General features: G+C 38.6%; 7 protein-coding genes across 11 annotated transcripts; 4 read left to right on the top strand and 3 right to left on the bottom strand.

Annotated features, from left to right (window-relative positions):
• Positions 1-17,190: 17,190 nt before the first annotated feature.
• LOC128483955 (homeodomain-interacting protein kinase 4-like) lies at positions 17,191-18,576 on the top strand. Its single transcript, XM_053460277.1, has one exon. The coding sequence runs from the start codon at positions 17,191-17,193 to the stop codon at positions 18,574-18,576; it is 1,386 nt and encodes a 461-aa protein (XP_053316252.1).
• Positions 18,577-20,747: 2,171 nt separating this feature from the next.
• Positions 20,748-22,133, top strand: LOC128483954 (homeodomain-interacting protein kinase 4-like). The gene has a single exon (XM_053460276.1). It carries the CDS (start codon positions 20,748-20,750, stop codon positions 22,131-22,133), a length of 1,386 nt encoding a protein of 461 aa, XP_053316251.1.
• Positions 22,134-23,872: 1,739 nt separating this feature from the next.
• Positions 23,873-50,622, bottom strand: LOC128483953 (centromere protein J-like). Its single transcript, XM_053460275.1, has 19 exons — positions 50,139-50,622; positions 44,565-44,661; positions 43,889-44,119; positions 43,454-43,580; positions 41,908-42,019; positions 40,157-41,357; positions 39,436-39,526; positions 38,674-38,839; positions 36,526-36,714; positions 35,088-35,219; positions 33,060-33,212; positions 31,880-31,976; positions 31,267-31,349; positions 30,406-30,552; positions 28,130-28,237; positions 27,866-28,006; positions 25,133-25,217; positions 24,492-24,612; positions 23,873-24,194 (listed from the first exon to the last, which is right to left on the bottom strand). Exons 1-19 carry the CDS (start codon positions 50,559-50,561, stop codon positions 24,005-24,007), a joined length of 3,894 nt encoding a protein of 1,297 aa, XP_053316250.1. The 5' UTR covers positions 50,562-50,622; the 3' UTR covers positions 23,873-24,004.
• A 6,919-nt stretch (positions 50,623-57,541) lies between these two features.
• CCR6 (C-C motif chemokine receptor 6) lies at positions 57,542-58,883 on the bottom strand. Its single transcript, XM_053460274.1, has one exon. It carries the CDS (start codon positions 58,881-58,883, stop codon positions 57,798-57,800), a length of 1,086 nt encoding a protein of 361 aa, XP_053316249.1. The 3' UTR covers positions 57,542-57,797.
• A 12,318-nt stretch (positions 58,884-71,201) lies between these two features.
• CEP43 (centrosomal protein 43) lies at positions 71,202-89,452 on the top strand. 5 transcript variants are annotated; one of them, XM_053460764.1, is made up of 19 exons: positions 71,202-71,351; positions 72,671-72,785; positions 73,578-73,631; positions 73,775-73,829; positions 74,351-74,439; positions 77,890-78,024; positions 79,093-79,119; positions 79,669-79,725; positions 79,958-80,028; positions 80,454-80,515; positions 81,822-81,883; positions 83,558-83,641; positions 83,797-84,008; positions 85,322-85,393; positions 86,395-86,507; positions 86,615-86,683; positions 87,795-87,834; positions 88,418-88,511; positions 89,151-89,452. In XM_053460764.1, the coding sequence occupies exons 2-19, from the start codon at positions 72,702-72,704 to the stop codon at positions 89,223-89,225; spliced, it is 1,455 nt and encodes a 484-aa protein (XP_053316739.1). In that variant the 5' UTR covers positions 71,202-71,351; positions 72,671-72,701; the 3' UTR covers positions 89,226-89,452. The 5 variants fall into 5 exon arrangements, with proteins under 5 accessions (XP_053316739.1, XP_053316743.1, XP_053316738.1 ...); XM_053460768.1 differs by lacking the exon at positions 79,093-79,119; XM_053460763.1 differs by lacking the exon at positions 89,151-89,452 and having other exon boundaries at positions 88,418-88,703.
• A 6,149-nt stretch (positions 89,453-95,601) lies between these two features.
• Positions 95,602-104,560, bottom strand: C3H1orf131 (chromosome 3 C1orf131 homolog). The gene is made up of 7 exons (XM_053459372.1): positions 104,363-104,560; positions 102,686-103,032; positions 101,754-101,804; positions 98,357-98,452; positions 97,693-97,779; positions 96,702-96,751; positions 95,602-96,040 (listed from the first exon to the last, which is right to left on the bottom strand). The coding sequence occupies exons 1-7, from the start codon at positions 104,433-104,435 to the stop codon at positions 95,911-95,913; spliced, it is 834 nt and encodes a 277-aa protein (XP_053315347.1). The 5' UTR covers positions 104,436-104,560; the 3' UTR covers positions 95,602-95,910.
• A 91-nt stretch (positions 104,561-104,651) lies between these two features.
• On the top strand, positions 104,652-118,893 carry GNPAT (glyceronephosphate O-acyltransferase). Its single transcript, XM_053459370.1, has 16 exons — positions 104,652-104,839; positions 106,332-106,523; positions 107,080-107,256; positions 108,194-108,323; positions 108,602-108,729; positions 109,046-109,121; positions 109,530-109,681; positions 109,778-109,908; positions 110,490-110,713; positions 112,596-112,841; positions 113,945-114,024; positions 114,471-114,611; positions 114,866-114,965; positions 116,966-117,059; positions 117,736-117,797; positions 118,380-118,893. The coding sequence occupies exons 1-16, from the start codon at positions 104,798-104,800 to the stop codon at positions 118,421-118,423; spliced, it is 2,019 nt and encodes a 672-aa protein (XP_053315345.1). The 5' UTR covers positions 104,652-104,797; the 3' UTR covers positions 118,424-118,893.
• Positions 118,894-144,179: the final 25,286 nt, after the last annotated feature.

The following is a 144,179-nucleotide window of genomic DNA, read 5'->3' as shown; positions in this document are numbered from 1 at the left end:
ACTTACTACCGATGTCGCGGACCGACTGGAGGCCCCCACTTCCCTACCTGAGCTTGTGGAGGCGATTAAAACCTCCAAGGCGGGAAATGTCCAGGCCCAGATGGTCTCCCGTCAAGAAGTTGGTGGATGTCCTGGGACCCCAGCTAGTGCAGTCGTTAAACGCCCTATTGGATGGTAGGGATTTCCACCCCTCTACTCTGATGGCCACTATTTCCTTGATCCCCAAGGAGGGGAAGGACCTGAATTGTGTAGCAGTTTCAGACCTATTTCTCTGCTTAATGCAGAAATTAAGTTGTTTTCCAAAATCCTAGCTACTAGGTTGCAAAGCCTGGTTCCTCAATTGGTTCACCTAGATCAGACGGGGTTTGTGATGGGGCAAGAGTCCAGAGACAATACGACCCATGCTTTGAACATCATACATGCGGCAAAACAAATCAAGACTGAAACCATTCTCCTGTGGACGGATGCCGAAAAGGTGTTCGGCAGGTTGGATTGGACCTTCCTGTCTGCAGTTTTAGTACACTTAAATTTCGGTCCCAATATGCCTAGATGGGTTTCAGCCCTGTATAAATTTCCCTTGACCAGGATCAGGATTAATAGGGCCCTCACAGATCCTTTTCCCATCTCTAATGGCACTAGGCAGGGTTGCCCCCCCCTCCCTTTTATTTGTATTTTATCCCTTGAACCCTTTCTGGAAGCCATAAGAAAAAATCCGTATATCATGGGACTTGTAGTGGGGCTCACACAACACAAAGTGCTTGGCTATGCCGGTGATTTGCTTTTTACCGTAACGAACCCAAGAGTGACCCTCCCAAACGTTATTAAGGAGTTCTGACTGTATGAGGCCACTGGGATTCATCCCAACAGGGTTACAGAGGCCTTACCTCCTCAAACAGAGGCAGAAACTATTCCAATTACAAATCTGGGTGACTATGGTGTTACCCAGATCGCTAGAACAACTTACTCAGGTAAGACATTTTGCTTTGAAATCTTCTTGTGTTCTGTTGGGTGGCAGACTCAGTTCCGACCTCTGGGTTTTAAACACGAGCAAAGGATAAAGAATAGAGTTTTATGCATAGCCGGAACAGGTAAGTCTTCCGCCTCCCTTGCTTTTCTCCAAGGAAGAAAGCAGACTTAATACAAGAATTGATCACCAAAGATGCTGTCCAACAAGTACCTTTTCATGCTCCAGGGTTCCTCAGCAACATCTTCTTAGTGAAGAAGAAAGAACAAGGCATGAGACCAGTCATCAATCTGAAGATAGATTTAAAAGATGCATATCTTACGGTACCTGTTCACCCGGAATCCAGACAATTCCTTGCATTTATATGGAAACGGACAAAATGGCAATTCACATGCCTTCCCTTCGGTCTATCTGCAGCCCCTTGGTGTTTCATCAAGTTGATGAAACCAGTGGTGGCAAACCTCAGAAGCAGAGGGATAAGTCTCATCATTTATCTGGACGATATCCTTATCATGGCCCAGGATTGGAAAATGATCTGCATTCATATCTCTTGGACGCTCACTTTGCTTCAACAACTAGGTTTCTGCATCAACTGGGACAAGTCAAACCTTCGACCATCTCCCCATATGGAATTCCTGGGGTTTACGATAGATTCCATTCATCAAACTCTCAGTCTACCGTCAACAAAATTAAAGATGATTCGCAAGGAAATCAAAGCAGTTCTTCACAAGGAGAAATTATCCCTTTGTCTGCTAGCACGAATAGTGGGCCTGTTATCATCTTTAATCCTGGCCATATTTCCAACTCTGCTTCATTATCGTGCGCTTCAAAGGTTGAAGGCTCGACATCTTCGTCAAGGCTTAGCGTATTCAGACAAAATTTCTCTGAACATCGAAGCCAGGGAGGAACTCCATTGGTGGCTCAAACATATAACTGCATGGCATGGGAGAGCCATTTTCAACTCTCTTCCAGACTTTATCATAGAATCGGATGCCAGCCTCGTAGAATGCGGAGCTCGAGCAAGCCAGACCTCTACAGGTGGGAAATGGTCCATGGAGGAAGCAGATGTTCGTATTTGTCTGGAATTATTGGCAGGGTCCTTTGCATTAAAAGGTCTAGCCAAAGACACAGTCAACTGATGTATCCTCCTTCGCATGGACAACATCTCAGCAGTTCAATACATCAATGTCAGGGTAGTTGCGGAGAAGAGGATAATAGTGGAGTCCAGAATGCAGGAACAGGAACCAGAGTGCAGCATTTAGTAGATAAGACCCAAAAATCAGTGTTGTAGAGAAAGCCAAGGTTTGGTACACAGGAGGGAGATGTCCAAAAGCTAGCCGAGGTCAGGTACACAAAGGAGTCAGAGAAGCTGTTTAGATGCCAGGGTCAGGTACAGGAGAGGAGTTAGCCAGGATAAGCCAGGTCTGGTACACTGGAATCAAAATAGGAGACACAATGAACAAAGTAATACTAGGCACAATAACTGAGCAATGCTCAGTACTTGGTTTTAAATTTGCCGCCCATGACGTCACTGAAGCGCGTTCCCGCTGGCACTTGTTCCAGAACAATAAAGTTGCGTGAAAGGTGCGCGCACCCTCTAGCTACAGCCACGGAAGAGGAGACGACCGGAAGCCATGCTGGATACGGTACTCACGAGAAGCGGGTATTCAGATGAGTTGCTGCGGCGGGGTCTGTTCAGCGGACCCTGACAATCAACAAACTAGGAGGCACACAGTCGAAGGAGCTGGCCAAGTTGTCAAAAGACTTTTGACATTTTTGCTTGGATCGTGGGATCACTCTGAAAGCAGAATATCTGCCGGGTTTATCCAACGTGATAGCACATTGGAACTCGAGATACCTGACGGATCACAGCGATTGGAAACTACACAAATCAATATTCAATGAATTTTATCATCTTTGGGGGACCTCTTGACGTCGATCTGTTTAAATCTCCAATTACTGAAGTATTTCAGTTGGCGCCCAGACCCGGAAGTGTCAGGATTGGACACCTTCTTTCAAGATTGGTCCATCGGCACAAATTATGCCTTCCCACCATTCGCCATGATCCAGAGAAAGTCGAAAATCAACAGGCGACTTTAGTCCTAATCACCCCATTCTGGACGTCTTAACCATTGTTTCCCCATCTTCTAGAATTGACCATGGACACACCTCGTCTACTTCCGAGGTGGCAGAATATTTTGACGAACTCCAAAGGGGATCATCACCCACTGATTCTACAGAACAAACTTTTTCTCATGGTGTGGCTGATCTCCGGGAATCCGGTTTCCACGAGCACTTTTCAACATCTACTCATGACCTCTTATCAGAGGCATGGGCACCAATTACCAGAAATACTTACAGATCAGCCTGGAAATTTTTTGTGTTAGCATGGATGTGTACAGTATGTAGACTGCACATGAAGCTCATGTAGTTAAACACACACAATCTGATGCAATGAAGGCACATACATGAAAGTTTAAAGAAGATTGAAGAGGAACTCAGATGGAACAAAATAAACATAATAATATGTGCAAGCATAGAGACCAAAAGCTGCGGGCAAGGAGGTGCGAAGGTAATGTTGAGAGGAAGGGGCTATGCATGTGAGTATGTCTATGTATGTAAGTGCTTATGCGGTAGCAGCACTGATGTCCGGACCTGATTTATAATATTCTGTAGTCTTTAAGCACATATACAATTCTAACATATAACATACAAAACATAAGGTTTTCCTGGGAGGAGCTTTTTCTTTTAATAAGTGAAACAGCAAAATTTTATATATCATATAGTATATTTTTCATGGTTTTTATCTTGTAGCTATTGCAAAAACCGGATTGAATTGCTCGGTAACATAGAACATTACTATGATGAGATCACAGGAGTCTGAAGATGCATAAGTGACTTGAAGCAGCAGTCAAAATGTTCGCTCTCTTGTAGGACATAGAACTATTCTCTGTGATTCCTGTGAGACAGACGCTAAACTGATTTTCAGTCATGACGAATCCCCAATCTATGAGCGATTTATACAATGTGATTGATGTACTTGGCAAAGGTTCCTTCGGTGAAGTTGTTAAATGCCAGAAAAGGGATTCCGGCAAGCAGGTGGCTATAAAAATCCTCAACTGTGATTTCCTCAGCAGGCATGTCATTGAGCATGAGATCAAGATGCTGAATGCTTTGAGGAAAGTGGAAGAAAAGTTTAATATTCTGCAATTCTATGAACATTTTCATGATGACAGCAAATATTATATGGTTTTCAAGTTACTGCAAAAAAATCTATTTCAGTACCAGGCGGAGGCTGGATTTGCTCCACTTCCAGTGAGGCACATAAGGACTATCTTCTCTCAGGTATTAAGAGCTCTGTCCAAGTTAAATGAGCTTTCTATTATTCATGCAGACGTGAAGCCAGAAAATTTTATGCTGGTCGATCAGAACAGATATCCGTTTAGAGTTAAAGTTATTGGTTTTGGCTGTTCTTATATCGCTAATGAGGTGAGGGGCATGAAAGAGCCATATATCCAAACATTCTTTTACAGAGTCCCTGAGATCCTTCTTGGATTACCTTTCAGTGAAAAGGTGGACATGTGGTCTCTTGGCTGCATTATGGCTGAGCTTCATCTTGGTAAAGAACCCAGGATGTACTGAATATGACCAAGTATATTACATCAGGATCAGGATTAACGGGGCCCTGACAGATCCCTTTCCCATCTCTAATGGCACTAGGCAGGGTTGCCCTCTGTCCCCTTTACTTTTTATATTATCCCTTGAACCCTTTCTGGAAGCCATAAGATAAAATCCGTATACCATGGGACTTGTAGTGGGGCGCACACAACACAAAGTGCTTGGTTATGCCGGTGATTTGCTTTTTACCGTAACGAACCCAAGACTGACCCTCCATAACATTATTAAGGAGTTCCGACTGTATGGGGAGCTCTCGGATTTTAAAATCGACAATGCCAAGTAAGAATATCAATTTACCACAGCCCAAGGTTCAGCAGCTGGAACCCAACTTCCCCTTCAAATGGACCTCTTGAAATATTTGGGGATCTAGCTCATGGAAGATTTGTCCCGCCTGTACGCACACAACTTTCTCCCGTTACTATATGCTCTACAACGGACCTAAGACGCTGGTCTATCCTGGTTTGGCAGGATTAATGTATTAAAAATGAATGTGATGCCTAGAATCCTTTATTTATTCCAAACGATTCCTATTCGGATTCCTCAGGACTAAATTCTCCCTAAGACCGGAGGGGGAATGGGCCTGCCCCCGTACATACAACCAAGCTTGTTATCATTTGATGGTCCTGGAGTGGGCACATTATCCTTTACACAAGTTGTGGGTGGATATGGAGTCACTCTAGGATCATTGCCCAAGTTCACGCCTTGATATATGCTACATTACAGACTCTACACTCCTTACACACGAAATTTGATCTTACAACGTACCCGTCTCCGATGACGTCTATGCAGTCCTGATTTTTCCCCCGGACAAGTGAGGGGCTTCTTCCTACAGACTCTCACAAGAGACCCTACTTGCTTTGAATTGTTATGCACCAGATCTGATCTCCCTGCCCACTGCGATTCTTTACTGTACAGACTCCTGATCCAAATACAAGGGACGACATCATTGAAATTCCAAAGTCTCTGGGAACAAATGTTGCACATTATGTTAGACCGGAAAGATTGGGAAAAAAATCTTTACTTTGCTCCACAAAAGCTCACGCCATACGAAAGCCCAAGAAACCTCCTACAAACTCCTTACACATTGCTACATGACTCCTGTGGCACTTCATAAAGCATTTCCAGATGTCCCTGATACGTGCTGGAGATTCAATGCGGCTCCTGGTACTCTACTGCATATCTGGTGGGACTGCCCTAGGATTGTCCCATTTTGGTCGTGTATTCACAAGACCGTTAACTGTATCTAAGATAACATTCCCCCATTCCAGCCCGGACCCTACCTAATATATCACACTTCCCAATCCCTTACAAGCTATTGACCAAGTTGAGAAGATTAGGGTACTTGAGGAATTAGCGATGCACTCCGAGGACCAACACACAAGTTACCTGCAGACGTGGTTCTACTGGTTATTGTTTCTGGAAGACCTGCTTACTAGACCTCTTTTGCAACCATGATGGGGTCCTTTTGGAGATAAGGTCATGTGTCTTCGTCTTAGGTTGTAGCTGGAGGCAGAGCCCCCTTTCCTCCTCCCTTATCCTCCCATTCTCCCCCCTTTTTTTTCCTCTCTTTCTGTTATTGTCTCTCTGTGTTCCTTTCCTTTTGTCATGTTTATGTTTGTCAGGAGAAGGTGTATTCAGTTCTTCCTGCATAGCGATCGCTGTTTTTTTGTCAATTGGATGTCATACTCATTGATTTTGGGTTATTGTCACCCGCTGCAACATATTTTTGTGATGTTATGTATATCTGATTCCTATCTCATTCCCGTTTACCTACCTACTTCCCTTCCTCGCATCGCTCTCTTTCTTCTCAGTCCCGTTTTCCACTTACCTCTCTTCCCACACTCGCTACTTTACATACTTCACATATTTTGCACGTTTACGCCTGTCAGGAGAAGGTGTATTCAGTCCATCCTGCATAGCGATCGCTGCCTTGTCGACAATTTGCTCTCATAGGGGGTTTACGTTTTTACCTGTCTGACGATGATGTGTGCAACTCATCTTGTATAGAGATCGCTGTTTTATCACCAATTTGATGTCATACTCATTGGTTCTGGGTTACTATGACCCGCTGCGATAGGTTTTTCTCATTATGTTTATTTGATCCCTCTCTCCTCCCTGTTTACCTGCCTACCTCCCCTCATCTTCTTCTTCCTTCCCAGTCCTGTTTTCCAATTACGTTCCTTTCCATTTTGAAAACTGAATAAAAATATATTTACAAAAAAATAAATAAACAAAGTTAAAAATAACATGAGGCTGCAAAGGGCAGCCTTGCAAAAAATATTTTTAAAAAGTACAGTTAATAATATTATCAGCAAATTCATGTATGGTGCTATGCACATGTAGTCAATTTAGTGAAAATGGAAGTCACCAAGATTTCAGTACAGGGAATATCGTTGGACTGCTAAATTCCTTCACTGCATTTATTTGTGAATCATACTCCTGCTTGAATGTTTGAAAAGAGCAATCTCATGAAGAGCGATTTAGTTCTCTGTCTGTTATTAGAGAAACAAGGTGGCGGGCCAAGGTAGCAATGACCAAATGGTTTTATTTATATAATTGCCTAATTAATGCTAGGTTGAAATCCCAATGTCTCATGCTCTAATGAAGATACAAGGTACAAGGCTGGGACATTCCTAGAGGCCCTGCAATGGTTTCAAACTATAATCACAACTTAAATGTACCTATTCATTTTCAAAATTACCTCTACTCTGTCTCCGTATCTGCAAACCAAGGGTCTAGATGTTCTTCAGGCATGATGACAACAGACACCATAAGAGAACATGAACAGGACTTTCAAAGCATTATGGACGCAACGAAGAATTTTATTTTGTGGGGAAGTCACAAGTCAGAGAAAGCAGGACATAATGTTGTGATTGAGGAAGATTTTCCAATATTTGTAAAGGTACGTGGAAAAAAGAAGATTGTGGGTGAACGAGCAGTTGATGAGCCAATCATATCAGAATGTGACAAATTTAGGGTGGAACTTTATAATATAACACTGGACAAGATGATAAACAGCCTGCAGAATCGGTTTACTACCAACAATCATCTGTTTGCAGATTTGTCATGTTTAGAACCTACACATTTTAAAGCACTTTACCCACAATGAGTAAATGAGCCTCAAGATTTGATTCTACAGCATCGAAATAAAAACTGATAAATAAACTGCTTGGTCTTGCATCAAGGTGGAACAGGCTAAAAATGTCTCTTTATGAAGAGTATAGTGGAAAACAGAGTATTAAGGAAAACAGTTTTTTTTTCCTTTTACATCCGGAACCATTTCAATAAACATATCCCAGTAACAAGTGTCCTGTGTTTCATTTACACCATTATATAAACCAATTCAACATACTCATTCTTAAGTACTCTTTCAGGATTGCAGCACAGATTTAAAGTAATCTGCATTACTGTTTTTTTTACCTCTTTAATGCTGCATGGGTGCTAGCCACCATTTTACATATCAGCACACCACATGGCAAAATACATTCATCACTATAACTCACAATGAGTCTTAACATATTAATCCAGCAAATATACACTTGAAATATATATATATATATCATATTTGTGCATCTAGTAGAATAATGAGAAGCAGGAACAGTTTGCAGTCAGCATCATTTTAGCTGTTTGGCTTTATTTTTTCTTCTTACCACTTTTAGCTAGAATGTCACTTTCCCCCTCATTACAGCATTCAGCGCCACCTACAGGCTGCTTCATCAATACCTTACATAGTACTCCAAGAACTGTACTAATAAACAAAATAAATGTGGGAGGTATATGTTTTCTAACAATTTTTACAATCCACTTTCCAGTCCATTACACACGCACAACCTGATGCAATAAAGGCACATACATGAAAGTTTAAAGAAGATTGAAGGGGAACTCCCATGGAACTAAATATATTTTTAGCTTGAGCATAAATATAATGTAGGTCGGTTGAAGGTTGGACCAGGAAGCGCACTTTCTAAACAAAGGTTACGGCACGTGACCCCTTGGTGAAACCGAGGATGCTCTCACAGTGTGCAAGCAGACAGACCAAAAGCTGCAGGAAAGTGCAATGAGGTGCGGAGGTAATATTGAGAGGAAGGGGCTATGTATGCGAGTATGAATGTCTATGTATAAGTGCTTATGCAGTAGCAGCACTGATGTCCAGACCTGATTTATAATATTCTGTAGGCTTAACCCCTTCCGTACCGGGACGTACCTGGTACTTCCTGGTTAACAGTCACCGGTAGACCGGGACGTACCAGGTACGTCTCCTCCAAAAAACGCCCCCACATCACCACAATCGCGGTGATCGTGGGGGCGCTGCTGCTGCTGTCTGCCCAGGACTCCTGGGCAGACAGCACAGCCTGTCTAAGCCCGCCCCCAAGCCTACGATCACTCCCACGGAGTGATTTTGTAGGCAAAAACAGCGATTGCAGAAAAATCTGCAATCGCGGTTTCAGCTGCCACAGGCAGCTTCAGGGAAGGGGGGGGGGTGTTGAATGGGTCCCCACACAAGTGTGGGGACCTGATCCAACACCCCCCTGCTGCCTGATCGCTCCATGAGAGCGTCAGTGCAGCGTTAACCCCTTCAATGCCGCGATCGCGGCATTGAAGGGGTTAATTGACGTTTTGTAGGGGGCTCTGCTGCTGGTGGTCTGCCTGGAAGCCCAGGCAGACCAGCAACAGCAAAAACGACCCCCCAGAAGTCCTCTGATCAGTCCTGTAGGACTGATCAGAGAGACTCCTCCCCTACAATCTCCAGTCTATTGGAGATTGTGTCCCAGCTGCCAGAGGCAGCTTCAGGGACAGGGAGACAGGGTTCTTTGGTCTCCACATGAGTGTGGAGACCAGCCCCCCACCCCCTCCCGTGCTCAGTTAACCCCTACCCCCCTCTTCCTCAATTAACCCCTTCAATGCTGCGATTGTGTATGACCCCCCATCGCAGCATTGCAGGGGTTAATATTAGTCCCCACAAGCTTGTGGGGACTAAATATCAGTCAATGCTGTGCTTCAATGGAGCATCAGCATTGAAAGAGTTAAAAAAAATTAAAAAATAATAATAATAAAGAAAAATAAAAAAAATTAAAAATAAATAAATAAATAAATAATTAATAAAATAATAATAATAAAAAAAATAACAGCACTGACCTGAAAGTCCAGGGTGCTTCCAGGTCAAATGCTGGGCTGGGCTGATCAGATCGCTCCTAGCCAATAGGAGTGATCGGATCATTATGGCAGCCCATGGATGACCCTGCTCTACAAAGAGAGAGGGGTCATCTAGGTTAATTATGAAAAAACACAAATTATTAATAAATAAAAAAATCATAATTATTTCCTGATCACTTGTCGGTGACATTTTAAGTCGCTGATTATTGATCGGTCTCCCTGATTGATGTCAGCGGCCTAAACCTGTCACTTACAAGTAATCTGATAAAAAAAAATATTTTAAAAAATGTAAATGCACATGTTCCAGTTTTGCCCTCATAGCTTCCTCAAAAAATGCATGAACCATGCATGTGAGGCCTTGTTGGAATCGGGGGATGTTGGTGAACAAAATGTGGTGTTTTCTTCCAGTGTTAAACATATGCTGTGCAAGAAATTCAGTGCAACATTGAAATGTATGCGTTAAAAACGCAATAAAATAATTTCTCTGTGAAGTTTGGCAGACATCAGTGAAGAAATGGCTGGCTGAAAACTGTCAAAACTACCCTAGTTGAACACCTTGACTTGTCTACTGTTCATAAATATATACTTTTATGGGGTAATTTACAGCGGGGGGCTTCCAAAATGTCCCAAATGGGATATGGGCCCAGGAAACCAATTTCTGAAAATTCCAAATTTGAAAAGGAAAATGCGCATGTTCCAGTTTTGCCCTCATAGGTTCCTCAAAAAATGCATGAACCATGCATGTGAGGCCTTGTTGGAACCGGGGGATGTTGGTGAACACAATTTGGTGTTTTGTTCTGCAGTTGCACATATTCTATACAAAATATAATATAAAATCTAAAGCAACATTGCAACATATGCAAAAAAAAACATACTATACTGGTCAAAATAGATAAAAATCCTGGCCATGTTGGGTGGTTTCCAAATCAGGACAACTTAATGAATATATTTGGGATAATTTTTTTCCCATTGGTTCAATGTGTGTACAATTTGTATGTATACAAAACTGTAAAAAAATGCTTTTTTTTCATTTTTCCCCCACTTTTTCCAGTTTATTTCAAACAAAACAATGTACTACCCAGCTTAATATGGTTTCAAATGAAAGCCCTACTTGTGCTGAAAAAAACAATATATGATTTGTGTGGGTGCACCAATTGATAAGAGAGAAATTACAGTTGAAGAAAGACACGGCAAAAACACAAAAACGGCTCTGGTCCTTTAGCGACACGTTAGTATCAAAATCCCGGTCCTGAAGGGGTTAAAGCACATAGACAATTCTAACACATAACATACAAAACATAAGGTTTTCCTGGGGAGGAGTTTTTTCTTTTAATAATTGAAAGAGCAAAATGTTGTATATCATATAGTATATTTTTCATGATGTTTATCTTGTAGCTATTGCAAAAACCGGATTGAGTTGCTCGGTAACATAGAACATTACTATAATGGCATCACAGGAGAATGATGATGTATTAGTGACTATTCTCTGTGATTCCTGTGAGACAGACACTAAACTGATTTTAAGTCATAAAGAATTCTCAATCTATGAGAGATTTATACAATGTGATTGATATACTTGACAAAGGTTCCTTCAGCGAAGTTGTTAAATGCCAGAAAGCAGATGGCTATAAAAATCTTTTCTTAAGCAGGCATGCCATTGAATGTGAAATAAAGATGCTGAATGCTTTGAGGAAAGTGGAAGAAAGCAGCAATCCAGAAGCAGCCATGAACCATCAATTTATCAGCCGACAGCATCTAAGAACAAACTATACATTCACCAATCACTACCAGTTTGTTTGGGAATTCTTAAGTGACTCTATGAAGAAAGAGACGGGCCAGCATTTTGATGCACCACCTGACATTTATGATGGCACTAAGGATCTTGCCTATTATGACAGGGAGATGGAGCTGGACAGAAACCCCCCATTCAATTCCCAAAATGAAAATACAACCAGCTAAGGACACCACAAGGCTTCACTCCTCCAGAATATCTCACGCTACATTGGTCAGTTTGTTAATTGTATAAAATGTATTTGCATGTGGAGGAAAGCTCTTCCCAAAAGCAAGCTAAGACAGAGAGATGATGAGTGGAGCCTGATCAATGAAGACAATAATGTATGAATGTCAAATGATTTTGACTTTTTTCTAGTATTGAACATTTTTGAAGTTTCCCCTTGAAACTAAAACATCCTAGAACATCTTCTGCTTTAGGAAAAAGCAGACCAACAGGGATACAATTATAATCATATATTAAAATTTATTAGGTTTTTAGTGCATATTCTTGTCAAAAAGTGTAGCATTCTTTAATGTTGTCTGAGGTAGTAGCTGCAGCCCTACAGCTGCTCTCCATTTCTGTGATCTAACAAAGCAGCCAATAAGTTTTAGTGCCGGCGCACAGGGGTCTGTAGACGTGCAGCAATCGCAGAAGGCTGTGAAGCTGATGGGAGTTAAGTCTAAAGTGTTTTTGCAGAAAACATCTCCTACACAGCATAGTTGGGTAGAGGAGAAAGGAGCAAATGCATATGGTGGATTCTGTAGGATATACACATGTAATTGCAATGAGCTTATTATGAAAATGTAAATTGTGTTTTCTCTACTCCTAATGAACACGCATTGAAAAAAAATTGCATCAATACATTGCCTCAAGGGTTTGAAAACATTATATTTCATAGATCATAAATGAAAAAAAATTTGATCACAGAGCACAAAGAAAATATATATTTAATAAATTGCATTCATTTCATTCAATCTGAGTAAATACAAAAAATCCACAATAATGTATAGTTCATGTAGCAGAATTCATTAAAACACTACAATGCTCTAGAAAATATTTACCTGCCTGGTACCCAGGAGAAAAAGCAGAAAGAATACGGAGAATCACGAAGAAGGCATACACGGAGCTCCTGGGGGTACACTGTGTTGCATACATTTACAGGAGGCTGCATGTTCGTATAGACATCCTTCTCAGGCCCCAGGTTTTTTTCCCAGTCCTTATTTTGGGGAAGGATTAATGTTCTCATTGCAACCCCAGGCTAGCTTTTGTATTATAGTTTAACACACTATTTCCCACTTTTAAGTGCAAAGTGTATTATATAATTTTTGGGGTGTCCCAAATTGTTACAGAAGGAGGTCATTCCCTTTCGAACTTACAAACTTTAGGTTTTATGAATATCCTGTTTCCAGAATATGGCGGTAACTCCGGACATACTTCTTTATGTCCAGGAAACTACTGGTTTGGTGGTGGGTAGCTGCATTCAAGATACACTGAGGCTTCACTTTAGGTAGGTGAGTTCAACAAGGCTGAGATCGTCTCGGTATGTTAAGTGTGTGAGTGTCTTTGTTAGTGTGAGTGTCAATGTCTGGCTGTGTGTTTTAGTAGAATTGTCTACACATTCATGCTAACGCACACACTTTTTCATACATTCTCATTCTGACATATATACGTACATGTTCCATACCTTACACTCCCAATCTCTATCCTACTTTAGGTCTAGAAAGACCAGTTTCTGTTTTTTGGATATGTTACTGTAACTTGGTAGGTTTCTGATATAAAAATTAGGAATCTCCCTCAATCCCACGATTGCTGTAAGATTGTTGATAAAGCTGTTTCTTGTTTTGTTAAATGTTCTAATGCAGTTAATGCATCCTTGGTACATTCAATGTGTAACGGCAATTGCAAAACAAGTCTAATAGTTACTGATTGTGATCATATATGATGATGTTTTATTTGATCCACTCATAACCAATTTTGGACATCTTAACATTAGTTCGTCCAGTACCTCTTCACATTAATTGCGGCGTTCACCCTTTCCCCAGATATCTAATAGCATTATGCATGTATTCTGGGTCCAATTTAATAATTAAAGTATGTCCACTTGAATAATTTTGACAATTTTTTTCACAACTATTTTTTTCTTTATTTATTTTATCTGGTTTGTTCTTTGTTACAACAATAATATTATAAGAAACGACCGGCACAATTTACTACACATACAGATATACCACACACAGCGGTGGAATGTATCCTTCAGTATGTTTTGGACATCTTATGCTTCCAACTTTGTGGGAACAGTTTAGGGAAGGCCCTTTTCTATTTTATCCAATGACTGGGCCCCAGTGCACAAAGCAAGGTCCATAAAGTCATGGTTGGATGAGTTTGGTGTGGAAGAACTTGACTGGCCCTCATAGAGCCCTGACCTCATGATTCTCCTGATTGTAAGCCAGGCTTTCTCGCCGAACATCAGTGTCTGACCTCACAAATGCTCTACTGGATGCATTGGCAAAAATTTCCCACAGAAACACTCCAACATCTTGCAGAAGAGTGGAAGCTGTTATAGCTGCAAAAAAGGGGCCAACTACATATTAAAGTCCCTGTCTGTGTTTAGTCAGGTGTCCCAGAACTTTTGTCTATATAGTATATGTTCTACACAGACACATTAATCACACACTATTACACCGGCTTATATGTTACCATATCACACTGTCTCTGAAGAGCACAAGTCATATTCAACTTTGCACCAATGCACCCATGAACGGTATGCATTTTTTTAAACACTGAATAATGTATCTGTGATAAGGTTTTATTTTAAGTCATTAATGCACTTGAATTTGGTGATGTAGTGCTAGGAAGGTTAATTACCAAACGTTCTGTTGAAGCCTTTTATTTCCTATTGAAGAATATTTTGAATAATAATGCTATGACTGTTTTGTTCCACTGAATAAACTAGATCTGTTTTATTCAAAAGTTTTTGCAGTGGCCAATTTTTTATTCCATTTAGTCGTAGTAGCAGCATATGTATTCACAGACTATAAGGAGCCCTGTGTGAACTTTTGCATCCTTCACATGTACACGTGTGTAGAAAAAATACATGAAAGTGTTTAGATTTTATTATCCTGTCATTTTTCTTTGAACTGCAATACCTTTTAAACCGCCGCACCAAAAAACTTCTAATTTCCCTTACGAAAAAATTACTGCAGTTTTTCTGAAGTAATACTGCAGTTTTTTGGACATGAAAAAACTGCAATACTGCACTTTTACTGCAGTATTACTGCACATTTACTGCACTTTTTTTATATTGCAAACCTACAGTTGTAATTCAATGTACTGCAGCTTTATTGCATTTGTACTTCCGTACAAAAATAACTGCAGTAAAACTGCATTACAGTGAAGTACAAATGCAGTAAAACTGGGTCTTAATTTGTTCAACAGTAATCTTTAGCTCTGCAACTGCACCCCTTATCTTTAATTTTATGAACGGCTACTCACAATCACTTGGAAATTTGCACACTTAACCTCAGTACCTGGCCTAGCGTCAATATCTAATGAATAAAAAAAATAAAACTCATTATTTTTGCAACCCAGGGGTTTTTGGTACCTCAAGCCCCAGAGCAATTTTGCCATTTTTGTGCTATGTTGGTTCAGCGATTATTCTCCTTTCCTGTGAATAGTGTACCCATGTAAACTATATATTGTTTTTTCAAGGAGAGATAGAGCTATATTTTGATACCATAATTGGATGATTAGCTGAAAATTTAGAATGAGAAATTTAGTAAAAACTAGCAAAAATTAGAATTTTTTTAAAAATGTTTTCCCTCTGAAAACACAAAATTAGGTAAAGTGATGGAAAATCCCCTCCACGTTTATCAATTCAGGCGTTCTGATTTCAGAAATACCTAATTTATATAGCTTTTCCATACTTTCCTAGCACCAGGGAACATACTTTAAGGTGTACATTTTTTGTACAATGTTTATGCTTATGGCTTAACGTGTTTGGGGGTTGTGAACAGGGGCAGGAGGCTTATACTGGGAAGATGTTGTGCTAGGGCAATGGGATGTAAGGTTTTTTAAATTTTTTATTAATATTATCTTTTTAATATATTTTTTTTAATTATTTTATTTTATTTGGTATTTTTTTTATATATATATATATATTTTTAAATGGTTAGATGTCCTCTTAGGGACTTCCTGAACATGTTATTAATGCCAGTGATGTCACAATGACATCACTTAGCTCACTTTATTATTTTATTTTAGAATTATTTATATTATTATTTTAATGATTTTTTTATTATTATTATTTTTTAAACCGTTTAGTTTTTTCTTTTTTTCTCTTTCAGCACGGAGAGTGGCATGGTTTCTTACTCCCCTCTCCGCGATCCCCCTGCGTTCTCTATGCAGGTCCCCACAGACTTGCAGAGAGATCACAAATATTTAACACATAAATACATGGGTAATACATTGCCAGAGATGGGTTGAAAATTTCCAGGAATCCCCAAACATAATTTAAAGTAAAAAAAAAACAGTGCTCACTCTGCAAAACACATAAAGATTTCTTCTTGGCAAAAAGAAGAAATGTAACATTTGTAACTTGTAACATTACTGCCTTATTTTTACTACAATGTTGTGGTTTCTAAGATCTTGCAGTATAATGACAACAAAATCTAAACGGTAAATGAAGATTGGAGGAGTGCATTAAGGAAACTTGCATTTAAAAAAATCTTAAAATATAATTATATAATTATTCTTAATTCATTAAGTTTTTATTACTTAAATTGCGTTTCTAACCATGAATGTGACCCAAAGAAAGTCTACAGAAAGCAACTGCTCCTCAGCCATGTCTTTCCCCAACACACACAGTTCCAAGAAGTGCTACTAAAATTGGTTTGAATAATTCAAATTATCAGGAAAATGGATCACAATATGCATAGCTTGAAGGAAAGGAGAGACGAGATTTGAGAGGTTTGTTTCAAATTATTCAGAGGATGGTAGATAAATGGAGCAGCATCTTAGCTAAAGTATTAAAGATGAATATAGTGAGGGAATGTAAGCATGCATGGAATAGGCATTCATTTTTGCTGATTCTAAGGCTACCACTGGTAGGAAAAATGGGCAAACGTATGTGTGTTAGCATGGATGTGTATGAGTTTTTTTGTGTTACCATGGATGTGTACAGTATGTAGACAGCACGTGAAGCTCATGTAGGTAAACACACACAATCTGATGCACATACATGAAAGTTTAAAGAAGATTGAAGGGGAACTCCCATGGAACAAAATATATTTTTAGCTTGAGCATAAATATAATGTAGGTTGGTTGAAGGTTGGACCAGGAAGCGCACTTTCTAAACAAAGGTTACGGCACGTGACCCCTTGGTGAAACCGAGGGTGCTCTCACAGTGTACAAGCAGACAGACCAAAAGCTGGTGTTTATCTTGTAGCTATTGCAAAAACTGTATTGAGTTGCTCGGTAACATAGAACACTACTATGATGACATCACAGGAGAATGATGATGCATAAGTGACTTGAAGCAGCAGTCAAAATGTTCAGTCTCTTGTAGGACATAGAACTATTCTCTGTGATTCCTGTGAGACAGACACTAAACTGATTTTCAGTCATGAAGAATCCCAAATCTATGAGCGATTTATACAATGTGATTGATGTACTTGGCAAAGGTTCCTTCGGTGAAGTTGTTAAATGCCAGAAAAGGGATTCTGGCAAGCAGGTGGCTATAAAAATCCTAAAGTATGATTGCTCCAGCAATTATGCCATTGAACATGAGATTGAGATGCTGAATGCTTTAAGGAAAGTGGATGTAGAAAAGTTTAATATCCTGCAATTCTACGAACATTTTCATGATGACAGCAAACATTATATGGTTTTCGAGTTACTGCAAAAAAATCTATTTCAGTACCAGGAGGAGATTGGATTTGCTCCACTTCCAGTGAGGCACATAAGGACTATCTCCTCTCAGGTATTAATAGCTCTGTCCAAGTTAAGTGAGCTTTCTATTATTCATGCAGACTTGAAGCCAGAAAATATTGTGCTGGTTGACCAGGACAGATACCCGTTTAGAGTTAAAGTTATTGATTTTGGCTGTTCTTATAACTCTAATGAGGTGAGGGGCATGAAGGAGCCATGTATCCAAACTCTCTTTTACAGAGCCCCTGAGATCCTTCTAGGATTACCTTTCAGTGAAAAGGTGGACATGTGGTCTCTTGGCTGCATTATGGCTGAGCTTCATCTTGGGGCTCCTCTTTACCCAGGACGTACTGAATACGACCAAGTACGCTACATCTGTGAGACCCAAGGTTTACCAAAAAGCCATTTGCTTGACACAGCCAGTAAGGCACCCCGTTTCTTCAATAGAAAAGCAGGATTCCAATGGGCACTTAAAACTGTGGATGAGTACCAAATGGAGACCAGGGTGAAGCCAGCAGAATGGAGGAAATATATCTTCAAATCCTTGGATCATCTTCAATTCATAAAGTATGCCAGCTTTGTTAATGGAAACACAGAAATGCTGGCTAAGTATAGCGAACAAAAAGATATGGTGGAAATCATCAAGTGCATGCTGACGTGGGATTCCCATGAAAGAATCAATCCAGAAGCAGCCATGAACCATCAATTTATCAGCCGACAGCATCTAAGAACAAACTATACATTCACCAAACACTACCAGTTTGTTCCGGAAAGCTTAAGTGACTCTATGAAGAAAGAGACGGGCCAGCATTTTGATGCACCACCTGACATTTGTGATGGCACTAAGGATCTTGCCTATTATGACAGGGAGATGGAGCTGGACAGAAAACCCCCATTCAATTCCCAAAATGAAAATACAACCAGCTATGGACACCACAAGGCTTCACTCCTCCAGAATATCTCACGATACATCGGTCAGTTTGTTAATTGTATAAAATGTATATTCAATTGGAGGAAAGCTCTGCCTGAAAGACAGAGAGATGATGAGTGGAGCCTGATCGATGAAGTCGATAACGTGTGAATGTCAAATGATTTTGACTTTTTTCTAGTAATGAACATTTTCGAAGTTTCCCCTTGAAACCAAAACATCTTCTGCTTTAGGAAAAAGCAGACCAGCAGGGATTCGATTATAATGATATATTAAAATGTATTTTAGTTTTTAGTGCATATTCTTGTCAAAAATCTTTAATGTTGTCTGTGAACTTACCTGAGGTAGTAGCTGCAGCCCTATAGCTTCTCTCCATTTCTGTGGTGTAGCAAAGAAGCCAATAAGTTATAGGCAGAAAGCTCTCATTGAAATGAATGGGAGGGCTTTTTGTGCCGGCGCACAGGGGTCCGTAGACATCCAGCAATCGCAGAAGGCTGTGGAGCTGATGGGAGTTAAGTCTAAAGTGTTGTTTTTGCCTAAAAACATCTCCTACACAGCAAATAGTTGGGTAGTGGAGAAAGGAGCAAATGCATATGGTGGATTCTGTAGGATATAAACATGTAATTGCAATGAGGTTATTATAAAAAAAAAGAGCCCTTGTACATTGTACAATGTTTATGCTTATGGATTAACGTGTTTGGGGGTTGTGAACAGGGGCAGGAGGCTTATACTGGGAAGATGTTGTGCTAGGGCAATGGGATGTAAGGTTTTTTAAATTTTTTATTAATATTATCTTTTTAATATATTTTTTTTAATTATTTTATTTTATTTGGTATTTTTTTTATATATATATATTTTTTTTTAAATGGTTAGATGTCCTCTTAGGGACTTCCTGAACATGTTATTAATGCCAGTGATGTCACAATGACATCACTTAGCTCACTTTATTATTTTATTTTAGAATTATTTATATTATTATTTTAATGATTTTTTTATTATTATTATTTTTTAAACTGTTTAGTTTTTTCTTTTTTTCTCTTTCAGCACGGAGAGTGGCATGGTTTCTTACTCCCCTCTCTGCGATCCCCCTGCGTTCTCTATGCAGGTCCCCACAGACTTGCATAGAGATCACAAATATTTAACACATAAATACATGGGTAATACATTGCCAGAGATGGGTTGAAAATTTCCAGGAATCCCCAAACATAATTTAAAGTAAAAAAAAAAAAACAGTGCTCACTCTGCAAAACACATAAAGATTTCTTCTTGGCAAAAAGAAGAAATGTAACATTTGTAACTTGTAACATTACTGCCTTATTTTTACTACAATGTTGTGGTTTCTAAGATCTTGCAGTATAATGACAACAAAATCTAAACGGTAAATGAAGATTGGAGGAGTGCATTAAGGAAACTTGCATTTAAAAAAATCTTAAAATATAATTATATAATTATTCTTAATTCATTAAGTTTTTATTACTTAAATTGCGTTTCTAACCATGAATGTGACCCAAAGAAAGTCTACAGAAAGCAACTGCTCCTCAGCCATGTCTTTCCCCAACACACACAGTTCCAAGAAGTGCTACTAAAATTGGTTTGAATAATTCAAATTATCAGGAAAATGGATCACAATATGCATAGCTTGAAGGAAAGGAGAGACGAGATTTGAGAGGTTTGTTTCAAATTATTCAGAGGATGGTAGATAAATGGAGCAGCATCTTAGCTAAAGTATTAAAGATGAATATAGTGAGGGAATGTAAGCATGCATGGAATAGGCATTCATTTTTGCTGATTCTAAGGCTACCACTGGTAGGAAAAATGGGCAAACGTATGTGTGTTAGCATGGATGTGTATGAGTTTTTTTGTGTTACCATGGATGTGTACAGTATGTAGACAGCACGTGAAGCTCATGTAGGTAAACACACACAATCTGATGCACATACATGAAAGTTTAAAGAAGATTGAAGGGGAACTCCCATGGAACAAAATATATTTTTAGCTTGAGCATAAATATAATGTAGGTCGGTTGAAGGTTGGACCAGGAAGCGCACTTTCTAAACAAAGGTTACGGCACGTGACCCCTTGGTGAAACGGAGGATGCTCTCACAGTGTACAAGCAGACAGACCAAAAGCTGGTGTTTATCTTGTAGCTATTGCAAAAACTGTATTGAGTTGCTCGGTAACATAGAACACTACTATGATGACATCACAGGAGAATGATGATGCATAAGTGACTTGAAGCAGCAGTCAAAATGTTCAGTCTCTTGTAGGACATAGAACTATTCTCTGTGATTCCTGTGAGACAGACACTAAACTGATTTTCAGTCATGAAGAATCCCAAATCTATGAGCGATTTATACAATGTGATTGATGTACTTGGCAAAGGTTCCTTCGGTGAAGTTGTTAAATGCCAGAAAAGGGATTCTGGCAAGCAGGTGGCTATAAAAATCCTAAAGTATGATTGCTCCAGCAATTATGCCATTGAACATGAGATTGAGATGCTGAATGCTTTAAGGAAAGTGGATGTAGAAAAGTTTAATATCCTGCAATTCTACGAACATTTTCATGATGACAGCAAACATTATATGGTTTTCGAGTTACTGCAAAAAAATCTATTTCAGTACCAGGAGGAGATTGGATTTGCTCCACTTCCAGTGAGGCACATAAGGACTATCTCCTCTCAGGTATTAATAGCTCTGTCCAAGTTAAGTGAGCTTTCTATTATTCATGCAGACTTGAAGCCAGAAAATATTGTGCTGGTTGACCAGGACAGATACCCGTTTAGAGTTAAAGTTATTGATTTTGGCTGTTCTTATAACTCTAATGAGGTGAGGGGCATGAAGGAGCCATGTATCCAAACTCTCTTTTACAGAGCCCCTGAGATCCTTCTAGGATTACCTTTCAGTGAAAAGGTGGACATGTGGTCTCTTGGCTGCATTATGGCTGAGCTTCATCTTGGGGCTCCTCTTTACCCAGGACGTACTGAATACGACCAAGTACGCTACATCTGTGAGACCCAAGGTTTACCAAAAAGCCATTTGCTTGACACAGCCAGTAAGGCACCCCGTTTCTTCAATAGAAAAGCAGGATTCAAATGGGCGCTTAAAACTGTGGATGAGTACCAAATGGAGACCAGGGTGAAGATAGCAGAATGGAGGAAATATATCTTCAAATCCTTGGATCATCTTCAATTCATAAAGTATGCCAGCTTTGTTAATGGAAACACAGAAATGCTGGCTAACTATAGCGAACAAAAAGATATGGTGGAAATCATCAAGTGCATGCTGACGTGGGATTCCCATGAAAGAATCAATCCAGAAGCAGCCATGAACCATCAATTTATCAGCCGACAGCATCTAAGAACAAACTATACATTCACCAAACACTACCAGTTTGTTCCGGAAAGCTTAAGTGACTCTATGAAGAAAGAGACGGGCCAGCATTTTGATGCACCACCTGACATTTGTGATGGCACTAATGATCTTGCCTATTATGACAGGGAGATGGAGCTGGACAGAAACCCCCCATTCAATTCCCAAAATGAAAATACAACCAGCTATGGACACCACAAAGCTTCACTCCTCCAGAATATCTCACAATTCATTGGTCAGTTTGTTAATTGTATAAAATGTATATTCAATTGGAGGAAAGCTCTGCCTGAAAGACAGAGAGATGATGAGTGGAGCCTGATCGATGAAGTCGATAACGTGTGAATGTCAAATGATTTTGACTTTTTTCTAGTAATGAACATTTTCGAAGTTTCCCCTTGAAACCAAAACATCCTAGAACATCTTCTGCTTTAGGAAAAAGCAGACCAGCAGGGATTTGATTATAATGATATATTAAAATGTATTTTAGTTTTTAGTGCATATTCTTGTCAAAAATCTTTAATGTTGTCTGTGAACTTACCTGAGGTAGTAGCTGCAGCCCTATAGCTTCTCTCCATTTCTGTGGTGTAGCAAAGCAGCCAATAAGTTATAGGAAGAAAGCTCTCATTGAAATGAATGGGAGGGCTTTTAGTGCCGGCGCACAGGGGTCCGTAGACGTGCAGCAATCGCATTTTTGATGGACCAGAACAATGATAAATCATTAATGATGTCGCTAGGATTGCGGGGTCGCTGCTGTAGCCATGACATGAACAGTCAGCCTACAGCAGATCCTCTACACTTCTGTGCATGCTATCGCTTCTATAGACATGTACAGATCCAGTTCAATGGCAAAGGCAGGGCTTTGTACTTTTTCCTTCTCACTGTGATTGTCAGTTGGAAAGAGGCAGAAAACATCAGGAAATAGTTGGTCCTCTGGGTCTCAAGACCCAGTTGTTTTTAAAATACATATGTGTTTTTCATATTCTGCCTGAGGGGTCATTTTGTTTATATGTCATTTTAATGCATATTCGGTAATTTGTGTAGTGTGGTGGGAGTTAGTGGGAATTGTTAAACTTAAAAATTAGAAAACTTAAAAAAAGAAAATTACATAGGTCTATAGGGTGGTTTTTAAATCAGGGTAAGTAACGAACACTATTTGTGTATAATTTATTTGCATGTAAAACGCAGAGTAAATTTTTTTTTTAAGTTCTTTTACATTTTTTTTTTATTTTTTCATAAACAATAATGTCTTACATATATTATTACATTATTACATAAAATATTTTTTTAAGAAAAAGCCCTATATAATTTGAAGAAAGGCACATATAGCTTAAAAAAACATGGGTCCTGAAGGGGTTAATTATGTTCCAGGCTATCTCCACCCATGCACACTGCTAACCCCGCCCATCTATGTGGCTGGCCCCTCCCCTGCACAGCTAATCCTGTGGCTGAGAAAGCTCTCCACCGAAGAGGGAGACCTCTGGGTAGCCAGAGCCTGGAAGTTCCAAGAAATGCCTTCCACCAAATGTAGTGTCTAGAAAACAGTTAACAAACATCTAACAAAAATCTTGCCTTGCCATTATTGCCTTGAACATTCAAAAGTATACACGTTCCTTTTGGGGTTTACAAAAGATTTACATTATTGTGCCTACGATATTCACACACTCCAAGAAGATAAAAAAAAACATGTGATATAGTTAACTATATTTCCATGTATTAGTGTTTTGTTTTTGAAAAGTGTTTGTTTTAGCACACATAAAAAACATCTCTCACTAAATGTACAGTAATATAAAATGAAGCTTATGTCTCTTAGATATATTGTAAGTTAATTGGGGCCTGAGTGCCAGGATCTCCAACAGGTTGTTTGTGATGAGCTACTAGCAAGTCTGTGACTGCTGCAATGTAAATCCTGAGTGTCTATCAATTCTAGCATAGCGAAACCCCAGAAACAAATACAATTCAAAAATAAGCTTAAAGCGTAAAACAAACTATTGAAAATGTATCCTTTATCCCCACAGATGCAATATTTTTTTTCCAATATACTGGCATAGAAGGTTTCAGTCATCATCATACATAGCGTTAATTACATGTAAAGTGGAGTTCCTCTGTTTTAGCATGAGATGTTTATCAGACGTGGATCCAAAAGTGGTATGTGTTTCGTGGACATACAAAAATATATCTTTATATATATATACATATCCAGTAGAGATGAATCTTCATTTCTTATCAAGGATAATATTGCCTTGTTGATCTTTTATCCGAACGCGCCCTGAAGAATACTTTGTTTCTTGACGACCGTTTGAATATATTGTTTTTATGGTACCGTCGGGATATTCTCGTCTTCTAAACTGGGCGGTGTGAATCTCCTTTTGTCCATTGTGGAATATGACTGTTTTATGACCGTTCCTTAAAAAATAAGCACACAACAAGCACATTTCAATTGTCACCACTTTGTTGTCTTATCACCATAACGACCAATAGAATGCCCCTGTTGAGTTTGCACCAGAATCACTTTTCATACATATAGCCCAATACATATCAATATATTTACTTACTAACTATAAACATATGTATTTGGATCAACCTCTTCAAGGTAGAGTATTTATAGGAAGTGCTATGATGGTTGCAGAGACACAAAATGAAACACAGTTACGGTTGCACAGTGTATACAATTGTACATGAAAAACACTGATTGAGACTCACTTTTCTAACTTAACTATAGTTCCATCTGGAAAATTCGTTTCCTCGCGTCCATCTTTAAACATGAGTTTGACTGTGCGATCAGGAAACACGATTTCTTTGGTACCATCAGGATGGTGTTTTTCTTAAAAATAAAACGGAGACGCATATTATATGTTAATATCCTAATATTCTTCACATTTCAATATTTAACTCTTTCTTTCTGTATCTCACGCCAGTCTTTTTCTCACCATCTGTCCCATTTTTTTTCACTCTCTGTCTCATTTAATAAATATTTTCGAAGCCTGGATTAATATTTATGCAAAAATGTGTTTTCTTGTAAAGATACTATAAGTAGCTATTTTCTAAAGCAATGAAGACAAGGGGTTGGGCTACCATAAAAGCATATTGATCAGCTGCTTATAGCCCCCACTGGTTTGATAAGCCAAAGTATGTGGGAGGGGTGAGGAATAGATCCCTCTTAAATTTATAACTAAATTAACAAACCTGTAATCTCACGTATGATATTTCTTCATCTATGTTTAATTATTTATTATTATCAAATGTACCTAGGATCTTTTGGCTTAGGCTCCAAAAAACGTAGAGACATCCCAGTCAACTCTGTATAGGATTTCACATTTATATCTTGTGCAAGAAGTGCTTACCTATTTGTTTGTTAGGGAATTCTAACACCTCCAAACCATTTGGGTATGTTGTGTGAGTTGTTTGCGCATCTGAATAATAATACACCTTGAATAAGCAAGAAATAAAAATCATTATATAAGAAAGGCTGAGTTCTACAAAATATGTCTCTACCAAGAAAATTCATTTTAACTTGCTATGCAGTTGAATCATGTACATCTTAACAGAAACCATACAAATTGCCATATTTTATTATTTGTAGCTTGTATATCTGATTTGAACCCAGTGTTATATGCTTTATGGGCTAGTAACACTTTTAGAAATATTTTTAAATGGCCACTTAAAATTTCCACATAATATAGTGTTTTGACAGCTGCAGTAATATATATATATATATATATATATATATATATATACACACACACACACACACACATACATATATATATATATATATATATATATATATATATATATATATATACATATACCGTATTTGCTCGATTATAAGACGAGGTTTTTTCCAGAGCAAATGCTCTGAAAAATAACCCTCGTCTTATAATCAGGGTCGTCTTATAATCAGACCTCAAATAGGTCTGATTATGAGACTAAGATCCAGATCCCCTGCAGCGATGCAGGGGACCTGGATCCTCCAGTGTTAACCCCCCCCCCAACTTACCGGTGCTTCTGAGTCCCCGGTGCTTTGTCCGGGCTGCGTGTAGAGCTCTACGCGATACAATCGCGTAGAGCTCTACACGCTTCCCGGACTAAGCACTGGGGACCCAGATGCAGGGGACCTGGATCCTCCTGTGTTAACCCCCGACCCAATTTACCGGTGCATCTGAGTCCCCGGTGCTTAGTCCGGGCTGTGTGTAGAGCTCTACGCGATATAATCGCGTAGAGCTCTACACGATACAATCGCGTAGAGCTCTACACGATACAATCGCGTAGAGCTCTACACGATACAATCGCGTAGAACTCTACACGCTGCCTGGACTAAGCACCGGGGACTCAGATGCACCGGTAAGTTGGAGGGGGGGCATAACACAGGAGGATGCAGGGGACCCTCCAACCTACCGGTGCTTCTGAGTCCCCCGTGCTTAGTCCGGGCAGCGTGTAGAGCTCTATGCGATTCGCGTGGAGCTCTACATGCTGCCCAGACTAAGCACCTGGGGCTCAGATGCAGGGGACCTGGACCCTCCTGTGTTATGCGCCCCCCCAACTCAGAAGCACCGGTAAGTTTGGAGGAGGGAGAGGGAGTGTTAAATGGGGGGTGTAAGGCATTTCTGGAGGCAGAGTGGTCTGTGAAATGCCTTTTAACTCCTTTAATGCCACTCTGCCTCCTGAAATGCCTTAAACCTCCCTATATGCCACTCTTCCCCATAATATGCCTTTTAACCCTCTAAGTGCCAGAGTGGCATATAGGGTTAAAAGGCATATCATGGGGCACAGTGGCATATAGGGTTAAAAGGCATATCATGGGGCACAGTGGCATTTAGAGGGTTAAAAGGCATATCATGGGGCACAGTGGCATATAGGGGGTATAAGGCACTTCTGGGGCAGATGTGCATAACTGGGGGGCAGGTTGGAAAATAAAGGAAATAAAACCAAAATATTTTTCTCAAGCATACCTTTTATTAAAAAAAGTGTTTAAATGAATTAACATTTACTGGTAAAACTTTTTTCCTATAGGGTCGTCTTATATTCAGGCTTTTTCTTTTTTTCCTAAATTAATATTAAGATTTGGGGGTCGTCTTATAATCAGGGTCGTCTTATAATCGAGCAAATACGGTATTTATTACTGTTTTCTTAACCAAATCAATTATAGAAGATAAAATGTCTCCACTGTAACATCAGTGCAGTGTCCTCTTTAATAGGAAATGTCACACTGATGACCTGGAGGTCCCTATCGTAGGTAAGGTTTATTGGAACAATATGAAATGAAACTCACTTCTTCAGAGATATATAATGTTACTGTATAAAATATAGTTAACATCCAAAAAGTATTTCCCACAGAGTGCACGCACCACTTTCTTGTACGTCCGATATTTTATATTTGGAGACATATAGAAACGTATAGAGAGAATCACTCTAACACTTCTGTTATATTATATTCCAAGCATTATATGTCACTTCATAATCAACTACTGTCCAATATGTGCTGATATAATAACCATACTGTATACAGTTAATACATCAGTCTGAGACTATATAGGAACATTAATTAATACAAAAATATTTAACACATAAATGCATTGCCACAGATGGGTTGACAATTTCCAGAAATCCCAAAAATAATTTAAAGTAAAAAAAAAAAAACACTACAGTGCTCACTTAAACACGTAAAAATGTCTTCTTGGCAAAATCATGTAAGAGCACGGTACTTATGCGGTTAATTGTGATAACACATAGAAGAAGTCACCCCTGGTGACACGCATAGGAGTACGGAGCTGTATGGGACAATAATAATAATAATAATAATAATAATAATAATAATAACCTGCATAATGCAGTTACTAAAATGGAGCCAGCTGGAGTGTAGCTGCAGAATATTTATTAGCGAACTTATTATATGCTGTAATAAGTAGATAACATGACCCTGTTCTAAGTCATGCAAGTTGGGATTTTTAATCATCAATATTCCTCACTGTCCAGTACAGGTTTTACTTTTCCTCCCTTATAGAAGGTTTGCTAGAACGACAAGAAATGTACTGTGCATATCTTTGCAATGCTTTAAATCTTAAACATTTACATACTATACTTTGGTCTGGCATTGTTTTCTTCACATCACCATTAAAGAATGTTACGATTGTAGACATCCCATCTGCACTGGTTTCCTTCTTGGTTCCATTGGTGAAAACTACGATTTTGCGTCCATCTGAGTACAGCTGTTCAATCTAGAGAGACACGTTAGACCAAATGCTGACATTAATGCAAATGTGCCGCGTCTTAAATTCCCCCTAAGCCCGGAAAACAATAAATTCCCATTACTTTCCAAAAGTGTACAACTACTGCCTGACCTTTCCATCGGGGAACTGGATTTCTTCCTGGATACCATCTTCATCGTTGCTTTTGTTTCTAGCTCTTTCTAATGCCTTTCTTGACAGAATGGACTTTGGAGCAGTGCTCTAAATAACAATTTGATCACAAAGAAAAAGCAATGAACACAAATCTTCAAGTTTAAAGAGGATGTCAGTATATTCTTTTTTTTTAATATGTATTTTACATTTAATATGCGTACACATATGCATGTATACGTAGATACACATATCCAGACAAACTAGTCTCTATCCCCATCATTAAAATGTGCCCTTTTTCTCTCTTTCCCTATTCTTTCCTTTTTTTGTCTCTACTCTCCTTCTTTCTTATGTCTCTTACTCCCTCTCACTATCCATCTTTCTTATATCTCTCCCTTTCCTCTTCCTGTGTATCTCACTCTACCATTCCCTTCTCCCTTTAATCCCTTTCACCCCTCTTTCTTCTTTCTCTCTACGCCTTCAATTTTCTTTCTTTCCTTTTCTACCCCATTTCCTCTTTCTTTCTTTCTTTCTTTACTTTCTTTCTCTTTGTATCCATTCCACTGTTTCTTTCTAATCTTTCTTCTCTTTTTATTACTTTTTTTTATCCTTTCATCTGTCTTTTTTTATAGTGTTTCTTCTTTCTTTTTTTATATCCCCTTTCTTAGCATCTTTCTCTTTTTTCTCTCCTCTTCCCTCTTTGGAGGATCAGAGGGAAAGCAGATCAGGGTGGAGGAAGCGGGCCATATAAGGGAAGTTGCGGGTCAAAACAGAAGGGAGCAAGTCAGAGCAGTAGGGTAAGGGAGGGGATGGGAGGATCAGAGAGAGAGAGAGCGAGAAAGAGGGGAAGGGGTATGTGGGTCAAAGAAGAAGAGGACAGGACGGGGCTTGAAAGAGCAAATGGGCACAGGTGGGGGAGGAAGAGCATGGGAGGAGCAGAGCAGAGGCAAAGGGGTAGTTTAGAGAAAAGAGGAGCAGGAGGAGGTGGGTCAAAACAGAGGGGGTGGGAGTTTCAGGTCAAAGCAGAGGGAATAGGAGGCAGTGAATCCGAGCAGGTGGGAGCAGAGCAGAGGGTAATGAATTAGAGTAAAGTGCAATGGAAGGTAGTGAGTTAGAGCAGACAGGCTAGAGGGAGCAGATAAGGGCAGAGAGGGCAGGAAGGCTCTGGGAGGATCACAAGAGAGCTGGAGGAGGCATGTCAAAACAGAGGGGAATGGGGTTAGTGGTTTAGGGAAGGGGATGATGGATGAAGCGGGTAAAGGCAAAGAGGGCAGGAAGGTCTGGTAAGAGGATGAGCTGGATGGCTGTGCTAAAGTTTTAGGGAGCAGTGGGCAGCAGAGGGACAGGCAAGGTAACAGAGGATGATTGTCCAAGCAGGAATTAAAATGGAGGGACAGGGACCAATCAGAGTGCAGCATGATTAGACAGTCAGCATGGCCGTCAATTACAGTGACAAGGCTTTTATATATATATGTATATATATATATATATATATATATATATATATATATACGATGTAACCGTATAGGCAGGTGCAGAGAGTGAGGATGGAAGAATATTTGGAGATAAAAGGGCAGAGATAAAGCTGTTGCAGAATTGTTAAGGACTCTGTGAAGTTAAATTTTATTCTGGGGCGTATGGACAGCCAGTGGAGGAACCGGCACAGTGGAGCAGCAGATGATGAGCAATGAGATAAGGATATTTAATCTAGCAGATGTATTCAAACTGTGGAAATGATGAGGCCAGTTAATAGGGAATAGAAATAACCCATATGGGAGAAACAAGGGAATCAGTCAGTACTGTAGTTGTATACTGTGAGAATAGGCTAGAAACCTAGAATCTGATGGCAAATGAGAGCCATTTGGCCCATCCAACATATTCACATGCCCATGCCATGCAAGTTTAAATTCTCTTACTGTGTTAACCTCTACCACTTCAGCTGTAAGGCTGTTTTAAAAATACCATTTTAATCTGCTTGAATCTGTGCCACGTGTAAGGAACTTCAGGATTAGAGGATTGGCGCTCCCTGAGCATTGGGAGATAATATAACGTAAGTATCACATAAATGAATGAAATATATAGGTAAACTATTCTACTAGATCAGAAAAGACAAAAAAAGTGTGATGGAACCACATCTAGAAAGGGCAAGGATCGAAATGTTATAAGGTACATAATGTTCTTGCAGTACCGATATATATATATATATATCACCCCCCTATGTGTCGGGTGGTATATGCAGGGTCCTACTGATGTTTTACATAATAAAATACAAAACTTACCATTACATCAGACCCCCGACTGGGTTCCCCTGGAGTTTTCCTTCCACTATGGACACTGTGACTTCTGGTTCTGTTTAAGCTTGTTCCTGGCTCTTCCCAGGGAATAGACTGGTCCTGAAATCTTCTGACACTTGGGAGCTCTGTATCCTAACAAACAAGAAATCACAAACAGTAAACATAAACCACATAAATAATGTAGATTAACATATCAAGTTGTTATTATTTATTAATTACATGCTAACATGTTTCCCCAGAGCTGTACAATTTAAAGATGGGGTGGTTAACAAATACACATTTACAACTACCCAATTACTTTCTTTTTAACACTCTGCTTTAGTGCAAATCCCTAGATTTAGGGCAAAAATTCATGAAATTAAACAAACAAAAAAAATGTAAATATGTGGATGTACATGATCCAACATCCACAACATTGTGTAACATCCCCTGATTAAATAAATACCCAATCATTTTACTTCTGTTTTGGGAGGCCACTATGGTAGTTGTGGATTTTCCCCTTTTGTATTATTATTTTGTGTTTACTTTTTCAACTTTATCTCATCAGTAGTGCAAGTCACTAGGGATCCCTCTAGTAACCTTAGTACCTTTGATGATGTCATGGTGACATCATTCAGGTCCGTAAAATTCAATTTTAATTTTTATTACTAAAGCCTCTGTGATCAATTGTAGGGAATCCCAGCAAGGTCTGTAATGTCTGAATGAAAGCTCATACATTGAATGGTGTGCTAGTAGCCGCTGAGACCCTGGCCTCCAGTGTACACTTCAGGGCATATTATTACATCCTAGTGGTCATTGCTGCTGTGTAGTAATATGTCTTGAGGTTATGAACAGGTTAAGACATACCTGGTTTGAAAGATTGCTGCCTTCATTCTTTAATGAAACAGTTGGCATGTCATCAGAGCTACCAGAGTATGAAGATGGTCTACCTAAAAATAGTAAGAATACAAAAAAGTAATTGTATTATGATGAATGTTAAGTGCTGTGATTAGAATTTGCAAAAACTAGAACGTTTTAAAAATAGCATATTTTTACTCTGATACTTGCAATAAAAAATGGTGTAAGTTCTCCTTTAAGCACTCAGAGAAGACTAATACAGTTTTGTTTTAGGGTGTGTGGCTATAAACAAACATCTGAGAGTTCTTAAAAGTTATTTATTTATCATTTAATCAGGTAAGGCAGTTAGAAGAAGAATATATTTTATTATACACAGTATTGTAGCTGTAGGGCTGTGGAACACTTGAATACACTCATGCCCACCAAACATTCTGAGACAATACGTGTACATCAGTGGTAAAATAGGGAATGTACGACCTAAAGAAGGACACCTGGAGGGCAGGCAGATGCAAACACATTATATAGCACATTTGCATGTGGGGTATTTGAATTAAAGTGTTCCAGCCCCCCCCTTTTCCTCTTAAATCAATATAAAATACAATAAGGAACAGTTACTTTCTACCTTTTGTATGAGGTGTGTTGGAATCCTTAAACACACTGAGGTTTGACAAAGTGATCGGTGACTTCCGGTGTGCAGCAGGAACAGCCTGGGATGCTTGCTAGAAGGAAAAAACAATTATATTCTTAATATATATACAGACAATGAACAAGTACAGGAACAACACTTGTTGGCATGTTAAAACAACTTATTTCTCTTGTTGGCATGTTAAAACAAAAAAAAATAGCTATTTTATGAAGGGTCAATAGTCAACAATTATATTCAGCTTTTCTAGGCAAAATGTAAACAATGTACATATATGTCTTTATAGTGTAAATACTATGAAAGTATGGAACTTAACGGCATCAAGGTAGCACAACATAAAACATTGTTATCCATTATCCAATAACATTTGGAATACTGTAGCCATTTTCTTACTAGTTTCAAGAAAGAAAGAAAGAAAGAAAGAAAGAAAGAAAGAAAGAAAGAAAGAAAGATATATACGTGTACAGAGTTCACCAAGGACAACTAATCTGGTCTGCAAGCAAATACTAGATACACTGGTATGTCCCTTATTGGTAGCAAATTGTTTTAACCCATTGAGTACCAAGAGCCAGGCTGATTTTTTTTGGAGTTTTGCTATTGTTACTTCTAGGTGACAATTCTATGCAGAGCTACTAATTTAACTTTTCAGTCCCCTTATGATGTACCTGCAACTCCTTAAAACCTGTAGCAAGAAGACCATTAAGATGTACAGGTTCTTTACAGGTTTTATCACTAGCATACACAAATATATGAAAGATCTCCAAAGAGATCTCAAGCCGTATTGCAGTTTGAAAAGCGCAAAAAACCCCCCAAAAAACAAAATAGAAAAAAATAAGAAATTATTTTAAAAAATCACTACAAACCACTTAAGTCAATAATATTAAAAAATATTTAACCCCTTCAGGACAATGGGCGGTCCCAAAACCCATTGAAAACAATGCATTTTGAGTATGGGTTTTGTCATTAAGGGGTTAATGTGGGGTAATGACCCCCAGGCCTGAAGGGGTAAACTAAAGAAACCTATATATTGTTTTTTTCATGACAAGTTAAGCTATTCATAGATATCTAGTTTGGGCAAAATCTTTCACATGATATATTGGTAAAAATTGGTTCTGCCTGCAAACGTATTGTTTAGTGACCACACAAATCACTTGCAAACCTTTTCTGGCTCAAATGGTGTTATTCTGCCTTGAAGTGGTGTTTTCCTGCCAGTGGGGGTTGTGCTCCGGTTTGCTACGCTTCCAGACAGCGGTTTATCTCCATTCCTTTGCAAAGCTTTGATAGATTCTGTTCGTTCCATTAAACTTGTAATCTAGAGAAATAATGGACAACTGAAACGACATTCTTGTTCTGAAAGGCTTTTGCACTGTAATGGTGAAGGATGGTGAATCCTTCAAAGTGTCCCCCCCACAATGATCTCGGTCCACCCAAGAGGACAAAGATATCACTCAAATCCTAGGAAGAAAGAGAGCTGCAAATGGTATATACCGTATTTGCTCGATTATAAGACGACCCTGATTATAAGACGACCCCCCAAAATCTGAATATTAACTTAGGAAAAAAAGAAAAAGCCTGAATATAAGACGACCCTAAAGGAAAAAAGTTTTACCAGTAAATGTTAATTCATGTAAACTATTTTTTTTAATAAAAGCTATGATTGAGAAAAATATTTTTTTTTTGTTTTTATTTCTTGTATTTTCCAACCTGTCCCCCAGTTACGCACATCTGCCCCCAGGCTTGCCACACCAATATGGCACTGTGGCCCATGATATGCCTTTTAACCCTCTATATGCCACTGTGCCCCATGGTATGCCTTTTGACCCCCTATGTGCCACTCTGCCTCCAGAAATGCCTTATACCCCTATATCCCATTCTGGCATTTAGGGGGTTAAAATGCATATTATGGGGCAGAGTGGCATATAGGGAGGTATAAGGCATTCCAGGAGGCAGAGTGGCATTAAGGGAGTTAAAAGGCATTATATAGAGCACTCTGCCTCCAGAAATGCCTTATACCCCTATATGCCACTCTGGCATTTAGGGGGTTAAAAGGCATATTATGGGGCAGAGTGGCATATAGGGAGGTATAAGGCATTTCAGGAGGCAGAGTGCACTATTAAATGCCCCCTTAACGCCACTCTGCCTCCTGAAATGCCTTATACCTCCCTATATGCCACTCTGCCCCATAATATGCCTTTTAACCCCCTAAGTGCCAGAGTGGCATATAGGGGTGTAAGGCATTCCAGAAATGCCCTACACACACACACACACACACACACACACACACACACACACTTACTTACTTACTTACTTACCGGTGCTTCCAATTTCCTGCTGTATTGCCGGGGCAGCGGGTTGACGTCTCATTCCGCGGCAGCCGGAAGGAGGTGGAGTTGGCAGCGGGGGTTTGTATGCGTCCGTCGCAAATACCTTCCCCGGCTGTCAGAGATCAGGAACTCTTGAACTCTGATCTCTGACAGTCGGGGAAGGTATTTGCGACGGACGCATACAAACCCCCGCTGCCAACTTCACCTCCGGAAGCACCGGTAAGTGTGTGTGTGTGGGGGGGGGGGGGCGACGACAGGAGGATCCAGGTCCCCTGCAGCGGTGCGGGGGATCTGGATCTTAGTCTCCTAATCAGACCTCTATTTGAGGTCTGATTAGAAGACGACCCCGATTATAAGACGAGGGGTATTTTTCAGAGCATTTGCTCTGAAAAAAACCTCGTCTTATAATCGAGCAAATACGGTATATATGTAAGGTGCCTTTCTCAAAATGTACAGCTCTACATACCTTTAATTATGAATATATGTGAAAAGTGTCTCGAAACAGAATCCTAATCCAGAATTATATAGATGGTATAGATGGCCCAAATAAGTAAACACTGCTAAGAACATATATATATATATATATATATATATATATATATATATAATAGAAAATTATACCCTTTGGTAAGTTTGGGCAAGTAGTTTACTTTTAGATGCTCGGTATATAAGTAAATCACAGACTATTGTTTTTAAGGAATTCTAACAACATAAAAAGGAAAACCAATACATATTAGGGGTCAAATTAATACCCTAAATGAAAAATTAACTATTAGGGGTTCAATTTACAAAATAAACAGTTTTCCTTTTTTTATTGTTTGAAAGAACATTATCATATAGTTTCCTTTTTCTGCGGTACATACTTTGGCACTGTTTTCTGATGACACAGGTGTCTTCCTCCCAACTGGGGTTCTGCTTCTACTTTTGTGAACAGTCGGTTCCAATCGTACATCAGACTTGGTGAAAGATGTACCTCGCAATATAGCTTGTGAAACCTAACAAAAGACATCAAGGATAAGATGAATCACTCTGCACATTAAGGATGTTAAGAATGTAAGACCCTCAACCTTTATATACAATACACTGCATCGTATTAACTTTCACCAATAGCGCTTTTAGCAGGATTGTGCTTCCTCAAGCAAATTTGGAAATATTTGGATTTCAGTGGAAGAACATAGCACAACACCTTATCTTTTCAACTTTCCTCTCTTTCCTCCACTTTCTTACCCTGTCCTTAGAATAGCTACTACCATCAGTGTCCATTATCCAGTATCTAGAAAAATAATTGTGCAAATTGGGTTGTTGAAGCCACTTTGCAATGTCAAATATTTCAGGTGAGTTTTTCATACATTGTTTTTAATTTGAGAGGGAAAAACATTAGAATTGATTATTAAGTATACCAAATAGTGAAATGTAGACTTTGAATATTATCTATTTGTTTTACTGATCTGTAGCTACATGCTGGCGCTGTGCATATAACAAGATTTTGGTGTGGTTAGAGAAACCACAAGGGTCTCATCGCAGATGAGAGAGATACCAACACAGATTCATTTCATTATGGTGCCGTTGTTTAACTTGTGCAATACTGGCAGAGGCATCATTGATTATTAATTTAGATTTCATGACCTTTGTGCAGCTCAGGCTAATCACTAGGTCTGCTATACATCCCCTTTAGGTAGAGATTCAAGCACTCTTTGTCCTCCCACTTGCCATTTTTAGTTATTATTATTATTGTTTCATATAGCACCATCATATTCCACCATATCCCTATGGGCCATCTTCACCATGTATGCCACAGAAGTGGCAGCTGTATTAAGGTGAGGCCCAGCCACTGTAGACTCTATTTTCATCCTGACTGATCCTAGAATTGGGAAGCATCTTGTATAGGAATTGTGGTTCTCCTGGTTGCCTTTGCAATTCCATTAACCTTTAGAATATGTGTCCCCCAAAAACAAATAACAAAAGGGATGATGACTATGAAAGTTCCTACAAGACATTGGCCAGAAAACAGTGATGGTGGTAGGAAGGCTTCATTTTATAGATTTATAGAGGCTTTCATTCAGTGCTGCCTGGGATCACATGGGAAATAAAATATAATAATATAAGTATGAAGTTTACTTTAATTAAGACTCTTTGGACTCATCCAAGTTCCACACATGGCATGCCGATGCTTAGACACGGGTCCCTTTTTAAACAACTGCCACTTGAGAGCCAGAGGTTGACAGTAGTATCTCTCAAGTTGCTTACTATGACTGTTCCTAACAATGACTATGTAACGTAACAAGTCCAGCTGTTACTCACCAGCGATTCTGATCGACTGTTAGTGACATCGTTGTTATTTATTTCGGATACTCTCAGCTCACTACGAAGTTCCTGGTTCTCTCTTGTCAATGCTTCAACCTGCCTTTTTAGTTGTTCATGAGTAGAAGACCAAGCAAATTCATTTCTTCGAAATTTCCCTTGCAGCTCTGAGATCTGTTGCTTTAGCATCTGTGATCAAATAAGGTCATGTGACTTTATCCACATTTAGCTGGCATTTATATCAAACAAACATGTTTTGGTAATGTCAATAGTGAAACATACTTAAAGAATGAAAAGGATAGTGAGTTTTGTTCCATCTATTTATCACTTATCTAGCACTGATATTCTGTCTGCAAATACAAGTCTTTTGCAAGAAGAGTAATTTCATTTAGAAATGCTGCTCATTTACTTTCCCAACAGCGGCTCCCTGACTTCACTCGGGTGGCATTCTGTATATAACAGAGCCCTGCATTTCTCAAAATTTTAGACCAAATGCAACTTTGAATCAAAGCAGGAGAAAAAATATTATACACCGAGTCAAGTCAGGAAATTAGATGTTAACCCCTTCAGTCCCCTATGGACGTACATGTACGTCCTAAAAAGTCCTTAGAAGCTCTTTAGGACATACAGATACGTCCTGACTTTCTTGTAGCAGCAGTGACATCTCTCTGTCTTTTGACAGCCTAGACTCCCCGTCAGCAGAAACCAGCATTGCTGGCTTCCTGCTAACTTCCAGCCAGCTAGAGCCATCACACAAGGAATGCACGATCATGTGATCGGCCATTCCCTTTGGGAGATGTCACTGCTGAACTCAACTTGAAGGTCCTCGGAGGGCAGGATATCTCCTGCAGGATCTGTCTAGACTGTGCTGGGATATCTGATCGCTCCTCTACTGGCCGATCACATACATTGCAATGCAAGTCTACGTGTTGGGGTATCACAGGGAAGAGATGAAGAAATAATGTTTCTCACTCTTTCAAAAAGTGGGGAAAAAAGTTTTATCTTAATTTATATAGAAAAAAAATCACTAAAAATAATAAAATAAATAAAACAATAATGTGAGCTAAGTCATTAAGGGCCCTTCCTGTTTTCACAAGGATTTTTTAGGAAAAGATACAAAATTCATCAGAAAACGAGAGAGAAAAAGGGACTTAAAAGAGGCTCTAGGAGGTAGGAGATTTCACTCCACCACCAAAAAGGAGAACATAAATAAACCAACTACTGTTTTTAATCTCTAATTCTACACTCAATGACCTAATGGGGGGCGGTCCTCCCCGGGTGCCACTCATCAGGGGTTCGGCCGAGCGATTGTCTATGCAGCCCAATGGCTGCCTAACCGCGTGCGGGCGTCACACCAGTAAGCTATGAGCCGCTTTAGGCGCCGGCATAGACATCTGCGCTACCCCAGTGATGCTGGGCCGACCCATGGTCCAGTGAAAACTGCAAGAAAGGTAAGTGGGTGCGGGAGAGTGAATCAGTGTTTAGGGGCAGAAATGGGACAGGCAAGCTGTTTAGGGGGGCAGGGGTGGCACAGGGAGATTGTTTAGGGGGCAGAGATGGCACAGGCAGGCTGCTAATGGGGCAGAGTTGGCACAGGGAGGCTGCTAAATCATCAGCGGTGGCACAGACAGGCTGTTTCAGGGGCAGCGGTGGCACGACAGCCTGTTTCAGGGGCAGCGGTGACACAGACTGGCTGTTTATTTATAAGTTAATAATTTATTTTTTCAGATTCCTAGTTTTTTCCAGTTGGCATACAGTTTACAAAGTTTGTGAAATAAATATTCTTGCTAACATTAATTTTATTGTGGGGGGGATGCCACATACAGGATCCGACCCGGGTGCCAAAATACTCTGGGTACGCACCTTGTTTAACGCAAATCGAATATATGAATCCTCATGGATTTAAAAAAAAGAAAAATTGTATTCCCTAGTTTATAGACGTACTAAAACACATCTTCAAATACTGCGAAACTGTTCTTCCCTTGCAGCTCCCTATAGGTTTAGCAAAGAGCCTACTCACACCCCATCCCTGTTACTAACATGCTAAACAGGCTAATGAGAATGTGCAGAAGGAGTAGGTAAAGAAAGAAAGGCATGGTCAATTTAAGCTATTTAATTACATTTTCAGAGCATGCAGACAGATGATACCTGGATTTCTTCACTTTGTTCTTTGCTTTTAATAGCTTTTGCAGCAGCTGCCTGTTTCTCCAACTCTTCTTTTTCTCTTTGTATTGTTCTTAGCTCATTTCTCTTAAGCTCTTCCAAACGATTCATCTCATCTGCCTTCAGTTTCTCAAACTGGTCTAATTGTTGCCTACGGAACAATTTTGGCTCAATATTAAAAATTAGAAAATAATCCCTTCTGCTCATTTACATATACGTGGTCCCGTTATAAATATATTATTTATATTGTGGAACATGGCAGGGAGTGAGCACAGCAAAACACTGCTTCTGACCCTGGATACACGAGGGAGCTCGAAAAACCCTGATGTAAAAATGTTAAATAATTTTTCACTTATATATTTCCTAGCAAATTGGCTAGCATGATGTATAGGTAAAAATAGTAATTTCTCAATTGTGAGTGCTCTTTAAAACAATTACAGATAATTCCTCCCTGGGATGCCCTGATTTGGAAACTTGGGACCAATATTGAAGACTTTTGTGTGCATTTTACATACGGTACTAAATATAGAACTATAGAGGTATCATGGACTGGATAGTCAGGACTGAGCATGTTGTCTGGCAGGTATGGACTGCTTTATCACTGGGGCACTTGGCTGGACTTGTCCCCCAGGTTTAACATTGCCAGGCCTCTCCTGCCTCAATCAATGTAAGGCCGGAACCACCAAATTAGTTTGTCATATTAAAATAGCTTATTAAAAATCTATCTTCCCAAAAGTTAAAAATTACCTCAGAAATGCCATGGCTTTTTCTTGTTCTTCTTTCATCTTAGCTATAACAGGATTGTCATAAATGACTTGACACGTTTCTTCTATTTTCCCTAGAAAGGTTCATAAGCATAATTAAGGTAGAAAATATCAGTAGTACAGTTAAGATGTATAATTACATAACTAGCTGAAAAAGCTTCAGAAAATCTTACAGTTATATTACACAAATCAATTGAGATGTGTCCTTAATTATAGCCATAAATTAAAATGTTATTGTGATATGAAAACTATGGGACCCTTTGGAGATTATGATCCAATAAGCAGATGGCCTCGTGGGATACATACATTAGAAAAGAGTGAGACAGAGGTTAAGAGAGTGAGTGAGGGTGTATGTGTACAAGTGTAAATGTTAGAGGGGTTTTGCATTAGTATGAGTGTGTATGTGCAAATGTGTGTTTCGATGAGTGTGTATGTGTGTGTGTATGATTGTGTATATGTTAGCATAAGTGTGTTTGTGTAAGTGTGTGTGAAAGTTTGTGTTAGTGGGAGAATGAGTGTGTAAGTATGCGTGTCAGTGTGTATGTTAATTACTGGTATGCTTCAACATCAAAAAGGTAAATTTACTGTTGTTACATAAAAGAGGATGCTTAACATATTACGCTTCAGTCACACTACATTTTATACTAGATAATGGTACTTCCACAAAAGCAAATCGGGTTTACGAACATTAAATGACATCTTACGTGTAAAAAGGTCACTTGAATTTTTTGATGACTCCATGTTTTGGGAGATGTCAGATTTGGTCTTGAACACAGGAAAAAGACTTGTCACAATATCTGAAGTAGAAGGTGGATGTTGTTCTACTTTTTCTGTGCTATCTTTAGCATCTATGTTCTTATTGTGGTCTTTATCCATCCTGGGAGTTCGTAAGTAGCGAGAAGTGGTGCTTCGGAATGAAGAGAAAGCTTTGCCACCCCTCTTCCGGAAATCTTCAGTACTGTGCTCACTACCACTGGTGCTAAATGAATGATCTCGATGAATACTTCTGGCAGCAGACTTTGGATTCTTAATTTCTTCTTCACCACTTGGTTCATCAGTGGCGTAGTCTGGGTCAGACAAATCTAAGTGTTTGTCAGCCTGTCTTATCATTTGTGAGGCATCATGACTAGGCAGCTTATAACAATGGGATTTGGGGTCATCAACACTACATGACGATGAGCTATCTGTTTCACTCAGTGATCCAACGTCTTTTCTGTAGTGTACCCCTCCATCAAAGTTGTGGGTCTTTTTTCGACTCTCGGTGACACTTTTACAATTACGAATCTTGTTTTGAATTAATATCTCTGAATTTACCTTAACAATCTTATCATTTACTTTTTTAAATCCGGTTTTGTTAGCTGGGTCTATTCTATCGTCAGACGCTCTACTAAGTTTAACAACAGCGAGGTCTTCATTTTGAACCTCAGGTCCCGCAGACTTCTGACAGTTTCCTTCTATGTCTTTTGTGATAGGCTCATCTGATAAAGTATTTGCCATTGGGTAATTTGCTTGTTGAACTGCTAATGATGCTACCTTTAAGTCTGTTGTGGTTATATCCTGGGTATTTAAATTACAATATTCTTTAACACTTTGCTGTACCTGGTTGTCTGATGTTTCTTGGCTAAAAGGTTTACCAAATTCATCAGGAATTGTACTAGAAATGGCATTATTTGTAATTTTATCTGCTTTGATTTCCGGTTTAACGAATACAAGACGATTTTTGAGTTGGATCTTCCCAATATCAGGAATAGTTGGCAAAGAGTTACGATGCTGGCCATCAAAGCTAGGTTTCCTGGACAAAGTGGTCACAGAGTGTCTTCTTTGCTCCTTATACGAGGTGTCAGATTTTTTTTCAAACCTATTTATACCTTCCCTTCGTTTCAAAAAGGATTTTCTTGCAGGATTCTTAAGAAGGAAAAAAAGAGTTTTGATTAAGAGCCAAAACAATATTAACCTTGTACAATAAAATATTTTTTTGAATGATGAATTAACGTCTCATACTTTTCACTATGATGTCTTTCAGATGTGCACTCAAAGAGAACTGCCACCTTGCTACCACATCATATGTTTTATTGAAAGAATATATGAATTTGTTCAACTCAAAAATAGATCACTTAAGATGGATGCATGTTTTTAGTCCTACTCAATTTAATTGGTTTCATGGTTTTATCTTGGATGTGACAGTTCCCTTATACTACCATGCTGTCATATTTTGTGTTTTATGTTTGATCACATTTGCTGGATAAAAAAAGAATTCTTTTTTTTATTACTGGAACAAAATTAACATCTTTACAAGGTACTAGCATTCCAAATAGGTAACAATCTTTAAAAATAAACATCACTTTAAACTGAGGATTGCAATTTAACCATGGTTAGTTGTTTAGGGAAACTACTGCATCCCAGGCCAGACTGAATCATTTTAAAAGTAAAACTAAATAGAGGTTTTTACCCATACCATATTAGTCTGAAGTCTCTCTTTCTCTAATATTCCAGAATCCAGTTTGAGCTGTTCTTCAACGAATTCCTCAAATGTTTTCTGCCTTTCTACAACTGCAGGTCTAATTGGCCTTAAATATTGCAGATACAGGAGAAACAAAAATATGATTCATTAAAATACATGAATGGGATTATGATGCAATAACTCAACCTTACACATATTTAATATATCCAAGGCCACCAAAATCATGTTTGCAATCAGCACCAATATCTGAAAAAGGAAACCTTCCCTACAGCACATGTGTTGGCTATACACATTGATAGTATTCCTAATACAAGTTCATTTTAAGATGATTGTATTTTCATAATCTTATAGTGCCCCCCCACAGACCTCAATTGCATTGACAGCTGCCCCATTTACCTGTACAATGGGCCCTAAGCATACTCTTTAACACTCTTTACCCATAACATTCCTCTACCAAAAAATACTTTAAACTTATCCTTTTAGCACCAATGTGGGAGCAGTGAAAAAAATACAAAAAGGTCATTATATCCTGTACTGCTCCATTGCATTCAGAACATTAATCATTCACACCTCTCTTTAGCCTGCTACCCTTTATTTCTTTCATATTTGTACCCCGTCCCTCTTCTTTCATTCTACCTCCATATTTTTCATCTGCAGACCAGTCCATGACCAAAAACAAATTGAAATCTCCACAATGTCTGCCTAGTCACTACAATTAAGAGAAAATGGACCTATGAAAACTGATATAGCTTGATTGAGAACAGGCGATGACTTAATATCTAGCCATATGCACGTCATAAAAATATAGAATTTGACAGCAGGTAAGAACCATTTGGTCAGTCTGTTTTTCAGACTAGATGAATCGGATGGTTATCTGCTGTCAAGATATTAAGTCATTGCCTGCCCCAATTCAGAAGTGTCTTAAGATTTTGGCACTCATCTGTGCCATTACCAATGAAAATTTTTCATTGTGTGTAGGTTGAGCTGACATGGTATAAAGTGCATTAACATACAACATACTTAAGTAGAAATGGACAGAAAAGAAGTAAATAAGATAAGTTTAAAAAAACAAACACAATGACCAATTTGCACATGGTAAAACATGCTCAAGGCCAATCAAAATGAATGCCAAAGTGCATTCTACTTGTGTTTGCTCACCATAGTTAGGTTTGTTAATCAACTACATTAAATATACTCGTTTTAAAAGGAAGGAACTATTTCTCCTTAGCAAAATTTGGTTTAGTAGCCTCTAATATCACAACCCACACAATAAACGAACTGTAGGACTTCAGTTAGGGAGAACATTTAGCTAAACTGGATTTATTTAAGATGAGGTACATATAATCCAATCACATGAGAAAGTAGCTGCCCACAGGCAAAGCAGATAACAAAACACCACTTATTAAGAATATAGCAGCTGTGGTTCCAATATATAAAAGGGCACACTTTGCAATGAGAGCTGTAATGCTTTGTGCAGCTGAAGGTACTGTGGAGGTTTTTGACTGTATTTTTGTATGTAAATACGTAACATTTAACTTACCGCTCTTCACGGTTTTTGATTTTTGTTCTAACACCGAAAGGTGAAATGGGTGCATCATGAACATCTTCATCCTTCTCTTCTCGAACAGGAGAAAGAGCTTTAGGACTGGGTTCTTGTTGTGTGGAATCTAGACATGTGGAAAAATGTTATTGCATTGTATGTGTAGTGTGCTTCTACAAGAGTTACTGTGCACTTGGACCTGTAACGCATTACTTATTGCTTTATGTAGCACCATAATATTCCACAATGCTCCAAAATGAGTTGAAAAAGATAACAAGACATACTCACTTCCAAGACTAATTTATACTTTGTAATTCAAGAGTGCACAAGCTTTGTGAGCAGATGTTTGCTTCTATAATAGTTGTTAAGTTGAAGTTTTAAATAAGTAAGTACACCATCTATAAGATGTTTTAAATATTCCAACAACATACTGACTTTTCAAAGTTTCTTGTGAAGAACTGCATGACTTTTCAGGACACTTCTTGGGGGTTTCGTTAGATGGGATTGTTAATGGAAGAACAGATACAGAAGCATCTTGGTTATTTTGTTGCCTGGATAACTGCTGGGATGAATTCTCATTTTTTTCTTCATTGTTTGGCACCTGGGGTTGAGCAGGTGGCATTATTGCAAATACAGATGATGGAAGTCCTGGTGGAAGAACCAAACCTAAAAAGAATCGGCATGACAAAATATAATTTTAAGTGGCATTTTCATGGAATATGCGGTTTTAATGAACTTAAAATGTCAACAATGGGATTCAAACAGATAGAGCTGGTCAACTACAGTTGTACAACAAAATCTGCAAAAATGAATAAAACCTTTCTGATTGTTGTAGAGTAAAGAATGTTGTACTGGGAAATTTCTGCCCCAATAATTAGACAGGGTCCTGCTCTGCCTTATAATATTCCTTTCTTAATACCAAAAATGATATCATGTAATTATTCCTTCACCTTCCTGTACTGAGTGAAGGAATGAATACAGGTGAAGAAATGTGTGCTGTCAGACAGACAGGTCTCAACACTGGAGCATGACTGGGCTTATTTGACATTTCTTGCATTTCTTGCAATTGTGGTAACAACTAATATTTAAATACAGACATGATAATAAATACCTGGATTAAAAAGAGTGATTAACTTTTGCTGCTCTTTTACCAATCTTTGAAGTTGCTCTACTTGTTGCATCATTAGCTGGTCGTGCTGAGCCATGTTCTGAGAAAAAAAAGAAAATGGAATGTCACATATATATACCGTACATTTGATCAATAACTATAAAAACAGTTAATTTGGATATATGGGATAGCTGGAATAACCAACTAATCCATTGAAACCAATAGGCTCTGTTATATTAGGCTTAAGTTAGGCACTCTAAAATAATTTTGCTGAAACTTTTCCTGGATATTTTTGTTTATTACTTTTGCTTATATTGTCATAGATAAACCACAATAAGTTACCACAATAAAAAAAAACACAAAATATTAATTGTGTTATATCATTATTAAAAAAAAAATCTTGCTTTCACTGCACATGAAAAAAAAAGTTGTCTGAAGCCTATGAGCTAAAAATGTAACAGGCACTCAACACAAGCGCAGTTACACTGACTGCACTTAAACTTCAGGATAAAAGTCTGGGCATTACCTTTCTACAATGTCTGTACAATGCCATCTAAAAAGGCCCTGCTGGGATCACCGATGATCACCATTTTTCTGATCTTACAAACTACTATGTTAATTTCAGACATGGAGGTCAGAGTGAAAGCACAAGGAAACAAGGCATATCCCTCAGAATAATACATACATACATATTTATGATATATATACCGTATTTGCTCGATTATAAGACAAGGTTTTTTCCATAGCAAATCGGGGTCGTCTTCTAATCAGACTTCAAATAGGTCTGACTATGAGACAAAGACCCAGATCCCCTGCAGCGCTGCAGGGGACCTGGATCCTCCTGTCTTATGTCCCCCCACCAACTTACCGGTGCTTCTGACTCCCCGGTGTGTTGTTCGGGCAGCGGGTAGACGTCTACGCGTTTCGCGTAGACAACTTCCGCTGCATCCGGAAGGAGGTGCGGTTAGCAGTGGGGGTTGTCTGCGTCCATTGCGCAGACCTTCCCCGGCTGTCAGAGATCAGAGTTACCCGCCCCGGTGCTATAGGGTAGGAGAAACCGCAAGCAAAATTGCAAATGGTGTATAAAAAGTGCAAAGGGTAAAAATAGGTGCATAAAGAAGGCAAACTGACCCTTGTGAAAAAGCCTAGCTTATCTATCTTTTTAAAGACATATACTACTGCAAGTTGATTCTGAATATGTGAGCACTATCAATTAGTGAGCGTCTGCAGGTGGAAGTAAGAGGAGGCACTTTTCTCACTTTAATTTCGTTCACAGATCGAAAAAAGGTGTTTTGAATTATTCATTTGTCTATCCTGTCAAGCAGGAATGGTTCTAGACAACCTCCACAATGGCAGGGATAAATACAGGGGCACAACTAGAAACCACAACTTCAACAAGAAACGTGTCCCACAACTTTACCCCAAGCAGCTTATCAGTGCCAACCTAATCCCCAAACAGCCTGCCTGTGCCATCTTTGTTCCTAGCTTGTCAGTGCATCCAAACACCTTATATGTTTAATCACTATAGAGATTCCTGATCACATACACACAACCATACATACCTCCTCCCTCCCAGGGGTACCTCCTTACCTCTCCTGCAGACTTCGGTCCGCTGCTTGCAACCTTTGTGAGCAGCCTCCGTTTCACCACAAGGTCACATGACATAACATAATGTGACATGCCGAGTTCCTGTCTCCCTGCGCTGGTTCAAAATTGTTTAGACAGGGACGTTTCTGAACAATTTTAAAACGGCATGAGGAGACAGGAACAAGTGGTGTCAGGGGTTGCCGGGGTCCCCTAGAGGGCGACCCAGGCCCTGTAGTTATGCCACTGGATAAATCTATTTCAAGCTCTTCCACCTCCAACTTAATTTAAAAACAGGTCTGCGGCTGCATGACCACATTGGCAGAATCTCCCAATTTGGCTGAATATCAAAGACAATCAACATAATTTGCCTAGACTTCACATAAGATTGCCACAGAGCATATAGAGAACAGATCTCATTTGATATTCCATTCATTGGTCCCCCCGGACCAGGCAGTATTTGTCTTCAGGAGGCACGTGAGGGACAATACCATTAAGGCAATTAATACAACTTAAAGAGGCAAGTCTACAGATGAGAAAACGTGGCTCTTGGCTACAGATGCCAAAAAGGTGTTTAACAGGGTAGACTGGGTTTTCATGTAGGCCACCCTGTCAACCAAGGGACTTGGTGATTTCACATTTCTCTAGGATGGATATAATTTGTTAGATAATTTACAAGTGCCATACTATGTTTGCCCTATGGCACTGGATTCTGTGGCGCTGTGGCATTGGGCCTTTGTTTTGGCACTGTCTACCAGTCCACGCTAATAAATATATATTCACCTCAGCAAATTTGACCTGAAGATGGGTAATTAGGGGGCAGATTTAAAGGCAGTCATATAGGAGGTCTTGCTTGTGTGGAGACTTGGTGCTGCGGCTAAAAGCCATAACTCCTTTGTCTTTGAAAAGATGGTGAGTGACAAGAAGAGATTATTATGGTGTATGGTTTGAAAACAAAGTCCTACCTGCCCTGAACATTGATATACTATTTGTGTGGATACACAAAACGACAAAGAAGAAAATGAAGGTTGAAAAAAGAAATAGCAAAAGATAAATAACTAAAACTGCTCAGATCCTCAAGTGTAAAATAATGCATGTTCAGGGTCTGAAAAACTGTTAACATACATTATATAACAATACACCCAGAATATATCAAATATAATTAAATATGGATTATTTCAATTTCACAAACACTTCCAATTGAATTTAAGCCAACTTTTAAATCACTTAAATGAAGACAAACAAAACAAGTTTTAACTTGTTTCACTGCCTACGGATCATTTAAATAAGATATAGTAAGAGGGCACATTGGTCAAAAGTTTCTCTTCCATATATATATATATATATATATATATATATACAGCAAAAGACGATAATACATTATTATTATTAGAGACCACAATCTTCTAAACAGCATTTGATTATGTACATGTGCCAACACTTCATGTTGTTGGCTACCCCTGGTGTAGTGCAGTATTATTTTCACCTTCTTTTGGAGAAATGACAGGAATGATAGGAACTGAAGTATTTCAATAAACCTTTAAGCACATTTTTTAAGATGCAGGGAGAATTACGAAGAAAAACAAAATGACGGAAATGTTTCTGTTGCCTCTCTCTACATAATGCAGCACTTCTCTGGGCTATTTTAAGAGCCTCCTAGGTAAAAGAGCACTTTTAAGAGGGATCTCTTCCAGAAGTTCTAAAGGAAACTCGTGAGTCGAGACAGAACTAAACTCAAGTCCTAAGATAGTACAAGTATTCTTGTAGATCAAATCCTGTAGAATGCTTGCCTGACAACTCTTGTCTGTCTGAACATCAAGATCTGAAGCGTTTTCTATATCTTGAAGTAACGACCATTATTGGCCTGTTTCCACACGCACATCACAGAGTCTGCAACGTCCACTGATAAGCCTGACTTTATCAATATGTCCCTCTGAAAAGGCCTCTTTCCTTTCTGCTCTTCATCAAAACTCCAGATATAAGAGTCAAATGTGAAAATACATAATTAATCCTGAAGCTCCACCTTTAGGCAAACACATATTATTGCTCACCCACGCCATTAGATCTATATCTTGCATACCCCATATCTGTTATTTTTATAACAGGAATGTAGTCTTGTCCAAGCTCCTGCAAGTACTGACTTGCTGCTTAGAAGTATCCGTATGTTTCCGCTCCCTCTGATGATAGCATAAAGTTGAGAAATATTCTCTTTAGCCCATCTGCCTGTGTTCTGCATCCATTCTGTTAGACGGATCCTCCTTGTACCTCCCTATCTGTTCAGATAGGCCACTACTGTCTACTGACTACATGTCAAGAAAGCAGAGCCAGATGGCCATAAGCTCCACCATGTTCATGCTTTGCACAGAGTCTCCATCCTTATGGTACCCCAACTCCTTAGAATAGCATCTCTAGACATGACTGTTCAAACAGGCTCTGCCCAGGACAATCCCTATCACAGCCTCCTTCTCTGCAGCCACCATCTGAGCACCATGGGCCACAGGTAAACGCTTGTATCTGCACAAGGGTCTACCTACCTCTGCCCTGGTAGATCCCAGTCCCCCAAGGACCCAACTAGGGCAGGAAAAGTTAGGGAGCCTGGAACGCAGGGCTCTCCCATGAGCCCCAGAAAATACGTTAAAAAAGACAGGTAGTACACTGGAGGTAATGGGGAGGTTATGGGGGTTATTTCCTGCCTTGTCTGAATAGGCTTAGCTAGCTTACTATCTGCTCAGTCATAATTATTTACCTTTGCTGAAATGTGTAGGTAGGACTTAGAAGGCTTGGCTGCCTATAAGATTTCATTGTTAGGGCACTTGTAAAGATAAACTTCTGGCCCAAATATTTATTTAAAGCTTTTCCTATAGCCCTTAGACACAAAGATTGACACTTTTATTTCAGCTGCTAAACACCACCTGTTTGTTTATGTACCTGTTGTAATGTACAAATTCCAATGGACTTTTTTTATTTAGTTCACTTTTATCACACAGTATAATTGGTTCATGTCCAGAAATGGATTCTGCCCACATATGTAAGATATGGGTAGAGATTCAGAGCAAAACATTATGAATACTAATATTATCTCCCCCTAAATATGTAATTAAAGAACCTAAACCATTATTGCACACCTGCCCCTCTTCCATTGGGACAGATTGATGGACAAATGATGAGCATGTCCTCTTCTCTTACCCCTATCCTAGGTTGAGCCCCATTTAATTTAAGAACCTAGAGTTGCCAGAGTTATTTAGTTTCCGTGTTGGTACATTGATAATCGATACATTTTAAAACACTAGCTTATACACTCTAACATTTATGGATTTCTTCTCATTTATCCAAATAAGTGTTGCAATGCAACCAGATGTACTAAAAGGTGTTAAATCTCTGCACCCATTTGATGCAGAGAGGGTTGCAGAGATCACCCACGTTCATAAAGGTATTTTTTGGCAATTTAAATTTCAATTGCTGGTTCTTCCTTCTACAGACAAGCTTCCATACATGATGACATGGGAATAAAATCTGCTAGCTCAACTGGGTACAGACAACTCAAGAGGGAAACTACTGGTGTAGTGGCCTTTAAAATAATTATAAGCAACAAGCCTATAAAACAATGTTAAAATGATACCCAACATCTGACAATTGCAAAAAAAATCCATCTGACATATGGTGGATGCTACGTAGGAGAGGTGATAATCAAAATCACATTGTTGGGGTTGGCCCAGAGATGAGAAATGTTGGTGCTTAGGGTCTGGTTAAGTCTATTGATTTGGGTTTTTCTCTTTTCCCTTCTTCTTGGCATGCTCCCTTGGTTAAAGAATAAGCTATTAAATAGTAAAGAGGAGGCTAAGAGGGCCATGGCTCAAAATTGGAGGAGTAATGAGAAAAAGTAACATGACCATTTACTATAAACTAGGGAAACAACAGAGATGTTAGAAATATTCTCAAGTTCAATTAAAATTAAGGCCTATGCCAACTTGGCTAAATGTTTCCACTACTCACCTGTGGCGTGGACATGTAGATATGGTTACCTTGAGTTGGTGGTGAGAACTGCAGTGAATATATATTGTCTCTGATCTCCACATTAGGCAAACCACTGTTTTCTGGTGGATTTGCTACAGAGGTCAATTTGGTTTGTGGAAACATGACTGAGCTAGGAAAGAAATTTGCATTCTTTGGGTCCAGGAAATTCACACTCTGAGGGAGCCCAACGGAGAAGTCATCTTTTTCATTTGTGTTGTCAGATGGATTGAAATTTGACTCATGTTTTTTCACGTGATCAGCCTTAACATTACCACACGGAGTGCCTGAGGTGAGTTCCATCATATGCCCATTGTTAAGTTCCAGTCCCATAAGTGTCCACTGAGCCACGGAGTCTTTGTTACTGTGAGAATCTACTGGCATATCTTCATCTCGAACATCCATTCTAGCGAAATGCAATGCATTATGCAAGCAGATATTCCATAGCTTTTTCCTTTCAATTGAATTATACTCTAAAAAGGTATTCTCCACTACCTGCAAAAGACACAGACATGGAGGTCATTCTTATTGCTTCACATCAATTTTCTATAGATAGAAACTAGAGAAAGTTTGGACTTATGTTATGTTTTCATTATGTTACAGTTAAGCTTTTTACATAGGTAGCATGGAATCCTTTTGAACTAAGGGCGTTAAGGGCAAACATCCAAATGTCTTCCTCCTCTTTGTATCGCAAATCAATATTTGTTAAAAAAAAAAAAAGTCGGTAATCAAAATCAAGGAATTGTGCTATGAATAAGTACCTCATTAGCATAAGAAACAATAAATGCAAATGTTAAAACATCTTAATATCCCTTAAGTGGTTTGAAAATGTTAAATGGAAAAATGAGTCTTTTAAAATCATCAGTGTGTTAGCTACCTAATACCTATATCTTTTTAACTTTTTTTATTGACCTTAGAGAAGCAATTGTTGCCCATTTTCAAACAATTCAAAGTCCACCATTCTACTGTGAGAAAGATTATTCATAGACAGTTGCCAATCTTCCCAGGCGTGGACGTCCCAGCAAATTCACCCCTTGTTCGTACTGTTCAATGCTCAGAGAAATTGTAAAAAACCCAAGAGTTACATGTCGGACTCTACATGCCTTAGTTAGCATGTCAAATGTTAAAGTTCATGACAGTACAATTAGAAAAAGACTGAACAAGTATGGTTTGTTTGGAAGGGTTGCCAGGAGAAAGCCTCTTCTCTCTTAGGCTTAGCTGTGCAAAGTTTCATCTGAACAAACCACAAGACCAATGTCTTTTGGACAGATCAGCCCAAAGTGGAGATGTTTGGCCATAATGCACAGCAGTACATTTGGCAAAAACACGGCATATCAGCACAAACACTTCATACCAACTGTCAAGCACGGTGGAAGAGAGGTGATGATTTTGGCTTGTTTTGCAGCCACAGGACCTGATCACCTTGCAGTCATTGAGTCAACCAAAAACAAAAAAATTGAGTCAACAAGCATCCCAAGCACACCAGCTAATCTACAACAGAATGGCTGAAAAAGAATCATGATGTTGCAGGATTTTAAGTGCCAGCGCACAACAATTCACCAAAACGTATTTCCCTGCATTTCCAGATTACAGAAATACCCCAAATGTATGGGTTATTGTATGGTTTTTGCAAGCTACAGGGCAAATTGTATAGTGCGCTCATCTCATTGTGGGACATGACACAGCATATGGCGGGGTAGGCACACAGAAAATAAAAGTGGTAAATTCCATAACATTCTAAAGAAACACTGTTTAGATAAAAAGACAAAACCATTTTGCTATCCTGGTACACATGCTTTTGTGGACCATGGCTCCCATCAAACATTGATCATTGCCTTCAGCACATACTGCTACAGGAGATATTCCATGCCTTTACCATAGGTTTCACAGACATTTCAGACATTGTCACCACGACATGGAATATCATGAAGGTTTTAAGGTGTTACAGAGTGTTGTTATTTAAGCTTCCTCTCTCAGTTTCATTATTGGACCACATTGGCACAAAGGATTGTTTGCATACTAACAGAGATACCTAGTATACAGTCTAACCCACAATGTGTAGAGATACCTAGTATACAGTCTAACCCACAATGTGTAGAGATACCTAGTATACAGTCTAACCCACAATGTAGCCCTATGTTATTTTATAATGGCAGGGGCTATTTATTACAAGATGGCAAAAAAAATTGGTAGATTATTAGATGAAGGCAGTAATTGGGTTTGTGGTGAAGAGGCTAATGAAACCAAGAGGTCTCAGACAGAAGAACCTCACCAACAGGTCCATAAAGAAAACCGGTTTTGCGGTAGTCAGCCGTACACCACTGCACATGATCATATGTTCTTTACTTGTGGGTGAAGCACTAGCAAGGTGTCTGGGCAGTGTGTGTGTTTCTGCTGTCATTCTTTATAGAAGACATCGGCCCTGATGTTGACACTGTTCCCAAATCAGGACAGTTGTTCTGCAGCTGTTGCCTGACCCATAGGTATATCCACCTACACACAGATATATAATTCATAAATATATAATACATAAATTAAAAAAACACATTTCTTCAATTTTATTCATACAAAAATATTGTCCTTTTAAGCAAAAGCCATACTTGCCCCAAGAAAAAAACAATATATATATTTATATATATAAAAATATTTCTAATATATATAAAAATTATTCTAATATATATATATATATATATATAATGCTAATATATATATAAAATAATAATAATGCATATATATATATATATATATATATATATATATATATATATATAATAAACGGGAAGTAACAGTTGAAGAAAGACTTGGAAATTGCTTTGGCTCTATAGTGTAAAATAGCGCTGGTCCTTATGCAAAAACCACATCCATAAAAATAAAATAGTAAACATTAGAAACAGCATAAGGATTTTAGGAGCCTTGGCTAACTGGCCCAAAGACATTAATGTGAAATGACATATACGGTATATCCCTCAATAAACATGTTCTGCATTGCTTTTTTAAGTGACGGGCGGCTATTCTAATCACTTACCTATTTATTATCCCAATGCATTGATCTCATGCTAATATTTCGCCAGGTTTTTAGTAATTAAATAATAATTCCCCAGTTTTAAACTTTTTTCCCCCATGCAGTCCTATCAGCGGTTGACGCCGTTGTGTAGCTACAGTAACAGTAAACACATCGTAAGCCAGGTACATGTATGAACACTAGGGGTATCGCAGCACCTCGCATCCACACATCACGATAGCGGGGCGCATGTAAACCCCGGTAAGCTCCGGTCTCAGTGCGGCCCGAAACGTTATCACTGAAGAACCATACCGTATGTTCTAACGATGGAGATGTCTTCCGCGGGTCGCTTGTCAGCGCTTGGGTCCCGACTGCTGGACAGGGACACGGCTCGCCGCCTCAGGTGTAAAGAGGCGGGGTCATCTTCTCTTAGGAAAAGTTGTTGGCAGTTTGCGTTACTTGGCTTGAGATGCGGAGACAGAGCAGCCATTACTAAAAAGGGCAAGCCGGAGGACCCACGCGACATCTACAAACATCTTTATTCACGACGCGGGTATAAATAGAACACTTTATAAAATGCATAAACATTTTTAAAGTACAATTTAATTCCTTTTCAATTGATACAAAAATCGAAAATACACAAAACAGTTATTACAACCATCATACAAAAAAACCGTCAAACACCGCAAAAAAGGACTGTTTTAAAGAGTTGTGATTTCACAGATTATAACCGTTCATGTCATTATCGCAACAGGTTGCCCATAACAAAAATGTCCGCTAAGCACGAACACTTACAGTCATGTGACTTGACTTCGGCTATGCGTTTCCATGGTGAAGCGTTCTTAGCTGACTGTTCGTGAGAGGCTGGGGTGTGCGGCTTGGTGGCATAAATACACCGAAGATCGTTGAGATTGACATGTATATAAAGACACCGCCTGCAGTTCTGTTTTATAATAGATAATGCTTTCAAAACCCTTATCACGTTTGTTTTTTTTGTTGTTTTTTAAACGTATATTATAATGAAGAATTATTGTTGGCAATTTATTTAGCCTTTTGGGCAAATGCCCTGTGGGCTGCTGGCCAATAGCATCTGCAACAATCTGCTTGATGACTAGACATCAACTCATCTTGCATCCATGGATTCTCCAATAGACGGGTTATTTAGGATTTATTTGAATATGAATAAATACATTTGTGGTTTTAATGTCATTGCTTCTGCTTCCCAGATTAATAGTATCGCTTTAGGGTTACCTCCTATAGGAAGGAATTCATCAATATTCAGGATTCTTTTTTAATTATTTCTCTTACTTGTCACAGATATACTAAAGAAACATCATCTAGGGGGAAATACACATAATCATGACACTCTTTTATATGGACAACCCTCATGAAGCTCATCATTATGGCTGTGAGTCATAGGAATTGTAGTCCACAAGATGACCTACCGTTTTTATTTTAAAAAACAAAGATATATAGATATATAGGTAGGTAGTTACTTTACAATATAAACATATAGGCAGGGATCAAACCGTGATTTTCTGCATGCTGGAAACGAATCTAACTTACCACCATGCACACACTTTTACATTTTTTTATAGTTTTTGTCATGGAAGCAAGCCGCAATATTAGAAATAAAAGCCTCTGCAAGTAGTGTAAACATAAGGCTTCACATCGTTAACCTCTTAAGGACCAGTTTTCGCATTTTTCCTATGTCTTTGTTCAAGCGTCATTTCCCCCTTTCTCATTTAGTGTACCCACAGAAATGTATATTTTTTAAGACAAGTAGGGCTTTTTTTTTATTTTGTATGAACGAAATTCCAAAAAGAGTATATAAAGTATACACAGCTAGTGCAAATGGGAAATGGGAAATACTAAACTATATTTAACTTGACATGATTTGGAAAGCACTCTGTATTAATATACGGTATATATTAATATATAGTTTTCATTTATGTTAAATTTTTATTTTTAATTTGTATTTTTTTTATCCCCTATCTATCCCTAAAGCTAATCCTAACCTTATAATTTGTCACTAATTAGCTGTACACTTTTGGTCTTCCAAAATTATGAAAAACGTAATGAGATTAGACATTAATCTCATGAAAGTCAATGGAGGGTACTGGTTTTTATTTTCAGATAGCCCATTTATTTAGAGCATCGGTGATTGTCAATGGAAGGCCCCCAAAGTGGCCCCCAGGCTGCATTTATTGAGTGCCAAGGGGGTGGACAGTGATTTTCACTGTAAATCCTCAAAGCACCCAAAGGGTACTTAGATTAACCTCATCCCCCTATCTATTTTCTATTTCCAGAAGTATAGTTTTTATATATATTTTTGACACGCACCATCCCACTGAGCAGGAGATGGGAGTGGTGGATATTGTTAAGCCCCAAGTTTAATTTATTACCTCTGTTCCACCATACATTGGGTATAGGGAGACAGGATGATCATGGGTTAATTAATCCGCAAATTCCCTGTTTATTTTCTTGAGCGTACGCAAGTTAAATGTCGTTTTTTAAAACTGCAAATGCGGAAGCCATTTGTGGCCAATGACATTGACGCACTGTATGGAAGCCATTTGTGGCCAATGACATTGACGCACTGTACGGAAGCCATTTGTGGCCAATGACATTGACGCACTGTACGGAAGCCATTTGTGGCCAATGACATTGACGCACTGTACGGAGGCCATTTGTGGCCAATGACATTGACGCACTGTACGGAGGCCATTTGTGGCTAATCACAATGATGCACTCTGCCTGCTGCCATTTTTGTTCCAAATAAGGCCGCAATTTGCAGGCCTTTCTGCAATATTCTCTCGAAAGGCTTCTAAGTTCCATCAGGCTTCCAGTGGTGAATGGAGATGCTGAACAGTTGAAATTAAGGGTTTCATATAATTTTTAATAAAACATTACATATGTATTACTTACTTAATCAAGAGCTCCCTTTTAACTTGAATACTTTTCTTTAGACTCCCACTCCGTAGGAAATGTATCCAATAGTAGTTGTACATGCACAGTACACAGTACAGCACAGAACAGGCACATATACAATTATATGACCCAGGCGCCGGGCGATACGAACTGCGCATCCCTACGCTAAACCCCGAAAACAGGCCGCACCCCCACTTTAAAGACCTAAAGCGGGGGGAGTGTGGCCTATATTCGGAAAAATACGGTATATATATATATATATATATGTGTGTGTGTGTGTGTATACATACTCTATGAAATATATCACACAAACTAAAACGTAAATCTTACTTATATAGGTTATTAAATGTTAGGAAGCGTATGGCATCCCTGGGTTTCCCCTGTGTTTTCCATCTTAAAATACAAAAGAAAAATATGTTTTAATAATAGTAAAAAAACAAAACAAAAAAAAAACACAAAGAAAAAAGAAAACATAATTACATGAACCCCAGGGATATCACCACTATCTGTAAGGACTATAAAGAACCCAAGAAGATCTACAGTCAGCCCCAGCTTTAGCACAGTTAATGATAAGTACGAAGACTAATTTTCTGTACAGATGTGCGATAAGCACAGCCATCTAGCGGCAGGAAAGCTCTTCCATTGAAAGTTTGTTAGATATGATGTCTGAAGTGTGCCGGTAATATGTATACATTTCTAAAATATCATATTAAGAATATGTACCCATGTATATAAGGTATAGTGTGTGTGTGTATGTGTGTGTAGACACATAATAAATACACATAAAATAGAAGGTGTTTGAAATGTAACTGTTTCATTAGATTGAGAAATCAGAAAAACATAGTTACTCCTATTGACACACGTTACCATGCATGTGCAAGAAGCATACTTAAGTATGCTTTCTGATTTCAGTAGAGGCAACCTGGAGGAGGAGGAAAACGAGACAGAGCTTCAGTCAGCAAAAGGCACAATTTACTTGAAAATGCATTTAGCAAGAAATTATAATGCAGTTGTTCCTTAAATTAGTCTTGAAGGTAACCAGTTCTTGAAGACCACTGTGTCATTTAGTTTGCCCCAGATCTTATCCAGTAAAACAAAATAACAAGTATTTGAATCCTGGTAATAAATAACCAGACCCCCCAACTATGAATATAGCTAAAATAGCCTGTGTCCTTGCTATTCCCTTTCAGTGTTTACCTATTTTACCAAATTACAATTTTCATGTGCGTTCCAAGTAATGTGGTTCTCCTGTTGAGTTGCACCTTACCCTTGTTTTAGTTGCTCTCTGTGAATTGCTTTTTATCAGAAATATAGAATGATAAAAAACCCAAAATATAATCTCACTCCCCCAGATTAGTGATTTGCAGAACAATCTTTGTAAAAAGCCCCTGTGGATGAGAAAAAAATAATACAAATGCATGTTTTGTGCATAGATGCTCAGACATTTTATTGCAATACATTTGAAGCTAAAGTAGACATCCACATATGACAAAAAAAAAATAAAGGTAGTTTTTTGTGTAGATATTTTTAAATAGATCCGCACATACATATGAGCCTGTAGAAAACCATTATTGCATCTATGGTATATACATATCTGCATGACAATATATATAATGTGCTAGTGTTTGCAAAGTTAGGTGCACAATAAATGGCCTGTGTATGGATAAATGAGAGCAGGAGCCTGGAAGTTCCCCCGTATAGCTTTTTAATCACATGGTAAATGATGAACCGCCGTCACTTGGAAAGCCTTCGCTTGTTCTTTTGGAAACGTACATATCAGAAGACATCCTCGAACTGCGAGTTCCCGTCATGTATTGTTTACTAACGCACCACAGATCTTGGATTATTTTCCAAAAGTAATTCCTAAATTTGACTCCGATAAAAGCATATATGCTTGGGTTCAGGCAACAGTGCCCAAAGGCCAAGGTTTCTGTTAGAAAAAGGGCATAGGCGCTTTTAACATGCTCATGGCACCTGTGATCAGGGTTTCCAATCTCTATGGCTTTCTTTAAAAGAAGGACGTTGTACGGGACCTGGCAGAACAGAAACACAGCTACTACGACTACTATGACACGTATCGCCTTGTGCCTCTGAGAATTTTGCGCGTGGAGCAATGTTTTAATAATGCACGTGTAGCAGAAAAGCATAACAAGAAATGGGATGAAGTAGCCGACGGCTACCTGCACCGCCAAGGCTGCCAACTTTAACTGCAATGCCGTTGATGCGCCGTAATATCTTGGTTCGCAAACTAGAACAGAATTTATTTCGTAAGATTCACTGAAGTAGTAGGTGAAGCTTGAGAGCAAGGCAGAGAAAAGCCATACGAACAAGCAGATCATGTTCTTGTACGCCATTGCCGTCGTTCGAAATTTAAAAGACTTTGTGACCTGCACAATAGCGACGTAGCGGTCGATACTCACGCATGCTAACAGCAGCATGCTGCAGCTGAAATTGATGGCGTACAGCGCTCTCACTAATTTACACATGAAGTCCTGGAAAATCCATTCTTGTTTATGATGATACACAGCCCAGAACGGAAGCGTGAGAACGAGCAGTATGTCTGCCACGGCCATGTTTAAGAGATACACATCCGTCATTGACTTTGCTCGCTTATAGTGATTGAAAGTAACAATCACCAACACATTTCCTAGAAGCCCCCACACAAACATCAAAGAAAATAAAACGGGGGCATATGTTTTCTTAAAGAGCCCAACACTCTCCATGGAGCACGGCTGGAGATCCTCATCAAAATAAAGAGTTAAGTTGGGGTAATCGTAGGGGGTAATGGTTTGCATATTTCAAAATGTATAAACCTAAAATAGAAAAGATAAATCGATTAGCTATTACACAATACATATTACTGATTCATTGTACAGCGCCAATAAGTATCTTAGTAAACATGTATATTATAGAAAGACATTAGGGTTATAAGCTTAGAATATAGTGATTCTTGTTCAAAGTTTGTCTCGCCACCTTCCAGTGGCAGCAATATGTTCTTGCCATAAGACTACTTTCAAAGTCAATACCAGAATCCCTTTTTTATACAGAACAACCAATACAGTTGTTCTGCAAGCCAAAGGGGTCATAAATGATTAAAATTTGTTATACATTATGACGGCAAGGTTAAGACATATACCGTACCTTTTTTGTGCCAAAGGGGATTGCAAAAATCTTAGTAGAACGCACACAATATAATGTTCTCAGCACAATAAACTTATAAATAAATAAGATAAGGGGAGTTCGGCACCAAACAGGACCTAAACTATTTTAAAGGATAAGCTCTTCCATTTGGTTCAGAAAATCGAAGAGAAGTGAACTTGCCTGCCAGACACCCGAAGTTCTTGTGGACATGTACAATGACCCAAAGGGAGGTGGTGCTTTAGCCGGCTTGCTCCTGGCTTGCTTTTCCTAGTCCTCACAAACTAGGCTGAATGTGGCTTTGAGATGTTTCTCCAAACTATAGAATAAAAAGGTGGTTAAAATTAAGGTCAAAAATGCCCGCTAACAAGTTTCGCAACAGGCAGTCTGAGATCCTTTGATTGCAAAGCATTTCGATACTTCTGATTTCCTTAATTGGTTAAAAAAGGGAACTGTTTTTCTCTTTGTAAGCAGAATTGCACTTCTAATTACTTTTACTCAACATGTGAACTTTGTTGGTCAAATATCAAGCTAGAGAAAGCATTACTTAATAGAGGCTATCCAGATGAATAACTCTTTAAATAGTACCGTATGTACTGCAAACAGGGGCGTAACTAGAAACCTCAGGGCCCCGGTGCGAGAATCTGTTAAGGCCCCCCCCCAACCCATCTATCCCTTTCTCACTATCTCCCCTCAAACCTCCCTACCCCCCTTCTCACGATCTCCCCTCTACCTCCCTACCCCCCCTTCTCACGATCTACCCTCTCCCCCCCTACCCCCCCTTCTCACGATCTACCCTCTCCCTCCCTATTGGTGATTTTTGTTGTAATTCGTGGGCAAGAAACTTGAAAGTGTTACCAACAAAGATTTCTGTATTTATTTCCAAAGGCCAAGTCTACAAGGCTTACCAGGTTTTATTGAGAAAAAAAATACACTGTTAAAAAATAATCTAGCCTCATATTCAAAAAACTCCCTGATATTCACACCTTTAACCACTGGGATCCAGTTGCTGGGGGCAGCCTATACTACCCAGAGATGCATTACCTACAAAGCAAACCTTGATACCTATAAACCTCGATACGCGTCTTGGTCCTGGGGCATGTAGACATTTGGGCCACATTGAATACAAATGTTCCAGAAAAACCTCAAGAGATCTCAAACTTGCTGTCTGAGAATGTACATGTTTTCTGTGGATTATATATGTACGGCCGAGACCTTCCAGTGCACATGCAAAAAAACGCTCTCATTTATTTCAAGAATTATTGGACCACGTGCAATTCTTTAGAATATTGGGACTGCAATTTTACAGTGACTTTGAAGGGGTTAATTTGTAATATACACTCACTGGCCACTTTATTAGGTAGACCTGTTCGATTGCTTGTTAACACAAATAGCTCAACTCAACGCATTTAGGCATGTAGATGTGGCCAAGACAACTTGCTTAAGTTCAAACCGAGCATCAGAATGGGGAAGAAAGGGGATTTTAGTGACTTTGAACGTGGCATGGTTGTTGGTGACTGACAGGCTGGTCTGAGTATTTCAGAAACTGCTGATCTACTGGGCTTTTCACTCACAATCATCTCTAGGGTTTACAGAGAATTATCCGAAAAAGAGAAAATATCAAGTGAGCGACATTTGTGTGGACGAAAATGCCTTGTTGATGTCAGGGGTCAGAGGAGAATGGGCAGACTGATTCAAGAAAGGCAACGGTAACTCAAATAACCACTCGTTACAACCAAGGTATGCAGAATACCACTCTGTACGCACAACACGTCGAACCTTGAAGCAGATGGGCTACAGTAGAAGAAGACCACAGCAGGTGCCACTCCTGTCAGCTAAGAACAGAAAACGAGGCTACAATTTGCGCAGGCTCACACCAATATACCACCACCAGCCTGAACTAATCAATGGTTCAGGCTGGTGGTGGTATATTGGTGTGGGGGACATTTTTTTGGCACGCTTTGAATGCCCTTTGAATTTATCTGTATTTCTGCATATGTCGCTCATTAAATTTGATCTGATCTTCAAACTTTGTCACAACAAACACACAATTATACATTTTTGTGTCCTCATTGAACACACTGTGTAAAATCCACAGTGCAGGGTGGAAAAGTATGTGATCCCTTGGATATTTAAGTCTTGGTTAACCCTCCTGGAGAAAGAAAAAGAGATTTCTAAAGCTAAGCTAAAGACTTACAGAGATCTCTGGAACATGCTAACATCTTTGTTGACAAGTCTACCATATATAAAATAATGAACAAAAATAAGGAAAAGGAAAAGTCATAAATATTGCTGAATGGGTTAAGTTCACAAAAGAGCGGCAGGATGTTGCCCAGAGCTACTGGCATAATCTGTGGGCAAACTTGAGCTATTTGGAAGCAACACACAATACTATAAGTTTTCTGTCCTGGCAGTCCAACTAGTACAAAGCCAAGCCCCCCTGGTGTCCTGCTCAACAATGGGGCAGTTACAAGGGAGATCTTTCATCTCCCCACTTGGCCTGTTTGCACTATGGAGGTTGTACCGGATCAGCACAGCCTCAATACAGGATTCTTAAAAGTGTGCAGCTCCCTTTATTATATTTTAGATGCTGACGAGGAGGGTGGAGGCTTTGGGACAAAGGTAAATACACTACTTATCCTACCTGTAAAGTATGGTGGAAGGAGCATTATTGGTTTGGAGCTGTTTTGCTGTCTCAGAGCCTGGACGGCTTGCAATCATTAATGGAAAAATTATTTTTTTTCCATCTGTCCACTAATAGAAGTTAAACAGTTAGATGATCTCGCAGGACAACGACCCAACAGGAATAAATCAACAACAGAACGATTCCAACAGACAGAAGTACATCGTCTGGTGAGGCCCAGTCAGAGTCATGGCCTCCCTCTAGATTGTAAGCTTGTGAACAGGGGGCTCTCTACCTAATGTATCGGTTTGTCTTAGTCTGTCAGTTCTAGTTTTGTCATTCCCCTTAAATATATGTATTGGAAGAAGTGCTGAGTAAATTGTTGGCACTACTACTAGTCAGGGCCAGCCCTACAATGGAGCCGACTGGGGCAATTGCCCCAGGCGGCACTTTTGAAGGGGCGGCACTTTGCCGCCCCAAGCGCTTTTTTTTTAAGCGGGGGAGAGAGAGGGGCGCCGAGTGGTTTTCGCTTACCCGCTCGGCGCCCCTCTCTCTCTCCTCTGCGGCGAGTCTCCCTGTTCGGTCTCGGTGCCGGCTTGTAATGCAGAGCGCCGGAAGTGACGTCAATTTCCGGCGCTCAGCATTACAAGCCGGCACCGTGGCAGAGCAGGGAGACTCGCCGCAGGACTGTTTAAAGGTAAGTCCCGGGGGGGGTTAGGGTAGATAATGGCGTTGGCGAAGTTTAAAATGCCGCCCCCCCCCGGCGTCGGCGGGGGGGGGGGTCATTTTAAACTTCGCCCCAGGCGGTATTAAGTCTTGGGCCGGCCCTGCTACTAGTACTACTTTTTTCCAGCAATATATATATTCTAGATGGTATTGCAAACACAACATATTTTTTCAGCTAAGGGAATGCATCATAAACTATATCATAAGCTACCTAAACATCTCAGTGAGGACATATACCAGTATATCCATAGTATCCATGGTATGGACCTCAGTGTATACGGGTGTGTGCATATATTGGTGTGGGGGTGTCTTGTATGAATGCATGTGTTTTTCTATGATATTGCTGCATGTCTGGGGATGTGTATAAGTGTACAGGCTTTTGAGATCTATTCACTAAATAGGAAGTCTGGGTTATACATTTTAGCGCCCATATATCACAGTGCATTATAAAGGGCAAACCACAGTGACATAACTTGCAACATTTACCAAAATATACAGATCCCAGAATATACCCTACAACAACCATGTGGTTTATTAAATGAAAGCAGTAGCTAAATTCAGATACACAAATGCTTTTTTTGTGTTATCCTCGCTATTATTTTAATGTGTTAGTATAACTGCAAGGATAAACAAAGGCTTAAGAAACAGTTCTTCCAGAAAACTGTTTTAATTAGTTAAATGTGCAGTATAATGTATGTAATAACTTGAATAAAACCTATACCCACACTTAGAATCACAAGTGCATAAAGAAATACCTTTGTGCGTTCTAAAAATATATTAAGAGAAAAAATGATCCTATAGTATCTTTTTAGTGTGTCTATATATTGTATAATATTTTTTGTCCTTAAATTACAGTTACAATGTCATAATATGAAATTATTTTAGCCTGTCATTTCCTAAATATATCCAAGAATCAGTAAAGCCAACCTGTAATGTTACCTTAAGGTATCCATGATCACTGTATAAACACTTGTGGAACACCGATTTTGGAATTTCTTCCCTTAAAATCTTACGCCTTAAATTCTTCTCCTTTTATCATTTCTCTATCCTCAAACTGTATGTCTTTAGCATTCTCCACGTCTATGGCCCTTTTAATTTAAAACAATTTAATTCATTATCTAGGTACCTTATACTTTGATTTAAAATTAGTCACAACATCTTAATCGGTTTAATTTAAACTGTCTACAATTTGTGTACTTTTCTTGAAGCATGTACTACAAATGCATTATATGCAAAATTCACTTCAAGATGAAAGTATTGACATTGAAAAATATAAGGAAAAGGTACAGTACCTGATTATTGACAGGGCAGCTCAGATTGCATGTTTGATGATAGATATTAGCATGAAGAATGAACAGGAAACCACTAAGTAACTTCTTGATTTGTCACTTCATTGTCACACAATGGGATGTGCTATATATGACATACAATAATTTTGATAATGTATATTATTTCCTTTTATATGTACAATATAAAATATATAGACTAGTCATATTAATGTATATTATGTAATGTGGTTGTTTTTTTTACACATAGGAAATTCACAGTTTTTCTTAGATGCCAAGAAACATCATACTGCGAGATTATAGTGTAAAGATGAAATGTATTTTTTTTTTACTTAATAAAAGCATTAGTAGGCAGAAATGGAACTCTATCCATAGCAAAATCTGTGCATGTTAAAATAGTAACATTTTTCAATCAAAAAACATATCAAGAAATGTATAGACGGGTGTAAATTCAGTAAAGCACTGTTAAACAAATGCTCAACACATGCACAGGTTTAACTGGGCAAATGGAACCTTTCATTGTCAGAAGAAAATAATAGTAATATTAGCTAGCTGATACAAGATTGATTGGTAATAATCAGAAGAGGACTATTTTAGCATGTGAGCTTTATAGAGTAACCAGATTAGTCAGGAAACCAGCATTAAATGAGAAAACCACGCATTTCATAATCTGCTGCTTATATAAGAAAAGAAAAGAAAAAAAAATCGAAATTTTAGTGTCTTAAACTTTTTATTTTAAAAAACATATTTTTTTTTTTAAAAGCACCAACTACCTTGTCCTCGACGTTGAAAATGTAACATGCTACTTGAACACATCACCTTCAGCAATTACTCATACAATTGCAGAGTTAAGGCAAACACTAGCATAGCACTTGTTGATCAGAAAAATATTTCCATACCTGTCATCTGATTATCGCAATTGTTCAGTTGCATCGGAGATTCTTTAATTTACATAATAACGGGGTAAGAAAATGTTGATGTTGGCCTCACATATAACATATATTTCAGAAACAAGCAATATAATGAAATGGGGGGGTGATATCCCTTTAAAGGTTTATACGTTAGGTTGCAATTGGGAAAGTAAAAGTGAAACAATACTATATGGAACCTATACATTTTAATCAATATGAAATGGCAAGTTGGATTGCCCAGTGGCTGTTTTGACAGGCATGGCCATTTAGTTAAAGGTCAAGCTAGTCACTATTTGACTACCCTAATGGCCTGTGTTTTTTAACAAAAATACACCAATGGCACAGTATATATACAGCAGCACGGGATTTGTGTATAATTTGCAGTTACAGGATATTTTGTACATACGTGCACACTAGGATGGTGTTTAAATAAAGTCCTTGTAAAGTGCTAGATGGTGTCCCAAGTGATGTTCTCCATCAACGTTCAAGCAGCCAATCAATACCTTATAAACAAATATACAATCAAAATATAAACAAAATAAATTTAAAAAGTCCAATGCGCAAAATATCGCAAGGTATGTCCTCAATGCGTTTCTTTCTAATTTGCGAGATGTTGCAAAATCCTCTACTTTAGGGGCCTTGTGGTCCTCCCTATATATTGGCACCCACAGGGACACTGAAAGAGATACCCACAAGGACCCTGAAGCATAGGATTTTAGATACACTACATTGCATGAATTACAATCTGTGAAATGATCAATAGTATGCCTGTTATTTGTACACATTTTGCATTTTCCACATGTATGGAACACCAGGGTGGTCGAGCTCATGTGCCCATACTACACAGCATGGGTATAACTAGAAACCACAGGGCCTTGGGGCACCCCAACTGCACAAGCAACATGTCCCACAGTGCCATCTTTGCACCCAAACAGCTTGTCTATGCAATCTGTTCCCTCAAACATGTATGTGCTATCTTTGCCCCTAAGCAGCTTGTCTGTGTCATCTTTGCCCCCTAAACAGCCTGCCTGTGCCAGGAATTTTGCCACACTCTTCCTTACAACGCTGCTTCAGTTCATTGAGGTTTGCGGGCATTTGTTGATGCACAGCTCTTTTAAGGTGCCGCCAAAGCATTTTAATCGGGTTTATCGCAACACCTTGATTCTTTTCTTTTTCAGCCATTCTGTTGTAGATTTGCTGGTGTGCTTGGGGTCATTGTCTTGTTGCATGACCCAATTTCATCCAATCTTTGACATTTGACCCTAGAATACTTTGGTATACAGAGGAGTTCATAGTCGACTCAATGGCTCCAAGGTTGCCAGGTCCTGTGGCTGCAAAACAAGCCCAAACCATCACCCCTCCACCATCATGCTTGACAATTGGTATGAGGTGTTTGTGCTGATATGTTGGGGTTTTCGCCAAATGTGGCGCTGTGCATTATGGCCAAGCATCTCCATGGCAGGTCTGGGGTGAGGGGTATAAGCCCCTCTGCCTCATAACAGAGCTCAACAGGATCACGTAGTGCGAAGTGTTGGGAGTCTGGTAGCTCGCATCATGTGTATGGTATGCTCTTGGGAGAGACATGTGTGATGTAGTGTGTAAGTTCTCAAACTGTGTTGACTAACAGGTTCCAAAAACTATATCAATTATACAGCTTTAGTACTGCCCAATATACATTATCTTTGACCCCCCCATGGGCAGGATTGAATGCTGTGCTTCCCGAATATTCTGGTTTTTTTTTAATTATCGACAGGGGACGTTTTATACCATTTAGGCAACAAATATCTTATTTTTCAGCTTAACAGCCATGTGCTGGTCTCCACCCAACAATTGTTATGTCAACCCACTTTTTTTTTTTTCATTTTGGCAACCAGGTGTTCTAGTAAGCTCCGTTTGTCTCGGGAAATAGATTGTATCACCTTTGATAAAACATATCACTATTTTTTTTATATATTGGAGTCTATGGGGGATCTGCTACTCAGCTGTCAGTGGTAAATGAATGCCAGGTATGCCTTAGTTCTCTAAATGGTAGCCAACTCAAATTCTATTTTTTTTCTTTTGTCTAAAGTATAACTTAATGTTGCATGCAAATGATAATGTTCCCATTACATGGTCTAAGCACATCTGTCTAACCACAAAAAAATATGTGTTAGACTTCTCAGTTTTTGGAAATAATTGCAGCACTAAGGTACTTGTGGTTTACCTCTACTCATGCAATTTTAACAAAAAAAACCCAGCATATTTTTCAGTCATGAAATAGGTCATCTCCGTAGGTAGTTTTTTGTACAAGAACAGTGAAACAGCCTGGTGAGTACTTGAAACATACAACACCCATCACTCTTACCCCCAATGAGTATGAGGGTGATGGGAGCTGTAAGCCACAAAACCTGGTGTAGCGTTGGTGAAAAAATGGATGAAATTCATATTCTGGCTAAAGGGTTGACCATTTTTGGGGATCTACTGCCCACCACTGCTTCCCTTTTTTATTTTCCTTCACCTTTTCTCTTCCTCTTCTTCTTGTTCCTCAGGCTAACAGCTAATTAATATGGCCAAAGGCTGATTTTTTACCTCCAGTTCAGTCTATAATGTCGAAAGCTAGCTCTGGGGGTATGGCATTATTGGGGATGTCTCTTTGGATATTGGCCTGACTTAGATATCACTACTTGGGAACTTTGTATTCTTGCCTCTCTTTGTATTTCATGAAAACCAAAAGACTTAATTAGGAATAAAATGGGTGGCATACTTATAGGGATTGTGCATTATTCCCATAGATTGTGTTTTATTTAGTATATTCATGGCATCTATTCCTATGTTTAGACTATTCTGCCATATTTTGTGTGCTGTTGCCGACATGGGATGCATTAGCAATCTACATGTAGGTTATACTAAATACATGATACACTTATTAAGGGGAACACTAAGAGTGAAAAGGGGGATCATGGTTGAAAGAGCACTGGACAGTTATTTTCTTTTTTTTGTTAATTCCATACTCCTGCAAGCTGCTGTGACAGCCTGCCATAGTGCTTGCATCAATCTCCATGTCACCGACCACACTTTGATCAGAAAACATGGTCGTAAAGCACTGTTTTCCTAATCAAACTGGTCAGAGTTTAGGACAGGCAATTACTACAATTCTGTAGACTGTAAAACAATCCTTAAAGATGGAAAATAAGTGGAAAATAAATGACTTCTATTCCAGCCAGTGCAGCGCCAGACTAGGGATGACTATGAGGCCTTTGAACTTTAAGGGCAGCAGGTGCCAAGTGGGTTACATGCAGCCTCTGGCTTTAAACGTGCAGCCACCTGTTACATTTTCATACTCACACACTAACCCTGCCTGCATCTGCACACTGCTAAACCACTGAGGAACTAGTAACAGTAAATATATCCAGTGACCAAGATGGCCAGTCCAGAACCGAGCCATTGTATTTAGTCATATGCATTGGTCTTACCATTTGGTCTAAAATGGTCTAATAGTCCTATAATAATAGTGTAAAGACATCTAACAAAAAACAAGCCAATCTTAATTTGGGACAACCCACTGCAACCGTGCAACCAAAATAACAAATTATTCTTGTCATTTAAAAACTTCATTAGTCAATTGACTTGATATTATGTTTAATATGTTCTACATGTTTTCCACAAGCACAAATGTACATTGTAACACTGTTGTCTTTTCAAATAAATGTTTACAAGCAAAGGTATACAACCACAGACTAAGGTTACACCTGGGAGGGAGGAAATGCGAAATGCTAACTTGTCTGTAAAGGAGAACAGTGACCTATTTGGTTTTAAGTCATCCTTTCTGGCCGTAATCCAAAGTGAAACGTAAATTCAAACTGAGTTTGTGTTGCTAAAACCATGCAAATGTTGTTCCCATAGTTGTCTAACCTATGACTAGTTAATTGAGAACGTTCAAGTTGTAAACAAAATTGAAATCTTCATATAAGACTTATGGTGAGCGTTTGTGTCATATTCAATGCACCATCTTTGAAGAAGGCTTGAAGAACCTTTGCAGACAGGGACGTTTACCAACTTACCTATCTCGCTACCTATAAAGAAACATACATTATATAGACAAAAGTATTGGGAAACCTGACCATTACACAACATGGACATTCATATGTCGTCGGTCACTGCGTTGCAGCTATAGCAGCTTCCACTCTTCTGGGAAGGCTTTCAATATGATGTTGGAGTTTTCTGGGGGTAGATTTACCCATTCATCAAGTAGAGCATTTGCAAGGTTAGGACCCAATTTCTTGGACGAGAAGACCTGGCTCTCAATCTCCATTCCAGTTCATCGATGGGGTTGAGGACAAGGATCTGTGCAGGCCAGACAAGTTCTTCCACACCAAACTCCTCCAACCATGTCTTTATGGACCTTGCTTTGTGCACTTGGGCGTACCCCAAACTGTTCCCACAAAGTAAGAAGCATGGCTAAATATCCAAAATGTCTTATTATGTCTCCTTCAGCATACCAAGGGGTAAAAATCTTGTGGGAAGACTTCCCAGAAGAGTGGAAGCTATATAATAGCTTTTGTTGAGTAGTAGTGCATGTCTCGGAATGCTATAAGATGCATATCCGTGAGCACAATGATTTAAGGCAAGCAACTGATTAATCATGTGTGTGCATTGTGTGTGCGACCACCCCATGGATGCATGCATCTGCATGCTATGTACTTAGATCGCCTGTACTCAGGCCCGGACTGGCCATCGGTGGGCCGGGCCGCGGCAGGGCCGAATTGACTTAGGGGCTGATGGAGCTGCAGCTCCAGGCCCCTGCCTTAAAATAGGCCCAGTCAGGACCGAACTGACTGGGCCTATGGGGCCTCTACGGCCGCATTAACGCAGGGCATAAGGGGCACCTGCCCCTTAAGCCCGCCGCAACTGCGACCGGGTCCGCCACACTTTACTTTATTTAACATCCTCCATGTTAAATAAAGTTTTTGTTAACTTTATTTAACATGGAGGATGTTAAATAAAGTTAACCCCCCCCCGATGTTTTAATGTAAGCCCTGTGCGGCCGCAGACCCCTAAGGCCGGCCCTGGTGGGGGCTTCCCGTAGAGGCCGCATAGGCTCAGTCAGTCCGGTCCTGCTGCGGGCCCGGCCGCAGTTGCTGCTTGCTCCGGCAACAAGGTAAGTAGGGTGAGGGAGGGGGGTGCAGTGAGAAGGGGCAGAGAGGGGTTAGATAGTGAGAAATGGGGAGAGGGGCTAGATAGTGAGAGGGGGTACATAGTGAAAAGGGGGAACCTTAGTGAGAAGGGGCAGATAAGATGGGTTGAGGGGGTAGTGTGAATGCGTATGAGAATGAATGAATGAATAAATGTGTGGATGAATTGTGTGAATGCGTATGACAATTAATGAATTCATGTGTGCATGAATTGCTTGAATGATTTGTGAGACTGCATTAATGAATGTGTTAATGATTTGTGTGAATGAGTAAATGCAAAGATGGTACATGAAGGGTGGGCTTTAACAATAAATAAATAAATAAATAAAAATGGGCTGCTCGGGCTTAAATGCCCGGGCCTATTTTTTGTCCCAGTCCGGGCCTGCCTGTACTTAATCCTCATCTAATGGATCTCTTCTAGCAGCCAGTAAGATAAATACAATTAGAATCCACACATAGCACTAAATGACCAAGCAAGGTTAAAACTGTGTAAACATTTTAATAAATCAAACATTTACACTTCCATATTGTAACGGATGCTGCACCCCGTTTTAGTAAGATTATTGGGACTGTAATTTTATATTAATTTGCAGGGGTTAAACTGTAATATTTTGTATTTTCACCCTTGTTTCCGTTTCATTGTGTAAACACATACACATACTATTATAATAGTTGAAGTTACAGATAAAATATATATTTTTTTAATAATAGGTTTTCATGAAATTTGCCGTTGTTTTTTCTGTGCCACAACTGCAAACGATGGGACAATCAAGTGAATACCTCCTGGCATTTCAAATGGTCAAGGAGGGCCATCTTTTTTTTTTTTTAAAGGGATGTGGTTAGAGGTGTGTTTTACCTAGAATTCTAATGTGATCTCTAGGTAGTTATTTATGTAACCAAGAAACGTAGAAGAAAAATGTAGTTTATTTACATAATTTATTTATAGCATATTTTAGATTTTATACACATTATTGTAACTTTAAGGCTGTAGAACTTGTATAAATAAGTCTAAGACTGAAAAGCAAAATAATATATTATATACATATATTCCCTGGATACCAGGCCGTTAAGACCCCCATCCTGCTATTGTCCTCCTATTAATACTTCTCCATGGTAACACTGCTTCACTTCCTATATGGAAATGAGCAAGCAAACTGTCAAGTCTCCTAAACGAAGCAGTGGCGGCTGTTGTTGCTACGATACTGACAAGCGGAAGCGGAGGTTGTTAGGACAGAGGCAAATCACGTGGCTAGACGTGACGTAGAACGTGATCGACTGCTTTTCGCTGAAGACTTGAGCAGTTGCCGGGATGTTCTTATAATCTATTGGCTGTATTAATAGTACCCAGGTTTATTTCGGGCCGACGCAACGGCTGGGCTTCATAACTGCAGACTTTGTGTCATATACAGTAAGTTTAGATAAGTCATCGATAAGTACTAGTAAGCTTCAATTATTTGTTGTTCGTTTATACATGCTCGGGGTTTATTTACCTTCTAACTGTTGTCGAAGTGTAGCAGTAATGAGGTAACTTTTTCCATTGGCTCGCTATTTTGTCATTGTGGCTGCATTTACTATGGTCTGCAGGGGATGACGAACTATTCTTGGACACATCACGTCATAGTGTTGTAGAAATCACCCAAACCAGAAAGAGTTTCAGTACCTGGCCATTTGCTTCATATTTTCTATTAACCTTGCTTTAAATAATACACAATAGTGTAATTAACAACCTTAAAATGAACTGATGTGGTATCATGTCACATCTGCTTGTTGTCTGGTCTTGTCTTGTTGTGCTTTGAACTTTTTGACCCAGACTTTTTACAAAAGATGCATAATTTGTGCAATTTCTCCTTTTCCCAACGAAATCTGTGGGAAGCTAACTAAATTCTGAATTTGCATTACTTTCTATAAAACAGCCCATTGTGTTAAAATATTACGCAATACATCCTATTATACCAAAGTATATTATATATATATATATATATATATATATATATATATATATATATATATCTATCTCTAAGCTCACAAGGGTACAATAGGTATGGGTACCATCTTAAAGGCATGTGTGGGTGTGTGTATATATATATATATATATATATATATATATGTAATTTACCTATTTTCATACCATGACTATATGTTTGAGCTATGCTTTATGGATCTTCTAAGAAGTTCTGCTTTGCTGACCAAGAATGACATAACACTGCAAGCTCATGAGTGCATATGGGCTAATGGCGAACTATCGGTTATCACCAGGGCAACAGCTTCAATGAAATGCTGCTATGGTTATTGCCACTTGACCTATATGTATAGGAAAAATAGCTTGAATAAATGTAATGGAGTCAAAAGTTTGTTTTGTTTTTTTTCTTTGTTTTTTTTTTTTTTTTTTTAGTTGAAAATAATCAACAAGTGAAAAATCATACATTGCCATAATCTGTGGTGAGTGTCATTTTGATACCCGCTAAACAAAGCAACAATAAACCTGGATACCCCTGGGGTATTCTTTCCTTACAGCTTCAGTGGACTGTCTATAACAACTGGGTCGTCTTGTTTCTCAACAGCTCGTATTCCGAGTGACCTGAAACGCATTCTAGTTGTTTCTCTGGCTTCTTTAGCAAAGCTTTACAGTTGAATTTACATATTTTCTTGCATCATTTGTGATCTTGTGTATTTTGAAAGTTGTGTTACTTTTGTTATATCATTTTTTTTTATTATTTTTTTTTACAGCGCTTTCTGTTTGCTTTGGTGGTGGAAAACAATGTCTGCAGTAGATGAAGACACAGAGTTAAGGGATCTACTGATACAAACACTTGAAAACAATGGTGTGCTCAACAAAATCAAGGTAAAAACCAATAAATGAAACCAAATCTGTCAAAGCTTGTCCGTTACAAGGATCCTACACTTTAGCGCCCCTACACCATGTCACTGCATTGACAACATTTCTTTATATGACAGCAGCATATTCTGTAGCACTGTCCAGTTCTCTCCTCCCTTGCTTGCCAGCAGGTGATTACATTGTGATTGCATAGTCTTTCAAAGACCCTCTGTAATCATGACCTTATTAGAGATGGAAAGATCTGGAAAAGAAACCAAAAAAATTGGTGGAAAAATCAGGTTTTTTTTCCAAAACCATTTTTTTTTCGTGGGGGGGGGGCTGGAAAAATTTAAACAAAATGTAATGTGGAATATCTTCTTTTACAATGATAAATAGTATTTTTATGGCATTCAAACTATATAACATGAAGACTTTTATGAAAGATGTGTCCACATCTGACCGGTACAAATAATACCAGTTACTTAACTTTTCCATTTGCAATTGGTGCTAAGGTGCAGATCTGATTGGAGAGCGATCACCAATCATGTAGGAGGCTGATGGTTTCTTCATTTATTTTGAATTTATTTCCAAATAAAAATAATTTTAAACTTTGTAAAACTACTCCACTCTACCCCCCCCAGTTTTACTGAAAATTTCCATTTCTTCCGGAAAAATAAACCTGTTTTTTTTTTTTTCTTCATGTCTAGACCTTAGGTGTTTGTGTGTCACAGCTGCATGCTGGGTAAAAGCTATCTTTCCAGGTTGGCTTTTTTACTGTAAGATTTCATTGTTCAAGTTCGGTTTCTGTTTTTATTTTAGGCAGAATTGAGAGCATCTGTGTTTTTAGCCTTGGAAGAACAAGAGAAAGTGGAGGTAAGTGGAGTGTTTGCGTGGGCTGTCTACATGTAGACATTTAGTTCTGTTTGGTTTTCAATGCCGTTGTTTTTAAATATTTCTTTGCAGAAGTTGTTTAAGTGGAAATTGATTGCTTTCATTCTTTTGTTTTTGTCCGTCAGAACAAGACACCACTTGTTAATGAAAGTTTGAAGAGATTCCTTAATACAAGAGATGGTAAACTGGTCTTTTCCTCTATTTTCTCCTTTTTATTTTCATTAATATTACTGTCATTATTGTATGGTCTATAAGCAAAATATAAATTCTTATGCACCAAAAGCTCCTTGTAAGTTCTGTTCTCAACATGGTTTTCCTACTGCTTGCAACAGTTACGCTTTATGAATCTATTAATCTCCTTTAGTTAAAGTTGTCTTGTTCCTTCACTCTCCTTGACAGTGAGCTTTTTATTGTGTCTCGGGGAAGCGATTGGTGAAAATGATAAAATAGGCTTTCCGTGCATTTATATAAAGAACAGCATGTTTGAATACCAATAGGAGACTTGAGAGCCCCATCTGGTTCCTGGCATGTTCTTTGGTAAATTTCAGCTGCTTTTGTAATCTTTCCTAATTTTTATTCTTCTACATCATTGTAAGCACATTCCACTTTTGCCACCGTTAGTATGTGATGTTAGCTTGCGGCATTACTGTGTTACTCTCTTGCTGCTGAACAGTTTCTAATATGAGTTACTGCATTTTTAGGTCGTTTGGTAACAAGCCTTTTCACTGAATTCCTCCAGTTTTTCAATCTTGACTTTACATTGGCAGTATTTCAACCTGAAGCATGCCTGGTGAGTTGTTTATTACCCAAATGTTCTGTTACCTTGGTAAATGTATATACAAACCGAACCATTGTCCTTTTAGAACATACCACATCATATGTTGTCACTTAAATGGAGGGTACGTTTTCACCTATACTTTGCTGGAGATGTAAAGATGAAATGTAACCGTCCCGTATCTATTCCTTGTTGTGTCTAAAAAAGGGATGTTTGATTCCTTCCTGACTTAGACATGGCAATATGATTTCTCACTGGGCCAACAAGCTTTTATTCTATATTAAATTGATCTTTGCTAAAAAGTCTTGTAGCCTATATATCATTTTATCAGTATAGCGTATTCTATCCTACTCTTTCTGCTGGCATTCTGGTATTACCGTATTTGCTCGATTATAAGACGAGGTTTTTTTCAGAGCAAATGCTCTGAAAAATACCCCTCGTCTTATAATCGGGGTCGTCTTATAATCAGACCTCAAATAGGTCTGATTAGGAGACTAAGATCCAGATCCCCCGCACCGCTGCAGGGGACCTGGATCCTCCTGTCGTCGCCCCCCCCCACACACACACACTTACCGGTGCTTCCGGAGGTGAAGTTGGCAGCGGGGGTTTGTATGCGTCCGTCGCAAATACCTTCCCCGACTGTCAGAGATCATTGTTCCAGAGTTCCTGATCTCTGACAGCCGGGGAAGGTATTTGCGACGGACGCATACAAACCCCCGCTGCCAACTCCACCTCCTTCCGGCTGCCGCGGAATGAGACGTCAACCCGCTGCCCCGGCAATACACCAGGAAATTGGAAGCACCGGTAAGTAAGTAAGTGTGTGTGTGTGTGTGTGTGTAGGGCATTTCTGGAATGCCTTACACCCCTATATGCCACTCTGGCACTTAGGGGGTTAAAAGGCATATTATGGGGCAGAGTGGCATATAGGGAGGTATAAGGCATTTCAGGAGGCAGAGTGGCGTTAAGGGGGCATTTAATAGTGCACTCTGCCTCCTGAAATGCCTTATACCTCCCTATATGCCACTCTGCCCCATAATATGCCTTTTAACCCCCTAAATGCCAGAGTGGCATATAGGGGTATAAGGCATTTCTGGAGGCAGAGTGCTCTATATAATGCCTTTTAACTCCCTTAATGCCACTCTGCCTCCTGGAATGCCTTATACCTCCCTATATGCCACTCTGCCCCATAATATGCATTTTAACCCCCTAAATGCCAGAATGGGATATAGGGGTATAAGGCATTTCTGGAGGCAGAGTGGCACATAGGGGGTCAAAAGGCATACCATGGGGCACAGTGGCATATAGAGGGTTAAAAGGCATATCATGGGCCACAGTGCCATATTGGTGTGGCAAGCCTGGGGGCAGATGTGCGTAACTGGGGGACAGGTTGGAAAATACAATAGAAAATATAAAAGAAATAAAAACAAAAAAAAAATATTTTTCTCAATCATAGCTTTTATTAAAAAAAATAGTTTACATGAATTAACATTTACTGGTAAAACTTTTTTCCTTTAGGGTCGTCTTATATTCAGGCTTTTTCTTTTTTTCCTAAGTTAATATTCAGATTTTGGGGGGTCGTCTTATAATCAGGGTCGTCTTATAATCGAGCAAATACGGTAATTTGAATTTTTTCACTACTTTGGAGGAAACGATATACATGTGTGTGTTGTATCCATCCATCCAAAAGAGGTATTGGTCCTTTTAGGGCAGAGTTTTATTTGTTTATTTGTATAAGATAGTCCAATCAAGTAAATTACCGTATTTGCTCGATTATAAGACGAGGTTTTTTCCAGAGCAAATGCTCTGAAAAATACCCCTCGTCTTATAATCAGGGTCGTCTTATAATCAGACCTCAAATAGGTCTGATTATGAGACTAAGATCCAGATCCCCCGCAGCGATGCAGGGGACCTGGATCCTCCTGTGTTAACCCCCCCCCCAAACTTACCGGTGCTTCTGAGTCCCCGGTGCTTAGTCCGGGCTGCGTGTGGAGCTCTACGCGATATAATCGCGTAGAGCTCTACACGATACAATCGCGTAGAGCTCTACACGATACAATCGCGTAGAGCTCTACACGCTGCCCGGAGTAAGCACTGGAGACTCAGAAGCACCGGTAAGTTGGAGGGGGAGCATAACACAGGAGGATGCAGGGGACCTGCATCCTCCTGTGTTATGCCCTCCCCCCCTCCAACTTACCGGTGCTTCTGAGTCCCCGGTGCTTAGTCCGGGCAGCGTGTAGAGCTCTACGCGATTCGCGTGGAGCTCTACATGCTGCCCGGACTAAGCACTGGGGGCTCAGATGCAGGGGACCTGGATCCTCCTGTGGTATGCGCCCCCCCAACTCAGAAGCACCGGTAAGTTTGGAGGAGGGAGGGGGATAGAGTGTTAAATGGGGGTGTGTAAGGCATTTCTGGAGGCAGAGTGCTCTGTGAAATGCCTTTTAACCCCTTTAATGCCACTCTGCCTCCTGAAATGCCTTTTACCTCCCTATATGCCACTCTCCCCCATAATATGCCTTTTAACACCCTAAATGCCAGGGTGGCATATAGGGGTATAAGGTATTTCTGGAGGCAGAGTGGCACATAGGGGGTCAAAAGGCATATCATGGGGCACAGTGGCATATAGAGGGTTAAAGGGCGTATCATGGGGCACAGTGGCATTTAGAGGGTTAAAAGGCATATCATGGGGCACAGTGGCATATATGGGGTATAAGGCATTTCTGGGGCAGAGTGGCAAGCCTGGGGGCAGATGTGCATAACTGGGGGGGCAGGTTGAAAAAAAAAAAGGAAATAAAAACAAAATATTTTTCTCAATCATAGCTTTTATTAACAAACAGTTGTTCACATAGTTTACATGAACTAACATTTACTGGTAAAACTTTTTTCCTACAGGGTCGTCTTATATTCAGGCTTTTTCTTTTTTTCATAAGTTAATATTCAGATTTTGGGGGGTCGTCTTATAATCAGGGTCGTCTTATAATCGAGCAAATACGGTATATTTGGGCTGTATATAAGTGACCAATAAATCTGTGAATACTACAATTGTTAACATAAATATTAACAATATGGTTATCCTAAGCAATAGCTGTCATGCTGTAAAAAGTAAAAAAATAAATTATTCTCATGCCTTGCCTATGTGTAGTTGCTGCTCCTGCCATCGACGCTTTAATGCAGGGGTTTGTTCAGACCCTTGTGCAAGTGAATGGAAGCACTTTCCTGCTACTGATTGGCTGTGTGAAGCAGCCAATCAGAGGCAAGACTTTTTGGACCATGGAGGAATATACTTGTTGAAAGAATCTGTTAAAGTACATTCATATGCATTCTTTAGAGGGGCTGTCAGGAGACTGTCCCTTTAAGCATCTGTGGAGCCATACATTACAAAAATGAAATAAAACAAACATTTTGTGTGACAATTTCTAGGTGTCCTGAATCGGTGTTTATTTTGAGAATGTTTTCTTCCTTCCTCAGGGAAATGCAACAGATGAGCGAAGTTATTTAGCCAAAGACCTTGGGATTATAGAATCAGAAGGTACTAAAAGTAGCCCGTTAGTACTTGAACTGGTCAAAAAATGGCATCAAAAAGACAAGATTATTAGTGGTGAAGTAAGTACAAAATATTTTGTGTTTTATAATGCGTTACTTTATGTGGTGGAGGGATTCATGCTAATATTTAAGTAGTTCCATTAATTGCACCTTCACTGTTTCCGTTACCTAAGTGAGCAGAATTACGGTCGATGCTGCTATGTTTTACACATTTCTTTTGAGCGCTTAGATTAGGTATTTATATACTACGTTCATCATGCACAACCCATGCCTGGCTTAGCTCAATGCCAGTGGTGATTGCCTGAGTGTATGACACATATTAACCCCTTAAGGACAAAGCCCGTACATGTGCAGGCTCACAATGCATTTAAAGAGGTAAAATTGAACAAGAGCAAGTGCAAAAAGGGTACGAATAGCAGGGGACGGTGGTGGACAGGAAACATCTGAGAGGGAGCAGTCGCTGACTAAAGGGAGAGTTGTGGTTTCCACTCTCACATTTCACTATTCAGTTTGTCTCACTGATCTCAATGGAGAAACATGCTAGTGTTAGCCCTTCATTATGAATTGGGAAGTGTGAGTGGGTGTAACTGCCAAACTTTATTGGAAGAGGACTTCCCATTGTATTTTTAGTACATGTATTACTTTAAAACTGCTTTTAAAATAGTGTGCAATGTTTGAAAATGTTTTACGTAAGCCATGTGTATGTTCTGTCCCCTCTTTTTATGCCTAGACAGACCTGTTATGTCTTTGTTATACTACTCACTGGTACGCAGCATAAGGTACCAGACTTAAACACCCAAAGGGTTCCATGTATGATTAATCATCTTAAAGATTTCACAATTTCTGTGCCGTTTAGGTAAATAATGCAATATATAGCCATGTATCTTTTAAAGAGCGTGTTTTTATTACGCCGATAAATACTTATAGTAAAGTAGGTGTTAAAGTAGGCCCTCTGTCGCTGACTTACAACCACGTTCTACACTTTAATATCAGGTATAAATGTTGGTAAGCACATATTCTGCTCAATTTGGTACGGATGTTGCCTAAACTATTGTTTTTTTTTAAATTATGCATAAATTCACTATGTGTGGTTGGTTTAATTTTTCTTTTGATTTCTTTCGTTAACAGGGTGATAAACTTATCTCTCTTCCTAAGGTATATGGGTCTCTTCTATGTTTTCTCCATTCATTTCCATTTTACTAAGTACCAAATTATCCTAAACCTTCTTCTTCTTCTTTTTTTTTTTTTTTTTGTTTTTTTTTTGTGTCACAAATGCGTGTATAAGGGCTTCAGTCTAATGCAAACTAATGTGAGTTTTCTTTAAATAAATAAATATCCTGCAAAAGCGTGTATCAATCTAATGGCTGGAAGGAAACACTGGTGGCCATGCTTTATAGATGATTATACCTAAGAGATAAATATAAATCAAGCACCTTTTTTAGAAGAAAACCTATATGAACAATGGAGTTTCCAGTCCGTGAGATTCCTATGTACCGTGATTGCCCTTGTACACAATTTTGTGCTGGATTTCTTATAATACAAACATAATTTTGTTTTTGTTTTCTTTCTTCATGCATGTAGCCCTGTTCAAGCGTTTATATCCAGTTTTGTCGATCCCTGTATGAATCTCATTCATGTCGTGTAATATCTGCCTCTTTACACGGTCTTTATCACTGGCTCCTTTTTTTTCTTCTTCTTCTTTAGGAGTTATCACCAAAGCAAATAGCAGAAGCTCAGAAGAAGTTTGAGTTTTACGATAAGGTTTGTTATTTATGTCGCGTGTGCACAGGTTAGATACTCCATTGCTTTTATGTTCAAGTACTGTAATGCAACGGGTGCCGTTCAGGTTCCCTGCGTGGTTGCCCAGAAATTCTTCTGCGAGAGAAACTATAACAAGATCCTGCAAGATCACGTTTAGTAAATTCTGCCTAAATAATAGGTAAATCACTGTACATTTCAGTATAGGTTTTTTTTTTGTTTTTTGTCTTTTCAGGATAGAAATGGAGAAATTAGCAAAAATGAGCTACGGACCCTTTTTATTGATCTTTTCCCCCATTTTCATAGGTAAGAAATTCTTTTTGCAAATGACACATAATTGCACTGAGGTTTTAAACTCTATTAAGGAATTACGGAATGTTTTGTTTTAAATTGAGAAAATGTCAGAAGAAAAAAAAAAAAACTAGTATCTGGAAGTAAAAGCACATATGTTTTATAGCAACTCAAAGCATTGTTGGAGTTATAATGTGATGAATGAGTAGAAGAAATAGAATCTCCTGATTAGTCGGTGCTGCATAATAAAAGCCAATGAATACACTAGAGATTCGTGTATTCCACATGATTATGTTGTTTATATAAATTGTCACATTACAACAAACAAGCAAAAATGTATGTGATTTTTGTATGAATGTCTCTCTCTTTTAGCCACATTTTATGGTTTTTAAATAGTGTGTACTAATAAGGGGAAATGCAACCTTTTTTTTTTTTTGCAGAAATATGCTGGAGAGATATGTTACTGATGAGTTCAAAGCTGCTGATAAAGACTTAAATAATGGTAGGTCTACCTAATTTAACTGTTGATTTTTTTAAAAAAAAGTTTTCTTCATACAGGATATGAAGACAATGTGTTTCTTATTATTCATAATACATTTCCGGCTTTTGGCATCTAAGTGGATGAGTTTGTGACGCACTAGAAACCCCAAGTTATATCATCAATATGATCACATTTCTAAAAAGTTACATAGTTCCAATTAGATTTATTGTCCCTTCAAGTATACTGTAACCTTTCCATATCCAGCATTTTTGCCCCCCCCATATATTCAACCTTCATTTATTTAATGGCAAATGTACAGTCCAATAGATACACATCCATTATATCTATATATATATATATATTCCAAAAGAAGTTGCTGGCACTCATGGGTCTTGTTTTTAGATAATTTCACGGAACTCCATATTCCAAGTCAACGTTTCAGTCTCTTTATATATATATATATATATGATTATTTTTTTTTTACCTAAAAATCCTTTTAGGGTCTTAATAGACATCAGGGTTCACTTGTAACCAGCTGGTACCCCTTATGATGCCATGATGACATTATTATAGTAGTATTCGGCCATTGTGTGGGTGTGAGAGGGGGAATTTGACTGTTTCCAGTGGTGCCTGTGTATAAGAGATCAGGCGTTTGGCCGTTGCGACTGTATTGAAATGTAATACTTGATCTGTTGGCACGATTGGAATACAGTGCTCAGGGCGACAGGGACAGAACACAAAAATATGGCTAATATATAGCAGTAAAAACATTTGTATTAGGTGGTCCTAGAATTTTAAAGTGATAACTGATTAACTGAGAGTGTGGGTATTCAGCAGCAGTGTTTCTAGTGGTAACTGAATAACGAAGTATGTTATAAATGGTGACTTTTCAGGTTCCTCTTTGTACAATTTCTGAAAGTTCTCGTGGAAAGTCCCTTTTCTAGAGTGGAAGGCTCCCGAAAATGAACCGTACACACCAGATGTTTCTTAAACAGCATACGCTAGGCTTTCTCCTTTACCAGTGATGCTTTCTCTGAAGATTCTTTAGAAAGAAAGCGTGTTGATATGATTACATTTACAAGTGGAGGCTTTTAAGAAAAATGTTCAGTTTTAGTTCCTTTTTTTTTATGTGGTGTGGCAAATATGAGGAAAAAAAATGTGTTTTTACTATTATCACGTGATAATTTTGATATTAACATTCTTTTGATTTAAAGGATGGACATTGGCAACTTTGCATTTTTTTTCTGTGTTAACAGACCTTTTCTTCTTTTTTAAAATATAAAGATTCAACGTGTCCTAATTAAGCATTTATTTGTCATTGCCATAGGAATTGACTTCCGCGAATTCATTGGAATGTACAAGCGCTTGTTTATTCAATGTAGAAGCGTTGTAAGTATGTCTCGGAAACGTGGTTCTTCAGGTTTTCATGTTTTCTGCTGGGTAATAATCTGCAAAGGATTATGCAGGGTTAAATAAATATAGATTATGTGAATTAAACAAATAGCATTAAGAATGCACATAGGTTGAGACACCGTCTGAAAAAGAAACATAAAGCAGAAAGAAAGCTTTAATAGCGTAGGCTAAACGTTGATCGCATTACTTATGATGTTTGCACACGTTTTGTTGTAAACCTTTTTTTTTTTTTTTCTTTTCTCTCTCACTTTAAACCTCTTGACAGTCAGCTCTGAATTGTGTGCGATATGTGAGCTACCTGGATGTTGATTTAGAGTTAAGTTGACATCTTTGGTGGTAGATGCCGGTCTGTGTTTCATGCAGCACTGACCAACAAACATCGCCGCTCTATGGAAGTTTCGTATTAGCAAACCTCATGAGTGAGCGCAGAGGGACAGACCTCTCTCTTGTTTGCAGATCAAACCAACGATCCGGGTGTGTGTGTGTGTGTGTGTATGTATGTGTGTACCGTGTTTCCCCGAAAGTAAGACAGTGTCTTACTTTCTTTTTATCCCTAAAAGCCCCACTATGTCTTACTTTCGGGGTATGTCTTATATTGGGAAAAAATTGTCGAATTTATATATACACCAATCCACACACACATATACACCAATCCACACACACATATACACCAATCCACACACACATACACCAATCCACACACACATACACCAATCCACTCTCACTTAATGCTTTCCTACCTTTCCTTTCTTCTTTCAGCTTCTTTTCCTCCTCTTCGCTCCTCTTCTTCAGTTCTTGTCTCCTTCCGGGTCAGAGGGCACGGACAGCGGTGGGCGCGGCTTCAGTGTTGTGCGCCGGGATCTGACAAGAAACCCCGGCGCACAACAGCTGTTGCCGCGCAGATCACAAGGGAGCGGTATCGGAGGTCATTAACAGACCTCCGGCTCCCTTGAGTGATTTTAAGCCGGGTTGAACCCGGCTTAAAATCACTCAAGGGAGCCGGAGGTCTGTTAAAGACCTCCGATACCGCTCCCTTGCGAGCCTGCTCCTCCAGCGGCGGACATTACTGTCCGTCTCTGGAGGGGTGCCGGGTGCCGCAGGTTGGCACCCCCTGGAGTGTGGCGCCCTGTGCGGTCGCACACCCCAAAGGTCGGCCCTGCTCTAAGGGGCCGGCCTTAGGGGTCTGCGGCCGCACAGGGTTTAAATAAAAACATCGGGGGTTTTTTTTCAACTTTATTTAACATCCTCCATGTTAAATAAAGTTAAAAAAACTTTATTTAACATCCCCCGTGTTTCCCCGAAAGTAAGACATATGTCTTACTTTCGGGGTACGGCTTATATTAGCTGACCCCTCTGAAACTCCCGATACGTCTTACAATCGGGGGTGTCTTACTATCGGGGAAACACGGTATGTGTATATATATATATATATATATATATATATATATATATATATATATATATATATATATATATATAAACCAGCCCGGGACACTACATACTACCAGGCGTAGTACTTTAGCTCCATTTAGGGACAGGTCTTACAAAGTTTGCATTAATTTGTTTTTCTTATGAATTGTATGTTTTTACTTTAGTGTTTTCTTTGTAAGTGGTAACTCTAATGCTGTTTTTCTTTTGTACTACTTGCAGGTAGCACACGATGTACCCGACATCATACACTCCCCACGGAGAATGCTCGATGGAAAGAGCAGTGCTCAGGGCACACTGAGCAAGGTAATCAAGGCTTTTCTATCCTACTTGGACAATGCAGTGAGCAGCTGCATAACTTGTTACATTATACGTGTGTCTGTGTAAAGCAATATGATTTTTAGAATTAATAACCCATTCTCCTCTCACGACGACATCCATTTCTGTTGTATCCTGGGCAGACGGACAGCACGAGTGAAAAAAATAGCTCTAGAGATTCAAAGAAAAAACACGAGAACCCAACTCAAGTGAATGATGTAAAACAAGACTTCAAACTTGGCAAACTTTCCCTTGAGTCTTTGGAACGAAAAACTCCAGAACTGGATGAAGATGATGGCGAAGGGGATTCTTTCTTTGATGATCCTATACCGAAACCAGAGAAAACGTATGGTTGGTGAGTATGCATAGTGGAATACATATTATCTAGGATGTTTCTTTACTTACTCATTAGGCAAGCCTGGCTAGACTTGGCGGGCAGACACAGCTCAGGTCACACCATCGATTCACCCACCTCTACGGATAAGGTAGTGGTTATATCACAGTGAGTCCTAAAAGGAACGAGTGACCCAACTCGGCTCATAATGCACAATTTGAAAATTTTAACACAAATACGTGGTAAAAACATGTCTGCATAATTTAACATAAAAAACAACTTGCATCTTCACTTAGCCAGCCACTTCCTTCTATCTTCTCATCGCTGCTTGAATGCCCTTCTATTTATAAGAGAGATCGTTTTCACTTTGGCATTAGACCAGTCTTATGATTTTATTGGACACTGGCAGCGGAATTTTCCATCATTCTGAGCCACTAGGTGGAAGCCCAGTACACGTTATGTTTTTTGGCTTGCAACCAGGGAACAGTTTATTGCCACTGCCAGCCCCACTGTAGAAGAATGCCTATTGAAATACACTTGAAATATGCATTCTTCCAATACAAAACCAAAATTAATAAAATTAACGCACTTGACTTACACAGAAGTTGCAATTGCAAAAATTTAAAAGGACCACTTAGCTATCATACGCATTAATGTGCATATGATGGTTGGAGTGTCCTTTCCCTTAAGGACAATGGGTTGTCCTTAAACCCATTAAAAACAATGCATCGCGAGCCTGTACGTGTACAGGCTTTGTCATGAAGGGGTTAAGGTGTGCGTTAAACGTAAATTCAGACATGCAATGCTCAGTGAGTCAATGGAAACACTTTCCTGACACTGGCTGCATACCTGAATGGTAAGAGCTTTTTAAAATTATAATTTTTTTTTTATTTTGGAAGAGTGCATATTTAACTCACAAAATACTTTAATATGCATTCTTCTATAGTGAAGTTGTCATGGATGTTAAACTGTCCCTTTTCGGAATCCCAAAATTCTTTTATGATATACATAACTACAAAGTATGTAATTGTTAACTGTACGTATTTGATGGTGGCGTCCATTGTTATTGTTGATGTAATATCAAAAATGAATTCACTGGTTCTCAATTGCAAACAGGGCAGGATTTAATAATTACGTTTCCAACAAGGAGATTAAAAAAGAGAGACTGCACTTATGGCTGTATGTAATGCAATCGTCAAAAAGAAATAATACAAAATTAGATTAAAAGAGATTGGAATAAACATTTTTTTACATTATAGCATTATTCTGTAATACTAGAATGACCTAAAATAATCCTTACATTTCTCTTTTTTGAAATGCTGCGGAACAACCAGCCATTCCCCGGCTGGTGATTATAACTCAGGTGACCCTGTATCTGAAACTCAAGGGCGTCCATCCCAAAAATTGTAAGCTGCTTTGCTCGTAGCAATGTGTAGAGATCTTAAGCATAATTGCACTTTGGTACTGGGAACCATTCCTGTATAATCGCATGGCTGTGGCTCTCCTTATTTACTACTAAATGGTTATTCTGGATAGAAAAAACTAATGTCTACAATTTTATGTTTTCATCATTATTCTTGGTTAGTATGTGGCAGAGGGCGCGAGGTTAGTGGAAGGGGTAGTTGTGATAGGGCGAAGAAGGGAATTGAAAGTGCTGAAGAGGCGTTTGGGGTTATGAGACGGGGAAGATTATAGGGAACCATATACAAGTAAATGTAGCGGACACACCACAGACATTTCAATGCTGTGGAATGGGGAAAAACAATATTTTTTTTTAGTCTATATATAACTTCTCTAATTTGTGCAAAATAGGCATTTTAACTTAAATATTTAAGCCCTTTGACAAAATAAATGAGCGCTAACCTTTTTTTTTTTTTTTTTTTTAATTATTCCTTTTACCGTTCTGCGTGAGCAGTGTATATGCATCATCTTTCTCTTTGTTCCGTACTGCTTCTACAGTTACACCACGGAGGGGTCGCTGTTTGCTTTTAACGCTAATAAAACCTCCTTCTCTGCTTTATAGATAAAAATGTATTGAAGCAAAATATAGGAAACAAGTTCATTGAAAATGCTTTTAGTCTAATTATCTGTGCTTTCTTAAAATACACGATTAGGTAATTTGGCAGAAGACGTGTTCGAAGCAAAACCGAAGCCTTTGAAAAGATGAAACACAGCTTGCATTTTGTTAGGTCCCCTGCTGTATAATAAACGAGCTGTTGCTGCCTCTAGAAATCTTATCACTTCTGTCTCTGAGCTGCTTCCCAAGGACAGCTTGCGTTTTGTCAGAGTTTCTCGGATGCCCTGCTGTATAAAATGTTAACAAGCCGTTTGCTGCTTCTAGATCCATTATCGCTGTGAGCTGCATCCAAACTCGTATATTTTGCGCTAACACTCACGCTTTCCCCAGGAAAACGCAACCAAGCAAATTCGACGAAACTCCTTCTGCTCGCTCGAATTCACCGTCGGCCAAGACGGAGCCAAGTTCCCTCTCTGACGCACCTGACCTAAAACAGTCTGACCGTAAGTTAGAATCTGTCTTTCGGTTGATATACTGTATACGGAATGTTGCTCTACACATATTTATTAATACATGTCTAAAAGAGCACTCTTAATTTTGACCTCTACAGGAGAGAACCGCCTTGCCTCTTTGAAGGACTTTAACACAGCAACCAGCAAAATAGCCACTCTGGAGCTAGGCAAGTCATTTATCAATAATACGCTTCTTATAAGTAATCTCCAAATGTATTAGATGGTTTGATTTTTGTCAATTAAAAGGTTCAACTTGTTTGTCTAATTTGCAATTTCTTCTATAAAAAGAAAAAATCTTTAGTGCATTCATTCAGGTTTTTTTTCTTCTACAAAATGTCTCTATATAGAGATATTTTAGAAGTTTTTTTTCTCCTCTATACAAAGAAAATATCTTTAAGAAATCTATATCTGGACAACGTTTTGGGCAGGATCACACTTAAATTAACTAATTCAATATCCATGACGTTTTAAGTTTCAAGATACAAAGGGGGTTTAGGGGAAAAAGCCACCGCTTGAAAAGGGGTCTTATTACCCTGGCATCCTGCTGACAGAGCTATCTCATTGGTCGCTATGGGGATAAAAAACTTTGTTCCTAAATCATTTTTAATGCTTTAACCCCCAATATTGCATCACCAGGTGACTGGGTAACAATCATCCCAGTACACCATTTGACTTCTGTAAAATGTTGCCGATTTCATTTTTCTCACACACGCTAAATATTTTTATTTACATATTAGCACCAATGATTATTGGTAAACTAAACTGTAGTAGTTTCCTCTTCTTGTTTACCAGTTATTTAGTGGGAGAAATACAGTGTTACAAGTAGGTGCATGTAATACATAGGTAAGGTAGACAAGGGCTAAGAGGCTTTAAATTAAAGTGTGGTTTTTCATATTGTGTGTGTGTTTTCTCTTGATTTACTAATAAAATGAATAAAACTTTTCCAAAATAGGTCCTGTAGTAGAATTTGTTTGCTAATATAGATCTGGCAATAGTAGTTGATTTGGTCTGATTTACTGTAAAATCTCAGGTATAACATGCACAATGTACCTTTCTTCAGAGTCCTGAAAAGAGGGACTTCTTATACCAAAGTACAATTTAGTTTATGCTGCATGAGCAAATGAGAGCAAATGTGCGCAGCATTAACCCCTTCAATGCGCGATCACATTGAAAATGTAAAAAAAAAACATTTCCATGCAAGCATTATATAGAACAGGTTTTTTTGATCAGGTTATTTTGATTTAACAATGTATATAATTTTTTAACATTTTATTTTAGGAGCTGGTAAAGAAGATGACTATTTTGACGATTTCAATAGGTACAATTTCATATTTCTAATAGAAGCTATACTTATTAATGTACATTCTCCTTATCCCATAAATGTAAGAATATCATAACAAATAGAAATTCAAAAGCTAAAAAAAAAATCCTTTGCTGAAAATGATTAAAACATATGAATGCCAACTAGATGCTTAAAAGTGCAATAATATAAATTAAGCGTTTCCAAACCAAACATTCATGTTTTTGCATTTATTACACGCTTTTCTTTTTTCTTTCTCATCCTCTCTCCTAATTATCCTACCAGCTGTAAAAGGTTTGAGGAGCATTAGGAACAGGTTGGCAGCTAAACTATTAAATAACCTGGTTCTACAATAGTTAGAATATATATATAACAGTTATTTTATCTCTAAAATCAGTTAACTAGTGATGGCGTCTTAACAAAAATATAATCTTCTTCATAAGAATTTTTTTGTCTCTGCTTCGGTGGTGAAATGTTTCAAAAGATGTTTTGTCTTCTATTTACTGATACATGGGGGGGATTTATCTAACTGTATATTTCATTCACCGCCAAAGGTTAAGATGTCACAATCCTTTTTTTGTTTCTTTAATTTTCTTTTAAGCACTAGTCACCGGTCGGACAAAAGCGAAGTGAGTATTGGTGAGGAAATTGAAGAAGAGGATCTATCTGTAGATGATCTAATGGGCAGTGACAAGGTGGGTTGCGTTAATGAACAAGCATATTGCTGTCTGATCGTACAAGGGGCATCCGACTTTGGCAGTGACATTTTGCAATATAAAGATTAACCCTTGAAGGGTGTGACTTCTGTAAGCGTAAACATTTTTAGTCTTTCTGTACGGTTTGTGAAGCCACTTATTGTGGGTATTTATTATAATTACACTGATTTTCACTGCAAGAAGTAAAAAAAAAAAAAAAAAAAAAGGCATTGTTCTCCACCCTATTTCACATATTTACAGTGCTGACCCCGCGGTTCTGCATTCTGTAATAATCTGTTACATTCATTCATTTTCAACAATATTCTGTTTTCTAACTAATAAAAATCTGTGGAGGAACGAACATTAATAGCATTGCCAGTAAGAACTGACTAAATGTCATGCAGGGAAGGTCACCTAAAATATCACAATGGGGACCTACAGGTACATATATTTATTGATTTAAAATGAATTAAACATATGCTAAGCTGTATCATTTAAAGAAATAGTTTTTTTTTTATTAAACACAGCTTTGTTTTAGTTTACAAGATATATTATTTTAACTATACTGTTAATGGCCCCCACCTTCTATGGCCTTGGGGTTCTTGGCGTTTATCTAACTGTGCCTTGTTTAAATTGCAGCTCGAAGACCTTACAGTGGATCACACTATATCCCAAACCAGTGATGTTGCAGATTACTTGGAAGAGGTTTCATAGACTTTGCAAGAACATTTTTTTTTCCCTTCAATATATAACAAAACCTACATGAAAAAGCGACTATTTTCATTACTAGCTTTTTGGATGTTACAAATTAGCTGCCTTTCTTCCTTTCAGGAATCCAGACCGTTTTTGTTTTGTTTTTGGGAGGGGGGCTGCATGTGGTTTGATCAAAGATCTGTGTTAATATTCAAATATTCTAATATTAAAGAAAAAAAAAAAACCCACATACTTGTCATTAAGGTTACTCACGTTAGTTTGCTAGAGTCAGAGTTTTAGTAACCAAGTTAGGCAAGCACCATAATGTGAATTGTGATAGACTTGAATCGGATGTCCTCAGTTTAATTAGGAAATAATTTTATGTGGTTTTATTATTATTTATTGTTTTATATAGCGCCATTAAATTCCGTAGCGCTGTACAATGGGTAGACAGGACATAACAAGTAGTATGTAACATAACATTCCCTCTCATTTTATAACTGAACCCACTATCACCATGTGCGTCAACCTAATGTATTTCACACATAGGTGCTGAAGTGTTAATTTCACTTTGAAACGTCGTACAATATAGAAAATACGAAAAGACGTTTTGGAGAAACAAAATACAACTTTGTTTGCCCCTGTTGATTAATGGGAAGATTAAAAAAAACACAGATGGTGGGATCTGTGTGATGAACCTTCGTAACTTCTGATTTAAATAAAAGTAGGGTTACGTTGGTTTGGTAAAATAAAGAATTTGTCACTTATTCAACATTTTCACCTCTGTATATATTCGATTTTTTTTTTTTTTTTTTTTTTTTTTTAGATGTTGATTCTCTGTTGGTATGGGGGATTAGGGAAGATTATAATCCTATCAAAAATAGTTCTGGTTGTCTGTGAGCTGTCCTTATAAAGGACAATGGGTTATCTACGCAAGTAAAAATTCTAAATCAAATTACTGCGTACGTATGTTTCCATGGTGATTGCTCCTTATTAGCAGAATTGCCGTTTCAACATAGTAGTGGATTTAGCGTTCTGTGTCCTGGTCATACCAGTATATAAAAGGTTTTTCAGATGTGGATAGCCGAGATACATTTGTTTAGTCTTCGAGAATACTTCATTTTGTCGTGGGCTAATGGACTAGGTTTGCAGCCCCTCAAAAATAATAGCCCTGCTAAAAACTTTTCTTATTTGCATCGATGCAATGAAGTGTGAATTCGATACCATCTTGCACAATCCCACCACAACATATGTTCTATAAACCTCACAAGCTGTAACACTTTAAGGAGCAGGGTTTAGCAGCATCTGCTCTACTTAATTAGACATAGCATCTCAATTAAACACCATTTTATTATTATTATTTTTTTTCACACCTATATTTTTAGTAAAGAAATCATCGGTTGCCAGATTTTGAAAGTGTTTGAAAATATCCTTTTTAACTCAGTTAAAAGTTGTAGGCAGTTAGTATAGCAATTGGACTTGGCCCAGTGCCCGGAATACTGCAACAACATGGCGTTATAAAATATTTCTAGATCGTTGGCAGTGTTCCTAGAACGCTACTAAGCCAACTACTGTCAGAAAGCACAATGACCAAATAACTGTAAAATATGGGACGCGTAGAAATCTGACATAGGTTACAGCACCAAATGGATAAACGCACGTGCCTCGGTCGCTGCATACCAAAGTTATTTCACGGATTTCAAATATTTTTGAAGAAAGTGTAAAAAATACCTGGAAGGAAGAGTGAGTAAACAAACGAACACACCATTGGCGATGGGCTTACTAGACAGCTGGTGCCATTAAACGTTGGTGCTCCAAGTATAAAATAAGAATGGTGTGTTTATAACGTTCTAACTATAGCTGTATTTTCAGGTTTCCTTTTACCATCTATTTTTAAGTGAACATGTATAAAATGAAGGGATTTTCAAAAACATTTCATTTATGTGGTCATCAAAGAATGTACTTCAACTGTATGTTAAGATTGCAGCATTCTCCGTTAAAAGATTAATTGAAATTAACTAATGTAATTACAAGTTATCCCGTTTTAATTTGGGGTGTAAATTTTATAATAGATTTCTACATTTTAGTAATTTTTCTGGTTCTGTCTTCAGGTTTGGGTTTTTAGCTCGGGGTTAATTTTTTACAAAATGTTAGTTTCTCTTATACAGCAAGAGTCTTCTCCAGCCCTATTGTCATGGCGAATGCATATGGGGGGGGGGGTCTATTATAGTAAAACATTGTACTGGTTTGTAGCATAAGATAATAAAATGAACATTGATGACAGTTTCACATTACATACACAGTCACACGTTTAATGATTTGATCCAAATTGAGGCATTTGAAAAACTTTTATGCAAATTTGGTATTAACTGAACATATTGAAGTCCATTTTGTGTGGATCCCAATGTATTTTCACTGCATGCTCAACAAAATAAAAGATTTTTATAAGATGTTGTCAACACTTATTTTCTCACCATAAAAGCCCGTAACTGGAGTTGTTCCCCTCCCCCCCACAAATGTTTGCAAGAAAAAGTGAACTATAGACAGATTGCTTTTCTTGATCATATCTATTTTTTTTTTGATTACCATTTATATGATGAAATTAAGGCCCCCCAGCCTCCGTGTGCCCTGAAGTGCTTCTATATGAAACACCACGCCAAACTTGCTTTTTGAACCTGCATGGCTTTCATTGAAATAGGGATCAGTGAAGAAAATTGCATTCGTTTTTTAACCCCTTAATGACAAAGCCCGTACATGTACGGGCTTAAAATGCATTGTTTTGAATGGGTTTAGGGACCACCCATTGTCCTTAAGGGGTTAATTGATCCTCCCAAAATGGTCAAGACTGGCCCTTGTCAAGGTTGGCTTTAAAGTGATTTTATACACAAAACAAAATACCATAAACAGATGTGAATTAATTTACTCAGCTAAAATTAGCTACAATCACCAATGGAAAAACCAAAACTCCACCTAACAGAGTTAATTAAGGCTCTTCAAAATACCTTAGAATACCGAGACGAGAGTCAAGTTCTTTCAGAAACGACTAGCGTTACCACCAGCCTCGGCAGGTTCGGTGGAGTTTATCTAAATAAAGCAGGTCTTGCATACTTTACTGTGCAATTTGCAAGCTTCTAGCTCAAAGCGCACAGCTTCCAGAATAGAAATCTACTTGATTTGGCGTCTATGCTCAGTTTTGCAAAGCCTAAAGACAGGAGCTGCAGCTTCTTTATTATATATATATATATATATATATATATATATACCGTATTTGCTCGATTATAAGACGAGGTTTTTTTCAGAGCAAATGCTCTGAAAAATACCCCTCGTCTTATAATCGGGGTCGTCTTCTAATCAGACCTCAAATAGAGGTCTGATTAGGAGACTAAGATCCAGATCCCCCGCACCGCTGCAGGGGACCTGGATCCTCCTGTCGTCGACCCCCCCTCCCCACACACTTACCGGTGCTTCCGGAGGTGAAGTTGGCAGCGGGGGTTTGTATGCGTCCGTCGCAAATACCTTCCCCGACTGTCAGAGAACAGAGTTCCAGAGTTCCTGATCTCTGACAGCCGGGGAAGGTATTTGCGACGGACGCATACAAACCCCCGCTGCCAACTCCACCTCCTTCCGGCTGCCGCGGAATGAGACGTCAACCCGCTGCCCCGGCAATACAGCAGGAAATTGGAAGCACCGGTAAGTAAGTGTGTGTGTGTGTGTGTGTGTAATGCCTTACACCCCTATATGCCACTCTGGCACTTAGGGGGTTAAAAGGCATATTATGGGGCAGAGTGGCATATAGGGAGGTATAAGGCATTTCAGGAGGCAGAGTGGCGTTAAGGGGGCATTTAATAGTGCACTCTGCCTCCTGAAATGCCTTATACCTCCCTATATGCCACTCTGCCCCATAATATGCCTTTTAACCCCCTAAATGCCAGAGTGGCATATAGGGGTATAAGGCATTTCTGGAGGCAGAGTGCTCTATATAATGCCTTTTAACTCCCTTAATGCCACTCTGCCTCCTGGAATGCCTTATACCTCCCTATATGCCACTCTGCCCCATAATATGCATTTTAACCCCCTAAATGCCAGAATGGGATATAGGGGTATAAGGCATTTCTGGAGGCAGAGTGGCACATAGGGGGTCAAAAGGCATACCATGGGGCACAGTGGCATATAGAGGGTTAAAAGGCATATCATGGGCCACAGTGCCATATTGGTGTGGCAAGCCTGGGGGCAGATGTGCGTAACTGGGGGACAGGTTGGAAAATACAAGAAATAAAAACAAAAAAAAAATATTTTTCTCAATCATAGCTTTTATTAAAAAAAATAGTTTACATGAATTAACATTTACTGGTAAAACTTTTTTCCTTTAGGGTCGTCTTATATTCAGGCTTTTTCTTTTTTTCCTAAGTTAATATTCAGATTTTGGGGGGTCGTCTTATAATCAGGGTCGTCTTATAATCGAGCAAATACGGTATATATATATATATGTGTGTTGTAGTTGTAGGGATCATTATTGTTCTCAAACATACAAGAACTTTGAGACCGTTCCAAAAATAGTGACAGTAAAAACCTAACTTCGTACAGCGGTGCAATATTGTCGGTGGCCCATGTAGAGCAAACTAATGGCTCCCAACGGTTTGAAGCATTTTATCTAAAAATAGAGAAATATTGTTTGCTGGCAACTAAGAAAATCAGAGTGGTCCCTAAATACTAAACTCGTTTTCGAATGGCTCTAGATTCCTCTTTACCTGAAGTGTCGATTCGTCTTCAGTCTGTCATACCTTTTTAAACTGCATAGATTGTTGGTGCTATATAAGTAAGAATCTCTCCATTCTTGCTGTTAGGTGAAGGTAGAATAGAGACATCTCCCTAACAAAGATCGATAAATGTGCCAGCACAGATGCAAACAAAATAATGGATAGAGAAGAATAAAAAGTATTTTTAAGAACGGCAATGTCCTGCTTTAATTAACATGAAGCCCCAGGTAAAACCATAGTGCATTGGGTCGGTCTAGCAGTAAATTTACAATTTGGTACAGGTGTTAAAATTTTTGTATTCAACGTACACATTTCTTATTACACTGCTCAATCATTTTGTGTCCCACCTGTACACTAGCATAACATTGGTTGATATAGTCACTGGTATAAAGAGAAGAATATTTATATTATAAGTTCATCATATAAACATTTTTAAACTCTGTCCACTTGACTGCATTAATGTATATCATATGATGCAAATTTGCTACACAAATATATCAATTGTAAAATATTTAATCACTGTATAAAAATACTTATTACTCATGTTGGTTTTGCAACATTCTAGAAAACAGAACTATACGAAAATAAATAGCTTCACTAAACAATGGGCATTATTTCGTGTTTAACATGTACATTGTCTCATGGCAGGCAATTGTGATACAGCCTTTCACCTATTGTCATTATAGTATATTTTATACCTTCAGTACGCATGATTTCATGAAAAAAGGAAAAGAAAATCAGCAGTCTTAGTTGCATTGGTTTTACACCCTAGCTTAAAACACCCCTTATAAAAAATGTTTTTAAAAAATGCAGTTTAAAAAAAAAAAAAAAGTATCATATTTGCTCGATTATAAGACGAACCCCCAAAATCTGATTCATTTAGGAAAAAAAGAAAAAGCCTGAATATAAGACGACCCTATAGGAAAAAAGTTTTACCAGTAAATGTTAATTCATGTAAACTATGTAAACAATTTTTTTTTTATAAAAGCTATGATTGAGAAAAAATGTGTTTTTATTTCCGAAACCTGCCCCCCTAGTTATGCACATCTGCCCCCAGGCTTGCCACTCTGCCCCAAAAATGCCTTATACCCCCAATATGCCACTGTGCCCCATGATATGCCTTTTGACCCATGCACCACTCTGCCTCCAGAAATGCCTTATACCCCTATATGCCACTCTGGCATATTATGGGGCAGAGTGGCATATAGGGAGTGGCATTAAGGGGGTTAAAAGGCATTTCATAGAGCACTCTGCCTACAGAAATGCCTTATGCCCCCCATTAAACACTCCCCTCTCCCCAAACTTACCATAGCCGGGGCAACGTGTAGACGTCTACGCAATTTGCGTAGCCAACTTCCGCTGCAGTCGGAAGGAGTGCGGTTAGCAGTGGGGGTTGTTGGCCTCCATCGCGCAGACCTTCCCCGGCTGTCAGCGAGAATTCCCCGCACCGGGAACTCTCCTCACTGACAGGAGGATTCAGGTCCCCTGCAGCGCTGCGGGGGATCTGGATCTTAGTCTCATAGTCAGACTTATTTGAGGTCTGATTATAACAGAGCATTTGCTCTGGAAAAAAAACTCGTCTTATAATCAAGCAAATACGGTATTTTAGTGGAAAGTACTTTTTTCGAGAATATTCCGGCTTTTGTCACAGTTTTTATTTATGCATCTGGTTGTAATAGACTGGATTAAAAAGTCAGGTATCAGACAGCGGAGGTCCAAAAATCTACAGCCCAATTTGAGGTTTGCATCCTCCAATGGATCCTTTTCTTTTCTTGAAATGACTTCCAGCTTGGTCAGTCAGATGGTTTACGGTCCTTGTACTGATAACACAGCAGCTTTTAGCTATGCACGGTAGCCCAACAACTGTACCAAGACCATCACTAAGTCTACATACCATACGGCACGTGATAAAATTGTTCCTGTGGAGGTGGGTCGCCACGTGCTAAACGTTACTTTATGACCTTGGATTGCTTAATCATCTTTATATCTTTGCCGCTTAAAATCAATGCACCATTTTTAAACTTCCCGACATGGCCAGTTGGAACGATTCCTCCTGGCTGTCTGTGTTTTTTAGACTTCCTAGATGAGGGAAACAAAATACACAATATGATCATTAACGGCAAGAACCAACTTTGTGTCAGTCAGTTTGATATATATTGCTATATATTTTTTAAAATATATATTTCAAAATAGGAAATATGCACTACACAATCAGTGCAGAGCATCTCTTCGTAAACATAAGTTAAATAAATTATTCACTTGTACAGAGATTTATTTGGACATGCGAAACAAGAAAAAAACCCCCAAACTTAGTAATGCTGCTTTGGGTTTGTCTAACTAATTAGTGTTTAGCAAGATCCCCGAAGTACAGCTATGTCCCGCATGCATTGGTTTGGCATGTTTTGGAGAAGCTGTGAGCCAAAATTGGTACATTTATAAAAATAAAAAAAAATAAAAAACTTTTTTTTTTTTTTTTACTGTTTTTAGAAACTAAAATCTTTTGCTTCTCTTTTCTCATAATGCAGAAATCTCAGTGCCTGTCATCAGAAGGCAGATCTATATGGATCTGTAACATTAGATCACTGACCTCGGGGCCATAACATTTTGGCTCCAGCTAGTACGGGGGAGCCCAGGCTTTCAATTGTGATGTACTATTACCCCATCATCATGAAGGGGTCAGGAAGGCTGAGAGCAAATGCAGGAGAACACATCATTTACAATGCACAGTAAAATTACTCACCTCTCTCCTTGGCCTTGTCTGTGTCTTTTCTTAGACTCCAATCCCTTTTCCTAGTTAAACAAAAAAAAACAAAAAAACCTTGAAAACGTACTAAATGGACAACAAAGATAAATCGAATCATGAGAAATCATCCCCGAATAAACATGTTGAAGGCAATTAGTCGTATGACAGCTTGCATGGTCTATAAAGTATGTGAGCAGCTGGATATTGCCACATGTTCTGGAGCAGACAAACAATTCTGCAGTTCCTCATTTGCATATTAACTTGGATATTTAACCCGGCAAATGAAGCAAACACTATAGAAAGAATATACTGCAGTTCTGGGACAAACTTGTGGAGCAATCCCCATGGAAAGTAAGTCCATGCCTACCGTCCAGAATTTGCACTTGACCTAGAATCACTGGCCCTATGTCTCTTTCATAGGATAAGCCTCACAGCATGCTGGCCCTACTCAGCTTGCGCTTTAAATAAACTATAACATGTATGGTCATACTGTGAAAACATTAGTCTGGGGTTGTATGGTATATTTCCTATAGTCCTATATTATTCAGAAATGCATTGTGGCAGAACCACGTGAAAAGTAGAAGCCTTTACTGTTTACTTAACCTTCTTAAAAAAAGATGTAATCAATAAAATAAGAAAATAAAAGACTACAAGCTTGTCTTGTACTCAAGTTTTAAAGATGCTGTTTCACTTACAGAAAACATTGACTCATCTAGCATGTTAAATAAACCTTAGGAGATCTGTCACTTATTTCTGTGCGCTGTTTTTATGATTTAATCCCCCAGAAGAAAAAAATAAAATAAAGAGCCCTTTCAGTCTCTACACACCAACCAATGAGTGCTTGCTTTTGTACCACATGACAATTAAGCATTCCCTGAAAAAACACAAATGTTTTCGGTGAAGGGATTTGGCATTCAGCAATACGGTGTAAAATTGTTAAATTGAATGAGTCTATATAGCAACACTTGATAAGATGAATTATACAAACCTTCATGCTCTCTTCTTGCTTTGCTGCTCTTTTCTCTTTGATCTTCTCTTGGTACACTTTGTAATTTAAATATTCCCTTTTTGGTGGCTGGAGATAAGAACACATAAATACAACACTTGTTAATACACTAATAGTGCCTTCGTTACATAAAAATCCCTAAATTAAACCTTAATTATTAGAACATAACGCCCTGCTCCCGATGCCCCTCTGTATAAGACGATATCTTGTATATTCATACAACGGCTGTCTGTTTTTCGCAAATACAGTAGTATTAAAAGTAAATAAAGGTAATGACTGCTTGTGAATTCTTGTTCAGTTTGATTTTGTGCAGAATAGTTCCCATCAAAAATCAACATTATTATTAGTATTAGTATGTGCCCCCCTTCAAAAAAGGAGAAAATGAAAGCAGGTTAACAAATAAGTAATTCCTAAACATTTTCAAAGAATTAAAAACACACACATATATATATATATATATATATATATATATATATATATATAATATATATTTCTATAAATTAAAGTGGAGTAGGCTACTCTGTATTAAACTAAAAAGTAGCTGATTTAATTTATGAATATAATAAAAGTATAAACAATTAATCACTTTAAGTCATTAAATGGACTGCAAGTAACAGTCGGAAAAATCACATATATTTACCCTTACCTTAGCTCCCAACATAATTGCTCTTTCTTTTTCAAACGTTCTTTGCTTTTCCTTCTTGTATCCAGTGATCCCAAACTTGTGAACTTCCAAACGCGCCTGTGGAGACAAAGTACAAAAGCATACATTTATACATATAAATCTTGATTTAATTAGAAAAAAAACGTGTGTAACCCGGAAGAAGAAGAAGCTTGAAGTTCTCTGGTAGTCAGGCATTACAGGTGCTCTTTCTCATGCACAAAAGCACAATTTAACATTAAAGCCAATATTATTATGTATTATGTATTTTTATATCTATATCTACAGTAGTTTACTTCTCAAGGATATCACAGAACAATGTTTTGTGATGTGCGCTGAGCACAAAGGCAGTGCCCCACACGCTGAAAAATCTCCTCATAAAAACGTGTGATGGCACTTGTTCCTCAGCGGCATCGCCAAATGAGATCTAATTATTCTCCATTGGAACAATTTTTAGCATATTTGCATATTTTTATCAATGTAAAAGAGACTGACTGTAACGACATGTAACTGCAGTAACTTTTTACCACTTTCACTTGTGTACCCGTCGTAAAATCCTAAGGAATCGTACACTCAATTTACCCCTTTTTCAGGGGTCCTGAAAAGGTGGATCATTATTATACCAGAACAAAAAAAAAAGTAAACCATGGTTGTAACGCCTCACTCCTCACACACTGCCTGCGTGTTAGTGCCAGGAAATGACATCATATCCCAGCGCTCCCACCGGCAGCCGTGCTCCCCCCCGGTCAGTCTCCATTAGCGGTTAGCCTGGCCGCTGGCAAAGCCATCTTCATCTGTGTTCCCTCAGTCCCAGCAGAACAAATGCTTGGCGGGCCGCTGGACCACAAAGGACGAGTCTCCTGCTAAATCTACAATGGTAGGTAAGCTGGTAGGGGGTCCTAAATTTAAATGTGCGTGTATAAGCGTGAGTATATGGAAACGTGTGTATGTTTGAGATTGTAGCGATAACCAGTGAAGCTGGCATGAGTGCATATTATACTCAAATGTTACCTAAGTGTATTTATTTACCACAGGTGTATTATACCCACGATTTTATGATAAATATTTCTGAACTAGCTGATGTGCCCATCATGACGGCAGGTATCCTATTCATCTTCATAGCAGGGGCCACTGGGATCGCCCAAGCCGTGCATTAGTATTAATCAGCGTTAATTTCTGCTTGGGTACATCAAGCTAATATTAAAAAAAATACCCTATTCCTGTTTATTAAAAGGACGAGCTTGCCATTCTTCCAGCACACTGTACCCAATATTTTTAGGCTTTAAATATATGTTATTGATCACTGTTTAATTCAGTGCCATTAAGATTTTATGAAGTGGGTACCCAATACATCTGTCAAGGTCGCGTTTAACTATTTTATATGTGGGGTCTTATTGCTATAATAATTTAAGCTCTGTAAATAAATGAAATAAAAAATACATTAAAAAAATGTCATCATGTACCAAATCTAGGTTATTATTTCATGGGGACATCTTGTGACTGATGGAGGATATTACATGCTGAAGTGAGCGGGGAAGCTGTGCATCCGCTGAAAATCGTCCCACATTTAATTGTTTGAATCAACTATGTAATGTCACTGCCCTGGATAGGTCCCAAAAGAGGCATGCCGCTACATTTTATAACCCGCATTGTACATCACTATACCCGAGTCTCCAGTCCTGCTTCTGGGTCAGGATCCCTGGCCTATATTACATCTAGTTTCCTCTGCTCCTCCTCCAGGTCCCACCTAGGCTGCCTATGGATGCCCCATCAATATGTGCAACCCCCCCCCTAATTATGCACAGCCTTCTCTTTGACTCCACAAAAGGGAGAGATCAAGGTCCTTCCAGTGATGTGTATATTTTAAATCATTCATTTTAAGTGGAAGGGTTTTCCATCACCTTCACCCACCATAACGTATGTAATGGTATTTCTTGGCTACCCCAAGCCTCAAGTATTAAGCCAGTATCACAACCTCATGCTGACGAGTCCCATGAAGGACGAAACAGCTGTCCATGAGTGGTGATCTGGCTATTGCACCTCTTTGCACCCCGAGTTTTGTCTAAAGGCTGTCTTGTACAGCAGGCAGTTACTTTCAAGGGATCCATGTATAAAGTGGATATAGAGGCAAAAGGTGATCATTGTTGACCTTATTTGCATACGCCTACCCAGAATCCCTTGTGGTTGTGGCAGCACCATGAGATTTCTGAGGGGAAAAACAAGCCTTCTGGCTTGTCTGGTGTCTGTAGATGAGTGTTTAATAATACTTTTACTACCCCCTTAATTTTAAGTGGAAGGGTTTTCAATCACCTTTACCCACCATAACTTTTGTAATTATGTTTTAAATCATTAAATCTAAAATACTTATTCCACAAAGAATTGAGTTACGATACAAATGATGTTACAGTCATCTTAGGACATTGCACTGAAACGTCCTACATGTAAACCCAGTACATGGTTTCTCCCTGTTGGATTTGCCCAAGGCAAAAAATCTCCTCAATAATTTCCCCAAATTCTTCATTCTACGATGAAATACACTGAGCACTTAGTAAACCTGTGTAAATGTGTTTGTAGAAAAAACCAATACATCAGAAACGCACCTGCATGATTATTGCTACCATTCTGGTAGAAGTGAATGGTAAATCCCAACTTTTTCCAAAGGGTGTGTGTCGGGGGGGTTATGGACAAGGGAACTACATTCATAACAGGAGAATAAATTGCTATGCTAGTTTTGCCAGCGTTTACAAAATTGATTTAACTGAAAAAAAAGACAAACACCACTGACAGTTTGAATAAATATAGTTATGTAAAAACGATACATATAACCCTTTCCCTTTAATAGCATTAAACATATAGGGAAACAAATCCATAAGACACACGCATCCATAAAGGGATGTGTAGCAACAGCATTAAACACAACTTTAAATTTGGTAATGAGTTTGCTGTTCAACTGAGACATCATTGACTGCAGCAGCCATGAGTTACTCTAACTAATATTGAACACATACATATGCAGTGCCTCCAGGAGGATTGTTGCCCCTCAACAAATAATCCAGTTGGCTCCGAGCTCCACAGTCTTTAGAGTCTCTTATGATTTGAATAACGTGGCACTCCTTACCAGGGCTCATAGTCTGTAGGAAGGAGGCTGGCACTTAGCCCCCTCTCCAGGAGCCCATGGCACGGAGGCTTCCGTGCCAAACGTGAGACAGGTATTATGTTTTGGGGCTCACTGGATAAGCAACTTTACAATCCCAATTGGGATTACTTACTGGGTGAGCTCCCTTTCCAAGTGGATCAGTTAGGAAGGTAATTCAGAAGCAGTGGATGTCAAGTAAAGGGATAGGAAAGTCAAGAAAAATATCTATCAACTAAAAAGTCATACCTTTTCAAAATTAAACATTTGCTGGCTTTCTCCTCTATCCTCCAAGTTCTCCTATAAAGAAAAAAAAAATATAATTCAAAACACAAAGTCAGTTAAAAGACACTAATTTGACTACATTGAGAAACTTTGAAGAGGAAGAGTTATGGTGAGATTTAAAACATCTCATGCAACCATATTAACCATTAACTGTCGGGTTGGTGTTATGAGGAGAGCCTAATTGGCCCTTGATATACTTATACATATTTGGCAACATTACAAAGAGACAAGGTTACTAGGCAATGTTGCATATAGAAAGGATGTCACTCCCCATTTTTTTTTAACAATAGTACCAATCGCTTACTTAGTCTTTTCAGCTGGCGATCTGGTTAAATGTCATCTTGCAGGCATTTTACTAGTAAATATTAATTCATACTATTTTTTCATATTTAATAAAAATTATGATTGAGAAAAATGCATTTGTTGTTTTTATTTCCTTTTACTTGCCAACCCGCCCCCAGTTATGTACATCTGACTCCCAGATATGCCACTCTGTCCCCCCCAGACATACTAATGCATCCTCATACTTGCCCCCCCTTGCTTCAGACTCTCTGGTGTCTAGTGGGGGCAGCCTGTGGACGTCCATGCAAGTGCGTGTAGACAAGCTCTGCTGCTGCCCAGCACTTCCACCGGGGCTTCTATGACGGAGCAACGGAAGGTCATGTCAGCAGCGGCGGTTGTCCGCGTGCATCGTGTAAACGTTCACGGGCTGCCAGAGAGGATGATTCGGGTCCCCTGCAGTGCTGCAGGAATCTGGATCTTAGTCTTATTGTCAGACCTCTATTTGAGGGCGCATTATAAGACGAGGGGTATTTTTCAGAGAATTTGCATTTAGTAAAGTCGAACAAATACAGTATATATATATTGAAATAATTCCTCGTGGGGCTTTTGATTACCTCAGAAACATTCTGCTGCTCTGCTTCTGTTTTAGTTTTCTTCTTATTTCTTCGGCTATTGAAGATCACAACTTCAACACCATCTTCTTGCTCACTGACAGGTCCATTATGAGATTGCATAGGTAACGGATCCGCAACTTTAGACTGGCCGCTCAGTTCATCCTTAAGGGCTTTAAAAAACAGGGACGCACTCTTCTTTTTGCCTTTAGATGACGGTGTAGAGAGTAAACGATCTTCCACAGAGTCACCGACAGTTTCAACACCATCTGCCTTTGGCAAAGCTTGTCCTGTTTGACTTTCAGGCACAGTTTTTCTTTTCTTCTTCCCGCGGGATCCAAGATCATCACCTATAATAAAAGTATATTAAATACACAAACACCAGTATCAGTCTATGTTATTCATAAAATGTATACTTTACTCAAAACTTATTTCAATTGTTAGAATATGAAATGTCAATAAAAGATTTACCGGTGAGAAACTGCATATTTCAGACACCAAGTTGTGCCAAACATATTCTGAATATAATTTTACCTTAAAGACTCAATATTATTATTGGGACTTTAAGGGAAAAAGCTGCAAGAATATTTAATAAAGTACAATAGTGGCACTGGGAAAAATAATTTAGGGATCATAGAAATAAACAAAGTATTAAGTTCACTTAAGCGCAAGCTGGTTCGCCATTTGTGGACTTCATTAAGCGAACTCTATCCTTGCAGCAGGGATAACTCATATGGATGCTCTGACATTCATACCAACCTCATGACAAACATGGATACAATTGTGTCGATCTCAGAGAAGATGGATCCTTTCTTCTCTTTAGACCGCTTACAAATTATCTATATATTTTTTTAAATAAATCTGTTAACGCATGCAATTTATTGAACGATCTTTAACATTTGTTTTATTGTTCTTGTGGGTTAAGCAATCATTCAATGACAAACGTTCCATATAGATTGTAAGCTCGTTTGAGCAGGGCCCTCCTCACCTGTTATCTCTGTAAGTCAAATTGTTATGTTACATACTACTTGTTATGTCTATACCTGGGAACCTCTGGGCTCCGGCTACCCGTGGCCTTCCCTTGTGGGACGCGGCCAGGACTGCATTCTGAGTCGGTGGGCGGTGCCCGCTGATGTAGGTGGGCGGTCCCACTGACGGCAGCGGAAAACACTCCCATGTAAAGAAAAAGTGGGCAGGGAGTGGGCATGTCAAGACCCCAAGATCTGGAGGATTCGGGTCTTTACCCGGAGAACCGGCGCTAACCCGGCAATCTCCGGGTCAAACCCAGAGAGTTCCCAGGTATGGTTATGTCCTGTCTACCCATTGTACAGCGCTATGGAAGTTGATGGCGCTATATAAAACAATAAATGATAATAATAATAATATACAGTGTGTTTCCACCATGCCACTGGGTGCAGGCAGGAGGTAAAGCAAAGCATCACACACAACACTAAAACACAGTTACCCAAGTAATTGCACTTTTTCTAAGACCAGGCCCTGGCATTTTACCTCGCTGATGTCTCATAATGTCCCCAAAGCTAAGAACAGCCTCAGATGCCTTTGTTCTTCACACTAAAGCACCTATGTTGTGGCGACCGCTGTTTCTATCCTCTGGAAAGTTATCATTCAATTACATAGCAATATTTCCCATTTGAAGTGAATACGGACTCCAAAACTCACCAAAGTCATATAAGTCACTAAGCACCGATTCAAGCTGATTCTGCGCCACTGCGGACTCTTCTACGTCACCCATTGCGCTTTCGATTAAAAAAAACCCTTAAAAATTATTTTACAAATACAGCAAGTTTCCAGCGCAGGGGCATCACAACGACACACGTGTAAAAGAAGCCAGTTCGTCCTAAGGCTGGGCGGAAGCAAGCAAATTCCTATTGCTACCCCTTGCGGCTTCCGTAGAAACCAACCGGAAGCGTAGGGTTGTGTTTTCTCTTTTTTTGCCCTACTAGGCTTCCGTAGCTGTCAAAATGGGCTCGGCAGTGACAGCAAGGTTGATCTCCTCCTCTTCCTGCGCTTCTTTGTGAAAACTTCACATGCACCTTGCGAAAAACGGTACAAAGCCGGTTATGCCCGTGGAATTGAGCCTTAACTGAAGAAGCGATGTCAGCAATGATGTCTGGACCGATGCGTACTCTGTATTTGGTAAGTTAGCCAAGTATTCACAGCAAGCTCACCACAGAACGAACTAACCTTTGATCTGCTAGATATGTTGTCACATTGTGCTATCTCATGTAACTTGATGTCATTATAACTGCAGCGAAGAAGAGCTTTGACACCGGCTAAATGAATTGCTAAAGGCTGTAGCTTCAAGTGCGATCACACAGAAAAAGTTACTGAAAAAGTGTAAAAGCAAGCTGTCTCTTTAAATGTGGTGTCCCACACGGACAAAATATTAGTTGCACTCTCTAGCACATAATAATATAAAAAAAAAATCTTAGCAGGGCTGTCATAAAAAAAAATCTTTCCTCTGACAGTTCAATCACAGTCAAAACATATAAGATGTTTCAATTTCTATGGCAACAGTGTATCAGTGGCTGCTTTTGTGTCATGTGACCATTAAACGTGCCTGGGTAAAAAAAGAAAGAAATATTTATTGGAGTAGTCTGGACGTTCTGCAGGAATGATCCTTTTAATTCCGCATTTAGCTACAAAAGTGTTACATTTAGCAGGGTGGGTGGGATAGAATAGGAGTAACACCAATTGGAAAAACTCTCTTTCCTTAGGAGGTCCTACTCCTTTTAACTGTACGTTCTTGCTACTGATTGGTTGTTTGAAGCATTCAATTAGTGTTGGGAAATCGCTCCCAATGAAATCAGTGGGAATGATTTCCACGGGGGTGCATGGAGGTCGGAATAGATCCTTGCCTGCAATATTCCCGAGCTAGTGCTGGAGCTGACTGAGGATACGGAGCTGTGTCTGGCTGTATCTCTCCATTCGTACGCAAGGGAGACGCCAGGAAAGTTTAAAGGGACCACACAGATATCATCATATGCATTATGATGGCTGGAGTGTCATTTCAACCTCCTAATCAACTATTTCTTAATGTTGCTACAGGTATACTTGGTAAGCCTGCTGACCCAAGACCCATAGCGCTGTACTAATCGGTTATTGTTTTTAGCCACACCACTTTGCACAACATGAAAACTTGTCTTGTTTTCTTATTTTGTAAGGAAAAGAAGCATGGGGAAGTTTGCAAGACATCTAGCCATGTCTATGCACAATCTTTCTCTTTTTATAGCAAAGAACTCATTAGTGCCTTATTGCATAGTGATATCATTGAGAAGAACCGTTACACCCTTAAGTGTTCGGTATAGTGACAGGTGCCCTTTAAATATGTATTCTATTTCACCCATTGTACAGCGCTATGGAATTTTATGGCGCTATATAAAACAATAAACAATAATAATGTCTGTGTTGAATTAACTAATAAGCTGCTGCGTAAATTGAGTCCAGAGTTATAAAGCCCTTATGACATTTACCATATGATCGAGGCAAACGCTACATTGGGTTAGACTGAACTAATTAAATAGCAAAAGAAGATGTAATTCCTGTAATGTAACCTACGTTATTCTGTACTACGACAATTAATAGATAATTCACAAAACAAAAGTGTTAAAATCTCTGAAATTCACAGCAAAAAGAATTAAGGAGCAAGAAACGGGAGGTGTTTGAAGATATCTTGGAGGAGCGCAGGCAATCCAGTGACCTTCGATATGCCATGAAGTGCTACTCACCAGTGATTTACAAAAGCCTTACGCCGTGCAAACCAAGTGCCCTCAAGTCTATGGTTTTACAATCTGATCAACTACAATATGTCATCAAACAGGTAAATATCTATGGCTTTGTGTGCATTCAGGAATCCAGTTCTACCCCACAATGATAAAGCGTTCTAGACCGGTGGAGCTGCTCGGAACCCATGGCGTGTTTAAAGTTTGTGCTTCTTGTACGCTTTGATTGTTTGGGAAAAAGAATTGGTTTTGCAAATATCCGTGTATATGTGCATTGATTTAAGGGCCATGACTGCACGTGTTAAAAAGATCAGGGAATCAGTAGTTACGTTGGGGGTTCCGGTCTAAGAAGGATGCTGTTAAAAAGTGTAGTGTCTGTCTGTCTGTCTGTGTTGGTAGCTGTAGCCTAAATCTCCTTAAGGTTGTCACAATGGTTTTTGGACTACTATATTTGGTAGGGGCCTATGATTTTTACATACTGCTTTCTTAATGCTTTGAATAGTGTATTGTTTACAAATGCATGTTTTATTTCGTGAATATGCCACAAATATACATATCAATCGAGTTTGTAGTTTCTTTTTGTGTAGGGATGTTGGTGCTCTTACCACTTAGCGGAAATAGTTTTTTTTTTTTTGAAATATTCCCAATTTGCAGATGTCCCTGGAATCTGGTGAGTCTCCGGAAGTCATCCAGGAGCAAGCAGTCGAAATCCTCGATGAAATGGCTCACAATTTAAATCTGGGAGCCATCCGGCTGTTTGCCATGAGCTTGAGTAAGATCTTCAAAAGGCTTTTCCAGAAGGTTTGTGTGAACGAGGATGGTATACAGAGGGTAAGTGTTGTCAGCCAGAATACTTGTGTGTCCTGAAGAGGACACCAGCAAATTTGTTTTAAAAAAGAAAAATAAATGTATTTTAATAGATGAAAGTATGTTTGTGTCTTTTATTTAAATTTTTTTTTTTATTCTCCGGTACCCCCCACCCAGCATCTGTTACCATGGTAGCAAGGAGCCATATTAGGCTGCCTGCTCCATGGGATAATTTTTTTGAATAGTTAGAACAGCTGCAGGTCAGTGTAAGATCGATCTGCAGCTTTCTCTTCTTTTCAGAGGAAGCCAGCGTCTTTAACATTAAGTCATGTGTGTACTGTTAAAAGCAAGACTTCCAACTAGAGAAGATGGCTGCTGGTCAGCTCAGGAGCCGATTGGCAGCCTCCCCTACTCTACAGAAACAGTTTATTTGCGATCATATGTGGGGATCCCAGAGTTCCATTATGAATGTGGCATATACAGTGAAGGAGAAAATGATTTGATCCCCTGCTGAGTTTGTATGTTTGCCCACTGACAAAGACATGAGCAGTCATTTTAATGGTAGGTTTATTTGAACAGTGAGAGACAGAATAACAACAACAAAAATCCAGAATAAGGCATTTCAAATCAGTTATAAATTGATTTACATTTTACTCCGTAAAAAAAAAAAGTATTTGATGCCCTATCAATCAGCAAGATGTCTGGCTCCCAGGTGTCTTTGATATAGGTAGCAAACTGAAATTAGGAGCACTCTCTTAAAGGCCCGACCCCAGTGAGCTTTTTCTGTAAAAGGAGCTGAGCTGGGCCAACCAATCTCTTGTTGTGTGAGAATCGTATAGTGGGTGAGCCCTGCATAGACCTGTGATGAAGGTGAAACTGAGCTAAGGACTCCATTTTCTCCTGGGCCTAAAGTTTTTGTCATACTTTTGCATTATACATTTTCGTTTTCTTATTTTTGTAGCTTACTCACGCTATCCAGGAGCATCCGGTTGTACTTCTGCCCAGCCATCGGAGTTACATTGACTTTCTGATGTTGTCCTACATTTTGTACACATACGACTTGGCACTCCCTGTAATCGCCGCAGGAATGGGCAAGTGTTCGCTTACCTAAGCTTAAATTTGTAATACAGATTTATATCAGAATAGTTAAACGATGATTGTCCTTAAAAAAAGGAAACAAATTGGTTCCCGGAATATGTATGTATTAGAGTGTGTAACCTGAAAATTATTGTATCAAAGTCACATGGACTCCAAAAACATGACTTTCAATCCTGAATCAGGCCAGGTAGCTAAAACAGATATGGACAATAGTCTTTAGTTTTTTTTTTTTTTTGAGACACGTAACAAGATATCATTTGATTTGTTTCAGACTTCATGGGCATGAAGATGGTGGGAGAGCTCTTGCGTATGTCTGGTGCCTTCTTTATGCGACGCACATTCAGAGGGAACAAACTTTACTGGGCAGTATTTGCTGAGTATGTGAAAACGATGCTGCGGGTCAGTATACCAGCGGGCACACAATACTAGGTTATTAGGCTATATGGGTGCATGTTATGAACATGCCTTAGCTATGAAACATCTATTCACTTATTTGATAAAGATGATACCTATATGGCATAGGCCGAAATAGTCTTAAAAGCTTGCAATCTTATGAAAATCAATTAGCTGGTAACTGTCGTCTTTGCCAAATTTTTGCCCTCACCTGCTCTGAATTTATTTATAGAGTACTTTGTGAGAACATTATAGGGAAACATTAAGACATTTGGGCATGACCGTGTTTACTTTGCTCTGTAACAGAAGCTCTCTTTTCCAGAATGGATACGCTCCAGTGGAATTCTTTGTCGAAGGTCAAAGAAGCAGAACGTGCAAGACTTTAAATCCAAAGTTTGGTATGTATAATATGGCTTTGTGAAACGGCAAATTGATTAATCAATTATTATAGACTAAACATTATGCACTCTAAAAAGAAACAATATAACTGTGATTTCATACTCGTGCCTCAGGTTGCAGTGCCTCAGGTTTCTGTGATGAGCAACTTGTGACGCTCTCTAGAGTATCGGGAGATGGAGGATGTTGGGGAATTCCTTCTCTGAAAAGAACCATGTTGGCCCTTCATATCACATGAAGGGCCAACACATGTTTCTGTATGGGGTACTTTCAACAGAAACCTTTTTTTTTTCTATAACGGTGCTTTTTAGATTCTACTTTTTTTGGCGTGACAACGTATTGACAATTGAAATATTCTATTTAACTCATAAAAGTGAAGTTAACTTACTTGGATTATAATATTTCCGCAGGTCTACTAAATATTGTAATGGAGCCATTCTTTAAAGGCGAGGTATTTGACACATACCTTGTTCCAATTAGCATTAGCTACGAGAGGATACTGGAAGAATCACTGTATGCATATGAACTCCTCGGAGTGCCCAAACCCAAAGAATCAACATCAGTAAGGCATGCTTCATAAATAGCTCCTTTTGAATGCCATAATGGAGTATTCTGTAACGTAAGTGTGTATATTTTGTTTCCCACACGCATCTTGCAGGGTTTATTAAAGGCCAGACGAATTCTGAGTGACAACTTTGGAAGTATCCACGTTTATTTTGGGGAGCCCATGTCACTGCGCTCATTGGCGTCGGGAAGAATCAACCGATCCCAATATAATCTTGTACCCAGGTATTGCTTATGAATTAATGTAACGTTGTGCTTCATCAGTTTAATAAATTGAGGACACGTTTGTGTATGCTATTCATATATGGGATTGTGGCTTTTTTTTTTGAATATTAATAATTAAAAATAATGTTTTGCTTGTGTGAGGCTCCGTGTTTAGTGTGCCGCTGCAGTAGTATGCATCCAGGTTTCTTTTGTTTAAGGCTAGGATTAGGACTTGCCTAAAGTAAAGTACTGTGAATGACATCTTATGACTATATAATTAACTAAATATTCACAAGATTTGCATTCGAGTCAGGCCCTGGAGCTAGCCCGTATGTTTCTTTTCTATCTTTGTTTTGTTTTATGCTTGTCTGTATCCATGTCCTTTACTTCAGTTTGCCATGCCTGCTTGCCATCTGTATCCGGCTTGGCACCTAAACACAGTTCCTGCAGGTATGGCATATATGTTGGCATACCGCGACCCTTCTACATATCGGACTCTTACCCCCCAGCCCCTTTCGTGGATCCTTACAGCTTGTAGACAAAAACTAGAGATCATCCAACTTACTTTGAAACATTACTTTACAATCGCTTTCTTGTTGTAGACATCTTTCCCACCGACCTTCCAAGGACATGCAAGCATTTGTTCGTGATGTGGCCCATCAAGTGGAATTACACCAAATAGCCAATATGGTTCTCAGCCCTGGAGTTTTAATAGCAGCTATCGTACTACAGAATTTACCAGCAATTAACTTTAACGTTTTGGTTGAGAAAACCCTTTGGATGAGAGATTTAACAGAGTCTTTTGGAGGATGCCTGGAATGGCCTGGTAGGTGGCTTCTGTACTACCAATATTATGATTTTGTACACTGGTTCAGTTCTCTTTCACTATCGCAAACCTCTATGAACAATATTAACAGGAACTTTTGAAACTGCTGCTGATGTGAATTGAAATGAAGTGGTTGCTCAAACTGGATTCTATAAAAGAGACCCCCCCCATCCAACAGGTTGGAACTTGCAAATACCAGATATGGCTTTTAGAAATTGTCAGATGAACTCCATCTCGCTTATGTCTTAAACAGTCTCTTACAAACCTAAAAAGTAATAATGTAACATCCCACTCACTTAAATACAATAAATCAACCCCATCATTAATAGATAAAATACATCAAAATGTCAATTAATAAATACATGGGTTGTTAAAAGAACAATAAACAGAACAATTAACAGAGATTAAATAATACCAGTATTTAACCCCATAAAGAATGACTGTTTTAAAGTCTCTTTTATAGTTCTAAATGATATAAAACAATCCCGTTAACCTCAAAGTATCAAATCTTTATGCACTGGGAGTCTAAACAAAAGTGATTATGTTTTTCACATCACTCGGTGGTGAATGTGTTCATTAACTCTTTCTTGTACAGCGGGCAGTTACTTTCAAGGGATCTATGTATAAAGTGGATATAGAGGCAAAAGGTGATTATTGTTGACCTTATTTGCATGCGCCTACCCAGAATCCCTTGGCAGCACCATGAGATTTCTGAGGGAAAAACAGGCCTTCTGGCTTGTCTGGTGTCTGTAGATGAGTGTTTAATAATGCCTCTACTACCCCTTTAATTTTAAGTGGAAGGGTTTTCCATCACCTTTACCCACCATAACTTATGTAATGTTAAATCTTTCTGTCAGTGATCTAAAAGATTTGTACCGAGGCCACTATAGAAATTACTCACACTTCCGTTACAATGGAAAAAGCGCAAAGGCCTTAAAAGTGATAATGATTATTATGAAATGTTATTGATAAGGTACCATGAATTTCTATATCGCCACTATTAAGGGGCAACGCAAACTCTCTGGAATAAATATGACATGCTGCAATAGAAGGAGAAGTGGGCCCTGCTGTTGTGGTTGTATGTTATATCAGAAGGTAGATAGAAGGTAATGGTTTATCTCAGTCGCGTGGTGATGTACTGTCCTAACTGTCCCAACTTCTTGCTAGCGAAGTGGACAAAGTAATTACAAAAGGCAGTGCTACTCCTAACTGTGTTTCAAACTGCTTGCTAGTGAAATTTTATTTCTAAATGAGTTGAATCTATGACTCATAGTTAATGTGAAATTAAAGTCCCAGCGCTTAATGAAAGGTGCTGTCCCACTTAGACAAAACATTAATTACCGTCTCTAGTGCGTTAAGCAATAATCTGTAGTGGATATGTAACATTATACTTTCCTGTGACCATTTAATCACATGCCAACAACCATTCAGTGTTTGCTTTTGGGGAAAAAATCTCTACTAAGGTTTCCAGCTGTTCTCTGGAATACGCTACGTCTTTCTGTCACCCTGTCCCCTACATAGAAACATAGAATTTCACAGCAGAAAAGGAACTATTCGGCCCATTTAATCTATAAAGACGACCAGCTACTATGAGGAGTATTCAGTTATCCTAACATAAAACACTGGCTAAAAACCCATTGTACACAATGTATCCTCCTAACAGATATTGGAAGATTGCAAGTCCTCTTCTCCTTGTGTCCCAGTACACCTTAAAGTGTGCCAATGCTATTCTCAATTTTAATGTTTTTGTTCGTTTCCACCGGTGTAATGTCATATGTCACATGAAATGTTTTAGTGTTCTTGTCAAAAATTGGCTTAAAAGTATGTGCAATGAAAATATACATGGCATTCATAGCTCTACATTGTTCATTTCGCCTTCCAGATAACGTATCTGCCAGCAGAGTGGTTCGATCCAGTCTTGACATCCATTCGAACTTTTTGAGGTTTGTTGATGGGCAGGTGATTTTGCTTGATCATGAACAAGACGGTACAGTGACTGAAGAGCTGGTGTTCAAAAGGGCCGTCTCTTGGCTCATGTGTGCCTCATATAGGAATCAGATGGTTAATCTCTACATCAGACCAGCCCTGGTGGTGTTGGCTTGTAAAATCACACAGAGTTTCATCAAAGGTACAATCTATTCTTTTTTTTTTTTTTTTTTTTTAGAGGGAAGTATTTGGGCAAAGAGTGTTTCTAAAAGTGCTTAACAATAACATATTTTCTTAAGTGATCCACTGTCCTTCCATCAGTGTAATTAATACGCATAATTTACTCCTCTCGTATTTCCAGCAACCCCTTAAATTATCCAAATACTCAAATTTCAAATCTGATATATTTTTTTCTTCTTCATTTCTTTTGAAAAGCCACAATAAAAGCTTATGCTCACACGATCCAAACATAATTAGAAAAAGTTCTGCTTTCAGTTAAATCTTAGCACCAGGCAGCTGGCTGGGACACTGGGCAGTGGTTTATTCTTCTTAGGTGGCAACTCATGTGATGCTTTACCAGGGACGACAGATCGTGCTATCAGGACAGAAATCCCTGTGTCCTTTCTTTGTAAGACATCAGAATATTTTGTGTAACAACATAACTATCTAAATTTTTTAAAAAAAATAGTATTCTTGTATAGGCTGCCATTTGGTCTAGGATTGACCTTGGGTTTTCCTAAATAAAGTGCCCGGGGGGCTCAAACAGACCGACGGTAGCTGAGCAATGATTAATTCAAATTAAGTAAACCAATGATCAATCTATCCGTTTTCAGGTAGGAAAATTCCAAGCATGTGATCTGCTTAAGAACTGAGATGAATAGTGTTTAGAAGTTACACGTTATATTTCTCTCTCTTCCTGCTTCTATAGTTAAAAATAATTTGTATGTCTTTATTGCAGAAAATAATATTTAGTGTGGCACACCGAGGTTCAGTTGTAGCTCCACTGTTGTGTGTCTAATTTTTGTTTTGGTAATTTGAACGCCTTTTTCCATCCATATGCAAATGATACACACATATGTCCCTTTCTGTCATGTAAATCCATATCTTATGCCTTCATATAAGCAACCTTTTTTAAATTATTTATATGCTTTACAAATGAGCAACCTTTGGTAATAGACAAATATGCACAATAGATCATTTGACTTCAAATTTAAGTTCACTTCACTATTCTAGACTATTAATAGGCACTAACCATTAATATGTTTATTTTGTGTCATCTGTTGATAAATCCTATTTCTTTTTCAGATGATGTCTACAAGTTATTCAGGTTTTTGAGAAGTATTTTTACTAAAGAGTTCATCTTCTTTCCCGGTTTTGAAGAAAAGGTAAAAAACAAAACAAAACACACAAACAGAAGGATTTTTGAGGCTAAAGTGTATCGATAGTAAAATGATTGCTATCTGAACTCCATAATTAGATATTTTGTGATGCCTAATTTCCTACCCCCTTTACCAGGAAGACCTTTCAATTGTATATGCAGACTGCATTTTGCCATTCAGCTGTTTCCCAGAAAAAGCACTTATCCATTTCAGCAATGTCCAGGTTTCTTCCTGCCATCTGTCTAGTTTTCTGGGAAAAAGAGGCCTTCGTCTGATCCCATCAGAAATTCAAGAACCATTCTTGGTGTCCATAGTGGTTTTTAATTACTTTATTCCAATTGTTGGAATGGGTGGCATGTGGAAAACACGTCCGATGAAAGGAGTAGTGAAAATAGTGTCCTCTGTCTTCATTCCTTTACCAATTGCTTGTGTCATTTTTCTTTTCTCGGTAGGATTTTGAAGAAGGTTGTTTTCTGTTAACCAAGTGTGACATAATTCATCTGACACCTCATGAAATCATTATGACTGAGAAAGGTGCTAGTGCGGCCTTGTGTTTGTCAAGGATGTTCCAACCCTTCCTTGAAGGCTACCAGGTATGTACTGCTTTAGTGTACAAAATTATATAGTTTGCCCATAAAATGTAATAATATCAGATTATTGTTATGTTTAAAATGACAATATAATTTCTGTAAGATATTTCATAAAACATATTTTTTTTCTCTATTGAGAATGCACACATATTATATGTATAAATGTTCCTGTAAGTTTGGGAAGTATATAGTACACAGTATACCGGTGATGTAATAGATGACACATTAATAATACTTGTTTTTTTTTTTTTCTTCAGTTAGCTTGCACGTACCTTGCTAAGGAAGCTTCAGATACCTTGACAGAAAAGCAGTATTTATCGGGAATGAAAAGCTATGTTTCAAAAAGCATTGCCGCTGGTGAGTATGTTAAGAGCATACCTATATGTTTTGTTCTTTACGTTTGGAAAGGCCAATTACCTTTCTTTGGTTCTGGCACAGAAGTGTAGCTTACCGTACAGGTGAGCATATGTAGGTAGACATGATCATTTGTTAGCATGCTACTGATGCATCATTAGGAAAGTAGGTTGGAAAGCACAACATACAATACGTTTATGATATCCAGTCACACTGGACCACCTGTGAAAGCATATTTGTAAGTGCATGTGCCATTCGCGTAGTAATGGGATTTTAAAGTGAATGTATTAAATGTATACTAACATGAAAAAAGTTTCCGATTGAGAAGTGGGACTAGATAGCTCTTCTTGAACGGGGCCTTGTGAACCCAAGGTATAACAAAATGCTCTTCGGTGCTACAGCCCCTTGATTGTCAGGCAGCAGATGAAAAGAAACGGACATTAGGCATGGAGGGCTACATGCTGCTCGTTCTTGCTACTCATCATTAGAAAACAAGCAGCTGTTTATTGATCAAAACATGATCCTGATTAGGTGCTGATTGAGGGTCATGGAAATTGTAGTAGAGAACTTAAGCATGATTTGTTCCTGTTTTAATGTGGGGTTTTTGCCTTCTTCTGGGTAAAGCCTTTTTCAATCTTTTAATTATTATTATTTGTTTATAGTAAACTGTGATTTTTGTCAGTGATGAAAGAATATAGTGGATCCATTTGTAGTAGATAGAGGTTGGTGGTTTGTGCCACGTTACAGATCTCTGGTTCGACCTAACTAAACATATTAGGAATAATTAAGGGAACTCATTATGTATAGCTTGGGGGGGTGAGATAGAAATGTTTAAATAGATAAAATGGGTGGTAAATAAATGGAACAGCCTCCTATCAGAAGTGGAAGAGGTAAATACAGTCAGAGAATGTAAACTTGCATGGTATAAGACAGGGGTTGACAAATTTGGCTTGGATCTAGACGCAAGCCAAAAACATTTTGTCCCCCTGATTATTTGCATTTATTTAAAGTTTCTGTAATATCTTCCTTCTAAGGTGATGCTTCACCATTGTAAGTCCCCTTAATATTAAATATTATAAATCATAATTAAGAAATATGTCCCATTCAAAAGATATTTCACAAAATATGTGATAAATAATAGAAAAGGTATTGATCAATACATGAAATATTTGGCAAACATATATTAAGTATAATCCATTTAAATGAAGAATAGACACATTAGTAAAAAACATTAGTCCATTTAATAAAGCTGATAAACAAATACATTAGATTATCAGCAAATAAATGTAATGATTGATAAATATTAAATACACTTATACACGCTAGTATCATACATTAACACACACCTGCTAAAATCATGTTCACACACACAGTCACACACGCTAACACCATACGCTCCTGCACATGTATGCTAACACCATACACTAATATAAACACTAACACTATATGCTGACATACACTCAACTAGTGCCATACATTAACACCACAGTCTTATACACATGCACACACTATCCAACGATGTATACTAACACACACAAACACTGACTCTGGCGCTAAATTTCATAGACGACAAAGGAAGGGATTCTTTACAGTAAGGACAATAAAGGTATGGAATTCACTGCCAATGGAGGTGGTGTTATCCAATACATTAGATGCCTTCAAAAGGGGTCTGGATATTATTTTAGAAAGGTATGACATACAGGGCTATAAATAGAATTAATATTTTAGCGCTTCTTGATCCAATGAGTAATCCGATTTTTGGCGTCAAGAAAGATTTTTTTTCCCCCTGATGGCAGAATTCGAAGTAGCTTAATTAGGGGTTTTTTGCCTTCTTTTGGATCAAGAATAGGAAGATTAGGTAGAAGGGTTGAACTTGATGGACTTCGTACATAAGGTTGAAAAAAGACCTTTGTCACTAACTTATCGCATGTGAAACACTTTGATCTAGTAGCATAAAGTAGGACAGCAAATGATTAATATGTTCCTCTATAATACCTTTACAGATATCACCAAATGTTATGAAGCACTTTCTTCTGATATGCAAAAGAACACACTATCTTCCTTTGTTCAACTGGGACTTCTGAAAGTCATTACATTGTAAGTATGAGTATAATTAAAGCACAGCATTTTGCTTGTCAACTTTATATATAATATCATATGTAATTACTATTTTTTTATTTTCTGCCTATAGCTAGGCACCGATTAGTGCCTGTTTTGTGTCACATGACAATTAAGCATTGCCAACAATGATAATAAACAATAATTTCTAGGGAAGAGTTGGCCATTAAACAGTAAGAGGAATATTTCTAATGCTGCACTTTGTTTGAAACATGCTGAATTAAGTGGAGTAGGAAGAATAGCAATAGAATTTTGTTGTAAAAGTTAACCCAATCCTATTGTGCATGATGTATTACATTTTTAGGAGATACACCTGTTGTCAATCAGCACCACAGTGAGCATTTCTCTCATATATCAGATGTATAACACATTTTTAATACTCTTTTTGATCCCCACATGACAGGTATTTTTTTTCTTTACTAAACTAGTTTGTGTCATTCATGTACTACACAATATGTCCCTGGCTAAATATTCTGTTTTACCCCTTTGCAATTACCTAGGTACAAAGGAAAATCCAGTATGCTGTAGCTCACCAAGGACACTTTTTGGATTGTGCATTATTTGGGTGCTTAGCAGAGCATACATATTGGAATCAATAATGAAAAATGACAGAAATACTTCAACCATAGTTTAAAAACCTGTTTTTCTCCCTTAGGGATAATGAAAACGGTTTCAAAGTGGACCCGGCAGCTATAATGGACACAGCAGAAAAACTGGGTAAGTTGTTAGGTTATGTGCGCTGTTCTAAAACAATGATTTATGAATGATATATAATGATTTCCTCCAGAGCACAGTATGGTAGAGAAATGATTGTACCTAACATAAATGTTATTTTCTTGTACTATGATCTAGATTTCTAAAAATCCTTCTTTCTCATATTTTCCTACATTGGAATCCACAACGGTTTCCACCGTGTCTAAGAAATTACTGGAGAAAAGTATAGGTAAAATGATACCATTTATTGCAAGCTTTCGAGACCAAGTTGTTAGGTCCCTGCTGAGCAAATTCCCCAATACCTTTTTGTGTTTATTTTAAGCTTTTGTTAACGTGTGATCTGTGCTTTTGTATTAAGAACATTCTGTTTTAGCTTCATTAATGCCTGAGGAAGGGACCTAACAACTTGGTCTCGAAAGTTTGCAATTAAACCAATAAATGGTATCATTTTAACTATACTTTTCTGCTGTTTTCTCAATGGCTAACACGGTACAAACTCTTTTATCATAAGAAATTACTGAGAATAAATCTGACCTAATTAAGTGTAAGCTATAACCCTATTAAGCTATATTTTTATTTTTCTAGGACTGCAAATGTCCACCAAAAAGTTTCCACTTGCACGACTTTGAGAAAGCACTGTATCCAAATCCACGCTGCCAACTTTTTGCTGATTCATTTGATCAGCTATTTTACTAGAACCCCGCTCAGAACAAACGACCTGTTGTCTGAAAAGAAGATACCTGCGTTTGGATCTAACCAAAAACTTAGGACTAACATGGATGTTGTGTACTTTACAACAGCGATGGTACAAATCCTCCTGCACAACAGCTGATTGCTAATTGACTTTGGCGTGATTTAGGAGATTTCTAAAACTGGTCAATTTTAGTGACCGTTTCCTAAGCCAATGAAAACAAAGCTCTAGAACAAACTCCGGCATTGATCCCGGAGAGGTATAGAGAGAGCTTTTTGGAGCACATATAAAATGAACTCAAGGAGGTATTTGCACTTAACAAGTGTTGCACTAGATATTAAACTACTACCTGTGGCTGTAATCTCTCTCTATCTGTTAAAATAATAAACTCGAATCTTAGAAAAAAAGCTGGTGGGTTTTGTTGGAAGTACATTTCACAGAGCAACCATCTTTAACCCCTTAATGACAAAGCCCGTACATGTACAGGCTCAGAATGCATTGTTTTCAATGGGTTTAGGAACCGCCCATTGTCCTTAAGGGGTTAAACAAGGTTGTTCAGATCAGCATAGGAAAGTTCAAAGGGTTTCTCTGGTTTATCATGGGTTACTTGTCCTTTGCAGTAAACACGCTTCTTTACAAACATTACGATGTGTTTGTTCAACGTAGTTTACCCATACATGCCGCACAAATGCATGTCTGCTTACCTTTTGAATGTTTGTTTTTTTACCTTTTTTTTTTCCAGTTGTTCGTATCTGCATTCTGTAGATCAAGGGACACATAAAAGCTAAAAAGAAAAACCACAATGTGTTCCATAACATCATTTTTTAACGTTCAAGCAAGTTGTTTAGTTTTGTTTTTAAAGTCCTTTTGAAAAATTGTGAATACTGTGAAATATTACCAAAGTAAGTAGGAAAAAGTGGCTTAAAAAATAAAAATAGTTTTGTCTGTTTTTTTTTTTCCTTCGGTTGACAATAAATAAAGAGTTTTTAAAAATAATAGCCATTTCTATGTAGTATTTCTTTTAAACAAATAACATGGTGAATGTGGTGTGTGCATCCTAATTCTGTATTAGGGGGTATTTGCGTTGTGTTTTATCACAGTGAGGTTTTATCTTTCATTATTTTTGTAGTCACGAGGTCTATAGACACACTAACACAGTCCATACCGTCCACACTCAATACTATTATAAGACCCAACACGTATCAGTATCACGTATTTGGCACGTTGCTTTCTCACCCATAAGCTTTTAGCCTGGCACTACAGGTCTAATAGCATGTTATATGTGGATGCCTCACATGAGGGGACTATCACCACAGTCTTAGGACTGTCATCATAAGTATCTTCCCATTGGTTTGGGGACAGCGTTTCGTTTTTTCAATGGAAACCCTTCCTATGGTGGAGCACCGCCTAGTGCATATTCACATCTGGAAGTCATTACTGTAGGCCATTTTGCTGCCTACTGGGTGTCTTCTTTCCTGCAAAAACACAGATTTCCTGACTGGACACACTACTCATTTTGTGTGCAAACACTTGTATCTTAATGGGCTCATGAGTTTGATGTTAAGTGTTTTTTTATTATTTTGTTTAAGAAGTGGGATTGAACTAAACTCCTGAGTTCCTGGCTGGTTTGTGGACACATGCACAAAATATTCACTCCTACAGGTATTCACTGTCTTCACATGCTATACTTGGCTATAATCTTCTCAGTGAAAATGTTCAAGTTACAATGATCACCTTCTAAGCTTCAATGGTGTTGCTGAAATGCCTTGATAGAGAGGCATTAAGCGACACTGAACACCCACCCCAGGATGCGCTGTGACTGCTCTGGAGAGTTTTTGGCACTCGTGAGAAGGTAGCGTCCTTTAAAAAATAAACAAGTTTCCAAGACCCTTGCAGGTTGAATACATGTACTGCATTCAACCATGCAAGTCAATGGAGCCCAGCTTTCTAATCACAATGTGTGTAAAATAAAATAAAAAAAACGAAAATAGTTTAAAAAATAAAATAAAAAATGGTAACGTGTAAAAATAATTCTCCACTGATGTCACCATTCTGGCAACCTTCAGTCCAGGAGCAGTTCAAGCTAAAATGAATGCCTATCAAAGTTACATGGTAGGTAAATGCTGCCTAAATTTACTCTGGCCATATTTGAAATCCCAAATATTAATGGCCTCATATCTCAGAATAAGATATGTGGGTCCACCTTGTAAGTCCTCCCCTGTATCCTCTCTCTCAGACTAGATGGGCGGTAAAGGCAAGTGTGTATAAGGGCAGTGCACGTGTATGTTTGTGCGTAAGGGCAGTGTATGTGTATATGCGTAAGGGCAGTGCACGTGTATATGTGTGCGTAAGGGCAGTGCACGTGTATATGTGTATGTGTAAGGGCAGTGTACTTGTATAGGTGAATGTGTAAGGGCAGTGCACGTGTATGTGTGTGTGTAAGGGCAGTGTACGTGTACATGTTTGTATGTAAAGGCAGTATACGTGTGTGTGTGTGTGTGTATCTTCCTGCGCCTTCTCTTTTGTCAGTCACCAACCTACTCAGCCTGCACCATGCTGTGATTCTATACCCTCAAAGATTATCAGCAACCACTAGTGGCCGCCCTTCACTCTCTGGAGCACCCAGACCTCATTATTGCTAGCAGCCAGTGGGCTTCCTGTCGTCTGCCCTGCCAGTGGGCTTCCTGCCGTCTGCCCTGCCAGTGGGCTTCCTGCCGTCTGCCCTGCCAGTGGGCTTCCTGCCGTGCGCCCCTCCATTGTATTCTGCCTCTGGTGTTTTCCTTTGTGCCTGTCTGTATCATCCCTCAGCAATGAGACATCGTGGGGTACAGACAGAACCCCAAGTATCCCCTGCTACTGGGCTCCTACCCAACCTGCTTACCTGGCATATAGTGGGTTAAAAGGCATATCACAGGACACTCTAAGGGGTATAAGGCAATTCTGGAGGCAGAGTGGCATATAGGGGGCTAAAAGGCATTTCTGGACGCAGAATGGCATAAAGGGGGTTAAGAGGCATATCATGGGGCACTCTGCCTCCAGAAAAGCCTTATGCCCCCCCCCGATTTACCACTGCTTCTGACTCCCTGGTGTCTGGTGGGGGCAGCGGGTGGAGGCTGGCGTTCATGAAATTAAAGGGGCTAGCGTGCTCGTCGTCCCACCCCTTTTAAGACGTGGGACGAAGTGCTGAGGCACGGACATTGGGCCCCTTTATTTTAATTAGGCGCCGGCGGCCGGAGGAGGCTTTTAATCCCGCTCGCAGCCGATCAGCGGCTGTTTTGAATGTTGGTCTGCCAGTCTGGCCCTGCTTAAAGCTAATGACCTTAAATGTACGTAAAAATTCAAGTGCCTCAGTGAAGGAACTATTCCTCGAAGGAATAGCAAATATTCCAGATCTTTATTTTGAAGGGACACTGACCCATTTTCCCATACTCATTTAAGCTTAATAAACTTTGCCTCATATTGATCAGTTCCTTGGGTTGTTTAACCCCTTCAGGACAACAGGTTTTTCATGTTATAAAGTCCAAGGTTGTTTTGCCATTTTTACCATATGTTAGTTCAAGCATGATTCCTTGGATTAAATGTTGTTGATGTTGTAAATGACTGTTTTAGCTAGTTTAATAGGACTCTCTTCATTGGCGTACAGAGGCCCTTTATCACCAACCGTCACTCCTGTGTTCCAATGGCACGTTGGGTTAGCTAATCCAAGTTTAAGTTTAAATGGCTAATTGATCATTAGAAAATCCTTTTAAAACGATGTTAGCACAGCTAGAAATGTACTTGTTTTTCAAAGTGACCGCAAATGTTTGAATGGCATTACACATAGTTTTGTTTGTTTTAAAGGGCTACAATGTTCTGTTAACTTCTATACTACTTTCTTTTTTTAAATACTTTTGGGTTGTGGGTCAGCAAAGTATTTTTTTATATTTCTCATCTTAGAAGTAATTTTTAGGTAATTAGGTAAAGCTTACAACCTAAATAAAGATACAAATTCATGTTTAGGTATTTATGTAAGACTAATGGACTAAAATAACCACTAGAGAGAGCTCCAAGATCACTCCATTTGTTATGGAACATTATAAGGCAATGAAAATGAAATCACTATTTAGGTTCATGGAAGCTCATGATATGTGCCTGTCACCAGGTAAGTTTATGTCATTTAGTTTTCCGAGTATTTAATACAGGTCATTTTTTTGTGCAAATGTTGATTGCCTTTTCTGTGGTTGAAAGGCTTAATAGAGGATAAATTAACAAATATTTAAATATTTGAAAAGTTGAGTCACTTAGCTTCATAATCAAGAGAAAAAAGCATGTTCCCATTTGCTCAGCAACCAACCACAAAAACTCCCCCCACCCCTTTCCTATCATTGTGGCTTGGGGATGGACTATTCAGTGGTGATTTAGTTGAGGTCCGGTACCAATGGTACTAATGTAAATATCATCATTCCTTCACTGTTCTCAATGCCATTTAAACCAAGGAACACTAATTGTGTCATGTCCTAGTGCACTGTGTAAACACCTGGTGGGGTCCGCCCAGGGTCACACTTTGGGATCTCATTATGTCATTATCTCTTGGCTGGCCCATTGCACAATGTAATAGCCAATCCTTTCCTGTATATAATGTATGCTGTGTTGCAATTTCAAATAAAACGATTTAAGATATACACATTTTGTGTAATTCATATTTACCTTCTGCCCTGCCATAGGCCAGTGTCCCCTCTGTCCTTTCTCTTGAGTGCTAGAATATGACATCATATCCCAGAGCTCCACCTATTAAGAAAATGCGCCACCTGAGAACAACATGCTATGGAGGCTGTGATGGTTCGTAAATGGGCCGGCTGGCAAGATCAGATATCTCCATTTCAAGCGCCCCATTGAGCAGAGGTGCGTCACGTGGTCACCTAGTAGGGAGAGCTCCAGGCTCTAGGCCTGGGCTACAATTACGGGTTACCTTATAGCCATGAGTGATGACGTGATGTGAAGCAGTTTGTGCACAAGAACATCTCAAAGAAAATGAAAGGGCATATAGTTCTGATTGTTTGTGATAAAGTGCCACGCACTGGTCTATACCTTTTGCAAATTGTCAGGGGTCTGCGACAGTTGGCTCTAAGCTCTGGGCTTCTACAAAATGACTGGCACACTCCATGTTAAACAATGAACCCACAGAAAGAAAAAATAAACCCAACACATAAAAAATAATGGAAACAATTTTGGAAATATATCCTCAGTAATCCTTATAATACTACTTTCTTTCATTTTCTTAGTAAGTCTTAAAGTTGTTACTTAGCATAACATACATGATCATAAGAAGTTCTTATCAATGAGAGTTTTGAGAACCTTGATTATAGAACAAATACCCTAAGTAACCATTGTAATTTCATATTCAATGTTGTTTTGCAATTTAAACACATTATTTGGTGAATATATATATCTCTATATATATATATATATATTTATATATATATATATAGTCAATATTTGGTAGCAACCAAAATATATTCCTTATCCTGCTGATATTGTGTTTGGCATAACATGAAATGACATCTTCAGTTACAATAAATTTATATCTTGGCTGATGAAGGCAGCAAATATTAGCAAAGATAAAAGAGAGCTCTATCATGCCCTTGATATATTTTATCTTATGTGCACATTGATCTGGAGGCTTTATTTTTTTTTGAGCTCTCGTATGTACCTACCGTCCATATTTTTAGACTGGTTTGAAAATCGGATTTTTCTTTTTTTTCCCTACAGGTAGAATATTAATCTTTTTACAACGTCAATAACACAAGCCATTTGGAACAGGTTCTTCTACCAGTTTCCTGTTTTGTAATCTCTGAGACTCCCTCTGAAGTGATATCTTTGTAGTGTCCCTTGGCCTTCAGTTTCTAAAGTGGTTCCTTATCTTTTTTATTTAAATTGCGTTATTCATCTTTCAGGTCATAAAGATTATCATCATGAAAACAGACTTTATTGTTTTTGGTTGTACTTTATTTTGCCATCTGTACTTGCAGAAGAATAAACTTTTGTATGTTTACATGTCCCTTAGGCATGTTTTCTCTTAAGCGTGAGTGGTGGTCAAATCAAATCACATTTGAAATGTGGCCCAAACTGTCCAGCTCACATATTCTTTAACTACCAGTTTAAATGCAGCTTATCTTTACTCATTTCTAAACTAACTTTTAAAAAAGTTATAATAGAAGGCGCAATTAAATTTAATGTTTGTTTAATGCCCTACAATGAAAAAAATATTGCCTATGAAGTAGAACATAAAAGTTAAATTAAACTCGATTTGCCAATTTACAAAAACTCATCTCACAGCTACATCTTTACGTCTTCTCAAACCTTTTAATCTTATACATCTTAAAGTGTATTTAAAAAAAATATTTTCTTCTAACCATAATGGGTGACATTTTTATAATTATTAAAATCATAAAAATTCTATGAAACCCTTTACCCACCCCCAGCTATTTTCTGTGGAGGATGTATAGTTACCACCAATTAGCTCCAGCACTGGCTCTGCGAACATCATGTGGGGTCTCAAAAAAACCCCACCGTGCACATGACCAGAGTGCCTATACTTTCTATTGGGACAATCGGTGGTAAGAATTATCTTACAGTGAAGAAGGCAAGTAGCAGCCGCTCCAATGCCTTGGCTTCAACCTAAGGTAAGTATATTTATTTACTTATCTTTGCCTCCTTAAATAATGAGGCAAACTCAGTACTTTAATATGCATGAGAGATGAATCATCAATTTTGTGGGCCCAGATTCCCAACACCATAACCCCCAATAAACACACCAACACAAACTGTTTTGGAAAAAATGGCCACAGATTTAAGATGTATGGGAAACAAATCCACAATAAAGTCATTGTCAGAATTGCTACCAAAAGTAATACAGTGCATACATTCCCACATTGTTTTCCAATCACCCCTCCCCCCGGATAATGACACCTCCCTTCCCATACATATAACACCACAATTAACCTTAACAACAAAACCAATCGGGAAAGAGTATACCGAGATACACCTTTCTCACACCAGGTTCTGAGCCACCTACTAGCTCGAAACCACCAACCAAACCAGAAACACACTATTTCCTATTACCCAGTATGCACCAAATTGATATTGATGATCAGGATACATACATTAAGAGGTGGGCCCCAGCATTTTATATTATGGTGTGTGTTGTAATAAATAATAATAAATAAAAAAAACACATTAGACTGATGGATAATGCACAATGACAATGAGAAATAACTACCCTTATTCTGACCAGCCCTATATATCAGAGTATGATGATATCAGAACATTATGTCGCAGTAGTCTCAGGGCCACAGATCTGATCTCACGTAGTGTCCTACAAATTATTGACCATGTAATAAAAAGTATATTACCTCCCTCTGACATTAAGCTTTCACCAGGCATCAGATATTAATGTACTGATCTAACTGTGGGCTGATCTAACTCTCTCATATGACCTAAATGTTGTTCGGTAGCGTGACCTATCCGTCTCAGGGTTCAGTGGAATGTTCAGGTCCCCTGCCACGATTAACCTAGCCTGCCTCCATCAGAATAGCCACCTATGAAAAAAACGCTGTGTGGATATCACTGGGGCATAAACATTGGGGGGATTTGTGTTAATGGTGTGTGTGAATGGTGTTGTTTAGACTGTTTCTTCATCATGGAGAGAAAGAAACAGGCCTTCAGTCAACTAAGGCTGTTGGAGAGGCAGGAACAAGATAGGTAAGTAGCGCCATGTATTTAGTTGTCCATCTGTAGCGTCTAAACAAAGAGAGCCATTGTAAAAACAAAAGAGAGATACAATATACAGAACCTTTCACCCCAGTGACAGTGCCTCTGACCAGCCCTATATTTCAGAGTATGATGATATCAGAACATTACGTCGCAGTAGTCTCAGGGCCACAGTGCTAATAATAACAAACAAATAGAACAGTAGCAGTGCTCTATTCAACTAAATTATATTCCGTTCCACAGCATTATGCCCTGTAGCTTCTAGGCACAGAGTGGGGTCACTGGACTGTGGTCATAACCCCCCCACACCCCAAAGAAAAGGCTCCCAATGTTACAGTAGGCTTCAGGGAGCTGCATTTGCTGATGTTCAATACAGCTACGGAGCAACGATCATCAGCACGGTGGGAGCCACCTCTTCATCTGTATGGTAAGTTCTCCTTTTCCTTCCAGGCTTACCTGGGCTAAGGCTGGTGGTGTTCAATTTGTCTGAAGCCTCAATGGTTTTGTCACCTGGCGGCAAACAAAAGTGTAGGCCGACACACTGGATTCCCTAGCATTAAGTTGGTAGGGTCTCCGACAAACTGGTAGAAGCGTGCATAACACCTGTGGCCGTTCCAGGTATAAGACGTAAGGTCTTGCCTGCATGGCTCCCTGTTGGATGTTGCTTCCCTTACACACAGCAGGTGCCTTAAAGTTGAGTTTCCCACGAAACCCTCTGGTGCAGGGCAAGTTTACACAGTCTGATTAGGATGATATTACCCATGCTCCGGAAATGTTATCAAATGTTGGACCCAAATAATCAAGAGATGTTGGGAAACACATCTTCACTTTATCCTTTCAGACTCCTCCCCCGAAATTGCCTTATTTGAATGTGCTTCATGCATTCCTATTGGTGTTGTCAGTGGTGGTAATGTCTACTTTGTTTAGGAAGGTCACAAAAAAAATGTATTATTATTTTATAATAGTATACTTTTTATATATGCTAATTTTCATATAAAACATTCCTGGAGCTCTATCACAATTGTAAGTGCAGAAATATGTTGCAAATGTACAGAAAATCTTCATTTGGACATGGCTAGAGTCAGGGAATGTGTGGAGCTAGAGGCAGGGCAATCCACCTACCACTTCCCAACGTAGTGATGCAAAACACCCAGATGTGATGTCATATCTCAGCACACATTTTCATTATTTAATGAGGTGGTCATTTGGGAGCTGTGATTCAGTCCTGTGCTGCAACACATCGATTTCACAGCTCAGCGGACCAGTTAGGGGAGATTAGAGGATCTCTTCAACCTTCCCATGACTGCCACAGCCGCAAAATCAGGACTGTCCGTTGGAAAACATGACACTTAGGAGGTATCTTATATTACATTTGTGCAGACAACATAAAGTGCTTAGCATGTGCCTGGAAATACCTGGAAATAAGAGTCGCACAGGGTATAGTGTTGCCCTTGACAAAGTATCTTGAGTTGCATACTCAAGTATACTATGTATTCTGCATACTGCCCTCCAGGTGGTCAAGTGGGCAACCCTATCCCCAAAGAGGGAAAGTCTGTGATCTGCCAGTGACATTCCTAAACATTCTCTCATGTCCTTAAGTAAATTTTTACAAGGACAGCAGGTGTGCATGTTTAAATTGTAAACTGGCAGTGAAGAAGTGATCCACATCTTAGCCTAGTTAATCTTTTCTTCGCAGTGCTGTGTGCACAGCTACTCACAAGATAAGCGAGCCCGGACTGTGTGCCTTTTATGTGCACAGTGATACAATGGCCTGTAATAAACCACCCTCACCTGGTGTCCTTAACTAAACATCCTTTAATTACCACAGGCAAACCTCAACAATATGGACAGCAATACTTTTTACATTTGACTCCCTAATATACCTTGAACAACTAAACATACAGACTAACCACCTGCCTGAGGACATGCTCTGTTATTATGCTACTAACTTTTCACCAACAGCTTTGCTGTCTATGGATTATAAGAAGCAGGGGAATTATATGACGGTTTTTCTTCTTCGACATCATTTAAGTAATTATTTAAAAAAAAATGCTGGCTTGAAATCAGTTGCTGGATTAACGGGCCATTTAAAGTGGACACAAAGGCATAACTAATAATAGATTTTGGTAGAACTAGCTAAAGCAAAGGCAAAAACAAACATCCTCACCATGCTAGTGAAGGGGCTGCAAGTACAAGAATGCCATGCATAAAACAATTTATGAATACATACTATTGTGGGAGTGTGTGAACGTATGGATTGTTAACAACTGACTAGTGTGGCAGCCCCTCTGCTGTATAGGTGGGGCAGATTGACCTATTGGTTGAACTGGCTTTTTGGCACACTACTTGTCCTAGGCTGATCTACCTTGTAACTGGCCCATATACACTGTGGATCACTGTGCCTAGCCAGCATAGCCTTCAAAATGACCTTACTCTGTCCCTCATGAGGCTCATTGGGAATTATCATCATATCCTTGTGCTCAGCATGATAATGGCGACCACAGAGATAAGTGGTAGGAGGCAGCTGGGGCTTCATGTCAACTGCTCTTCACAAAAGCTTAATTATAATAATTAATGTATCATATCACATTCACATAAGCATACCTGGGAAGTCTCCAGGTTTGGCCAGGAGAACTCCAAGAGAAGCAGCACTTCTCCAGTTCTCCGGGTCAACAACCGAATCCCAGGTATGCACATGAGATATATTTAACCCCTTCAATCCCAGGGGTTTTTGGTACCTCAAAGCCCAGAGCAATTTTGCCATTTTTGGGGTATGTCGGTTTAGCGATGATTCTCTTTTCCTGTGAATAGTGTACCCATGTAAACTATATATTGTTTTTTCAAGGAGAGATAGAGCTTTCGTTTGATACCATAGTTGGATGATTAGCTGAAAATTTAGAATGAGAAATTTAGTAAAAACTAGCGAAGATTAGAAAAATAAACTAATTTTTTTTTACATTTTCCCTCTGAATCCTCACAAAATTAGGTAAAGTGATGGAAAATCCCCTCCAAGTTTATCAATTCAGGTGTCCTGATTTCAGAAATACCTAATTTATATAGATTTTCCAGAATTTGCCAGCTCCAGGGAGCATACTATTAGGTGTACAATTTTGTATAATTTTTATGCCTATGGCTTAACGGGTTTGGGGGTTGTGAACGGGGGCAGGAGGGTTATACTGGCTAGATGTTATGCTAGGGCAATGGGAAGTAAGGTTTTTTAATAATTTTTTTATTATCTTTTTTTATATATTTTTTTTAATTTTTTTTTAATTTTAATTTTTTTACATTTTTTTTTATTTTTTATATATTATTTTTACACAGAAATGGTTAGAGGTCCTCCTAGGGACCTCCTGAACATGCCAGTGATGTCACAATGACATCACAGCTCACGTTATAATTTTTTTTTAAATTATTTATATTAATATTTTAATGATTTATTTAATATTATTTTTAAATCAGTAACCGTTTTTTTTTTTCAGCTTTTCCTTTTCAGGACGGGAGGGGGAGTGAGAGAGATGGTCTCTCACTCCCCTCCCCGCGATCCCCCTGCAGCGATCACACTGTGATCTCTATGCAGGTCCTCACAGACCTGCATAGAGATCGCAGCGTCTCTGTGCCTCATCGGAGGGCAGGATATCCCCGCAGGGGATATCCTGTCCTCCGATGACCTTCCGGGTTACGTCAGCAGTGACGCAACCCGGAAGGGAATGCCCGATCGCGCGTTTGCAACTGCGCGATCGCGCGATCGGGCAGTTTACCGGTAACAGCTTACCGGCTTTCATGCCGGAAGCTGTTACGGGCGATCGGACAGCAGAAAGCCGGCAAAGCCGGCTTCTGCTGTCAGTGGGGAGTCCAGGCTGTCAAACGACAGCCTGGTCTCCCGTGCAGCGGCAGGGATGTGTCCCTGACGCTGCACGAAGGGCTGGACGTACCGGGACGTCCATAGGGGTTTCTTTGTGGGCGTTTTTTGGACGTCCCGGTACGTCTATAGGGGATTGAAGGGGTTAAAAGATGGCTTGCTTATTAACTTCATCTAGCTATCGGTGCATTGTCGCTCATGTGTGTGTTTTACTTTACTGAGAGAGTGGTAGATAAGTGGAACAGCATCCCAGCAGGCATAGTAGAGGCTAATACAGTGAGGGAATATAAACAAACCTTGGGTATAGACATATGGCTATACTGAATCTGATCCAAGACCAAGGAAAGATGCCAGGCTACATGGGCCAAATTGGTTCTTATCTGCCGGCAAATTCTATATTTCTATGTGAAGGCCCTGGTTGCCGGCAATACAGAGGCCAGCAGCATCCATAATGTGTTGTCAGATCATCTCTGATGGGCCTAGAGCGGCAGATCCAGAGGGTGGCAGCTTCTCTGCTACAATACCACAATATGTCAACCTGGCTCATGGTGAGAAAGATTTCTCTTTAATCAGCTTACTTAGTTTACACATCTGTTTGGCAAGTCATTATAGCTCATAACCATAAACCTCCAATCTGTAAAGTGCAATAGAATGTATATATAACTACCATGACCTAGATGAATAAGGATGTATTCAGAGTGTTGATTCTTTTCATGAATAGAACATTGTATCATAGTTCACCTGCCTTCCTTAGAGTTGTTTAATCATTACATATAAGAAGCAATAGATAATGTTATGGTGCCTTATCTATCTGTAAAATAGTGGCCAAATGGCCACCTGTCTGGAGAATAATTATTCCAAGTAATGTTTAACCATCACCACAGTTCCCAGCTCTTTCGGTGCATCCATTTCTTACATCATTGAAGTGAGGTTCATCTCATTTACCTCCGTGCCTATATATATATATATATATATATATATATATATATATATATATATATATATATATAACATGTACGAATGGGTGTGGTGTAGTTTTAGTTCATGTTCTGCCCACCTTTTGTTGTATATAATTTTTCTCTAATTCTGTACTATTTATATATTTATAAATATATTGATTGGTCTGAATTTTCATAATGAAATTTGGCTATAGTAAATCTATTGAAATATACGGCTCGCCATTGTAAAGGTAATTCAGGAACGTTATACCAACCAATTCAGGCCAGTGCCAGCCAACGTTATGCTGCACCATACACCTAAAGCGGCTGCTCCTATAAGAAATCTAGATGCTGTCATAACACTGATACATTGGAGGTCCCTGGACCCCCCTGGGGTCATAAGGAGAAGTTCATCTGGAATCTGGTCCACAAATTCATTGGCCAAGAACTTCAGATGGGTCTATAATGGCATCCTTCGGTGTGGATTTTTGTCTACTGACTTGTGTAATCAATTGCTGGAGGATGAGAGGCGTTACAGTGAATGCAATGGAATGACTGGAATCTGCCTTATGTTCTATACAAATCTGTACATTTTTGTAATTCTACACCGGTATTGGGTACTGTACCACCCTAAGATCTGGTATTTTTTTAGCTTTAAATTTGGTTAACACTGGCTAATTTGGTTTGACATGACGCACCTTTAACACCAAAATACCCTAAATGAAATACTGCAAGGGGTTTTTCTGGGCAGACAGGTTAATGAGAGCTTCTAATATATATATATATATATATATATATATATATATTGTGCATTTTGACTCAGTGTATATATTCTATGTATTTGTGATAGCACATGCCAGTGTTGTTTTAAGCAAATTGTTCTAAACACTTTTTGGATACAGCATATTTATACTAGCTACAAAGTGGGGTGCGCTATCTATACATATATATATATATATATATATATATATATATATTATGTTTTTATGTTTAATGTGAGGTCTTCGATTTTATATTTATATTTTGGAGTGGCTGCTTTAAATCCACCTTCTACAATTTTTGGTTTGTTTGTGACTTGTGAGAGTGACTTACTGACTTGAATTCCGATTACTATTAATCACTACTAATTGCAATAGGTAATAAATCAATAAACCTGTACAGAATTGTCATTGTATACTATTTACAGTCATACGTGGTACGTGATTTTAAGAGAATACTATGTAATTAGTATTCCCATTTCCCCTAGGGGATGCTATTGTCCCATGAAACACAAGCAGCATTTGAATCTTCTTTATGTGAAACAAATGTTCTTTATGTGAAAACAGTGATATCAAGACAGTTGGTCACTACTTTGTTTTACACTATGAACGTTGATGTGTTACGAAGTTCTCTTCAATAAATACATACAGTAAAGTTAATTCATACATCTGTGTGTATGTATATGTATATATACAGTATATATACAATATATATATATATATATATATATATATATATATATATATATATATATATATACATACACATTATATGGACAAAGGTATTGGGACACATCTCATAATTATTCAGTTCAGGTGTTTTAATCAAACCCATTGTCACAGGTGTTTAAAATAAAGCACCTGACCATGCAGTCTGTATTTACAAACATTTGTGAAAAAAATGGGTCGTTCTGAAGAGCTCAGTGAATTCAACCGTGGTACTGTGATAGGATGCCACCTTTGCAATAAGTCAGTTTGTGAAATTTCATCCCTGCTTGATATTCCACTGTCAACTGTAAGTGGTATTATTGGAAAGTGGAAGCATTTGGGAACAGCAGCAACTTGGAAACAGAAAAGACCACATACAGTAAAGTCACTGAGTGGGGTCACAGAGTGCTGAGGCGCATGGTGTGTAAAAGTTGCCAACGCTCTGCTGATTGCATAGCTGGAGAGTTCCAAACTTCCACTGCCAATAATATCACCACAAAAACTTGCGGCGGGAGCTTCATGAAATAGTTTTCCATGGCTTAACAGGTGCATGCAAGCCTCACATCACCAAGTACAGTGCCAAGCATCAGATTGAGTGGTGTAAAGCCACTGGACTCTGGAGCATTGGAAACATGTTCTGAGGAGTGACAAATCATGCTTTAGAATCAGCTATGGAATCAGCAGACCGTTGGCGACTTTTATGCACTATGCACCTAAGAATTTGGTGATTCCGCTCTGTGACTTTACGCGGACTTCCGCTTTGTGACTGAGTTGCTGCTATTCTGGGTTTGGCGAACCTTACATGTCTGACTATGAAGTTTGGTGGAGGAGGTAGAATGGTACAGGGCTGTTTTTCAGGGGTTGGGCTAGGCCCATTACTTCCAGTGCTTACAACACATTTTTGGACAATGTTATGCTTCCAACTTTGTGGGAACAGTTGGAGGAAGAAACGTTTCTATTCCAGCATGACTATGCCCCAGTGCACAAAGCAAGGTCCATAAAGACATTATTGAATGAGTTTGATGTGGAAGAACTTGACTGGCCTGCACAGAGCCCTGACTTCCATCCCATAGAACAACTTTGGGATAAACTGGAACGGAGATTGTGAGCCAGGCCTTCTCGTCCAACATCAGTGCCTGACCTCATAAATGCTCTTTTGACTGAATGTTCCCACAGAAACACTCCAAAATCTTGTAGAAGGACTTCCCAGAAGACTGGAAGCTGTTTCTGCCAAGGGCGAATCAGCTGAATCAGTACTTAATATAGCACAATAGGTAGCACCTATTAATCATATGTGGAAATTGTTCAGGGTAACTTTTGAGTATTACTGTCATTTTGTATTATTGCGGAGCTAAAAGATGTCAGGGACACTTTTTCCAATAGGTAAAATGGACGTGCCCAGAGTGCATCCTGTTTATTCAACATCAGTCTATTGGGGGGTCATACATAGTAACAGTAACTTAGTAAAAAGACACAAGTCCATTAACTTGCTGTTGATCCAGAAGAAGGTAAAAAAACTAAAAACCTAACTAATTAGGGAGAGCAGGTGAAAGGAGGCTAATGCTCAAGAGGCCTCCATCTTTGGAAAATGATTATCAGCTACTACTGAAAGGAGAAAGCACTGTAGCGTTGACAGCCAGTTACATCATTCAGCCTGCCTACTATATGCAATTGGCTGCTGCCATTGATCCCATGTACAGGAAGCATACCTAAGTATGATTCATGTTTTCAGCAGGGACAGACAGGGGAGGAAAACTGAAGTCTGCTTTGATAACACCAGTCCAAAAAGAATGCATGCACTGATTTGTATGCTGCATGCACCATGGACTCTAATTAGTAGCGTGTACCATTAAAAAGAAAATATGGCTGTTTTAAAATGTTCAAACATAACTTACTAGTGACAATAACACTCAATTAAAATGCTTATTTCAGAAAGGAACATGTTGCCCCACAGTATGTTAAAGGGATGAATACTTATTTGAAAAAGTAAAGAAAAAAATATTTAAAGTGAAACCACAATTATTTGTTGAGCCAAATGTATCCTTCTTAGAGCACACATATATAATAAAGTAAAGTCAGTGCTGCCAACCAACAGAAAATCTAATGATATAAAATACCACATTTAGCAACTATGATTACAGGAGAAAACGAAGTATAACGATAACCACAAACATATAATATTACATGTTTATCTAAAAGAAAGAGTGGAAGCATTTGATCCTTTGCATGCGTTGATTATAAATAATGATATAAACCCACCTCAGACAGTTGATTTTGTACACAACTAGTGATATCACCATAGCAACCAATGGAATGGTCAAATATCTGCTATAGCAATAAGACCACCCAACTGAGCTTTATAAGCAACCCATGGGGAATGCTTATGAGTGCTTGGAAGTATCTGGCCAATGTGCTTCCCCTTTGAGTAGAAGAGCCAGCATGGGCTCAAGCCCACTCAAAACCAACTCAAAGGGTGTAAGCTGGAGCTAGACTGGCTAAAGTGTCTCATCACCTTGTGTGCATCTGTATCCTGGTGTGCAGCAGGTGAATCCAGCTTGAGGCGATGCTCGACAGAATGAGCCCTGGTTTGATTCTGCTTATTTTGCTCCAGCATCAGCAAACCCATCTCATCCACCACTACAATGATATCAACATTCATTCCATATAATATCAGTGCTGGTTGTCAAAAAGAGGAGGAGTGCCAGTAAAAGCTGGCTAAAATACAGCTTGGCAAGCTGCGCCTGGCTAACTCTTAACACACCACTGGCCATCTTTAAGTTTAGCGTTTCGTACATAACCTTCAACGTGCTGAATGTGAGTTTATAACAGAGAAGTTCTGATGCTTTGAAAATGCCAAGTAAGAGTCTGTTATATACTTGATAAAAGGGCCATTTTTTGTGAAGTATTTCTACTCATTAAAATACTACAATAAAAAAGATTTAAAAAATCAAATTACCCAATCACAGTACTTTAGAATGGGATGACAAACCAACAATGTCTTTAGGGTTAAAAAGGTAATAAAGTACTAAAACATTTATGTTTTGGTTCAAATGAATGTGTTTAGCACCGTTGGCTATACTGGCATAATGGAAATAATGAATGCCAGAGAAAGTTATATTTTTCGGGCAGAAACATTAGCAAATATGTAGCTGTATATATAATTCTTATTTGTAGTTCAATAAATTCATAGGTATTATGACCTTTTAAAGTAGGGTAATGCCGACCTAATGCCCGTTATCTGATATTAATCAGATAACATATCCCACATATATAGGTGACAAAAAACTGTATTGCACAACCTCTTAGTAAAAAGGCCCTATCCTTCTGATGTTATTTTCTCCAGTAAGCAATATAAAACAAACATCTTGTGATATTGCTTACTTTAGATTTTCTTCATGGGAAATTCATTTCTGCTTGTCTTCATTCAATGTTAGTAAAAGTTATCTAATCAGTTAAGTAAAAGATTAAGTCTTTAAAAGGTTAAGTTTAATATAGCCGCATGTTTAAATCATTTAGAAAAGTAGAAATTATTATTAATTTATACAGTATGACAAAGGGACATAACCAAAAAGCAGCATATGCTACTGCCTATCATTTCTGGTAACTTGGGGGTCCAGCCATGTGAGTATATGGGTGTAAGGGAGTCTTTATAATAGTTCTTACTTAGTGGCCTCATAATTTGGTGATAAATATACTTACTGTGGTCTTGAGTTGTATGTCAACAATCTACATGGAATAACTGTATATGTAAATAATCTTCATCTTATAGCACAAGAGCACTATAAAGCAGGACTATCTTGATTTCACTCTCAGGGTTTCGGCTACCGCACAAAATACCCATAATGGACAGCTTTGCCAATAGGTTTTTCTAATTCCCCACCTAGGAAATGTCCATAGGCAGTAACAAAGGTAGTATCGCCATTGTGTTTCAAAGTTCTTCTATCTGAATTACACTAGCAGTGTAATAATTCTGAAAAGAGGAAAGGACATTCCTATGACATCTAACATTGCTGGACATGATGTGGGAAGTGTAGCCATCAATCCAGAACGTGTAAGGTATGTCATTTTATCGCTGTTTTGTACTGAAAACATGCTTTTGTTCACTTATGTGTAGCACAAAAGTCCCACTAGAACAAGAGGCAGTGTGTGTAACGCGATCATGAGATGGTCTTCCTCGCGGACAGCTGTACAGGGTAACTTGGACCGTGAGAATATAAAGTAAGAGAATACAAAAAAAACTTAATAATCATGCTTATGTTTCTCGTTGACATGGAAGGCCGACCTTTTAGCAACATTTCAGGGTATTTATCCTGGTGAAACACAAGTAATCCAAGTTTGTGACAGCTGGGAGGTATACCAGTAGATAAGGCTTAGCAAGTCTGTTTTAATTAATCATGTGCAATAATTAACTGGAATGTAATGAGATATAATCATTTTGAAAACACTACTAGTTTGTCTCAACACCTAAGCATAAGGTTTGTTATGCACCTGTGTCTGATCAAAGGAAGATCGTTGGATAGCTATTAATGTGACCACAAGTCATTATGAGTTGGTTTGACAAGCGATACCTATGTACATTGTGAGAAACATTAACAATTCATGAATGTCTACGCTCACGCCCGCTGTTTGTGTATCTGATTACAGTAACACAGCAGGTATACAAAGTGCTAACACGTTTGGGATGTTTACTTATCCTTCCTTTATTTAATACGCAACACGCAAATTCCTACATGTAATGTACAAAAATTGTAAAATGTTTTTTTGAGAAATAATCCCAATGCTGTTACCTTTTGAGCATGGGGTACACCCGGAGGTGGTGGGAATGCACTTTATCTGACAATAGCGTATGTATGTGTGCATGATTTGATTGACAAATTGAACAAATTTACAATATGATGTTACATGAATATTTTCAACTTTTGTCATGATTTCTTTTAACCCCTTAATGACAATGCCTGTACATGTACGGGCTCAAAATGCATTGTTTTCAATGGGTTTATTGACCGCCCATTGTCCTTAAGGGGTGAAGACAGAAGAGCACTAGTGAAAAAGGAAAGGCTTCTTGAACAAAAAATGAAGCACCACCACCAATAGACCGAGACATTATTATTCCTCCTGTTCTTCTAAATAAAATGATGTAGTGCAAGCATTATCTGATCAATTTGCCATCCCGGGGTTCTCTCCCTTATCCTCATTCAACCTTACAAATCCTTCTTGAACCAATCAGCAACTTAACAATAGGGCAAAGATAAGTTAATTAGGTGGAATAATTATGCAGATACTGGGAAGATGAAATTAGGTAATTTTTTTTTTTTTTTACCACACAGCTTAGTTTAATTTGCAAATTCCCATCAAAGAGATTTAGACTTATGTAGAATTACATAACAGAGCATTTAATACATCAAATATTATACAAATAAGTTATACATTAATTAAGCATGTAGCAGTCTACCATTTTCCTAGTTTACATATTATTGTGAACTGAACAGTAAAGCAATAATTATTCCAAAAAGAGAAGTTGTATATGCATTTACGAGTGTGTGTGTGTGTGTGTGTGTGTGTGTGTGTGCGCATCTACACGCAAACACTGACAGCTGGTGGAACTTTATTGTCTACATAGAAGATTAGCAGGAGAATTTAGTGTTCATGAGACCAATTACTACATGGTTCCCTCAGGGAAGAAGAGATCAGATGTTTACTGGGGGTTAATAATAAATGAATTGAAGGGAAAAAAACCGTAGTACCGAATACTATATTCAGTGTATTCATGTCAGCAGGTTGTAATTAGCTAATTAAATGACTGGTTGATGGAATAAGCTATATGGGCTTCATTTTTTTTATTTTTTATTAATGAATATTTATCATCTCCTGCAATTTTCTGTCTTTCTGATTCTTGGGAAAATAGAAGAACTGTAATAACATATTTTTCAGCTCAGATTCAATTGGTGTTGTAATTAGTTTTAAATATAATGATATGTATGAATATGTGTCATGGAGTTCACATTTTAAATGATAAAAACAGCAGCAAAACTGTATTATCATAGGCTAGTGTCAGTTTTTTTTTCTTCTGAAGCGATGCATCAAGTATCGAGGTGAATCGAGTCTTATTTTATGTGGTTCCAACCCAAAGACATTCTTTACAGCAAGGTCTCTGAAGCCCAACAATAAACTGCCTATTGAAGTAGGGACTACAGGTGCTGTGAAGCAGGGGTGTAAAGCGATGTAGGGGGCTGGCAGGTCTTAGGGGGTCCCATGCCTTTTTGATGTAGAAATTACTTTTTTGAAAATGACACTAACATTGTATTTACCTACTCCATATTATAAGGCATTTAGATCCAAAATGGGATACGTACACAGGAGGACCTAGGATTATGTTACTTCTGTTGATGGATTTTAAAGAAAACTGTAGTTTCAACTCCCTAACTTCTCTATTCATTATGGAGCGTCAACAAAGCCAGGTTTCTCCAGCAAGGTGGACTGAGCTGGCCTGTTGTATAATTCCATGGATGATGAGGCTTTGGAGAACTCTCATTGATTTACCGATACATTATACAGCTCTTCCACAGCAGAACCTTACTGAGATTGGCCCTTCATAACGCATAGTAAAGTCAAGGAGTTTGAGCCAAAACTCTTCTGCAAACTATCCTGGAAACTTTACATTTTGGTTTGTCACAGAGACTAGGGGTAACTCGTTTCAATAAACTCTCCTGGTTCCTTTAGCCTTTAGACACTGATGTGACTGCCGTTTCACAGAAAAGCATATGTAAAGAATACTGTTTCATGTTATGACAGACAGTACCAGTATATCTGAGAACAAGCTACACATATGTTTTACCGTCTGCTTTGTGTTGTCTTTGAAGAATATTGGTTACTACAACTGGGAGAACAGTTTTTGTATATGCTTATCTTTCGATTATATAGCCCCACCTGTTGTTTCTGATAAGTCTTTTGGAAGTAAAATGCTTCCACTGAGCCATGGCATAGTTTGCTTCTTAAACATTAACTTTGCTATCCCTGCTTATCACTATTTGTATTTTTTTCTATGTGTAAGAGAAATATTCTTCATAAATAGGTTTATATATGTTATTTTTATTGACCTTGCAACTTCTTATAGAAGATGCTCTATTTTTTTCCAGTCTCGGCAGGATTTAACCTCTCATGGAAAAGTACATATACCAGTGTGGATTGACCGGTAATTTAAAACAATAAAACCTTCACTTATGACTTTTAAGTCTAATATTTGTCATTCAATAAATAGCCCTATTATTTAATGTGTACTTATGATAGCTCTTTCTTCTATAGCAAATAACTATGCTTCTGCTTGCTTTCTTAATGAAGAGTTGGAATACCTGAAAGCCTTGCCAGCTTTAATGGACAACGCTAACAATATTAATTCCTCTAACAGAATGTTTATTACCAGTATAATATAAAAAAAACAAACTGGGCCAAAAATGTTTTTGCTACTTTGCTTAAGATTTTTTTCTGCAGAATAGATGCCATTGCTGAAAACAACCCCAATAAATGTTCTGCAATATCTTGAGTACGATCATACCAGGGATACACACAGTATGTTGTAATGTTTTAGAAGACTAAAAACCTCTACTACCTATTAATTAAATACTTTTCTTTTGGGGGTCATTGAAGTCTTTTTTGTTATTTTATATTTCTAAGAGGTTTTTAGAGGTATGAGGTATATCATCATTTTTAGCAGGGTCAACAAGTTGAGTTGGGTAGCTATAATAAGCAGTTCATGTGTGGTGCCAAAATGTAATCCAGGAAGCGTAGTTAGGTGGTCTCACTGCGAGTACAATATAGGCAAGACTGGCAAGGGCTGTCAGAGGAGAAGGAAATGGGCATATGAGCAGGTACTGGGGGTTAGGGTAATGGTGCAGCACAAGAGCTACCACGAGTTGCATCAACCAACAGAAAGCTACAACACACGTAGAACAGTGGGCCAGAAGTGTAAATATTTTCCTGGTTACTACTGAGCATGCTCCCAATTAATTAGGCGAGAATACTGTATATTAGCGTAGGAGTGTGTAAATAGGTGTGCCATTGCGTATGTTAATTACAGAGGGCAAAGGGGCCGATTGGGCCACTTGGATTTACCTATCACCCAGGGCCAGAAGGTACCAGTCCTCCCACTGCTGCCAAAGGGGGACCTCCATGTTATATCCACTTGCCGCCAAGGGACCTAGAGCTTGGTGCGAAAAGGGGCACCAAGAATCTGAAGATGCAATGTTACCTGCTGCATTCCTGATCATGTGGGATTAGTCAAAAAGGGGATCATCGGAGTTAAAAACTCTTCAAGGGCTCTTCTACTTTGATTGGTTCTTCCGGATGTGGAAAGGGAAACACCAAAGTATTCAAACAGTGTGAGCATAGCAAGGACCATTACACTTAAGCTGTTAACTTGAGGCCAATTATGTCGGTCCCTGCATACAGGAGAGATTCAAGGCTGTCAAAAAAACCAACGTATATTTACAACAACATCAGTAAACATCACCAAAATGTACTCGTACTACCCAAGTTTATAGCAATTGCCAGGCATTTTCAAGGTGCAGAACCCCTGTCTCCTGCATCTCAACTATGCACCTGTACAGTTTGGGCCTTTTAAAATGCTGTCCTGCTCTTTTATTCCATTGCTCATTGTTTTTTCATTGTTTTTTCTTTCCTTCCATCTCCATCCGCACAAAACACGGCCACTCTAGAATGCATGGGCCTTAGCTGGTTCTACATATCAGAACAGTTTCATCCAGAAGCTAATTAATCACATTAACTTTGCTAACATTTCCAACTTCAACCTTGCATCAAGTAGTTGCCCTACAGGCCTTCCTGATCCAATTAACCCAATCACCATGTCTTAGAAAGCACAGATCTGTGTGAGCAACACCAATAATAAAAATACAAGGAACTGTCTTGACACTAATACTCTTCCTCAATAAAATAAAAAATCTAAAGTATGTCTTGAGAACTATATATAGTAAGAAGAAAGTAATTTCTAAAAACTAAATATGAAATCAACCATATCTTAAAGAGGAAGTCAAATTAGAGATAACACCATCATTTAATGATATAAAATATTCTTGGGTTTTGTTTGATAGTTAAAGTATGTATTATTTTATTATTTAGTATTTATTTATTATTTTTTTTTATGTTATTCATATTTTTCAGCTCAGGCATCTCACCTCCATGGTTACAGACAAGGCATCTCACGCTTTGATTTCCCATAATCCGTCATTAAAAACAGGATCTGTTTTAGTTAAGGAGGGGATTTGTGCTTTGTGTTTGGATGGAACCCACTTTTTTACAGTAGATGGCACACACAAGAAACTGTGTACCATCACAAGTCTCTCTGTAAAGCTTTCGACAATTTATTTGGACAATTTGAGACATTCAGTTCTATGTTAAAACAATGTGTATTTAGCACAGGTTAACTAATAATAGTAGACCTGATTCCCTGTTGTTGAGTTAGTGGGTTTCTATGAATTATGTTTGGGTTTTTAAGGATTGTCTTTGGAGACTTAACAGATACCAGAAACGAATTCCCAGTAATAATAATACCAAAAGTAACGATGGTGTATTCCATATGTGGAAGCAATCACAACATATCGTCCTGTTCCCATAGTCACTTTTTCGCAAACCTATTTCAGATCGATACTAGCTACGCTTGTAACTGTGATCTCAGGTGACCACGTGTATTTATAATTTACCAGGCTATGGTTTATGCATGCTCATTACAAGCTGTTAATGAGATCTCCTCTTCTCATATTGTAACAGAGCAGACAGGCGGGGAGTGTAAGTATTCAGCTTCTCTGCCAGGGGGATTGAATTCTTTCCTGGCGTTGGAACATTCAGATTTGCATGTGCTGTAACAAGCATGACAATGAGCTACCTTGTGCATATTTAACATGCCTTATTTTGTGACTGAATTATGATTTCAGCTATTCTTGTAGGTGTTGCAGACAACAGACATATAGGGGAAAAATTCAGAAACACGCTAGTTCTACTTAAGAAATGAAGGAATACATTTACCACGCAGATGCATATTTCTAATAATGCATATAAAATTCATACATCGTTTCATTTAGGTCTGTGGTGTCTAAACGTGAAGCTCTTTCCCCAAGATGTACTTCAGTTTGATAGCTAGAAATATGAACACTTATGTTTTTCCCTCTAATTTTTTGAACAAGATTAATAGTTGGGATTGCAGGTGTTTGGTTATTACAAAATACTGCATTATTATTACAAAATATAAACATATTTAGCACATAAACTAAATTTACTATGGCAAAAAAGCAAGTCAGGTTTTAATATTTATGATATTTCGCTTCCTGAATGAGACTTATTGTGCTCAAATCAATGACCAATAAAAATCTTAATTGATTTTGGATATTCTTCTCTTTTTGCTTTTTTCAAGAAAAGACATAATAGACAATAACAACAAAAAAGTATAAATAAATTCTTTTAAAAAAAAAAGAAGTGGAAACATATTTTTGATTGCTTTCTATTGACTCTAATAGGACTATAATGGGACTATAATATGGTATATCAGCTACTTCTTAGCAGCAACAAAACCATTGTAAAGATTACATATATATCACCAGAAAATAAATATGATATATATATATATTTCAAAATAGACATGATATAGCTAGAGAGACAGACACGTGCTGCGTTGTCACTCAGAATGTTACTTACACCATTGTTGTCTCAATAAGTCATTCATCCTCAACGCTCGGCAGCATTGCTGATTGGGGGGCATTACATTGTGTAAAATTCATGGGAAAACTGCTCTACCCCAAGGCTGTTTGCAAACAGTAATTCTCCAGGGGGTTTCAAATTATTGGACCTGGCACTGATGATCATTCAATATAATTTCCACACTGCTGTTGCCTTCCAGCAATAGGACTATAATTATCCGCCAGTGAAATAATTTAGCTATTACATATAACTCTGAGACCTTAATCTGCTTTATGAAAATGGTGAGATCATAAACTATAGTTGTATGTTATAAACTGTACTGTCTGCAGACATTCATCCCTAGCATCTGCATGTTAGATAAACTAATTGTGATATTTTAATACTCTCTAGTTCTTATGTTATTATATTGAAACTGACCAGCAGTTTATTAGTTCTACAGATTGGTTGGTTATTAAACCTTTAAGGGGAACTGTTGTCGACACAGCTTTTATTACAATTAATTGATTTTAATGAATAACTTTAATTTTGTTTTAATAAAATGTAGAAGTTTAATTGTTTTGGAGATAGCGTTATAATTTAAAAAATTCATGGAAGTTGAGATTAAAAAAGGGTGGAAAAAGGAACATAGGCTATAAGTCCATGGTGTACACATAAGGTTCGTTTTTTTAATTTCTTAACACCATTATATAGGTTTATTTAGCGTATAGAACAGTAAAATGGGGTAATACATTTATTCACCACTTTTTCTTTTGACATTAGCCATAAATAATAATAAACGTCCACAATGTCTCCTTTGGGTTCCATAATGATAGTTGGTTCATGAATAAATGCAATGAATATATTTAAATAAATTACAGTTAAATTAACACTTTAACTGCAGATCATTTGGGCAATCCAGATTTGGAATCGGTTCCCACCAGATTCTACAGGACGTGCTTTAAGTCAAATTCCTGTTTGGCCCTCCTCCCAGGGTCCTCC

This window comes from Spea bombifrons, chromosome 3 (genome assembly GCF_027358695.1).
Source record: "Spea bombifrons isolate aSpeBom1 chromosome 3, aSpeBom1.2.pri, whole genome shotgun sequence".
NCBI classification, from domain to species: Eukaryota; Metazoa; Chordata; class Amphibia; order Anura; family Pelobatidae; genus Spea; species Spea bombifrons.
This window is presented reverse-complemented; position numbering and strand designations above follow the sequence as displayed.

Bases quoted from the DNA above. Each gene is read 5' to 3' on its own strand.
- LOC128483955 (XM_053460277.1), top strand. From the start codon at position 17,191: ATGAAGAATCCCAAATCTATGAGCGATTTATACAATGTGATTGATGTA.
- LOC128483954 (XM_053460276.1), top strand. From the start codon at position 20,748: ATGAAGAATCCCAAATCTATGAGCGATTTATACAATGTGATTGATGTA.
- LOC128483953 (XM_053460275.1), bottom strand. From the start codon at position 50,561: ATGGATGTTCGAGATGAAGATATGCCAGTAGATTCTCACAGTAACAAA. The intron at 44,120-44,564 runs GTATTTATTATC...GATTCTTTTTAG, and splicing joins AATCACTCTTTTTAATCCAG to GTTTGGTTCTTCCACCAGGA. The intron at 31,977-33,059 runs GTTTGCAAGTGA...TTTTCCTTCTAG, and splicing joins CACCATTTGAGCCAGAAAAG to CAAGCATCCCAGGCTGTTCC.
- CCR6 (XM_053460274.1), bottom strand. From the start codon at position 58,883: ATGCAAACCATTACCCCCTACGATTACCCCAACTTAACTCTTTATTTT.
- CEP43 (XM_053460763.1), top strand. From the start codon at position 72,702: ATGTCTGCAGTAGATGAAGACACAGAGTTAAGGGATCTACTGATACAA. The intron at 79,726-79,957 runs GTTTGTTATTTA...TTGTCTTTTCAG, and splicing joins AGTTTGAGTTTTACGATAAG to GATAGAAATGGAGAAATTAG. The intron at 86,684-87,794 runs GCAAGTCATTTA...ATTTTATTTTAG, and splicing joins AATAGCCACTCTGGAGCTAG to GAGCTGGTAAAGAAGATGAC.
- C3H1orf131 (XM_053459372.1), bottom strand. From the start codon at position 104,435: ATGGGTGACGTAGAAGAGTCCGCAGTGGCGCAGAATCAGCTTGAATCG. The intron at 103,033-104,362 runs GTGAGTTTTGGA...CTTTTATTATAG, and splicing joins TAGTGACTTATATGACTTTG to GTGATGATCTTGGATCCCGC. The intron at 96,752-97,692 runs GTTTGTATAATT...TTGTTTAACTAG, and splicing joins AGCAAGAAGAGAGCATGAAG to GAAAAGGGATTGGAGTCTAA.
- GNPAT (XM_053459370.1), top strand. From the start codon at position 104,798: ATGTCAGCAATGATGTCTGGACCGATGCGTACTCTGTATTTG. The intron at 109,122-109,529 runs GTATGTATAATA...ATATTTCCGCAG, and splicing joins GACTTTAAATCCAAAGTTTG to GTCTACTAAATATTGTAATG. The intron at 110,714-112,595 runs GTAGGTGGCTTC...TTCGCCTTCCAG, and splicing joins AGGATGCCTGGAATGGCCTG to ATAACGTATCTGCCAGCAGA.